Here is a 123942-nt window from a genome sequence, read left to right as displayed (position 1 = left end):
CTCCAGAGGGGAGACCGACAAAGGAGAAATAAGATGGTAATGCACGTGGAGGGAGCACAGCTGCCAGGCGTCAGGGCTTCCAGTGGACAAGACTGGGTAGGTGCCCAGGATCAGAGGTCTTTTCTCTTGGGCTGGTCATTTTCTCAACGCAGAATTCCTCAGTCTTTTGCCAGAGTTATGGCACCTGCAGAGAGAACCAGAGCTCTCAGTAGATCCCTTTACTCACAGGAAGTTTTCCCACTCCTGCCAGATGCCCGCCCCCAGAGCCAGAGGTAGTCGAGTAGATGGGGAAGGACCGGCCCTTAGCTTGGGGAGGTAGGGAGGAGGCATCTGCCTGGGGCTGTGGGTTTTTGTGTGCGGTTTTCCCCACACCTCCTGTTTTTAGCCCCAACCTGCACCTCCACCTTCTAAGATGCCTGGTGCTCAGTGCCAGTGGATTCTGAACCCTGAATCAGCTTGCTTCTTCACCTCCCCCCACCCCGCCTCAGGCATCAGCAGAATGAAGCCAACAGAAACACAAGCCAGTTACTACTCTTCCATCCTCAACCCTACCTAGCATCCCTCTCAAGGGGACTGGATAAATAAAACTTGTTGGGTGCATAACACAGAACACTGCAGCTATCAGAAGCCAAGAACTAGCTGCCCACACCAAAACATGGATAGAGCTCAAAATCACAGCACTAAGGGAGAAACATAAGAAAAAGAATGAAAGTTAGAACAATGCCCATTTTATATAAATGGAAAGCACATACACACAAATGGCCAATAAACCATGAAAAACGCTCTGTTTCATTAGTCATCAGGGGAATGCCAATTAAAACCACAATATGAAACCTCTTCCCACCCACTCAAGTGGCTAAAATGAAAAAGACAAAAATACCAAGTGCTAGAGGATGCAGATGAACCAGAATTCTCTATACATTCACCACTGGTGGAGTATGTTGGTAGAACCACTTTGGAAAACTATTTGGCCGTGCCTCCTAAAAGTGAGCACACTCCCTCCCGTGGCCCAGCAACGCCACTCCCGGGTATGCCCCTGGCAGAAATGCACACAGATGGCCACTGAAATTCACAACCCGGCACGGTCATAGCAGTGCTCGTCGTCGTAACCCCCAGCTAGAATCACCAATGCCCGTCAGCCAAAGAGTAGATAAATAAAGTGTGGGGTATTCACACAGTGGAACTCTATGCAATGAGGACAAATGAACTATATATATGACTACAAGCAGCCACAGGAATGAGGCTCACAAACCTAATCAGAAGAACCAGACACAAGCATTTGTACTATCTGATGCTAGTTAAATAAATATCAGAACTGGACAAAACTAACCTAGGGAGTTGGCTGTGAATGTAGTAGTTAATCCCAGGGGAGAAGTGCTGGTGATAGGAAGAGGGCAGGAAGGGGAGGTCTGGGTGCCGTTGCCGTTTAGTTCTTGACCTGTGTGCTGGCTATAGGGATGGGTTCAACTAACAGGGTTAAACAACTCTTGCACTGAACACTTCGGGTTTGTGCACTTTTCCATATGTAGTTTCAACAGAAGTCAAACAACAACAACAAAATTGCTGGGGCGGTAAACACACATATGAAAATCCATAGGCACAAACACAATACTGCATATTTTACAAAGATGTGTACATATTTAAAGACCTGCCTATAAGGAAGGGCCCCTGTGTGGGGAGGGAGCTGACAGCAAGGTGGTGGTAGCAGGGAGGAGAAACAAAAGGAAGTAATACAGGAGGGGAAGGACAAAGCGCTTAACCCAACTGTGAACCTCAGCTAGGGGGAAGAGCAGAAAAAAGGCAACAGTTTTTAAAACCTTGGATGTTCCAGCTTTCATTAAATGGGGTCTGGCAAAGAGAAGGGAGTCTCCCAGATCTTGACAAGGGCTCCTTGTGGGAGGTGCCCTGTCTCTGGTCCATTAACCTTTCCTGCCCTCTGCCGCCACTCTCAGACCACCAGATATGTTTGCTGAATCTCTGAATCCGAACCGAATCCGAGCTTTTCTTCCTCCTTCTAATGAGCTTCTTTGCCCTTGTTTAAATCTGGGGTGCATACCTCTCCTGTGAGCAAAATCCAGGTGCCCACCATAAGGAGTGTGAGAAGCCCACCTCTGCTAGATGTAGATGGAGCACAGAGTCTCTCTGAGCCCGCCCCCCCCCCACATCAGCCTCCGTTCTGAGTCTCCTTCTTGGCCCGAGTTCGTTTGCAAGTTTGAATCTTCATTCTGGGGCTCCAGAAGCCTGGTGGAAAACCTCAGGGAGAACCTAGGTTCTGCTGCCCTCTCCTCCCACCTAAGAGGCATGGGGTCAGGTGGTGCTAAAAATTGACATTGCCTGCACTTCCCTCTCTGGCCGCTAGTGGGAGATGCTGGCCTACCTGAGACCCATCAGGGGACCAGAAGCAGGAGGCGGGAATGTGGTTTATCTGGCGCCAGCCACCCTATCAGACCCCTGGCCAGAAAGGGTCCTGTGTCCTGAACTTTCCTACAGACTGACCTTCTGTAGGGACAGATAGCTCCTCAGTATATAGGTAAGGCACCCAGTGATCCCTGGAGCGCCACACCCAGGTCCCAAATGGAGGATGGCCCCCTGGTGATGTCTCCAAGATCCCGAAAATGGAGAGGCAAGTCACAGCTTCCAAACTGCCAAACACAGCACCTGGGTGCCCTCTGAAAGCGCTATTTACATTTAGGAACGTTGAAAAAAATGTCAGGAGAGATTAGAAGGCTGCTGGGGAAGAAGACAAAGGCTGTGTATCCCTGTGTGTGTTTTTATGTGTGTGCTCCTGTGTTGACTCTGGGCAATAGCCCGTCCCTTCCAAAGATGTTTCTGGCCTGTGGGCAAAAACTGGTGGCCTGTTTCTTTTAAAGAAGGATGTGTGTTCCCGGGTATGTCTCTCTGTGGGTCAGCCTGTGTGTGTGAATGACTGTACGAGTCACTGTGGGGGTCTCTGCATCCGTGTGTGAGAGACAGTCTGTCCCCGTGCCAGCAGGTGAGTGCCTATGGGTGTGTCAAGGTGTAAGTTTCCTGTAGATCAACAGGGTGAAGTGAGTGTGTATGTTTCAGTGTGGGTGTCCCCGTGTTGGTTGTGTCTGTTGTGTTGGCTGTTTCTGGTCTGGGTGTTTCTGTCACTACCAATGTGTCAGTATGAAAGTGTCCACCATTGTGCAGACTTCTGTGCTGTGTGTGTGCATGTGTCTCTAGGAGACTGTGGTTTTCTATGCGTGTGTCTCTGTGTCAGTGTGTCAGTGGATATGTGTCTCTGAGTCACGCAGGTGTCCCTGAGTTTGTCACAGTATGTCTGCCTCGGTGTCTGTGTGTGTCAGTGATGTGTCTGCCTGTGTCCCTGTGGGTGTCTGTGTGTCTATGAGAGCAGGTGTCTGCGAATGTCAGTGTTTGTCCGTGTCCACAGAGGTGAGGGCTGTGGTAGGGTGGCCGAGTCAGTGAGCATGTGTGAGTGTGTACCCCGCGTGTGCCAGGGTGTTTGCCTGTCCGCGTAGGCGTAGGTGGCTGTAGCAAAGCGTCTCCGGGTGGCTATGTGTGTACCCCCGCGTGTGCCGGGTCTGCGCGCGTCTGTCGTGTCCGCGTGGGCCGCTTTCTGTGGCGGGGCGCCCCCAGGTCAACGCGGGGGTGTGCGCCCCGGCGGGTGCCCAGGACTTCACCCTGAGAGCGGGCGGAGCGCCACGTGCGGAGTCCGGGGCGCGTCGCTCTGGGGCGGAGCCAGCCTGGGGCCCCAAGCCCCAGGCCGAGCCCAGGCGGGGCCCGCCCCCGACCCCGCCCCCAGCCCGAGCCCGCGCCGCCCGCCGAGCCCCGGAGCCCGAGCCGAGCGGCGGAGCCGAGACGGCGGCGGCGCCCGTGGGATGCGGGGATCGCGCCCCCGGGGCCGCTGAGCCTGCGCCCGGTGCCCGGAGCCCCGCGCCGAGCCAGTCCGTGCCGAGCCGCTGTCGCCCATCCCGGGACCCGGGCCGGGGGACCAGCAGGTGAGCGAGCGCCTCCTCCAGCAGCCCCGGCCCGGCGGAATCCCCTCTGCCTGCCGCCGCCCAACTTTCCTCCCCGAGGGTTGGAGCCTCCAACCCCTGCGCGCCCCCTCCCCAGCCCCGGGTCCACCGGCAGGCTCCCTCCCCCATCTCTGCCCCCGAGGGCAGGGGAGGGAGAGGAAGGGGCGCAGAGCAGCCCGGCTGGAGGGTATCCCCGGGAAGGGGGGCGTCTCTAGCCGGCGCGCGCCCCCTCCCCTTCCCTTTCCTTCCGGGTTTCCCAGTTCGCTGTCGAGGGCCGGGGGAGGGGGAGCTGCGGCCCCGGCTTCCCGGCCGATCCTGGCGCAGACTCGGGGAGGGTCTGGGATTGGGACCCGGATTCCGGAGGCCGGAGACCCCAAGGTCAGAACAGCGACTAGGAGCGCAGTGAGTGTGACTCCAGAGAGCGGGGGAACTGACCGAGCAGGGCTGGGAATGAAGGGGCCATGCACCCTCCTTTCTCTGGGCCCTGTAGAGCAGTCCGCCGGGGCTGTCCTCTCTGGGGTGAGATCTCTGCGTATCCTGACCGGGGATAGATCTCTGTGGACCCCGAAAGGAAAAGATGTATGTCGTGTGTCCTGTCTCTGCGCGCTCCGAACATAAAGAGAGCTCTGTGCCCTCTTGACGCCCTAACGGGGACACATCTGGTCTCTGTGAGCCCTGGCTGCGGAGGGATCTCCGTGGGCTCTCTCCAGGGGAGACTGTGCGCTGGGATCGGGCGAGTTCTTTGCCCTCTTCGCTCTGACGGGGCAGATCCAAGCGCCCTGACCGAAGGCCGTTTTCTACTTGTTATTTGATCGCCTTTGGTGGCGCCCTGGGAGGAAGCAGAGGTTCCTAACCTTGTGGGGGCTGGATATGTGGAGAGTGCTCGTGGTGAGGGGAATGCTGGGGACCAGGCGCTGGCCTTAGGCCCGCCTTGCAAACACCTGTTGGAGGTCAGCGCACAGCCGAATCCGGAAGCCATGGCCGAGGTTGTGGCAGGAGTCATCTTCTCTCCTTAGTGCTTAAGACCAGTGGGAGTGATGGGATCAGTCTCCTCTTGGGGTTCTGGGCTGGTATTCCATTCCCCCAGCTGTCTCCTCCCATCCTGCTGAGACCCCAGGCACCTCCACAGACAGCTTAGACAGCATCATGTGGATGCTGCATATGAGCCCATCATGCAGCAGCACGTCTCCCCTCTCCCTGATTCCCACAGCCCTTCAGGATCCAGAGGGTCCCTGAGTGGCAGAGGCCCCGCCATCAGAAGCCCAGGCCCCTACTGCTGCCATCAGCCTTTCCCCCTTAGAACTGGGCAGGTGCAGGAGAGTGGGCGGTAATGGAGCTGGGAGGTGGGTTGAGAGTGGCATGGGCTGATAGCTCAAGCATTGCTGCAGTCACAGGAGTGAGGGTCGGGTCGGGTCAGAGAACTGCCAGAGTCGGGAACATAGCTTTTATACCAGAATGTCCAGTCCTGTGCTGAAATGAGCCTCAGTGAATTTTTAATCCAACCCTATCATCATCACCACATCATGCCAGGGTAGGGAGAAACTGAGGCTGAGAGTGGGTCAAGGACTAATCCAAGGTCACCTGAGAAGTCAGTGGATTGGGGGCCCCACTCAGGGTGAAGATGCCTTGAGATCTACTTTCTGAGAGCTGAATTGACCTAGGACTGATCCCAGAGAATCTGAGCAGAAAGGGAACTGGCCCTGGGGTGCCAAGAGCCAGCATTCAGCCCAGTGTGGTACAGCCAGCTGCTATGCCTTTGGGGGACTTGGTAGTGACTCTGTGGTGCTTGAAGGTCCTCTGGAAGATTTCCAGGATTGACTCACTCAACATGAAGATGGAACTCGGTGTAGTGGTGGGGAGCACCAGAGAGGGCTGGGAATTGGGGAGCACAGGAGCTGGTGTTCAGGGAATCCAAGGAGAAGGGAGTTCTGGGGCCAACATGGGACAGTGGTAAACTGCAGTCTCAGTTCTCTTCATAGGAAGCTGATTCCTGCTGACCCTTGGGAAGCTTATTGGAAAAGTGTGCAGCCGTAGAAGCGTATCCCCACTCCACTCAAAAGAGGAGTGATTATCTTTGGCCAGGAAAGTCAAGGGTATCTATCTAACAAAAATAACTTTCCTGCTGGATTTTGAAGGATGAATAGGAGTTTTCTAGGTGGGGAAGGTGCAGCCTAGCCATCACGTCTAGCAGGTACAAAAGCATAGAGATGTGAAACAGTACAATTGTTTAGTGACCCGACGGGTCCCATGGTATGAGGAAGAGAAGAGTGGAAGCTAAAGCCAAGGTCACAGTCACGGGGGCCCTTGTGAGCTCCGCTCAGGAATTGGGAATTTATCCTCAGTAATGGTACTAAAAATAGCGAACATTCACTGAGTGCTTTCTGCCAGCCAGGCACAGCACTAAGCACTTTATAAGACTCATCTTGCTGAATCGTTGAATCAACCCTGGAGGCAGAGACCATAATAAGGACCAATTTGTAGATGGTGAAACTAAAGGCCCAGAAAGGTTAAGTAACGTGCGCACCATCACACATCTACCAAGTAGCGGGACTTGAGTGTGAGCCCAGGTGTCAGTCTAACAGCTTTGCATTGTACTACCTGTCCAGTGCAGACCATGGGCTCCGCCAAAAGTTTTTCAGCTGAAGGAGAGGGACAGGGAGATGACCACAGGCAACAGAACTTGTGGTGTCCCACTTCCTTCCCTGTTAAGGGATATGCCACTCTCCCACCCCTAGCTTCAGTTGCTCACTAGTGAGGTTCACTGCTGCCGTATCACACTGTGAGGGGAGGATGGACGAGTGGAATCTGGGTTGATCAGCTTGATGTAGAACCAAGGAGAAGGTGATGAATGTTTCAGGGTCCTGATCTGAACCTGTAGTACTTCCAGGGAGATGCCAACACCCTACAGTCAGTTGGAGGGAAAGGTCGAGGGTCTAGGAAGGAGATTTGGGCTAGAGGCAGAAACTTTGAATCATCCACAGAGGCTGGTCATTGGGGCCATGGCAGTATTAATTATATTTTGTTCAGTGAGAATGCAGACCAGTGGTTCTCAACCCTGATGATATTAGCATCACTTTGAAAGCTTTTTAAACAAAATCAATCTATGCCCAGGCTCCACCCCCAGAAATTTTAGTTCATTCGACTTAGAGGTGAGGCCCAGGCATCAGTAGTTTTGGAAGCACCAGGGCAATCCTAATGTGGAGAAGAGGGTGGGAGAAAAGAGTTGAGTCCAGAGAGCCCTGAGACACTGCAACAGTTGAGGCTGGAGAAGTCTGCAGAGGAGGCTGGGATGGAGCAGTCAGAGAGGTGGGAGGAGAGCCAGCAGTGGGAGGTGTCACAGAAAGCACGGAGGGCACATGTCCCGGGAGTCTCCTGATTCTGCCAGGGAGAGTTAAGATACATTCTGAGAAGCTCGTGGATAGATGAAAAAGAATGCATAATTTTAAAATGAGTGTCCATTGGATTGAGCGACTGTGAGTGTGCTGGTGACCTTGACCACAGAAATTTCCCTCTTGACACCCACCGAATGTGGTGCTGGGTGTGTTGTTGAATGAATGAATGAATGAATTGGTGAGAATGGAATTTCAGTCTGGAGTAGGTTAAGGAGCAAGCAGAAGGTGAGGACGTGCAGAGAGCATGTGTAGACAGCTCTTTCAAAGAGTTTGATGGTTTAAGAGGGAGGAGATAGAGGGGAGCTGGCCAGGGGGAGGTGGGCTCAAGGGGGTGCTGTAGGAGGGCATGGGGTGGACGGGCAGGCGTGTGTCCGTGCGGTATGTCCACATGCGCGAGCTTATGGGGAAGATGCCTCTCCCTCCCAGGGAGGGCGGGAGATCTGTGAGGTGAAAGCGTGCCCATGGTGTTCTCGGATGCTCTGGTTTGTCCAGTGGGCTGGTCAGGAAGGCCCAGGGTGAAGTGACTCTTCCCATGCAGCTCTGAGAGGGTGATTTTGATGGCAGGAACTGTGATTCCTGCTGGGGGCGAGGGGCAGGAAGAAGAGGAAGATTTGCTCTGAGGAGAGAAAAGGGTTCCAGAAAGCTGATGTCTGGGGGATAAGATGAGGTTGTCAAGAGCAGGTTTCCAGAAGTAGAGGGGCTGGGCCAAAAGTCCTATGGCGAAATGCACAAAGGAGACAGGGTCAAGAAGATGAAGCCAGGGCAGCCCGTGGAGAGAGGCTGGACGGTGCAGGCACAGTCACGGGAGGGTGGGGCTTCAAAGTGAGCCCGGGCTTCGATGCCCACTGCCCTCTGCCAGCCCAGACTTGCCTGTGGTGGTGGTCTGAGGCTGAATTCAGCCTTAGGTGGTTGGAGAGCACCTGGTTTGGGTGTCCAACACATAATCTCTGCCAGGGAACCTTCTAGAAGCTGTACAACTCAGATATAATACCTGCTTTCATAAAATTTACATACTGTTGGAAAAGACAGGCTGGGTGCCATGAAACAAATAGACACCAAGGAGAATTTTAGATTTTGACCAGTGCTGTGTGTGTGTGTTAGTCACTCAGTCGTGTCCAATTCTTTGCAACCCTATGGGTTAGTCGTTCAGTTGTGTCTGATTTTTTGTGACCCTATGGAGCCCGCCAGGCTCCTCTGTCCGTGGAATTCTCTAGGCGAGCATACTGGAGTGGGGAGTCATTCCCTTTTCCAGGGGATCTTCCCAACCCAAGGATCGAACCCAGGTCTCCTGCATTGCAGGCAGATTCTTTACCGTCTGAGCCACCAGGGAAGCCCAACCAGTGCTATAAAGGAAATAAAACAGGATGAGGTGGTGGAGAGATGGGAGTGACTCTAGACAGGCTGGTCAGGGAAGGCATCTTGAAGGAGGAGACTAAACTGAGACCTGAATAACACGAAAGAAGCAATCCCGAGGAGATCTGGGGCAAGAGTGTCTTGTAAAGAGAAGACTCCCAGTGCAAAGGCCTGGGGCAGGACCAAACTTCTGAGCAGGGTTGGCTGCTGTGCTGGAGCAGAGGGACTGGTGTGGGGATGGAGAGGTCCCTTGTGTCTGTACCCCCTGCCCTCCCAGTTCTCAGCCCCCTCAGACCACCCCTTTGCTTATGTGCTGCTTATACCACTCACCTCGGACAGGCAGCAGTTCCTGGGGATGACACTATATTTAGACTTTTCTCCTCTCTGTGGGCCTGGAACATACTGTGTGTTTTTAAGATGATCAATATGGGATGGGTGCTATTTATAGAGACCCCAAGTCAATTCCTGGGACCTGGGGCCCTTAAATGGTGGAGGAAATCCAGGACTAGGCTTTTTGGGGGCAGCCACCACAGCTGGCAGAGTGTTGGAGCCATCTGATTCATGGACTCTGAAAGTGATATCACCTCTCCTTGGCAGGCCCGCTTCACCCATCTCTGCAGTCACCACAGCCTTGGTGTGGGGAGCTTGGACGTCCATAGTCTATCCATCTCCAACTCTGTTTTCTTAAAAAAAAAAAAAGGAACGCTTCATGAATTTGGGTGTCATCCTTGGGCAGGGGCCATGCTAATTTTCTCTGTAGCATTCCAATTTTAGTATATGTGCTGCCTAAGCAAGCACTCCAACTCTGTTTTCTGGAGGAGTACCTGGTGTGCCCCAGGCCCAGCAGAAAATTTCATTGTGATTGTCGAAACCAGAGTCTGGTGGGACAGCCTGTCCATCTCTTGTTCATTCCTCACTCTGTTTACTACTCTGAGAGAGCAGAAAAGGACCTCAGGGCCTCCCCGGTTCTCCCACAAGCCAGAGAGAGGTCTGCCCAGGAGTAAATGCGAGGCTGGAGTTGGGAGCTTAGTCTCTCCAGCCGGAGGTCAGTGTGGCCAGGAACAGCCAGGGGAGGCTGCCTGGAGAAAGTGGAATGGGAGCCCAGCCATGGAAAGCGCACAGCATTTGGAGAGGCAAAAGAGAGCAGGTCAAGTTTTCAGCCTGTTTTCGGAAGAATGTTTATGATCTGAGGCTGGAGTTCTTTCTCTTTCTCTCCTCTTCAGTTCTTCTGATTAAATCTCCCAGGGAGACAGTGGAAAGTCACGTCCCCACAGAGATATTAGCTGAGTGGAAGGACAAAGGTACTCTCCCGGAGTCTGTGTGGGCTCGAGAAGATGCCTCACCCACTTGGAGATCCCACTGCCCGTCATCTCCAAGGGCATTCACTTCCCTCCTGAGAGCCCCAGGAGGCCAGGGCCGCTGCTGGTTGCCCCCTAGACTCAAGGTCACACGGGCACGCAGCTGGCACTAGGCCTAGAGCGGTGTCTCCCTGGCCCCACCCAGGCCTTGCCCAGGCAGTCCCCAGGCTTTCTGGGAATGGATTTTGAACAGTAGAAAGGCTCTTGCTGGCATCAGGAGGGTAGTAAACACCTTTCTGGCTGGTATTGATTCCTCGAAGGCCTGTGTGAAGGAAGAACCTGGCTCAGGAGGCAATTTTCAGAGGGACAGCAGGGTGGGGGGCAGGGTAATCTGGCTTGAAGTACCAACTCAGTTCTCAGGCTACATTAGCATCCCTCCATCTGGACTGGGAGGTACCCAGGAGGATCTAAGATGGGGGCAGGGGGAGATCAGGCCATGGGAGGGACTAGCCCATCCCAGTCAATACCTCTCGCGTGGCCATCAAAGCCCCAGCCTCATCGACCTGGGCTGAGAGCAGGGAAGTGGTCCAGAGAGCCTCTAAGAGCCAAGGTGCCTGCTCTCTGCTGCCCAGCACTGCTGCCTGCTTCTGGGCCTCTTCCTGGGAAAAATCCCAGCCCTGGGCCCATTCCCTTTAGGGCCCAGGGCCCCACCCATGGGACACCCAACTGGTGTAGCGGTACAGAGAGGGTAAGCAACAGAGGCCTGCCCACCATGGCCAGACTTGAGCAGGGGAAGGCCCAGGAGCTCAGAAGCCCATTCCGGTGCCAACCCTGCCACCGTGCTGGGTCACGGGCAGTGCAGACTGCCAGTTACATAAAGCGACAGCTAGTTGATAATGAAACTGGAAATGCAGGGGAAAGCCCCCACTCGCTTGCTGGGCCTGGGTGCCTATTATATGTATAATTGCTGAGCTTCCATTTCAGGAAATGTCTGAGGGAAGAAAAAAAAAAAAAACTCCATAAGAATCCCCCGGGGCCGATCGTCCCCAGAGACGGCTGGACTTCGGGTCCCTTCCAGCCCTGTGCTTTATGATTGAATTAAGGACTTGTCCCCAGATGGGTCACTTGTGTTCCTGTGAATTGCACAAGTAATTTAAATGGCTGCTGCTGCTACTGCTGCTAAGTCACTTCAGTCGTGTCCGACTCTGTGCGAACCCATAGACGGCCACACCAGGCTTCCCCGTCCCTGGGATTCTCCAGGCAAGAACACTGGAGTGGGTTGCCATTTCCTTCTCCAATGCATGAAAGTGAAAAGTGAAAGTGAAGTCGCTCAGTCGTGTCTGACTCTATCGACCCCACGGACTGCAGCCTACCAGGCTCCTCCGTCCATGGGATTGTCTAGGCAAAAGTACTGGAGTGGGGTGCCATTGCCTTCTCCGAATTTAAATGGCACTCACCAGCAAATAAAATGTAAAAGTCTCAAAAGCATTATGTTAAGCAAGAACACAACACACAAGAGCCCATACGTTGTGATTCCATGTATAAGAGGTTCTAGAACAGGCAAAGCTAATCTGCAGTGATAGAAGTCAGAGAAGTTGACTGGAAAGGGACAGTGGGGAGCCATCTTAATTGGGGTAGTAGTTACATGAGCATGCCTGCTAACTCTCTTCAGTCGTGTCTGACTTTATGACTCTATAGACTGTAGCCCGCCAGGCTCCTCTGTTCGTGGGATTCTCCAGGCAAAAGTCCTGGAGTGGGTTGCCATTTCCTTCTCCAAGAGATCTTCCTGACCAAGGGATCAAACCCAGGTCTCCTGCGGTGGAGAAAGATTCTTTACCACTAGCGCCACCTGGGAAGCCCCAGTAGTTACACAGGCATATATACACATTTGCTAATACACCTAAAATCTGTGCATTTTTAGGTGTATATTATGCCTCAGTTTAAAAGAGTGTTAAGGCTCAAGGGTCGCACATTTGGCTCTGCTGTGTTCTGGACAGTTTTGTGGCGTGAACTTTGTGGATTAGTGGATTGGCTTCTCCCTCTGGGGACTCCTAGGTTTCTCTGGGGGATTTGTGTCTTCTTCAGTGCACACAGTAGGTGCCCCCATAAATGCCTCGGTTGCCATGGCATCTGTACACAGTTCCCCTGTGGAGGCTTTTTTTGACCCAGGGATTGAGGAAAGTGAGTTGGAAGGAACCGGGTCAGAGAAAGACTTGGGATGCTGATTGCTATCTCGGGGGCACCTCTATGCCTGGAGGGCGTTTCCTGAGCCACAGTGGGGCACCTCTCTGGCCCGGCTGTATGTATTGTGTGGATAGAGCTGCCACAGGGTCTGGGGCCGAAGTGCCCAGGGTGACTGAGCCAGCTCTCCAACTTCTGGTCTCTGAATAGTGGATGATCCAGGTCTCCACCCGGGAGACCCAGAGCCAGAGGCAGTGCTGGGCCTTGACTGACAGCTCAGAGCTGCTCAGCACATTATAGATCCTTAGTCATGGGCATTGGAGGGGAGCGGGAGGAGGAGACTTGAGCTTGGGGCGAGGGGGTGCCGTGTGCCCAGTGGAGGGTTTGCACTTCCTCTGACCTGCCACCGAAACACCACGGAACACTCAGATGAGATGACCTGCCACTTCCTAGCCCCCAGGCCCCACCCTTACTGCGGGTAAGCCGGACGAAAAGGCAGGAGGCTTGGGCTGAATCCAGGGCTCGGCTCCAAAGTGCCCCTTTGAACCTGAGCTCTGCCCACAGCTCCCAGTCCAGAAGGGGGCCTGGTCTCAAGGATCCCCTTTTCTTCCCTGCCTGGGGAATCACTTGAGCAGAGCAAGCCAGTGAGGTTTTGCTGTCAGCTGAATTAGCCTCAGCTTCTGCCTGAGTGTTGGAATAAATGAGATGCAAATGCATGTAAATGAGGGCATCCCCGGCTTCTGGGGTGGGCGTGTTCACCTCAGAGAGAGATGAGGATGATTCTGCAGGACTTCCCCAGATTGCTGGGGGCTGGGAGGGCGGCTGGGAAAGGAAAGCCCCTTCGTGACACGGCTCCCCACTTCCCAAGGACCCGGCTCCAGAGTGGACAGGGTTAATGCCTGTGCAGCCTCAAAGGAATGGAGCCTGCAGGGAGCCGGTTAGCTGAAGCCCCTGTGCGCACAAGGACGTACCAATGTGCCTTTGATCTGGGAGCAGGGACCTGAATGCACAGGCCATGAGCACCAGCTGACACCCCCGCTGAGCCTTTGTCCAAGCTGTTACCCTGGGAGAGCCAGGACTGTGCAGATAATTGCCTGGGCAGGAGGGCTGGCCCGAAACACGCTGTTGACCCCTCCCCTTCCCGCCGCCCCCTCCCATCCCAACCTGTGGCTGGAGCCAGCACAGCCACCCACAGCCAAGACCAGAAACCCGGGTGGCCACTTTCTAGTTCGCTGAGGATGGCTCGCTTCCCACCCATCCCCCGCCCCTCCATCCCTCCTCCCCTTCATTTTCTGCTCCCTCCCCTCCCCCACCCCCAGGCCAGCCAGAGGCCCAGCCCCGAAGCAGGTGGAGTTCTGTAAGGGTTTAGGGTCCAGTGGCTGGAACTCTAAGACAGTGCCACCCAATAGAGATATAATTTGAGCTACAAATGCGAAGTCCCAGAGGCAATTAAAAATGTTCTAGTAGCCACATTTTCAAGAGTAAACAAGTGAAATTAATTTTAATATGTTTTACTTCCCCCAGTACATATATGCAAAATATGATGAGTTTAAGTTGCAATCGATGTTTTAAAGTTAATAATGAAATAGTTGGCTTTCTTTATCGTGACAAGCAGCTTTCCGCGCTGGTGTGGATGTAACAACAGCACATCTGGACGGGCACCAGCCACATGCCAGGTGCTCACGAGCCTCGGGTCGGGGTGGCTTCGCCCTGGTACCAAGCAGCTCCACAAGCCTGAGGTGGAGAGAAAATTGCTGTCAGAGAAAATGCCGACTCTGGGCAGGGGCAGAAATCAGCCAGGTCTCCCTGGCCATGCATGGGCGCCTGGGCATGGTCCTGGCCAGCTGGGCTGCGCTGGAGGAGGATCAGCCTCCATGGAGGCTGATGGGCTGGCTCTTAGCTTTGGAGCCAGGATCACAGACATGCTCAGTCCAGAGGGGCAGGCCGCAGGTAACCCTGACCCTTCCTCCTTGCTCTCCGTGCCGGCAGAGGCGGGAGGCAGTGTCGTGCAGTGGTTAGTCTCACGGGCCTGGCTTCACCACGGATGGTGGCAGCAGGTCTCCCATCTGTAAAATGGGCATAATAACCTCCCTTCGTCCTAGGATTGTTGTGTGAAGTTACTCCCAGGCAGGTAATTAGCAGGTGACGCTGCTGGGCTGACCCACCTCAGCTCATGGCTGGGGAAACTGAGGTCCAGAAAGGATGAGGTGGGTGGTAATAACATTGTCCAAGGTCACGGTGTGGTTAGTGGCTGGGGAATAGGAAGGTTAAGCTGGCACTTGTTCATTCACGCATACACTCCTTCATTCACCAGGCCCTTATAGGCTCCTCTTGGGGGCCAGACTGTGCTTTGGGAGAGGGAGAGGCAGATGTGGAAGCAAATTGTGATAAAGCCAAATATGGGAATGCAGTATGCCAGGAACACAGGGAAGGGAAGGACCAGCCAGGCAGGGAGGACAGGTGTGGGCCACCAGAAGGTTTTTCAGAGAAGGGTCTTCTGAGCTGGACTTCTTGAGAGAAAAAAGAATGGCAACGATAACCACAATGATTATAGCAAATGACACATGTGCTGAGCATGTGCAAATGTTAATATACTTATGCCTCAGAACAGCCCCATGAAATAGGTACTGTTATTAACCCTGTTTTACCTGTGGGAAAAGTGAGGTAGAGAACCATCAATTGATGGTTGCCCAAGAACACACAAGTGGCCAGGACCCAGGATCGCACAGGCCGTCTTGCTTCCGAGCCATAGCCCTGACTTTGCCGCTGTCCCGCATTGGACTTGCAAGTCTTTCAGAGACAGAGAGGCAAGCAGACCTGGGCACAAGTCTGGGTTCTCTGGCCCAGGGCATCTCCTCATGCCAGTCTCAACAATACCCAGTGGAAGTATCCTTACAAGCTACCACAGTCTGTTTGCTGGTGACTCTTCTCCCTTTCCTGTCATTGCATCTGTTGATTTGGAATCCATCATCTGAGGAAGAAGAGTATTCTAAGAAATAATTTGTAGGGCTGTGTACAGTGGGTGCTGATTAAATGTTCACTGAGTCATTCAGTTAATAAAATGAGTCTATGTGTTGAGGTATTGATTAGTTCCAACGGATTCTCCTCAAGGAAGAAATGAAGTGGCTCCTGGTACCCTTACCTCTGCCTCTGGGGAGTGAGCTCCTACTTCCTGAGCTCCCTGAGCCCCCGGGACTGAGGGGGCAGGGGTAGATCAGGGGTGAAGCCAGTGCCCAGGGCAATGGGTGCTCCAGCCTGAGGTCACCTGGGCTGCAGGGCAGGAAGGAGGCGCCCAGAGCCAAGGAAGCCAGCGGAGATTTTCTAGGAAGCCAGGGAACCACTTCCACAGAGTGCTTTGCATAAATTTACATGGCAAAGAATATTCTTTGCCTGTTGTGTTCCAGAGGCTCCAATTCCAAGGTGACCAAAATGCCAGAAGTGACTCAGGAACTGCCTTCAGGATCCGGGAGGAGCGTGGGCAGGAAGGGGCTGCAAGGAGGGGTTAGGCTGGAGTCGGGTCCCTCCTCACCACAGGGAACGGCCAGCTGGCCTAATTTTCCCAGGACTGAAGGGCATTTGGGGATTCAGGAATTTCAGTGCTGACGCCCGGGATGTCTGCGTGTCCCTCCTCCACCTCAACGTTACGCGGCTGCACCGCGGGCTGCCAGGCTGTCGTGTCCCACGTCCCGGCATCATAACCACCACCACTGACTGAGCACCAGCTGTGTGCCCTGTGCATTCAGGAAATCTTCTTTCAGGAAGATGTAAAAAGATGAGACAGTCTAGGGAGGTCGAGTTTCTGGTGTGAACAGTCAATACTCTCCCCCTACAGCATCTCCACCCAGATGTGAATTCCTGTACCTACAGGCTAGTGACTCAGAGGAGGGAGCCTTGTCCTCAGAAGAGGTTTCCAACATGTCTGGGGAGACCAGACCCACTCCACCAACTGTCAGAGGGCAGCTGAGGCCAGAAAGGGATCCAGGACGGGATGCGGCCTCAGCCTCCTGGCCCAGAGGAGGGACGTCAGTGTGGGCGGGGGCAGTCAGAGAGGGTCTCCTGGAGGAGGTGGGGCAGTGAGAGGAGCCTGCAGCGACTCAGCCCAGCACAGGCCAGCACAGGCCAGCGGCAGTGCTGGGAATGTCTGAGCCAGGGAGTGGTGGGAGCCGCACATGGCAGGTGGAAGGAACGAGGGAGGAGGCGGTGGCAGTGGGCTCAGGACTAGTCCCAGTTGGAGCCAGGAAGCCCATCCCAGGGCAGTGGCTGTGGAGATGGAGGCCTGATGTTTGGTGGAGTTGGGGGATTGTGGCCAGTGTCCGAGGAGACGATGTCAGGAGGAGCCGGTTTGAAAAGGAGGGCTCACCGTTTGCTCCCAAGAACTCGCAGGAGCCGGCAGAACTTAGGGAGAGATGCACGTGGTAATCCACTGATGGACTTGGGACAGGATGGAGTAAGGGCTCCTTAGAGCTTAAGTGACAGAACAGGGGAAACTGGCCCAGGAAGAGGGATCAGCTGGAAGAAGCTGACCCAGCCTAGAGGGCAGGTGAAGATGCTGGTGCAGATGGAGAATTTGGTACAAATGGAGAAGCTGGTATAAACGGAGTTGTTATTGTTTAGTCGCTCAGTCGTGTCCGACTCTTTGAGACCCCATGAACTACAGCAAGGCAGGCCTCCCTGTCCTTTACCATCTCCCAGAGTTTGCTCAAACTCATGTCCATTGACTTGGTGGTGCCGTCCAACCATCTCATCCTTTGTCGTCATCCCCTTCTCCTCTTGCCTTCAGTCTTTCCCAGCATCAGGGTCTTTTCCAGTTGAGTCGGCTCTTTGCATAAGGTGGCCAAAGTATTGGAGCTTCGGCTTCAGTCCTTCCAATGAATATCAGGATTGATTTCCTTTAGGATTGACTGATTTGATCTCCTGGCAGTCCAAAATGGAGAGACTGGTTCAAGTAGAGAGACTGGTGCAGGTGGAGAGACTGTTGCCAGTGGAGAAGTTGTGCAGATGGAGAGGCTGTCCTGGGTGAGAGTGAGAGTCATGAAATGCTGGCATCTAGAAGAGTATGATCTTTGTGTGGTCTTTGAATCAAATCTGGGACCGGCTCCCCCACATGATGGAGTTGTGAGAGACAGAGGCCCCCTGTACTTCCCCAGCCAGAGGTGGGTTCTTCCCACAAAGCTGAGGGCCTGTGCACCTATGCCAGAAGGGTATGGAGTCTGGAGTGTCCTCAGATCTACACCGACGTCTCCTTACCCCGCTGTCACTGGAAAGCTTGCAGCCAGGGCTCAGCTAGTCTCAGCCTCAGCCTCAGCAGGGCGTGGGCCCCGAGCTTCTGAGGGAAGGGCAGGGCCAGAGCCAGGTGCAGGCAGCGGAGAACAAGGGAGAAAACGGATCCCACCCGCCCACAGTGGGCCACCTGTGGGGACCCAGAGACAAAGCACGATCATGGCAGGTTTACCTTGGAACCTGAAGCTGCCCTGCTGCTGGGGAGCCGGGAACTTCCTCTGGAATCTGGTTTCACAAACCACCAAGCCCCAGGGGTTTGGTTCCCTGCTGGAAGCCAGCTGCAGAAAGACCCTTCCCAGGACCCAGGGCCCCGTTGTTGGGGCTTCATGATTACTTTATTAGATAATATCTAACAATGGTTCTAATACATGTGCATGCTCAGTTGCTCAGTCGTGTCTGACTCTTTGCAACCCCATGGACTGTAGCCCATCAGGCTTACTGTCCATGGGATTGCCCAAGCAAGAATACTGGAGTGGATTTGCCATATCCTCCTCCAGGGGATCTTCCCGACCCAGGAATCGAACCCGCGTCTCTTGCATTGCAGGTGAATTCTTTACCACTGAACCACCTGGGAAGCCCCAGTTTTAAAGTAGCCATGGCATTAATGACATTTGAGATATTGCAGCCCCTGTCATGGGACAGGGAAATAGCTGCATTTCTGTTGGTCACCGGTAATGCTGGCCCTTCCGTTTTGCTGCCTACATTCATAATGGAAGGAGATGTTAAGTTTCAGGTAGAGAATTTGTTAGATTTCAGGTAGGTAATTTGAGAATGAGAGGCAATCCCCTCCCCTGAATTTTTTTCCCATCACTCCAAGAGGTCTGTTAGGTGCCTCTGAACTGCAGAGACAGAGCTGGTCTCCTGACTGTTAGCAGTCAGAAGAATGGTTATTCAGTTGGGGAGTGAAGGGGAACTAGAAATTACCTATTTCAGAGGAACTGGAAATTACCTATTTCCCAACCTGGATGCTAGATACTGGGTGAGTTCAGTTTGTGGAAATTCATCCACGTGTGTACACTTAGGATATGGGCACCAATCTGTATGAAAAGTTGATTTCAGTACACATTTTACAAACACTTTTACTGGAACAGATGCATATGCAGGTGCAGGCTTGCACGCACACACACACACATGCGTGGATATGTACCAGTAAAGACTCCGTAGGTCCATGGGCGTCCACGTGTCTCCAGAAACCTTGCAGGCATATGGACACAGATGGATACAGTGAGACAGAGAACACTATTTTTAGGAAATAATTCCAAGCAAAAGAGGAGGTTTCCTGATTTACGGGGCTAGTGATTGCTCAGAGTGAAGAGGATTGCCCTGCAAGGAAGGGGCTGCTGGCATCCAGGCTGGCTTCTTCTTTAAAAAAAAAAATAAAAAAGAATAATGAGTTTATTGTATTTGTAAAAGTAACACAAAATCATCATAAATAATTCAAGAACTGAAGAAGAGCACAAAGAAGAAAGTTTAAAATTACCTGAATTCCCAGGCTGGGGGAAAAAAAATCACCATTCACATTTGGTGATAAGTATTACAGTTGCCTGTCTTTGTGCATGCAAAGACGGAGGTAGAGAGGGACAGCCTTTGATTAAAGGGGGACCTACTCCTTCACCTGCTGTTTTCAACAAGGATGTTCCTTTAACTTTACTGGAGGGAAAGAGAAGCGCAAGAGGCTGAAGCACGGGTGGCTCTGACAGTGTCCTGGGACCTCTCTCCTCTGGCTTCCCTTCACACATTCTGCGCCATGGCGCCCCTGGCACCAGGGGCGCCGTTTTGAGACCTGGCTGTGCTTGCTCACTGTTTACCTGTCACCTGGCCAGGTGCCTACTTCTCGGTGCTCGGGGCCCCAGCCCTCGGCGGGGTATACGCAGGGGTCAGGGTGGCGGCTGCTCGTTGGGGTCAGCAGTGACGTGTGTCAGGAGTCAGATCAAGGCCAAGCCGATCTTTGACGGAAAGGGATTTTGTCCTGGCAGAGACCTCCAACAGGTGCCTGGCCCTGCCTGGGTTTGATGTGGTAATTAGCAACACGGCCTTCCCCTCCCATTGGCTGAGGTGTCCCACTGGGGAGCTGGGCTGACCACATCCTGTTTTGGTGGGGCAGTCGGGCACACATTCTCCAGGCTCCGTGTCAGAGTCAGAGCCTGTTCACACCAGGTCCTGGATCATCTGAGGCCACTGGGGGCCACATTCTCCCTGTATGGCATCACTCGTGGGCGCCTGGCTGGAAGTCCTAGCGGAGGCGGGGTCACCATTTTCTGGTTCTGCTATCTCTCAGGGTTTGTTCAGACTCAGGGGGAGGGGAGCGAGTGGAGGCGTGGGGGAGTCTGGGATGCTCCGTCAGTATTTCCCATCTCTGGAAGGCTGTCTCCCTCGGGGATTTCCTTGAGATGCTCTGGGGGGTGGCCCCTGAGGCAGCTGTGTACGCCAGGTTGCCAACATCTGGATGGCAGCTGCCAAATTGTTACCCAGCTGTTTCCCCAAACCTGCAGGACTTTCCTGGGCCTCGGTCAGCAGATCCAGATGCCCCAGCCATTGCCAGATGTTGGCACCTCCGTGCCCCAGGTGAAGTCTGGGTACCCTCCCCCGCACAGGTACACGGTGGGAAGACCAGACAGACTGTCCCCTGCCCTCTGGTCCCACCACTCAGGCCAGAGAGCTGCCTGGAAAAGAAGCCCAGAGTTCGTACATTGGCCCGGGAGGCCTCTGATCACCCTCCTAGGGTCCCAGGGTGTCCTGTAGAGGAGGCAAATGAGAGGAAGGGCAGCATCAGGTACCTTCTAATGCACCTGCCCCTCACCTACGTAGTCACCATTCATTCCCTCACTCATGCGTTCAGGACCAGCCCTGCCAGAGATCTAGGATGAACAGATGACCAGCCCCTTTCCTGCCCCTTCCCGTGGAGTGTCCCCCTCAGCCCAGGGTGTTGGGGGGGCACCAGTTGTGAGAAGTGTGTCAAAGTGGGCTTGGTCAGGAAACCCACAGGTGTGAGGGTTTCCTTTTGTATTGAATAGGGTAGAATGAAGGGTCACTGGTGACCCAGTTTCTCGTGTGTACTTGCTTTCAAAGTTGCTCCTTGGGATGGGGAAGGGACAAGTGCCCCTCCTGCAGATCCCCTTGCATTCCCCGCAGCCCAGAGGATTCCGGGTTTCCCCGGGTCGGCATCTGCCGGGCATGCCTCTGGAGAGGTGGGGGGCATCTCTGCAAGGATGTGGGTTCTTCCTCCACCAGGCCCAGCCGCTCCCCCCAGGTCTGACCACCCCGCCCCCTGGCCCTGGATGCAGCCTCAGCCCCATGTCTGTGTGTCTTTCAGCTTCCCTTCAGGCAGCGTGAGGACAGCCTGTGCCCCAGAAGCAGGATGAGAAGATGGCAGCCTTCCTGTTACCTCGGGGCACCAGCAGCTTCCGCAGGTTCACCCGGGAGTCTCTGGCGGCCATCGAGAAGCGCATGGCAGAGAAGCAGGCCCGGAGCTCGGCCGCCTCGCAGGAGAGCCGCGACGGGCTGCCCGAGGAGGAGGCGCCCCGGCCCCAGCTGGACCTGCAGGCCTCCAAAAAGCTGCCGGATCTCTACGGCAACCCACCCCGAGAGCTCATCGGGGAGCCCCTGGAGGACCTGGACCCCTTCTATAGCACTCAAAAGGTGACTGCCACCCACTCCCACCCCGCCTCCCCGCAGCATCTCAGTCGACCAGGCAGACAGGGAGAGGGTCTCACCTCCATACGGGGCTCTCTTTGGGGCTGGCTCCCTTGGGCCTCGGGGAAGTGAGTCATTAGTAATCTATATTCCAATCACCTTAACTTTGGAGTTCCAGAAAAAAAGCCCAGAATTATGCAGCCTGAGATGGTTCAGTGCTGTTAAGGAAAGAGCAGGCAGCCACTCTGGAAATCTTGCCTCCTGGTGGAGCATCTACTCAGGGGATAATCTGTGGTCAGATTTCCACCCCTGGAGGACTCCTGATCCTGTGGTGTGTATGTCAGTCAGAGTCGGGCCCTGAGTCCTGTCCTGAGTTGAGTTTTGGACCCAGAGCACAGCATGGGATCCCTCCCCCAAGCAGGGACAGCGTGTAGCCTCCGCCCCCCACCCCAGAGAATTTGCTGGGCATTGGCTGTGCCATCACGGCTTGGGGGCCACAGCGGCAGCATCTGGGCCTTGTGGGCTGGTGATGGGACTGTGAGGGCTCGTGGGAAATCTGAAAGGAGTGGGAAGCCGGTGGCTCTGCCATTGTCCCTTCAGAGTGTGGGGAGAGGAATGGACTTTGGCCCACTCTTTGTGTGTCTTAGTCACGGCTGTGTCCGACTCCACAGCTGTAGCCCACCAGGTTCCTCTGTCCATGGGATTCTCTAGGCAAGAATACCAGAGTGGGTTGCCATTCTGTTCTCCAGGGGATCTTCCCGACCCAGGGACTAAACCTGGGTCTCCCACACTGCAGGCAGATTCTTCTACTGTCAGAGCCACCAGGGAAGCCCTTTGGCCACTTGGATGGGGTAACTCAAGCTTCCTCCAGCATGAATTTCTACCCAGGAGATAAATTCCCCCATCTGGGGCCCCTGCGCTGTCCTCACCTCTCAGGACCGTGTGCCGCCTGCATCTGGCCAGACCTCGGGCACACAGGGCTCCTGCAGAGGCCTGAGTCCCCACCCCAGCTGCCCACACTTTGGGCTACATGGCCAGGGGAAGGTGGGTTTCAATTTGGTGGAGGCCTCTTCCCAGAAGGCTGGGTGCCAAGCAAGACGGGTCCTGCCCACATCCCTGCTGTCAGTGCCCGGGCTGAGGAGGCACTGAGGGCTGACAGGCTGGCATTTCCAGGGCAGGGCCAGCACCTGGTGTTCCTGAGTGTGTGTCAGTGTTACCAGGTGCCTGAGCGGTGTGTCACTATGCGCTGAGACTGCATCCAGGAGACCAGGGGTCTGCGAGTGGGAGTGATGTGCAGCTGTCTCCCCCTGTGCACGCACGTGTGCATGGGTGGAGGTCAAGCCCACCCAGGCTATGCGCACATGTGGGCGAAGAGACCGTGAATTTGGCCTCACTCCCCACCCCCCAATTCAGGTGACTCAGGCTGGGTGAAGGTGAGGGCTCTGGCTATATTGGGATTAGTCAGGGTGGGTGGGCCTAGGTCCTGGTTGGTCAGAGCTGGAATTAGGGCTGGGGTTAAGGCCACATCTGGGACAAGTCATGGTTTGAGTGGTGCATCAAAGTGGTGATGGGGTCGGAGTTCGCAGACTGGAGTCATGGCAAAGGGACCCAACTGAGAGTGGGCCAGAGCTGGGCTGGGCTTTGGGGGCTGGTGGCAGCTCAGCCGGGGAGCAGTCAGGGACACTCTCCTGTCCCTGTGACCGGGGACACTTGAGCAGTGGCCCCAGGTAGGATTCTGGTCTCTAACCTCCTGTCTTGCCTTGCTGACCCCTGGTCACACTGCCTGCAACCCCATGGGGTGACGCAGGTACCACAGCAGAACTTTCAGTCCCGATCTTTCTGGACAGCTTGTCTCCCTAGCCCAGATTAAATAGAACCTTATCTCACCAGCTCAGCCCTGGGAGAAGCCCAGCCCCAGGCCTTGCCACCTCAGCAGTGCCTGCCGTAGCCAACGGGGATGGACCGCTGTCCTCAAAGACGGCACTGGACGCAGATGCCCACTCCATGTGCTATGGCGCAGCCTCCAACACCCACTGTCCACTCCCATGCCTCACTGTGCTGTGTAGATAGAATCTTCCAGAAGCGTGAAGAGCAGGTTTACCCTGGGCAACACATGACCCTAGTGAGGAAGACACCAGGTCGTGGCCTCTGGTGTCAGCTGGGGCTGCCATCTGTCTGGACTCCAGGAGACAGGGTCCCAGGGAAAGTTTCTGTCTCCTGGGCTGAGTTCTGCATTTTCCTCATCCCTCTTTGGTTGTCCCTGCTGACCCAGCTCCCTCCTCGCACCCTCAGTCTTCGGTGGGCCCGGTGGGGAAGCACAGAGGGGTCAGAGGGAGAGGGGAACCAGGGGGGCATCAGCTGGGTCCTGGCCTCTGCTATGATAACAGCTCAGCTAGGATCATGAAAGGCCCCTTCTCACTGAAACGAAACTAAATCGACCCAACCTGACAATCCCCTGAACTTGCTCTTGTCCCAGCCCAGCCATGGGTGACCATGTGAGGATCCACTCACCTGCCAGCTCCCGGTACCCCCACCACTCTGTCAGGCCCTCTCCTCTTCCTCTCACCCTACCCCTCTGCCAGAGTTCTAGACCTCTGAGCCCACACCTGCCCCCCAGGAGCTCCTCCATAAGGACCTAGGGCTGCCACCCTACCTAAAGTGGCTCTCTGTCCGCAGACCTTCATCGTCCTGAACAAAGGCAAGACCATCTTCCGGTTCAGCGCCACCAACGCCTTGCATGTCCTCAGCCCCTTCCACCCCATCCGGAGAGCGGCTGTGAAGATCTTGGTGCATTCATATCCTTTGCGATCGATCTCTGCTGGGTGGGCCCCACCCGGGGGAAGAGGGTGGACAGGGCATTTAGGACTAAGGGCGATGTTGATTCCTGGTCAGTCCTCAAACAAGCAAGCACACAGTCGTCACCTGGGAGCCGATTGGACATCAGTCTCTCAGACCCCACCCCAAGACCTGCAGATTCGGCATCTGCATTTTAACAAGATCCTGGGGGATAGTGGACACATGAAGGCTTGGGAGATTCAGCTGATTCTTCAGGAGAGAAGCGTCCTAGAAGCTGAGCTACCAAGGAAAGCAGAAGAAATGAGGCCGGTCAGTGTCCCCTGATTCTGGTCTTGGCTCCCCATGTCCCCTTCGCATTGCAGCCCCCCCCAACCCTGCCATGCCCTGCACCTCCCCACCCACTGGCAGGGACCTCCGGCAGGTCACCAGGGCTCAGCCAAGGAGAAACTGCTTCCCAATCAGGAGGCCTCTGGTTTAGTCATACGTGGGCCTCTTTCGAGGGAGGCAACACTTGCTTTTTGATTAGGTGTTGACAAAACGTTTGCAGTTTCAGAGTATCTCAAAGAACTCTGGTTAGCATTAAATTATGTAAACCACAGCCTGAAAAAGCTTCAGGCTGTGGAGGAGACCGATGGGTGGGCTGTGGTGCGATGAGGGATGGGTACTGGTCTTTGGGTCCTAGAAGGATCCCATTCAGACCGAGCATGGAACAGGGAAATGGCTGTTCTTTGGATTTCAGAAAAGGGATCCCACATGCAGAGCCTCTTGGGGAGGGCGGGTGTCTGGCCATGGAGTCAGAGGTGCCTGTGTTTCAGCGTGAGGGCCTGGGCAGCTTTGCTTTAGCTGCAGCTGGCTTGGCTGTTAATTGATCAACACTGCTGGGCTCAGCAGTGTGATTAGTTGTGGGGTTGGCAGGTTGGGCCCAAGGGAGCTCCCTAAAGTTTCCTCTCTGTTCCCCTTCTGGTTGGAAGGCCAAGGCCTCTGGGCAGGGCAGGAGGCTTGGTGAAAATGGCTGTCCAGTGAGGAACTGAGTAACCGAATGCTGACTACTCAGGGGGCCTTTCCTATCCAGGCAGGGATGAGAGGTGCCCATTCCTGGCTCCATGGTCTGCCCACCTGTGACCCAGCGCTGATCCCAAACCCGGGGCCACTCAGAGGGCCTTAGGGCCCATTCGTTTTCTGCATGCAGATGCTCTCTGGCCCCCTCCAGCTTGCTCTGACCTGTCTCCTGGGGATCCTGAGACGTGTACATCCAGGGAACACCGCTCTCCCCTTTTTAGGCCGTAACTGTGGCATCAGAAGGGTGGTCTCCAAGGTGGGCAGACACTGTGGGGAGGGACTGTGTTCATGGAGCAGCTTACTATTCACAGCTGCATCCTACTTTGTGAGGCATGGGTGGTTCTGGATTTAATTTTGAGCCATTCCCAAGCTCCCTGTAGGTGCTACACACTTTGCCTGGCACTCTGGGGTGCTTATCAAACTGGATAAGTCCCTGTCCTTGCCCCCTTGGGAATTTTACAGCACCCCACCCCCCCGCCCAAGAGTGATTAGACAACCACATGAGGAGTTGTCATTTTGCTGGCGTGTGGGCATAGCCTGGTGAGAGCAGTGCAGTAGGAGGAAAGGCCAGCCTTCTTCTTGCTCTGAGCCTCTCTCTGGACTCACTGCAAGGGCGTGGCCTCACTGAAAGCACGCTCTGGCTCCCACCTGGGGCTTCTCCTCCAGGTATCTAACCAACCAGCTCTGTTTAGCCGTCAGCTCAGCCCCTGGGGATGCACCTGCAGCCCCGGGGTTCCTGCAAGGCTGGGCCACGGGGCAGCTGAGGCCAGGGAGGCAGGTGAGCCAGGGGGAGCAGGGCCAACAGAGTCCCCAGCCTGGCCAGAGGGGCCACCAGAAGTGGTGGCTCTCAGGCTGCGAGGAGCTGGTTCTGCCTGGCAGGACCGGCCCTGAAGACCCTGATGTGGACCTTGTCTCCCAGGGCAGCTGCCCCAGGGAGAGGCTCAGCATCTGGGAGGCCCTGCGCTGGGCTCTTGATGGCTCTGGGAGGCTCCTTGATGCTCTGCTACCCGGGGATGGAAGCGCACGGCGGGCCTCCCACAGCGCCCCCTAGCGGGCTCGGGAGGCACTGAGGGAGAGGAGGGGCCTGGATTGTGCGGTTGGGGAGCAGCCCTTCTGTGTCCTTGGGTCTTGCCCTCAAAGTGGGGTATGCTGATCAGCAGCAGCAGCATCACAAGCATCTTACAGGAACTACTGAATCTCGGGTCCAGAACCTGTGTTTTAGGAAAGTCTCCGTGATTTGTAGCTTCCCTGGTGGCTCACTGGTAAAGAATCCGCCTGCCAGTGCAGAAGATGTGGGTTCAATCCCTGGATCAGGAAGATCTCCTGGAGAGGGAAGTGGCAACTCACTTCCAGTAATCTTGCTTGGGAAAGCCCATGGACGGAGGAGCCTGGCGGGCTACAGTCCATGGGGTTGCAAAGGGTCAGGCACGACAGCGATAAACAACAACTATGATTTGTGCACTCACTGCTCAAAGGCAGTCACTTCTAAATGTCAGTCTGAGTGGCACCAGGGAAGTTTGCTAAAAATGAAGACTCCTAGCCCCTTCCAGACCAGAACCACCAGTGTGAGGCCTCAAATCTACAAGTTCTTCATGCATTTTTCAATCAAGATAAAATTCACATACCATAAAATTTACCATTTTAAGTGTACAGTTCAGTACACTTATATTCAGTACAGTATATTCATAAGGCTGTGCAACCATTACCACTCTCTAATTCCAAAACATTTTTATCACGAAGAAGGAGTCCCATGCCAATCAGCAGTCACCATGCATTTCTAAAGCATACAGATTTCAAGTCTTGAATTACAAAAGTTTCCTCTCTCTCTCTCTCTCTCTGTATAGATAGATAGATAGATAGATAGAGATATATGACTATATATAGATAGGCTTCCCTGGTAGCTCAGCTGGTAAAGAATCCACCTGCAATGCCAAAGACCCTGATTCTATTCCTGGGTGGGGAAGATACCCTAGAGAAGGGATAAGCTACCCACTCCAGTATTCTTGAGCTTCCCTGGTGACTCAGATGATTAAGAATCCACCTACAATGCAGGACCTGGGTTCAGTCCCTGAGTTGGGAAGATCCCCTGGAGGAGGGCATGGCAACCCACTCCAGTATTCTTGGCTGGAGAATCCCCAAGGACAGAGGAGTCTGGTGGGCTACAGTCCATGGGGTCACAAAGAGTCGGACATGACTGAGTGACCAAGAATAACACAGAATATACATATGTATACACACATGTGCGCTGGCTTCCCTGGTGGCTCAGCAGTAAAGAATCCGCCTGCAGTGCAAGAGACACAGGAGATGTGGGATCGATCCCTGGGTTGGGAAGATCCCCTGGAGAAGGAAATGGCAACCCACTCCAGTATTCTTGGCTGGAGAATCTTCATGGACAGAGGAACCTGGTGGGCTACAGTCCATAGGGTAACAGAGAGTCAGACAGGACTGAAGTGATTGAGCACACACACACATTTTGTGTAGTATAAAACATATAAAATTGACCATCTTAACCATTCTTAAGTGTCCAGAACAGTCATGCTAACATTGCTGTGCCACAGATCTTTAGTAACTTTTTCATGTTGCAAAACTGAAGCTAATTGTCTGCTTACATTTCTGCTGCTGCTGCTGCTAAGTCGCTTCAGTTGTGTCCGACTCTGTGCGACCCCATAGATGGCAGCCCACCAGGTTCCGCCATCCCTGGGATTCTCCAGGCAAGAACACTGGAGTGGGTTGCCATTTCCTTCTCCAATGCATGAAAGTAAAAACTGAAAGTGAAGTCGCTCAGTCGTTTCTGACTGTTTGCGACCCCATGGACTGCAGCCTACCAGGCTCCTCCGTCCATGGGATTTTCCAGGCAAGAGTACGGGAGTGGGGTGCCATCGCTTTCTCTGGCTTACATTTCTACAGATATTCAAACATCTCAGCCCCCAATGTGCAAAGTTTTGTGCCAGGCCCTTTGGAAAGGGCAGTAAGGACAAAGACTGCTTGAAAGCGGGCAGGAACACAGGCCCTGCTCTCCAGAAAGAAATTCCTCTCACTTGTGACAATCCAGGCATTCCCAGGGACCGGCTCGCAAGCGCACGATAACTCTGTTCAGCTTTGCTCTGGGCTCCATGCTCGCAGTGCGTCCCTGGGAAGTTGCCTAAAAAGTAAATATGGGCATGGAGAACTTTTTTTCCCAATGTATTTTTGTTATAATCCTGCAGAAGGTGTTCCTGCCAGGATTAAATAAAAGAAACCAACAGAACTCCAAATTCCACTGCAGTCACATTCAGAGACGCTGCACGTTCATGGCGAGCAGCATTTTGCCTTTCTGGGTGCACAGGATCTGTTCACAAAATCCTCCCACGTTCTTCTAGATTCAAATGGGCAATCAAACCGTGTGTGTGTGTGTGTGTGTGTGTGTGTGGTGTGTGTGTTCATTTAATAGAACAAATATATGAAAATATGCCTACTGTTAATTCCCTTCTCATTGGGAGTTTTTTGACTCCTTAGCATCTGAAGACAGGCGGCCCCAGTTTCAGGCATTCCCCACAACCCAGGCTGGCAGTCCTTGCTGGCATTTTAATTACGAGGCTGGGAGTGGGTGTTTAGGGACAATGACATGACAGGATTGAAGATGTTCGGCTCGGCTCAGCCCTGGAGAGCTGGCCTCTGCCGCTGCCCATGCACGAAACCCGCCCAGTCATCGGCCTGCAGCCACCAGGCAGCGCAAACAGGTGCGCTCCGGCCGGGAGCGTGCCTGGCTTCTCTCTCTGGTATTGGCTGTGTGGTGGCTCCATGGGAACTCAGGGATGCTTGGGCAGAGTCACGTGGACGAGAGGCTCAGTCTATGTAGGAAAAGGTCACACGCTCACACACCTCCCCAACAACGACTGAGAGTAACGGCAGGGCCGTCCTCAAGAACTGGAGAGCCAGGCAGGGTTTTGAGCAGTCAAGTGGCAGAGACTGGAGTCTCAGCAACTCACGCTAGGGCATTGCTGAGTCTGGAGAAGCCAAAATTCATTCAGATGGCGCCTTTCCTTTCCCCCTGTGCAGCGCAGGCCGTGGCTGGCAGGGCTCAGAAGGGCTGTCCGCTCTGGCTCTTCCCTAAGTCTTGATGTCAGACTGCAGTTCACCTCTGTCTGTGTCCAGCTGAGTCCTCTGGTCCAAGGCAGCCTGTCCACACTGCTGCTGTCTGCCAAGCAGCCTTTTCTCCACGCTGATGAGAGCCGTGAGTGCTATGACCACAGCAGGGAGAGGCTCGGTTCCTCAGACAGGCATCTCTCTAGTCCTGAGCTTCCCCAGGACCAGCTGGGCTGTTTGCTGGAGGAACCCTAACCAGTCTCCAGAGCCTATGTGAATGCCTCCTCCAGGAAGCCTTCCTGCCCAGCCTCACTGGAGACCAGTCTGATTTTTCATAATCTCCTATCTTGAAGCAGTTCAATGGCTTGGAGGTCTCCCTGTCCCCCACACAGAGCCACGCCCTTATGCTCACGTGAGGTGGGTTCTTAAAAATGACAAATAATTCAGTTCGTCTTCCTGGGTGGCTGTCTGCACACACTTTACAGAGCTCTTCACCCCATGGTTTTCAGCGTGCCTGTGGGTGTCAGAGTCCAAGTGTGGGATGGCACTCCCACTTGGTGACTGAGGGCCTGAAACAATGTGATTCCCACAGGCCCTTCAGTTTGGAGGTGAGGGAAGGGACCAGGGGACTTTGCTGTCATTGTGCAGAGATGGTGAGGCTGCAGCGGAGTTCAGAGTGGAGCCTGCATCAGGACGGCCAGGTCTCAGATCTGGGCTCTGCTATTGACCAGGGTTGGACCCACAGTCATTTTTTGCAGCTGCTACAACAAATTACCAGAGACTTAGCAGCTTGAAACAATGCAGACTTGTCGTCTTATGGTTCTGGAGGTCAGAAGTCCAAAAAAGATCTCACTGGGCTAAAAACAAGGTATCCACAGGGCCGAAGTTCTTTCTGGAGGTTCACAGACAGAATCCGTTTTCTAGGTTTTTCTGTTTTCCAGGGGCTGCGGAAAATCCTCGGCTCTGGCCTCCTTCCATTTCCAAAGTCAGCAACAGCTGGTGGAGTCTTTCTCACGAACATCATGCTGACGCCTGCTGGTCCTCTTTTATAAGGACCCTGTGATGACATTGGGCCCACCCAGATAATCCAGGATAATCACCCGATCCTTAATTCAATCACATCTGCAAAGTCCCCTTTGCCATCTACATGAACGGTTATAGTTTCCAGGGATTAGGACGTGATTGTCTTTGCTGGGGGGCATTTCTCTACCTACTAGAGTATCCTTCAAGGTAACCTCTTTGTGCCTCAGTCTCCTCATCTCTAGAATGGGGAAGAAGTCTCCACCTCCTGCATTCTTGGGAGGAGAGAAATAGTCAATGGGTGCAGGCAGCAGAACCTGGCACCTAGGAAGGGCTCAATAAATACTTGCAGTTAGCATCATTACCTTCATATTTCAGGAGTCATCTGATCCTCAGTAGACAGTTAAGCAATGGACCTTTGGGGATGAAGAAAGGCTGGTTAAGGGAGCTTGTTAACTCCCTGCCCAGTGAGGAAAGCCTTGGCAGGGAGCCAGGGTGTGAGGAATGTGTGTGTGTGTGTGTGTGTGTGTGTGTGTGTGTAGGGGAGAAGGGCTATTGAGATGGTTATCTAATCTGCCCTTGAATGCTGGAGAAGGAGCTAGGCCCAGTGGTGGAGACCCTCCCCCAGGCAGAGGGAGGGACAGATACCAAGCTGAGGGAAGGACCCCAGTGTCTGGGAGGTGCCCCCTAGCTGGGGAGAAATCAAGGCTCCTTGCAGTCCTGGCCTCTGAGCTGAGCTACCAGCTTTCCAGTAGTCATATGACTTTCCAGTGGTCATGTATGGATGTGAGAGTTGGACTATAAAGAAAGCTGAGTGCCAAAGAATTGATGCTTTTGAACTGTGATATTGAAGAAGACTCTTCAGAGTCCCTTGGACTGCAAAGAGATCCAACCAGTCAATCCTAAAGGAAGTCAGTCCAGAATATTCATTGGAAGGACTGATGCTGAAGCTGAAACTCCAATACTTTGGCCACCTGATGTGAAGAACTGACTCATTGGAAAAGACCCTGATGCTGGGAAAGATTGAGGGCAGGAGGAGAAGGGGATGACAGAGGATGAGATGGTTGGATGGCATCACCAACTCAATGGACATGAGTTTGAGCAAGCTCCGGGAGTTGGTGATGGACAAGGAAGCCTGATGTTCTACAGTCCATGGGGTCGCAAAGAATCTGACACAACTGAGTAACTGAACTGAACTGAACCCTGTTTTAACTAGGGGTGAGGGTCTCCAAATCTGACCCCTGTCATCTCAGATGAGAAATTGGAGAATTCGCTATAAAGCTGCAGGCTGGATCTAACATGCTATTGCCTGATTCCCTGGATTCTCTCCAAGAAGCACTGGAGGTGTGGAAGACATCCCACCTCTCTCCCCCACTGGGCCAGCCCTCTTCCAGAAATCAAAACGCTAGCTCAGCCCCCTCTCCAGTCTGACTGCACTGGACTCCGCATTGGGCCTGAGGTTGGGCAGGCCATGGGAAAGGGTGGAACTGTGATGGGGAGGGAAAAGGCAGGCCCCCGGAGTTCAGTTACTGCAGCACCTGGGGCGTCCATGTGAATCACCCTGCAGGACCATGCCATGGCAAGATGGTGACCGTGGGAGCAGCTGCAGGGGCGGGAAGCCGTTTCCTCAGTCAGACTCGGGAGAGGATTCCTGAGGGCAGCAGAGTGTCCTTGTTCTGGGCCGGGACCCTAGGGTGTCCCCGCCCACAGGAGGCCCAGGGTCTGGCCTTTGTTCCTCTGCAGTCCTGGTAGAGGTGAGAGAGGCCATGGCGGTCAGGCAGAGCTTCATCCAGTCTGAAGCAGCGTCTGGGACTTGGAGCCAAGGAGTCAGGGATCAGACAAGGCCTGGAGCAGTTCGGTTCGAGGCCAAGTGCCCAAGGCTGCCCAAGACACAGTCGTGGCATTTAAAGAGCTCCCCTTCTGGTGGGAACAGAGGGAAGCTGTCATTCAGGGAGGCAGACATGCTAACAGTGGGGTGCCCGGTGCCCTGGGGATGCAATAAGCAAGGAGTCAGGGCAGACCACCCTGAGGAGCTCCTTGAAGGAGAGAAGCAGGGTACCAGGTGGAGCAGAGGCCAAGAGAGAAAAGCCTGTGCAAAAGAAGCAACAGCCAGAGAAGCCGTCTCCTGCTTCCCCCCAGGACAGTGTGTCCTGACAAGACATATAGGTTTTGGCAGAAGTCCTGATTCAAAGGTCAGCCTGGGCCACTCCCATAGAAGTGGAGGAGGGCACTCAGAGCCCTGCCATCGTGGCTTCCCTCCCCCCAAAACAGTGGCCTCTGAGCAGCCGTTTATAAAGGTAAAAACCTCTGAGGTCTGGGAGGTTCCTTCCTTCCATCCATCCCTCTGGGATGGGCCCTACAAGGGACTCTGCTAATAGCTCAAATTCAAGGGTCTGGTCCCTGTCAGAGGCTGTGGAGCAGGGCAGGTGTCCAGCCTCAGAGGGGAGGGATTGGCAAGGACTGGGCAGAGCCCCGGTGTGTCTCCTGGGAGCCCTCGTCTCGTCGACCTGGCAGCCTTGGCCTGGTGGGGTGGGGCCCAGGGGTGGGGCCCGCTGGTGGTGGCGGCCCGGTTGGCCCCCTGCAGGCGACCTTCCTTGACACTGCGCCACGCTCTTCAGCATGCTCATCATGTGTACCATTCTGACCAACTGCGTGTTCATGGCCCAGCACGACCCTCCGCCCTGGACCAAATATGTCGAGTGAGTATCCCCAGGGCCTCTCCAGCAGGCCCTGCCCCCTCTGCCTTTCCCTTTCGAGACTCCTGGCCTCAAGGTCACATGAGCAGAGACCCACGACTCACCCACCTGGGGCGCCCTTGGCCCAGCCCTTCCCTCTCTTGCTGCTTCCAGTCCTGCCAAATTTGTGCTTTGATTTGTGTCGTCAGGAGAGGAAGCTCTCTGGGTTGGCAAAAAGAGGGCTTTCTCCCTGACCCACCTGATGGTTTTGGAGAATGCACAGAGGCAATACTAACTAATAATTGAATGAACGCTTGGTGCGCACCAGGCACTGTCCTAGAACTGTAAGCATCATGTCCCGTGACCCTCACGACAACCCAGTAGGGCAGGTATGGCCGCTGGGCCCGTTTGACAGATGAGAGAGAACTGGAGAAGTAACCCCTTCAAACTGTGCAGCTAGGGGGAGTGGGCACCGCGAAAGGGCCCCCGGCTCTCCCTAGCTCAGCACCACATGCTGCTGTCTCTTTTCCCTAGATCCTACTTCCTATAACCAGTTTTAGAAAGCTGCCTGGTTCTTCCTTCCCAGATGAAAGTACCTGCCCTATGGGCTCTAAGAGGACCCAACACCCCTGGTGCATTTGGCTCTTGTTTTCAGGGGACCACCACAAGGCTGGGGAAGCCTCTCTTCCCTAGGCGGCTTGCCTCGTTCACACAGGGCCCGGCAGCATCACTGACGCTGCGCTCCGCATCCAGCTGCTAAGACCCGGAGACCAGCAGGGCCGTGGCCCTTTCCTCGTCTGGCCCTGTGGGCCGCAGCCCCGGCATCCGAGCCTTTGGGGTTGCTCCGCTGGCCCCAAGCTCGGAGAACAGCAGTCTTCTAGTCCCAGGTGTTAGAACATCAACCCGCTTTCAAAGCCAAGGCAGACCCCTGTACCCACCTACCCACAGGTGGTTGACGATAGACCAGGCTGTTCACTGAGAGTCCACAAACAGAAGCGCGGGGCCATGGCTCTGAGTGTCCTGACAGCCCGACAGTGGCCACAGAGGGTACCTCAACCCCCAGGGCTGCGGTGAGGAGACAGGTGAAGGGTCTTCTTACATCAAGACAACTGAGAGAAGATAGAGAGTTCACACGGGAATGTGGGAGGCCTGTGCACGATGCTGAGTAAACGGGATGATGCATTAGCCGACCAGGTTTTTGGAACAAAGCTCCAACTCCCAACTCCAGCTCTGCCCGGGGGGCTTTGCAGAGAGCCTGGTCTGAGGGCCCTCGCCGAGGGGGAAAGATGCACAGGGCTCATGCCAACTGGCCTGCAGGCTTCACCCCCCCGCTGATCTCTCCTCCCCAGGTACACCTTCACTGCCATCTACACCTTTGAGTCTCTGGTCAAGATTCTGGCTCGAGGCTTCTGCCTGCACGCGTTCACCTTCCTTCGGGACCCGTGGAACTGGCTGGACTTCAGCGTGATCATCATGGCGTAAGTACCTTGTGGCTGCGCTTTCTGGGAGAGGCCACACTGAGGGGCGAGGCCGCCACTCCTGGCCCCAGGCTGAGGCCACGCCAGCTCCACAGGTGGCTGCAGAGCAACGCGCGTTCCTGCTGTGGAGGTGGAAGACGGCACAGAGGCCCTTGGCTCATCCTGGTGGGGAGAGACGGGTTCAGGGTAGCTCAGGCTTCCTTAGGGCTCAGGGCCACTGGCTCATCTGTGGCTCCGTGGCAGCCTTGTGCTCAAGGGGCTTCATTAAGATTCAGGTTTCGCATCCTCTGTGCTTTCCGTCAAGGGAAACCAGTGTTACAACCTGAAATCTCTGGACCACTATGAAAAGTGACCTGGATTCCAAGGTGACTTAAACTGCAGAAGAGAGATCAAAGGAGCCCAGAGAAGTGGCCAGACATCCCCAGGAGCTCCTGCCAGGCACCCTGGCGTGGCTTCAATCTCCATTCACAGACCCCACGTCTGGCACATTGCGAGACCCCTAGTCACCGATATGATGCACTAGGTCCTCACACCAGCCAGAGAGGTAGACGGGATTGAGGTTCCTTATCTCCAGTTTACAGATGAGCAGACTGACGCCGGGGACGCAGTGAGCAAGTGCGACCCTAGGCCTGCTGCTCCACCGGCTGAAGCCGCACTTCCTTGCCTGGGAGGAGACCTCTTGCCGAGGGGCTGGATTGAGGCATGCCGCTCTTGATAGCTCAGACAACAGAGGCTGGGTTCTGGCAGGCTGGAGGGATCAGGGCAGGCCTCTCATGCAGGAGTCGTGGTCAGGGGCTTAGCCATCAAACCCATTCCGAAAGACTGATGTGTGTGGAGAGCCCAGTGGGTGCAGGGCTGGGTGCTGCACCTTGGCAACAGCAGAGCCGGTGAGGGTTATACTCCCTGCCCTTTCGAGCCTCGCTTTCCCCGCTGGTGAAGGGGTGGTGTGGAGCTGGGTGTTATCTGACGTGCAGTTCCGCTGCCGCTTTCTAGGTTTCTCAGATTGACTAAATCGGCCTGTTCATGACGAAGTCTTTATTGGCCCTTGGATGTGAGTGGCTCTGAGCTCAGCTATGCAGTGGAGGAGAGAAGGAAAGAGAGAGGCTGGACCTTGATGATGGGGTGCTCTCTGTCTTCCGGTCAGAACAGGCAGCAGAGCCCCCATTTCTAGGCACAATACTGGTCAGCTGACTCCAGCCCACCCTTTTATAGGTGGGGAAACCGAGGCTCGGAGGGGGCTACCAGTCACCTGGAATCCAGTGTCGATTTAGGCCTAGACAGAGCAAACAAGGGCAAGAGCCCTGGGCTGTGGGAGACAGACTTCAAACCTACAGGCCAAGAAAAGAGCCAAGTGTGATGAGAGCTGATGGGGGTTAAAAGCAGGGAGGGACGCACTCTGCTTTACCTTCGAGGAGGTGGCCCTGGCTGCTGTGTGGGTGCGACTCTGGGGAAGGCTGTATTGGGGGCCAGGAGAGAGAGGGTGGCGGCTGGGACCAGGGTTCCAGTGGAGAAAGTGTGAGATATGCTCAGATCCTGGGGGTGTTTGAAAGTAGGGCTGACAGGAGGCCTCGAGGCAGCTCTTGGCTTGAGCAGCTGGGTGGCCGGTGTGACCATGTGTCGGCCTGGAGAACGCAGGGAGGAGAAGACTCGAATATCCGTTCTGGAATATATTAGGTCTGAAAGCATCCAGGGTGAGATACCGAGTCAGCAACTGGATCTTCCAGCCTGGAGTTCAGGAAAGAGGTCCACTCGGAGGTATAAATTTAGAAGCCATCGGGATACGGATGGTATTTAAAGCCAGGAGACCGGATGAGATCATCTGGGAGAGTCGCCAGGGATGGGAAGCCGCCTGGGGACTGTACCCTGGGACGCTCCGACATCCTGAAGTCAGGAAGAAGGAGGATGGAGCAAAGAGACTGGAAGGAACCCCCGGGGAAGGCTGAGGAAAACCAGGAGAGAGCAGTGTCCTGAAAGCCAGCGAGGGGACGTGACTCGAAAGGAACCACAAGGAGGCTCGTGAGAACTGAGCTGCACTGTTGGAGTCAACAACGTAAAAAGGGCAGATGACTTTGACCTTGACATGATGGGGGACACAGCTGATTAGAGAGGGCTCAAGGCAGGGTGGGAAGAGAGTGGAGCAGGGCAAGTGTACCCATCTGGTCTGTGGGGTTTACTCTAAAAGAGGACCCAAGGTAGGATGGTGATCAGAGGGGAGGATGGGTGAAGGGAAAACCCTTAAAGAAGGGAGCATCTGTGCAGGTTGATGGGAACGATCCAGGAGAGAGGGCAAGTTGGTGATGGTGGAAAGGGGCCAACTGCAGGACCAAAGCCCTTGAGCTGGCCCCGAGGGGTCAGGAATCCAGAGTCTGGGGGGAGTGTTGGCCATAAGAGCAGGGAAGACAGAATTCCCAGGGGCAGTGGGGGTGGATTGATAGATCCGATGATGAGAGAAGGAATTTCTCTCCTGATTGCTTCTGTTTTCTCTGTGGTAAGAAGCAGGGTCATCAACTGAGAACACAGAGCTGGGAGGCGAGTCCCAGGTGTGAGAAGGGAGGTAGCGTTCTCTGTGTCTGAGCCACGACTGATGAGAGTGGAGTAGGATCCCCAGGCCCAGGCTCTCAGGTGCCCTGCGGGAGGTGGGCGGTGATCCACAGACCCCTGAGGGCCTGAAGTCACAGGAGGAGGATACCGCGTCTGCCTGAGCCTTCCCTACCTTCCTATCCTGGAGCCTGAGCAGAGAACTGGGTTATTGCAACAACACACCCAGAACCCTGGGCCCCTTGTCTGATGTCAGGAGCCAGGCTTTGCCTTGTCTTCAGCCCGTGGCTCTGGGCGGTGCTCCGAGTCCTCTCCATCTAGCTCTTAGGAAGTCCTCCTGTCCTGTCTCGTGAGAGGATCCAGGTCAGCGCCCACCCCCTCCACGGAACCCCAAGGGAAACTACTCCCTTCATTCAGAATCGCAGAGCAGGAGTGCCTTGCTCACCAAGGCCTCCTGCCCTCATTCTACACTGACCCTGGGCTGAAAAAGCAGAGCGAACCTCCACGGCGACCAGACTGTTTCCACGTTTCTGAATGTCTCACAAGAAATGGCCCGCTCACTTCCCCTGGAGCTGCCGGGCCCGTTGGAATGCCAGATTTGCTCTCTGGGCTAGACTGGCCCAGCACTTCGATTGACGGTGCTCCTGCTTTGCGAAAACAATGAATTACTGCTGTGGTTGATGCAGTGAAAAGCATTCTGCTATAACCAAAGTGATTCAGTAATGTGGGGCTCCTAGAATAATCAGAGTGGCAGGAAAGCTCTGTTCACTGACATTCCCCCACCTCCCCTCCGTTTTAATGATGGAGAAACTGAGGCTCAAAGAGAGCCTACCCCTTGCCTCAAATTGTAGGATGAATCAGCAGCAACACAGGGACTCAAACCAGGTCTCCTAACTCGTAACCTTGAGATGCACCCCTAATCTGATGTTTCTGACTTAGGCTTGCACCTGATCCCCAGTCCCACCCACTTTAGAGTGGAGGGTCAGAGGAGGGTGCCAGGAAGCCTGTCAGGCTCCACTTGCAACCCTCCAGCCGGAGCTCTTCCTGTGGCCCCCCTTTCAGCTGGGCATTACCAGCTGCCTCCCACCTTCTGGGGTTGTTATGGAAACCAAACCTGGAAGGGAAGGCAGGGAGGGCAGAGAGGAGAGGGTGGCAATCACCGCAGCAGCTAACGTGCCGGCTGTACCTCTGCCTTGCAGCCCAGGAGGGGCCGTCTGCCTGGAATGGGAGGGCCGCCTGACCGGATGGGGGCTGAGCAGGAGCAAAGCCGGGCTCTGCCCTCCTCGTGGCTCCTCAGCTTCCAAAAGCCTCTCGCACTGGGGCTGGTGTGATGGGGTAGAACTCTCACCCACCACCGTCTGCTCTTTCTGTGTCAGGGCCCGTGATCCCACCCCAGCTGTCTGCCCCTGCCCTGAGGCTCGGCCCCCACAGAAAGAGTAGAATGGCTCGATGGAGCATCTGGGCAGCACAGATCTCTGCTCCACCCCGCTCTGGGGCACTGTTGAAGCTGCCCCTTTGCTAGATATAGGGTCTCTCCTGCCTTGCCGTACTCCAGGGCCCCAGAAGAGGCTTCGGTGAGGGTCTAGGGCCCCGAGATGGGAAGTAGTCAGGCACCAGGTTCTGGGTCGAGTAAAAGAGGCAATAGCCCCCCGTGTCACAGACGTGCTCACAGACACACCTTGCCCTCACCCTGCCCTGCACCCCGCCTTCCAGGCTTCTTCCTCCTCAGTATTTTGGCCGCTGGCCCCGCCCCATTCTCAGCCACGCCACTGGCCTTGAAGGCTATGGGGAGCACACCCCTTGGGGTCTTGGCTTCCCTGTGCCCAGCAGGTGCTGACTAGAGGGCAAGCACTGCTGATGCTAGGGATCCTTAGGGGGTGGGGGAGGCAGGGTCTACACTGGGACGGGCACAGACTGGCTAAATCCAAGCAGGACATGGGCAGGGCTTCCCTGGAGACCCGAGGGAACAGGCAGGGTCTGGAAGGGACAAGAGACTGAAGTAGTTGGCCCCCTCTCTGGCACAGCTCTCTGCCCATTCCCTATACCCAGGAGACACAGCCTTGAAGCCAGTGTCCTCAGCAAGAAAGCCCAGTTCTGGGGCACACCCACTGGAGTAGCCGCAGAAAATGGACCCAGAGCCACCTGCAGGCCGGAACGGTGGCTTCCATGTAACAGTGACGTTGGCAGTGGTGCAGGTTCATCCTGACAGTCCCATGGCCACACCTCATCAGGACAGAGTCCAAGCCTGAGAGGAGAATGTGCGACCCTCGGAGGCCTGAGGGTCAGAGCCCTCACAGAAAGTGGACTAGCCATCCAAAGTGGAGAGGGAGCTTCAACCGAATCAACAGATGAGGTGATGTTCACCTCCCATCGGGAGCCAGGGCTGTATCTGACTATTGCAACCAAGAAAGATTTGCAGGCTGCCGTGAGTCCAGTGGAAGAAATGGAAACCACACCATAGAAAGGACCTGGTACAGACAGAAGGAAAGCTCTACTGAGAATGAGTCTGCTGACTTCCCATCCCTGAAGGGATATGGAGAGTGAGGAGGGAGCAGGCTTGGTCCACAGAGCCCCATGAGGATGGAGGAGCCTGTGCGTGGACGGACAGGAAGCTGGTGTCAGCGCTGGTCAGGCGGACCCGACCAACCTCAGGACACTGAGTCCCTGGCGCAGCCTGCCACATCCCTCCCTGCAGACCCCCAGAGCTTGAAGGCACATGCAGAAGCTCTAAGCAGAGTGGAAGGGCCTGGAGGGCCACCCTGACTGGCAGAGTGAGTCCATCAGCCCTGTCAACCCACCCTCGACACTCACCCAGCGTCGCTGGGCTGATGTCACTCAGACACCGGGTCGGACACACTTGGTTACACATGAGCCATCCAGAGTCCGCTGTTCTTTGTCAAACATCAGACACCTTCGGTTAAATGTCAGACACCTTGGATGTGAAACCTTTGATTAAATATCACCAGTCACTTGCCACTCTCCCAACGGTCCCGGGCACACACTATCCATCCATGCTCAGACAGCCTGGTCATGGGACCCATCCACGTATGTCCTTGTGCTCTGCTTGGGTGGGCCCAGCCCCCCGGAGACTGACACCTTCCTTCTGGGGCTATGGAATCTGTTGTCCAAGTTGGGCCCATGGCCACTCAGCCCGGCTAAACACTACTCGGGCCTGAGCAGGACATATCCCCAGGCGGGCTGCTTACTTCCCAAGATGATTCCTCCCATGGAGACCCATCGGAAGGGGACACCAAGACAGAGGTGGCCTCATGGGAGAGGGGTTGGCACATCCCTAGGACTCCACAACCTGCTTTTTTCCTCTTCTTTTGTTGGCCATTGCCTGTAGTCAAAGAGCTCACTATCTGGGCAACCTCCCATCTCGCCTTCCAAAGCATCCTCTTGGGAAGTCTTCTTCCTCTGAGTTCTCAGGTCACCGCCACCTTCTGACTTCAGGGAGTCCTGAACCAGCCCATGCACAGAGATCTGTGGTTGGAAGGAGCAAGCAGACTAACTTCAGACACCCAGCCATGCCTCTACAGTGGTCTCTAGGGCTTCTGAGTCCCACAGGTCAGAGCTTCAAGGCATGAGCCATGACACTGCAGAAGACACAGGGCACAACTGGGGCCAGACAGCCGCTTGCTTCCTTTATCACTTTCCCCCTGGAAAATGGAGTCTCCCTCTTGGCCATGTCCCCAGCCCCAGACCCCACCATGTGGCCGGGCGTCAGTCTCCAGTGGCATGGAGCATGTGGCAGAGTAGCCGCCTCCTAGCGCCGTCACCAAGAGAGTTGCCTGGGAGCTTGCCCTGTGGACACTCTTAAGGCATCCTCGCTGAGGTCCCCATGGCAGGAGGGATGAGAGCAGGAAAAAGACCTGGGGGAGGCCGTGGGTCATGCCCAGCCCTTCCCGTGGGAGCGGGAGAAGAGAGAGGGCTGGTCGGGGAGGGTGGGCTGAGCTGCTGCTTTGTAATTCCCAATAACTGTGGTTTGATTCTGCAGGTATGTATCAGAAAATATAAAACTAGGCAATTTGTCGGCTCTTCGAACTTTCAGAGTCCTGAGAGCTCTAAAAACTATTTCAGTTATCCCAGGTAAGATGCTCAGCTTTGCTCCCGGATCTCAGCTACAAGTGACTCTCTCTCTGTCTCCCCCACCCCCGCCCCGACGTGTGTCCTCCTGGTGTGTTGTCACTCTTGTGTGTGAATTTCCCCTGTTACAGATACACCACTGAATTTGTGGACCTGGGCAATGTCTCAGCTTTACGTACCTTCCGAGTCCTCCGGGCCCTGAAAACTATATCAGTCATTTCAGGTGAAAATCAGGTTAAACGCCAAGGCTGGAGGGGTTCGCTCGGGCCTTTCCAGCCACCTGGGGGCCAAGGCGACCCTCGGGAAGGTCCCCCCGAATGTGCCTGTCCCCAGAGTACCTTTCCCAGAGCTCGGATATGGGGGCTATCGGCAGTGGACACGGTTGTCCCCTCGGTGCTTCAAAGGGGCTCCAGACCCACCCCAGCAAAGCCCAGCACCACAGACCCCCGGGGGCCCAGAGTACACCATGGAAGGTCCTGGGTTGAACCCAAATTCTCCTCAGGACAGTGATTGCTTTCCCAAACTGAACTCAACCATCGGAAGAGGTCAAAGTTTATGTGTGTGTTGCTTCCCCTTGAAGCATTGTCCTGCAATCAGGACACTAAAAGAGCTATTTGCAGGGAAACCACACCCAGAGCCCAGAAAGACAGCATGGGCGTGGCCTTTGGTGGCTGAGCGCCCCGTCCCTGCCCTGAGCCCCCTGGGTGATACACGCACAGCTGGCACTCGCGCCCCATTCTGTGATCAGAGCGTACTCTGTGGACAGGCGCCGCCGGGCCTTGGCGTCTAACAGCCCTCGCTGCACGTGCGGTAGACGTTTAGCAAACCGTGCATGGTAGCCTCGGGAAGAAATTCTCCTTGACAACATGTTGGCAATTGTCCCCGGGAAAGCGGCTAAGGCCCCGGTGGCCTCTCCAGAAAGCCAGTCAACCCCATCCATCTAGGAACGTTCTCTAAGACTTCTGACGCTGTCAGAGCCCAGAGGCGCCTCCCAGCATGTCCACACTCAGAACTGGAGCAGGTGCTTCTTTTGAGCAGGCAGCTGAAAACAGTTTGTATGCCACCGATCTGGAGAGACGGCAGAACCAGATGGTGGTATCCACTCCTGATTTGGAAAGCGGATGGGTCCTGGGCCCTTGGCCTGCTTTTGGCTGTTGCTGCCTCCAGGGAGCCAGGGGCCCTGGTCTGAGCTCCCTGAAGTTCGGCCTCCCCTGGTGGGGCTCATTTATCATATAAGGGGAGCCCCTACTCATGCTGACTTCACACTGAGCCTCAGAATGCTCTTTCTGGCTCTGATCCCACCATGGGCTGAGCACAGGAGCAACTTGCCCCCACACTCCCCACAAGTGGCCCAGGCATGCTAAGAGCTCATAGTGAGTGGGACAGGCTGCTCCAACTCCCATGAAGCCTCCCCCACCCCACTGTCGTAACAGGTGTCATTGGCCTTGGTACACACACATCCTCAGATACTTCAGGGTCTGTCCTCTAGGGCCCCGGGGACTTTATAGCACATACCCAGCGAAGGTAGGAAAGCACACTGACCAGAGCCATTAAGAAAAGGCATGCCCCAGTTTGTTTTATTACAAAAGGGTGACAAGAAACTGTTTCTCCGTCTCGGGTTAAAGGAGAGGGAGCCCGCCATTCCCAGCCCAGCCCCACTGGATCTCTTCAAAGCTGCCAGACAGCAGCTCCTGAAAGTGAGCATCAGGAAAATGCTGTGGTCAGCATTACGGAAGTCTCCCTGGAGGAGCTGTCCCCTGCGCTGAGGCTTAATAGCCGTGGCTCTCTCCAGACCTCAGTCTCCTTTGCTTTAAAATGGGAAGGAATCGGAATGGTTGGTTTCTAACAGCCAGCCTGTTAGAGCTTCAGTGGAGGGAGACTTTCCCATTTGATCCGCCAGGACCCATCCCTTCCTGGGTCTTTTCAGAGAGAACCCCTGTCCCTGATTGGAATCCTCCTGGCCAGAAGTGGACTCTCATCAATCTGAGAAGTGGTTAAAGGGATGGGTCGCCAACTGACTGTCCCCAAGAACACTGTCTCCATAGACTAGGAGGTGTTCAGAGCCTTGAACTGAGTGCTTTAGGCCAAAGATGCTGTGGAGGCAGAGTCCAGTTTGGAAATGTGAGCTGCTGCCCACTGCCGCTCACTTTGCCCCCTTCCCCGTGCCTCTTTCAATGGGCATGGCGAGGAGAACCAGAAGCCCACCACAGGGTTCCAGAAGCTCTGCTAGAAATGAAGCATAGTCCCGGACTACAGAGGGCTCGTGAATCCCATCACCACCACCACCACTACTCCGGGCCCAGACCCCTGCGAGGTCCACTCACTGCCCAGGCAGTTGCCAACATCTGCCAGGACGATTTCCCAGAGGACGCTGAGTGCCTCCGAGCCCCGGGCAGGCAGCAGCGTTGCTGGCACTGTGGGGAGGACTTCCTCTCCCCTCTCCCGTGTTTGCCCATCGCTGCCTCCTTGTCTCTGAGTCATGGGCACTGCCACACGGGTGCTCCTAACACATTAACCGGCTGGACGATGGATGGATGGGGCTTAATCTGAGATCTGGCCGCTTTGATGGAGGGCTGGGGAGGAGGGGTGGAGGGGGTGAGTCCCCGCTGCTGGCAGAAAAGCTCCCTCGCTGCCTATGCTCTGCTCGAACTTGTGAACTTGCCACAGGCCCGCAGCCAAGTGTCACACCAAAGGCGTCCACACGTGCTGGCTTCTGCAGGGAACGGGCCGTGCAACTAACACATCAGGCCTTTCAGCTTTGGGGAGCAGGATGGATGGGGATGAGTCCCCAGGGCACAGGGCAGAGGAGGAAAACACAAAACAGGTGCCCCTGAGCCTTTCCCAAAAAGTGTGACCTGAGGCAGAACAGGCTCCTTGGGACATCCCCCACCACAGCCTTGCCGGATCCCACACCCCCACACACACCTGCCTGGCTTACATGTTCCCCTGCTGAGAATGGCTGTGTCTCTTCCCATCTCAGGGTCAAGGCCAAGGCTCTCCGTTGCCCTGCAATGGGCCTGGCCCTCTGTCTCCTTCCCAGGGACCACATTTAAAGGGACCAGTGAGAAAGGGACAGGCTTCAAGTGTTTTCTCCTTCAAGGAAACAGCACTGTCCGTGCTTATATCAGGTATCTGGCTATGGGAGAGCAAAGAGAACGAGGCCCCTCTGAAGACACACAGAGGCACTCCAGGCTGGGCTCCCGCTGCAGGGGATCAGGACAGAATCTCGGCAGCAGAGGAAGGGGGGAGCTTTGGTCTGAAAAACCCAAGAGAGGCCTCCCTCCCGTGCCCACACCTCATGATCGCCCGCCCAGCCCAGCGCCCCTCAGGCCCGGCCCCTGCTCACTGGGGCAGGGGGTGTGGCACCACAGGTGACCCCGCGCTCTGCCTGCCTCCCCCAGGCCTGAAGACCATCGTGGGGGCCCTGATCCAGTCTGTGAAGAAGCTGGCCGATGTGATGGTCCTCACGGTCTTCTGCCTCAGCGTCTTCGCCCTCATCGGCCTTCAGCTCTTCATGGGCAACCTGAGGCACAAGTGCGTCCGCAACTTCACGGTGCTCAATGGCACCAACAGCACCAATGCCTCCGTGGAGGCCGACGGCCTGATCTGGGCATCGCTGGACGACTACCTCAACGACCCAGGTGCCGACTTGGCTCTGTGGCCCCCTGGCAGGGTTCTGACACCCCCACCAGAGCTGGGCATCTCCCACCCAGGGCCGGGCATCTCCCATACAGGCCTCCTTCCGGGGACATCCAAGCCCTACCCGCCCCCCTAGAGACCTGGCTGGGTGTCAGGGATCCCCGCCCATGCCCTCTGGGGCTCCGGGAGAGAGGACGGCAGAACAGCAGTCTTAGCACTGAGTTCTCAGGCTGCATGGGGAGATGACCCTTGAAGAGCAGGAGGATGGAGAGATAGATAGGAGAACAGCAGTTACCACGTTTGCAGGGTCGGGAATGGTGAAGAAACCAGCCTGCCTGCAGGGGGAGGGTTTTCTCTTGGGAAGGGGTCGGGGAACAGAGCTGGGACAGTTTTTGAGGCTTCAGAGTGGAGACCCCAACTGCCTGGCATGGGCTTTGTCACTTGAGGTCAGTGATCCTTGTCAGGATGTTAATTCCATCCGTGTGCAGCCCAGGACAAGCTCTGTGATGCTGCAAAGCCACGTGGGCCCCTCAGGTTGTCTCACTGCCGTGTGGGTTACACTTCCATCCTCCAGGCTGATGGCCAGAACCCCCCTTGTCTAGAGCCATCAGTCTGGACCAAAGGTTGATGGTAGATGGTGGTACAAGGCCATGTGCTCGTCTACAAGGGCCCCAAGGGCCATTCTGAAGTCAAGGCCTCTAACCTACACCAGCAGTCCACTTTGGAAAAATGAAATAGATGGAAACTCTGTGAGTGAATCTGCTTGTGATGCAGCTGTGGCCATGTAGCAGCAGTTCCAAAACTTTCATGCATGCAAGAGTCACTGGGAAGGTTCCGGGAAACACAGACTGCTGGGCCCCACCTCCTGAGTTTCTGAGTTGGTATCTCTGGAAAGTTGCCTTTCTCCCAGTTGATGCTTGATGCTGCTGGTCTTGGAAAACTGCTGCCTAACACCGAGGCAGGTAGTGGGGCGGGAGGGGGACTGATAGATGGCCTCAGAGTGGAGGCGACGGGATTGGTGTCCCATGTCTTACCTGGTCCAAGCTTAGCCCTGTCTGAACAGACCCCTACCTCCTAGTTCGTGGCCTCTCATGACCGAGGTTGGCCCCTGAGTGATTGGAGCAGGTGTAGAAGTTCCCTGTGGGGACTTCCTGAGTCCACTGGGGACACTGACAGGTGACTGTCTGAGGAGGAGCAAGCAGAAGGCCAGAGAAGCAGCCAGCATTGCCTCAAACCTAGCCAGAGGGCAGAGGTCAGGGCCGGAGCAGAGAAGCAGACGGAAGACACCCAGTGGTGCCTCTGTACCCCTCCCCACATCCAGGATGTAAGTTGGAAACCCCAGGAGTCTGGACCCCACACGCCCCTCCTTATCAGATGCTTCTCTTCCAGAAAATTACCTACTCAAGAATGGCACCTCTGACGTGTTACTGTGTGGGAACAGCTCCGACGCTGGGTATGTACCACCCACCCCCCAGGGCCACCTCACCCACCCAGGGGACTCTCCTTCCAGTGCTTTCTGTTTATGCCCTTGATACCAGGGACAGCAAGACCTTTCCCTGGTTCTCTTCCCAGCCAGGTCTCTGGAAGATTCCCCCCACCCCCACAGGGAGACAGCCGGGAGAGGTAAAGAAAGAGAAGGGGGCTCACCTCTGCAGGGAGGGCAGACAGAATGCTGAAGAGAGGACCCAGGAAGCACCGCAGGGCCCCCCACCAGTCCAACCCTGGCTCCATTCCCTTCCCAAAGCCCCCCAGGGTGGCACCCTCCCCTTCCAGGGTTCGCTTTCTCTGTCTTGAACTGTCCATCAGGTTAAGAGTAAGCATGGCCTCCCCTGGTGGCCTAGACTCTCCTCCAGGGCAAGCAGGGTGTGGCTCCCAGAGACGCCCAGTGCCACATGCATCTTCCAGGGCCCTGTGTGCGCCTGCACCTCAGGCAGGGTAACTGCTCCGCAGGGCCACACAGGCTTACCGAGGGGAGTGCTCTGCGGGGCAGTAGGCCTGCTCGTCTGACTGGAGTTCCAGAGCCCTTCTTGTTGCCAAAGAGAAAGTCTTCTTTTCTTAATTTAGCACATCAGCAAGGCGCAGAGGCCCCTTGGTTGCATCCTCCTACTTGCCAAGTTTCCCTTGTCCCCATCCTGTCTCACAGTCCACTCATGGCTCCAGCCCAGTGCTCCCTTTTGGGAGAGAGACTGTCCCCTCCAGACATGGCTGGGCCCCAGCCTGTCCAGCCCGGAGTCATCCCGCAACCCCGTGGTCTGGCCTTTGCCCGGGTCTGGCCTATTCAGCTCAGCCTCAGTGCTCCCCCTGAGTGTCTGTCCTGTGCCCAGCTCCCCTGGGGTAGGCAGGCAGGGAAGAAACCTGAGCCAGGCCCTGGACACTTCCTCTGGGAGGGGAGAAGCAATGCAGACACCAGCTGGGATGGCATGTCGTGTGGACAGAGGGAGCTGGATTTAGGCCTGGCAGCAGACAGATGAAGAGAAAAGGAGAAGCCTGTCCCGGGTGGGAGGCACAGTATGAAAAATCAGGAAGGCAGGACCCCGCTGTGTGGAACTAGAGTCTCAGGGACAGAGGCCCCCTCACAGCGTGGAACAGAGTTGGTGCGTCTGGCCACAGGACATGTCCCGAGGGCTACAGGTGCCTGAAGGCAGGTGAGAACCCTGACCATGGCTACACCAGCTTCGACTCCTTCGCCTGGGCCTTCCTCGCACTCTTCCGACTGATGACGCAGGACTGCTGGGAGCGCCTCTACCAGCAGGTACGTGGGTGCGCAAGGCCGCCAGGATGGGCTGAGCGCCCAGCAGCAGGGCCCAGGCTGCAGAAGTGACTAGCTACAGGCGGCCCCAGCAGCTTCCCCACTGGCCAGAACAGAGTGGGGACAGAGGGCTCTTGAGGGGCGGGGCTCAGCAGGCAGAGAAACTTGCCTTCTGTTGTGACCAAGGACCCAGCCCTCTGTATAAGACACTCTGTGCTCTGTGGGTGGGACGCTAGTTCACCCTATGTGATGCAATACTTGCTCTGTCAACTGGAGCATTCTGCCTCCTCCCACGAGTGGGGCACCACCCCATGTATGTAGGTCCCTCTCTGTAGGTTAAGATGCTTCTGTCTTTAGGCGGGACATGTTCTACTACCTCTCCATGCTGTGGCCGTTTGAACCCCTGGCACAGCCAGGCTGGGCAACTTGGAATTTACGCCCATGACCCAGATGGAGCCCCAGTGAAGATGACCTCTGCCCCCTTGCTCCTCCAGACCCTGAGGTCTGCAGGGAAGATCTACATGATCTTCTTCATGCTGGTCATCTTCCTGGGCTCCTTCTACTTGGTGAACTTGATCCTGGCTGTGGTCGCCATGGCCTACGAGGAGCAAAACCAAGCCACCATCGCAGAGACAGAGGAGAAGGAAAAGCGATTCCAGGAAGCCATGGAGTTGCTCAAGAAAGAGCAGGAGGTGAGTGAGCAGTGCAGCCAAGGAACCTCCAGACCAAGCCTTCACCTGACCGTGGGTGCCTACAAGCGTGATACCTGCTGGGTCATACTGGTATCTGGGGGTGTGATGCATGTTGGGTAAAGCTGGTACCTGCTGTGCAAAACCAGTGTCTGGAGGTATGATGCATGTTGGGTACAGCTGGTGGCTGTAAGTGATGCATGCTGGGTAAAGCTGGTACCTGCTGGATAAAGCAAGTGTCTGGTGGGTATAGATATTTCCTGTGAATGTGGTGTCTGCTGAATAAAAATTTGTTAGCTGCTGAGTGAAGACAGAGCCTGTTCATGAGGTGGGTGTAAGTGGTGCCTGCTGAGTAAAGGTGGGCCTTGTGAGGATGGTGCCTGCTGGGGGAAAGCTCTTCCCTATGACCATGGTCTCTTCCGGATGAAGTGGTGCCAGGTGGATAAAGGTGGTGGCTCCAGGCTAAAAGCGGTCACTGTGAGCCCAGTGCATGCTGGGTAAAAGAGAATCTTGTGTCCATTGACATAGTTTATCCTGGTCAAGGGATACCTTCTGTTGGGATAGGAAGATCCAAGGTCAAAGGCTCAGGCTCAGCAAATGAGGACTGGTAATGCTGCCGTGGCTGTCCCCACAGTCCCACACATGGGTGCTGGCAGCTAACTGCGGAACAAACCTTTTAGAAGCCAGGCCAAGGACATCCACAAACTGCCCTATTCCACCTCCTCCAGCACTCATTTTGGCCAGCCAAACCTTCTAGAAGATCCCCTGCCCTCTAGTTCTGTCACTTCTGCTCATCAACACCCCCAGTCGCACCTGCCCAACACTCTACTCTTTCATGAGCTGTCCACTTTCGCCACTACTCTCCTCCTCCCTGGATCTGGATGTTTCTCGAAACATCCTGGGTCTGTCTGTGCACACCTCTCCATAATGCCCCCCTTTTGGGGTGAGTGGGCAAGTGCACTTACTGTTGGGGAAAACCAAGGTGCTGATAGTTGCCTGGCCTACCTTGGCTTGAGTCTGCACCCTGTCTCCATGACCATGACATCCCTTCTTCCACCATTTTTCAGGCCCTCGCCATCAGGGGTGTGGACACCGTGTCCCGCAGCTCCTTGGAGATGTCCCCATTGGCCCCAGTAACCACCCACGAGAGAAGGAGCAAGAGAAGAAAACGAATGTCTTCAGGGACGGAAGGGTGTGGGGACGACAAGTTCCCCAAGTCCGACTCAGAGGATGGTCCCCGAGCAGTGGTAACCCCCAGCTGCGGCTCTGCCCCTTTCAGGATGGATCTGGCATCCAAAAGCCATCATGCTAAGCCTAGTGCTATCAGAGCCCCCATGGTTGCTCCCCAAGGAAAATATTCCTTGAGCCCCCTCCCAGCCCCTCCTGTTTCCCATGGCCACTCTTAGAGTGGAGAAGCCCTGGGCAGAGGGATAGGGTAGGTTTGGGTGTTAGCGTATCCCCAACCTCAGCTAAGTCCCAGCACTGGATTTGGGGGCACCCCTGTCATGTGGATTGGTAGGAGCTCACAGACATGCCCAGATGAGCAAGGGATGTGGCTGATTGCCGAGGTCCTGCTCGGGCCAGGCCTGTCTATACCATCAGGAGCCTTCTGCTGCTTCTTTCCCATATGAGCTTCAGTCTCAGAGCCCCAGGAGCCCAGGCCTCAGGTGAGCAGAGACCCTAGAAAATGCAGGATTGCCTGTAATCTGCACCCCTCCTCGGAGCACCCCTAGTTCAGCCCCCTCGGTTCCTATGTGGCAGACAGAAGCCCTCAGTGCTCCAAGTTGAGCCGGGGCCGATACCGTGAGTGACAGGCCAGGAGCACGTGAAACGCTGTCCCAGCCATGTCCTCTCTCCGTGCCTTCAGAATCGTTTCAGCATCACCCATGGCCTCAGCAGGACCTCCATGAAGCCGCGCTCCAGCCACGGGAGCATTTTCACCTTCCGCCGACGGGACCTGGGCTCCGAGACAGATTTTGCGGACGATGAAAACAGCACTGCCGGGGACAGTGAGAGCCACCGCACATCACTGCTGGTGCCTTGGCCCCTGCGGCGGCCTAGTACCCTGGGACAGCCCAGTCCCGGAACCTCAACTCCCGGCCACGTGCTCAACGGCAAAAGGAACAGCACTGTGGACTGTAACGGGGTGGTCTCCTTGCTGGGGGCAGGAGACCCCGAGGCCACCTCCCCAGGGAGTCACCTCCTCCACCCTATGAAGCTGGAGCGCCCCCCGGACACGGTGAGCCCGCCCCACGGCGCAGCACCAGGCACATGCCATCTCCCAGACTGCTCACCACAGCCAGGTCTAAAAGTACTTGCCAAGTATTTACTGAGCACCTACTGTGTGCTGGGCTCGGGGATAAATAAGCCTACCAAAAAAAAATCTCTCCTTCCTAGACTTTCCAGACAGACACAAATCAAGAAAGAAAAAGAAGAAGAAAAAAAAAAAAATATATATATATGCATATCAGGGCTTCCCTGATGGCTCAGTGGTAAAGAATCTGCCTGCCAAAGCAGGAGACCTGGGTTCGATCCCTGGGTTGGGAAGATCCCTTGGAGGAGGAAATGGCAACCCACTCCAGTGTTCTTGCCTGGACAATTCCATGGACAGAGGAGCCTGGTGGGCTACAGTCCATGGGGTCACGAAAGAGTCGGACATGACTTAGCGACTAAACAACAAACGAACGAATATGTGCATATAATGGTGATAAACAGGGATGAGAGTTAAACATTTAGCAACTAGCCAGGCACTGAGACACTGCAGTGGCAAGACCGGTGCTCTGGAGGCCCTGTGTGTGCCCGGGGTGGGCCCGGGAAGGCTGTGGACCCTAGGCAGTCTGGAGAAGGGCCAGAGTGGCAAGGGGACATTTCCTAGGTTCTGGGCAACAAGAACCTCATCAAGTTTGAAGTATTTCAGAGCTTTACAAACCGGTAAATGTTGGGGAATACTGACCCAAACTCTAAGTATTATGGAAGAACAAAAGTAGGAAAGAGAGAAAGGGAAACCTCCTTACTGCAGGGTATTAAAACAACAACTTAATGGAGGCAAGTGGAGGGGGTTATGGCAGACAGGTTAGCACTCAGATTCTAGAGACAAACTGGATTTGAATCTCGCCTTATCACTTACCAGCTGGATGGCTGTGAGCAAGTTCTTTTATTTCTCTGCGCCTCAGATCTCTTGTCTGTAAAATGGATTTAAAACAGCCACCTCAGGGACTTCCCCGGTGGTCCAGTGGTTAAGACTGCAGGCTTCCATTGCAGGGGGAATGAGTTTGGTTCCTGCTGGGGGGACTAAGGTCCTCATGCTGCATGGTTTGGCCAAAAATAAATAAAATACCCACCTCAGGATTGACGTCAGGATGAAGGGCTAATGTGCATAAAGTACTCAGGACATGCACACATGTGTTGATGTGGTGATAACGACGTAGTAACGGACTGTCTTTGCATCATCTGGGGGAAGCATGTTCTAGGCCCAAAGAACAGCAAGTGCCAAGGCCCTGAGGCAGAAGCATGCCTCCCATATGGGAGGACACACCATGAGGGCAGGGTGCAGGAAACCAGGGAGTGAAGGGGAGAGGTGTTGGAGCGACTGTCAGAGAGGTGACGGGGATGGAGGTGCCAGATAGTTAGAGCTAGTCAGAGCTTTGATCACTCAGTCAGCCGATCCCATGACAGGCTGGTGACCGCCCAGCCGGTCATCAAGTGCCCTTGCTGACCGCTGTCCCCCAACAAAGGCCTCGGAGCAGCCCACCTGGGAGAAGGGCAAATGTGCGGCTCAGACCCTGAGGCCGGCAGGAGGTGGAGAAGGGCAGACTTTCTGAGGAAGAGGGACAAGACAGGGAAACCTGAGCAGGAAGGTGGAGGCAGGCTGGAGAGAGAGACTGTTGCTCCAGCTCAGATAGGTGCTGCAGCTGTGGGACTCTGCACGGGTTAACGAATTTCTCTGTGCCTCCGTGTCCTCACCTGCTGGTGGTGATGGTTTAGTCGCAAGTCGTATCCGACTCTTGCGACCCCATGGACTATAACCTGCCAGGCTCCTCTGTCCATGGTATTCTCCAGGCAATAATACTGGAGTGGGTTGCCATTTCCTCCTCCAGGGAATCTTCCCAATCCAGAAATCAAACCGGGCTGTCCTGCATTACAGGCAGATTCTTTACCGACTGAGCTACAAGGGAAACCCCATCACTTGTTAAGTAGAAATAAAATTAATATCCACATCAGCAGGTTGTGGTGAGCCAAGCATGTACCATCCGATGCAGAAATAAAAACTTGGCCAGCACCTCAGGTGCTCCCCCAGCATCCCTCTTCCCAGTTTCCTCCCTCCTTCCCACCCAAAGTTAACCATTATCCCAGCGTCTAACACCAGAATTTCATTTGGCCTGTTTTTTTGTATGTTATATAAATGGAATCATAGAGCATTAAAAAAAAAAAGTTGTGGCAAGGACTGAAAGAGTTAAAACCTGTCTGGTGCTTAGACCAGTACTTGCCTCATGTTCGAGGAATCATTACTATTAGCTATTACTGTTATTAGAGAGCAAGAAGGTGTGACAACTCCAGGAGCACCCCCCGAGCGCCTGGGGCCCTCACACTGCTCTGGAGTGGGGAGTCAAGGAGAGGGTCCTGGGAACACACTGGGGGAGACCATAGCTTCTGGGTGGGTCTGGGGAGGCCCCTGGCCATCACTTGGAGGGTGGGGTGTCCAACTTCCCAGGAACACAGATTTCCAGGGCCGCAGGTCCAGCCCTGGAGCCTCAGCCTTGTGGAATCAGGTCAGCAGCTGGAGCACTAATAGAATTTCCTAATCTCATTAGGGAGAAAATCATCTCATTGTACCGCACATGTCGGGAGGAATCCAAGTTCAAACACTTCATTACCAGGAACTCTGACTTCACCCATTCTCACTTCGGTGGGGCCCATTTGTAACCTTAAAGGGATTAGCAGGCCAAGGGGGTTATTTGAAAAGTTAAAGAGATTAGCGGGCTGTCGTCCCCTGAGGAGGCCTTCCCTGTGTCTGCCGGGCCCCTGGCGATACTCCTGCCCAGTTCTAGTCTGAAAAAAAGGCACAGTGTCGGGCACATAGTGGGTGCTTCATCAACAGGGAGAGAGCTGACCCGACCGACAGCTGGCTTTAATTGGGAGCAGAGGGTGAAGGTTTGCTTTGCTTGATATCTGAATATGTGCCTGGCCCCAAAGGCAGAGGGGGTGTTAGAGGCACCTTGAACAGATTCATCTCCTTCCTTCCTCCCCCACCCCCACATCATCTCAAGGACAGAGCTAGAGTTTAACCCAGGCCCCTGGCTGCCATGTGTTTATCCATCCATCCAACATCTACCCAGGACCAACCCTCTGTGTTGAATGCCAGCCAGTGTTTAAGGCACCAAGGATATGGACAGAACAGACAAGAGCTCTGACCTCGTGGAGTTGGCATCATAGTCAGGAAGACAGTAAACTGATCAATATTTCTAGGGACCAATAATGGTCATGTGATAGAAAGTCGCTAGGGGGAGGGCTGGGAATGGGGAGCTATTGGTTAGAATACACGGGGAAGTCCTCCCCGTGAAGGTAACATTAAAATTGGCCAGTAGAAGACTTTAGGGAGCCAGCCACACGTATGTCGAAGAATAGAGCTTTAGGCAGAGGGAACGGAAAGTGTAAAGGCATTGAAGGAAATAAGCTTGACATGTTTAAGGGATGAGAGGGCTGGGCAGGGCTCGGTGTGGCGGAACCAGGAATAGAAAATGAGTTGGAGTAGTTAGGGTCTAGACTGTGCAGGGCCTTGTAAGCTATAGAGAAGTTTGGATGTGCTATGAATAAGACGGGGGAGAGTTGTTATTCAAAGGATTATCAGGAACTGACTTACTTTTTAAGGGTATCTTTTTCAGCTGTGTAGAGAATAGAGGAGAGAGAAGAGGCCAGTTAGGAGGCTGTTGTAGTATTTTTGGAAAAGAGATGATGAGAGCATGCCCTAGAACAGCGTACTAGTCATTTCCACAATACTGCTGCGAAACAAACTACCCCCAAAGCCAATGGCTAACAGCAAGTGAGAACTCACGCTCACCTCTCTGCAGGCTGACCATGGTTAGCCTGGTCTAGGTTGACCTTGGCCAGGCAGCTGTGCCTCAGACTGCACGTGGCTGGCTCCATACTATAGATTAGGCTCGGGGATGCTCCCCTTGTGCTTGTCCTGAGCCGAAAGGGTGGCAGCTGCTTGGGGAAGCTCTTTTCCTGGAGGATTGCTGGAACACAAGGTGAATGGCACAAGGACAATCAAAGCTTCTGTTCACAGCATGCCCACTGACGTTCCCTTGGCCAAAAGCAAGCGTGTCACCAACAGGACAGGGACTTTTGCTTCAGTCACAGTGGGAGAGGAAAGAGTAAAATTTGCTGAATGAAAACCCAAACTATCACAGATGGTAGAGGAGAGAAGTTGGGAAAATTTAAGACATGTTTGTGAGTTAAGCTGGCCTGATTTGTGGATGTATTGGACCCCGGGTACTACTGCTCCACCAGCTATGTATCCCTCTCAGGCACCTCTGCTTGAAGACTTCCATGACTGGGAGCTCACTACCTCCCTAGGCAACACTTTAGGGCAATTCCACGGATCACAAAAGCTGACCTTAACTTGAGCCCAGATCAATGTATTACCCCACCCCAGGCCCTGACCCCCATCTTCCCTCTGACCCACAGAGATTATAGTGCCTCACTCTTGCACACTGAAGAGCCCAGTGCCTTCATCAGCCCCACCTTGGCCTCACAGACTATGGCCATGCCGACATGAAGCCTCTGTGGGCCCCGCTTGGTTCTGTGGGAGGCTCTGAGTAAGCCCAGGGAATGTATGTTTTGCCCCTCTTTTCATCAGGACTCACGCTGTCTCCATTCACAGGCCTGGTTCTTTTACTTACAAAATTGGTGCAAGCTTGTTGAAAACAAATCTAACTGTGCAGAAGTCAAAGGCCCTGCCCTCCCCACACAGTCCCACTCCCCGGATACAGCCACTTTAACAATTTAGTGTGTTATCTTCCAGATCTTTTTCCTGTTTTCTCATCAAACGGTCCTGGAAGTGCTCCCATGGGAACACTCATGCAATAACCTTGCTCTCCTTACTGTCTGTGTCAGAGTCCAGAGTTGGATTGTATCCATAACTGATTTTAACATTCTTCCTATTGATCAGTTATTTTGTTTTTATGGTATTAGGGACAGTGCTGCAGTGAGCAGCGTTGCATATTTTTGATTGCACGTGTATAATTATTTATGAAGTTCAATTATTAGGCAAGGAACTCAGAGCCAACTGAAAATTTTCTTAGTAGATACAGCTAAGTTACCTCCACAAAAGCTCCGACCAGCTATGTCAAAGCATTGTGCTTTATGCTTCTATTAATGTCACCTTAGAGCATGGTACATATTTTTTTTTTCAGCTTCTGTATGCTCATGCCTCAAGGGAGGTTGGGATCAATTAAGACTCCCAGATCGTTTTCATATGTACTAATGTATATGAGAGCATCTGGTTAAAGAACTCAGTACATGTCGTTTCCCACCCAAGAATCACCACTAATGAGAGATGTGCAGGAAAAGAAAACAAAGGGGATAACGATTGGTGAGAGGGGAAGTGTTAACTGGGAGGGAGCTGGGAGCAGAGCCCGGTGTCACGTCAAGACCCCTATGGTGGCCCCCTGGGACCTCCCCAGCCTGAGTCTGGGGCACGTGCCCCAGGTCCAGGTGGACCCCCGTCCATCCCCAGGCTGATGCAGATCTCTCGGTTACACCCAGACCACACCATCGGAGGAGCCGGGCAGGCCCCAGACGCTGACGCCCCAGGCTCCGTGTGTAGACGGCTTCGAGGAGCCAGGAGAGCGGCAGCGAGCCCTCAGTGCAGTGAGCGTCCTCACCAGTGCCCTGGAAGGTCAGCACCCCGGCGTCATCCAAACACCGCCCTCCCCAACCCCCCGCTTCTGGTCTGAGCCATTACCCAGACCGGAGCCAGGCTCGCCCTAGCTGCTGAGCCTGCCTTGGACATCCCCACAGCTGTCCCAGACTTTTCAGTCTCTGTCGCCTGTCCTGAGTGTCTTTTCATCTGTGCCAGCTTGTTTTGTCCTGGACATCCTCAGGAGTCATGCCTGTGTTTCTTCCAAATGTCCTTGCAGCCGCCCTGCCCCATCCCAGGTGATCACTGGCCTCATCCTGTCCTCTGCCAAGTATCCCCAGGTCTGCTGGGGCCGTCCCACCCCAAGCAAGCCTGTTCTAGCCTATTCCCCATCATTCCCCATCTAGCCGAGGCTAGTCCAAGCATCCCACATCTGTCTCAGCTAGTCCCACTTTAGGCAACGCCACATCTCATTCATCCTGAGCTTGGTACCAGCCCCCTGATTTGTTCCCTCCTTCCCCATATGACTCCTGTCCCAGGCACCACCCCCACCCCCACGTCTCTCCTGACATGTCCCAGATATCCACATCTGTTCCTACCTCTTGGGTCCTGAGTGTCCTTATATCTGCACTTGCCCATCTCAGATGTTGTCTCTGCCTGTCCTCCCCCGAGGGGCCCCACATCTATGTGGGAGTGTTGTTTCCAGAGAGCCCACACCTGTCCTCATCTGTCTTGTCCCCATTTTCCCTGTACCCATGCTGGCTTTCTGTCCCTGTGGCCCTCTTTTCCCACACTCCAAGAGTAAGAAGTCAGGACACAGGCCCCTCTTCCCCTTAGCCTTCCCTGGCCTGCTTTCTGTCCCCCTGTTATGCAGCAGCCCTGTCATCTGCTGAGAACGTCATACAGCTTTTCTGGAAAGTTATGTGACACAGTCAACAGAAACAAGCCAGCTCACTGGCTCTCCCCACTCCCTGCCCCCAGAGCTGGAGGAGTCTCAGCGCAGGTGTCCACCGTGCTGGATCCGTTTTGCCCAGCACTACCTGATCTGGGAGTGCTGCCCGCTGTGGATGTCCATTAAGCAGAAAGTGAAGTTCATGGTCATGGACCCATTTGCTGACCTCACCATCACCATGTGCATCGTGCTTAACACGCTCTTCATGGCACTGGAGCACTACAACATGACGACCGAATTTGAGGAGATGCTGCAGGTTGGAAATCTGGTAAGTGCCGCTGGCAGCTAATTCTCAAATGGGCATTGTGGTGTGAAGGGCTCTTGGCCAGCTGGCACAGCCCTCGTGGGTGAGGGAGGAGGGACTCAGAGCACAAAAGGGTCTTCTGAAGATAGGCATCTTTATGGAAGACGTTCTGGTAGGAGCCTCAGGATCAGCTTTCAAGGAGCTGGGCGATGTATTTGGGAAAGAGAGATAGGGATAAAGATGCCCAAAGGCTAGAAAACAAAAGTGAGTTGAGGGGATCCTGATGTGTGGGGACATGGGGCGTGGCAGTAATGGAGGAGGAGAATATGCCAAAAAGAGGCAGTTCTCTTAGGGAAAGGATGGATGGATGGTGGGATGGAGAGAAAGGAGGAAGGGAAGGACACAGAGATGGATGGATGGATGACTGGGTGAATGAGTGAGTGACTAAATCAGACAGAGACAGATTTGAATTCTGACTCAGTCTTACTATATGACCTCAAGCAAATTACTTAGTCTCAGTAATTGGTACAGTAAGTATTTGCTGAATGTAATAAATGTAAAATTAGTATGACAATATCAAACTCAGGAAGCTAATGAGGATTGAATAAGATAATGTGTGTAATGTGCTTGGCTCAGAGTTTGATAAACAATAAGCACTCAAATGATAGCTGTGGTTATTATCTTTGTTGTTGTTGTTGAAGAGACTATCCCTGGAAGTCAGAATGTGTCAGTTCTAATTCTGATTTTTTTCTCTTGACACCAAATCAAGTCCTAGCTCTTCACCCTAAACATGGAAAACTGAGGCCAGAGAGGTGACATACTGGGCTGGCGTGTGGCTCTTGTCTCCTGACCCCAGGGGACAGAGTCCTGCTGGTCCTTCTGCAGCAGATCCCAGGGCAGAGCTGCAGAGAGCCCACTGGCTTCTGGAAGGAGCTCCTGGGGTCATTGCTGAGGTTGAGTGGGCAGAGGGCTCATTCAGTCCAAGCTGTCTCCTCTTGCAGACCCAGCCCAGTCTGTCTCAGTCCCAGCTCCACAGTGGCCCCCACGGGCGGGCAGGTCTCCTACACTGTGGAGTGTGAGGATCGTTTTCCCTTATTACTTTCCATATCCAGAGCTCTAGGTAATTCTCTACAGGGTCTGTTGACATTTTTTCACAAATGTGAGTCTGTTTTGCTGTGGTTCTACTTTTCTTTCCTTCTGTATACAAACAGAAGGAAAAGCTAGCTCTCAGTCTGTAGGAGTCTCGTTGCACTATTGTGCCGGTCTTGTGTTGGGTGGTCTCCAAGTGGTGGTTATGTAGGGTTTCAGCTGAATGCAATTTTAATGGAATGTGACCATTGGGTTGGACGGAGCCATTCGTCAAGGTGATGAAGAGCACAGGTGGCTTCCCTGGACCACTAAGTTGTGATTGAATTGTGATTGTGTTAAACTTGTGGTTAGATTATTAGTAATAGGTCATGTCGTTGGATTACAGCTCTTCTTTCCTGTTTGGATAGCTTTATTGTTAGTATGTAAGATTTTAATTGTCTTGCAGTTAATATTAATATTCTAGATGGTTTAAATATTCAGTGTAAAGAAACAAAACCACAAAAATACGCATGGGTAAATAACCTTGGTGTGAAAAGAGCCTTTCTAAGCATGTCGCTGAAGACAAATTCCATAAAGGAGAAGATTGATAGATTTAACTAGCCCATTATGTAAACAAAGGTAAAAGGCAAATGAAATACCTGCTTTTAGCAATACTGTGGAGAAGAAAACCTGAGATGTCTCCAACTCCAAAACAATTAAAAATATAGCAAAATTATAGCAAATTATGGCAAAATATAGCAAATATTCTTTGACACACATAGCAAAGTTCATGAGACGGAAACAAAACAAAAATCCCCAAGTGCCAAAAACAAAGAGGGACTTAAAAACCGTAGCAGTAAACGTGGGACATCGTTCTGTAGTTGCTTTAGAGGGTGGGATGGGTGCTGATCGAGTAATTTGGGGGGCTTGGATTTCATTGATCATGCAGAGACAAGACTTGTGTTTGGGACAGTGCAAGTAGGGTTTGGAACCGAGTAGCCCCATAGGAATATGACCCTACATTCAATACAGTGGTGAACTAAAAAAAAATCACACGTTGGCCCTGGGAAATGATAAAGAAGGAAGGTTGTAAGTCTCTGTCAGGGCTGGAGAGAGGGGCTGAAAAACAGTGAGCCTTGGGAGCTTGTGTCTGTGAATTTGGCTTTATACAGATTTGGAGTTCGAATTTATACCTGACTGTTCGTGGAACCTGCTTAAAAAATTACACACAAAGAGACTCTAATAAGCATAGTTAACACTTGTTGAACACCTAATTTTTTATAACAACCAGTAAGGGAAATGCTATTATTATTACCCCTATTTTACTGATGGGGCTTCCCAAGTGGCTCAGTGGTAAAGAAGCCGCCTGCCAATGCAGGACACACGGATTCAATCCCTGGGTCAGGAAGATCCCCTGGAGAAGAAAATGGTGCCCCACTCCAGTATTCTTGCCTGGGAAATCCCATGGACAGAGGGCCTGGCAGGATACAGTCCATGGGGTCGCAAAAGAATCAGACACGACGCAGCGATTAAACAAAAACAACATTTTACTGATAAGGTAACAGGCAGAGTGGTCACACAGCCAGGAAGTGAAAGACCCAAGATTAAATCCAAGCCTTTTGTTTCTAGAGCCCGTGCTCTTCGCTAGTGGCTTACACAGCTGCGCCACAGCTCGAGCTTTGTTTCCGTCTGCCTGCTTCCAGTCCAAGTTATACTGGAGCCCTTATCAGTGTAGTAAGAGAAGAAAAAGAAGGAAGAAGGAAGGAAAACAGATCCAATGTTATTTTCTAGATTATGTTGTTGTCTAGAGAAATAATCCAAGAAAATCTACAGAAGGAATATTAGAACTAGTAAGAGAGTTCAGCAATGCTGGTAGGTACAGGCTCAATATATTAAAATTAATTCTGCTCCAAGACACAATGAGTGATCATTTGGAGAGAGGAATTTATAAGTTAACACAATAGCAATAAAAACTGAGGAATATAGGAATAAACGTAGCAGAAGATTATAAATTTGATATGAAAAATTATAAAAGCATTGAAAAACAGTTAATTTAGTGCAGCAATATGCCATTTTCATGGATGAAAGTCTGAATATTGTAGAAATATCAGTTCTGATCAAATTACACCCAGATGCTTGGTGTAATTCTGATAAAAATCCTAACATACTTTTTACCCATGGGATTTGACAAGGCAGTCCTGTAATTCATATGGAAAAGTAAAGTCTGTCAAGACAAATTAAGGAATTAGGTGAGGAGCTTACCCTGTGTGTGTGCATGCTAAGCTGCTTCAGTCGTGTCCGACTCTTCTGCGACCCTATGGACTGTAGCCTGCCAGGCTCCTCTGTCCATGGGGATTCTCCAGGCAAGAATACTGGAGTGGGTTGCCGTGCCCTCCTCCAGGGGGTCTTCCCGATCGAGGTTTCAAACTCGCGTCTCCCACATTGCAGGCGGATTCTTTATCGCTGAGCTCCTGGGGAAGCCAGAGCTTACCCTCCCGTGTATAAAATATGTTGTGGTATTTCCATGCGGTGAAACACTATGCACAATTAGAAGGAATGCATATATATCTTTCAATATGGATAAATCTCATAAACATGATGTGAAGAATAAAAGGAACTTACAAAAAAAAAGAATACATAGGGCATGGCCCCTTTATATAAACCTTAAAACCAGGCAAAAATACTTAGAAACATGCATGATAGCAATTACCTTGGAGTCAATGTAGTTCTGTGGAGTGGGTTGCCATTTCCTTCTTCAGGGGAACTTCTCAACCCAGGGACTGAACCCGGGTCTCCCGCATTGCAGGCAGACACTTTACCATCTGAGCCACCAGGGAAGCCCAAATAGGTACCTGCAAGACTCGGTTAGGTATTTGGCTATGTTCCTCTAGAAGTGAGGTGCAGTCACTCGGTCGTGTCCGACTCTTTGCGACCCCATGGACTGTAGCCTACAAGGCTTCTTAGCTTTACCATCTGAGCCACCAGGGAAGCCCTTCCTATGACTAACGATGCAGCGAAGAGAGCTTCCTTGGACGTGCCTCCTTGCGCAGACAAGGAGACTTTCTTAAGACTATACATATCTGACATTGTTACAGCTTGGGGTATGTGCAGCTGTGACTTCCCAGATACTGTACAACTGTTCCCTGAAAGGGCTGCACCAAATCCACGCTCTTACAGAGTGTGAGTTCCCACTGTTTTGTGTCGTTGCCAACACAGAGAAGTTTATTTTTGATTCTCTTATGGGTGAGAAATAGTAACTCAGTGTTGATTTAATTTGCATTCTCTGTGTGTCGTTTGTTTATAACCATCTGAAGGTCCTCTTCTGTCATTTCCGCCATCCATTCTTGTGGTTGTGTTTTTGCCACTGAGTTGTCCCTCTTCTCCTTACGGATGTGTAAGCATTCAGTATATATTCTGGATTCCATGTCTTTCCAGTTAAATACTTTTCCTAACTTCAATTTCCAGTTTGTGGTAGCGATTTCACTTTGTTTACCGCATCACTTATTATACAGATATAAATTTTAATGTATGTAAATTTAGCAATCTTTTCTTTCATGGTACAAACTTTCTGTGGTGTTAGAGAAAGCCTTCCCAACCTCCAAATTTTAAATATTTCCCCCCATTTTTATTCTAGAAGGTTTAAATGTTTATTGTATTTGGGTATTGAATCCATTTCCCTGCAACTAATTAATGAATATACTGTGGGGTAGGAGTCTAAACTCATTTTCCTCCATAGAGGTAACCATTCTTCTCAGCATTGTTTACTGAATAGTCTGTCCTTTTCTTCCTGATTTAAAATGCCATCTCTGTTATTTATCAAGTCTCCAAATATGCGTTTCCTATTTCTGAGTTCTTAATTCTGTAGCTCTAGTCTGTTTTTCTGTATTTGCACCAATATTATAAGAAAATCGCAATGTATACAGTGCGTTTATTGCAAGGCATAAAGTACATTTATTTATGAACAACACCCCAAAAAAGGCAAACACCCTAACAGGAAAATAAGTAAAGGATATGAAGAGGCAACTTTACAAAAGGAGAAATTTAAAACATCGAAGAAATGTCCAACAAAACAACAATAAAAAACGGCCTTTGTCCTGTTGGACTGGAGAGGTGAGTGAGACAGGAATTAGCATCTTTATGGGGAAAACAGTTTTCCCATGTGGTTCATGGAATTGCTTAAAACCTATCTCTGAGGATCATTTAGCACCCAGGTGTCAGAATCTCTGAAAGTGCTTGTTGACTGTGCAATTCCATTTCCAGAAATTTATAATAAGAAATGAATTGGACCAGGGATCATCACTGGCATTGTAAGGGCATGAGAGCAAAGCTGGATAGTTTAAGATGTGCAGAGAACAGCAGCCAGACCTGGGTTCCAGAGCTGGGTCTGCCTTGGGGGAATCTTGGGCCAGTTTCTCCATCTCTCTGAGCCTTGAGTGTCCTCATATGTAAAATGGGGAGAATAATAACTCCATAGGCTGTTTATAAGAGTTAGAGTTCAAGGATGTCAAGTGGGTGAGAGGGTGGTTATTGTTCTCTTTGGCCTCATTTATTATGACTGCTGAGATATCCAGCCCCAGCAGGGGCTTCAGATACAAACAGCTCTTCGTGTTTTACAAGCTCACTGGGATCTGACAGACAGGCTGTGAGTGTGGGCACCCACCTCCCCTGACTCCCAGCAGATGGTTCACAGAGCCCTGAGTGCTAATAGTGGCTTCCGAGGAAGTGGGAAGATTTTGCCTGCAAAGGTCTGTCTAGTCAAAGCTATGGTTTTTCCAATAGTCATGTAAGGATGTGAGAGCTGGACAATAAAAAAGACTGAGAGCTGAAGAATTGAGGCCTTCAAACTGTGGTGCTGGAGAAGACTCTTGAGAGACCCTTGGACAGCAAGGAGATCCAACCAGTCAACTCTAAAGGAAATCAACCCTGAATATTCATTAGAAGAACTGATGCTGAAGCAGAAGCTCCAATACTTTGGCCACCTGATATGAAGAGCCGACTCACTGGAAAAGACCCTGATGCTGGGAAAGATTGAAAGCAGGAAGAGAAGCAGATGACAGAGAATGAGATGGTGGGATGGCATCACTGATTCAATGGACATGAGTTTGAGCAAAGTCTGGGAGATGGTGAAGGACAGGGAAGCCTGGCGTGCTGCATTCATGGGGTTGCAAAGAATCAGACACTACTGAGTGACTGAACAACAACAAAACTCTCTAACCTTGGCTTATGTCTATAATGGGATCATACTGTACACATTATAAACTTACTTTTGAAACATAACACCTTGTGACTGTCCTTTCATACTAATTAAACATCTGCTGCTGCTGCTGCTAAGTCGCTTCAGTCGTGTCTGACTCTGTGCAGCCCCATAGACATCAGCCCACCACGCTCACCATCCCTGGGATTCTCCAGGCAAGAACACTGGAGTGGGTTGCCATTTCCTTCTCCGACAGCATCGTTTTTTTTTTTTTTTTCCCTGTAAGAAAAATAGTTGTGGGATATTCTACTGTACAGATGAGCCATAAATAGTTTAACCATTTCCTTGTGATGGGCATTCTTTTGTCCCTATTAAAAACATTGCCATAATGTTCTTCTCCTGGTTCTCAAATTTATGAGCTACTTGACTCCAAGCATATTACGTAACTTCTCAGTGCCTCAATTTCCTTACCTGTAAAATGGGCTTAATGCTACTTTTCTTGCCGGGTTGTTAGGCAGGTTAAAATAAATGACTTATTCTAAGCATTCTAGCCCAGCTCTAGGCACATAGTCAAGCCTAAAGAAATGGTGGCTGATTGTTGTTACATTGAGAAAAGTCATCACATGGACAGGGAGGAAGTGGGAACAGCATGGGCGAAGGTGCTGAGCCGTGGAAGCATGAGTGTTTGTGGAAATGTGTGAATTTGGTGTGTGTGAAGCAGGGAAAATTTCCTGTGGCAACATGGGCTTGAACAAGTCTGGAGCTGGGTGGTGTCGAGGTCCACCCCAGCCTCCCCTGATCCCAGGTGCCTCCCAGAGCCATCAGTCTTTAGCCGTCAGTGGGCTCGGTTGTTTTTGAAGCCCAGGCTGGTGGGTCATGTCTGGGAAACAGCAGAGTTGGCTGGAGTTATCGGGTTGGAGGTGTCCCCAAGGAAGTGGGCCAGGGCCGAGCAAGCACCCACTGGGATTCTGGGCACAGTCAGAGCTGGCAGCCCTGGAGGGGGACCCTCCCGGAGCAAGAGTCAGGAGGTAGGGAGACCCTGCTGCCAGAGGCTCTTTCCAGCCTAAATGTTGGGAACTCCTCATTCCCACTCCTTCCCAGGTCTTCACAGGAATCTTCACAGCAGAGATGACCTTCAAGATCATTGCCTTGGACCCCTACTACTACTTCCAGCAGGGCTGGAACATCTTCGACAGCATCATCGTCATCCTCAGCCTCATGGAGCTGGGCCTGTCCCGCATGGGCAATCTGTCGGTGCTTCGCTCCTTCCGCCTGGTACCCGGCTGGGCCTGGCAGGGGTGGGCGGGTGGGGGCCTGGGACCACTGAGGCATGCCCTCTCTGAGGCCATCACTCAGTCACCCCTGCTCTGATCTTTCATACCTTCACCCAGAAGCCGTTCGCTAGGTACAGCCTAGGCTAGTATGGGTAATGTGGGGGACACAGAGGTGGGCAGGGGAGCTATCCCTCCCTCCAGAGAGGCATTTGGGGTAGTATCCATCCTGATAATTTGCAAAGCCCTTTATGGTTCAGCATGCCCCGTTTAGTCCTCACAGTATCTCAGGAGAGGAGCTAGTGTTACTGCATTCCCATCCTACACATGAGGAGACTAGGTCTGAAAGAGGTGAAACAGTTTTCCAAAGCCACATGGCAGGTAACAGGTGGAGCCAAGTCTCCTGACAGCTCACCTGGGGCTCTACCTGCTGGTTTTAGAATCTGCATTTTTGAAACTTTACTGTGCAGACAAATTGCCTGGCAATCTTGCTAAAGTTCCAATGTGGATTTAGCAGGTCTCAGATAATGTCATAGCCATGAGTCTGTGGACCATTCTCTGAGTTCATTCACACTGTCTCAGAGGTCCAGGCATGGGGCCTGAAGTAGGTCAGGGAAGGCTTTCTGGAGGAGGTGGCTTCAACTTGGGCTAGGAAAGCAGAATGGTTGGGGCAAAAGAGAAAGCCCAGGCTGTGGATTCTAATCCCAACTGCACTGCCAAGATCCAAGGGATTTAGACAAGTTACTCCAGGCCTCTTCATCTGTCAAATAAGGTAATAACAGTGCCACCCTCATGTAGTTATTTGGAGTTCCTAATTAGCTGATCCAAGCATAAGGCCTGACACAGTAGGTGTTCAATAAATGCTAGGCACTGGCTACCTTTCTCTATGATGACTGAGAGGAGGGAAGTATAGAGTTGACTGGGCAAGTCTGGGATGGTTTGAGCCTGCCTGGAAGGACCCCTGATGAGGAAAGGTCTGGAAAAGGGACATTCCATGATGGGGGAATCTACTGGGTGGTTCCTAGAAGTGAGACCAAGGTGAGTAACAGGCTGATGCAGGGACAATTAGAAGGGGTGGTTGGGGAGAGGAGTCTGGAGCTGTCGGCCTGACTCCCAGATCAGAGTGCAGTGAAAACTACCCTCAGGCTCTGGAGAGAAACAGTAATGTATGCTCTTGGAAAAAGGGGAGAAACAGGTGTTGGTGACCTCCAAGGGGCCCTGGGTTTTCAGGCAGGAGCTAGGGGCATGAGGGTGTCCATGGGCAGTGGGAGCCAGAGGCCCTCACAAGGACCCCTCCCTCCCTAGCTTCGGGTCTTCAAGCTGGCCAAGTCCTGGCCCACCCTGAACACACTCATCAAGATCATTGGGAACTCAGTGGGCGCGCTAGGCAACCTGACGCTGGTGCTGGCCATCATTGTGTTCATCTTCGCTGTGGTGGGCATGCAGCTCTTTGGCAAGAACTACTCAGAGCAGAGGCACCGTATCAGTGACTCGGGCCTCCTGCCCCGCTGGCACATGATGGACTTCTTCCATGCCTTCCTCATCATCTTCCGCATCCTCTGTGGAGAGTGGATCGAGACCATGTGGGACTGCATGGAGGTGTCTGGGCAGTCACTATGCCTGCTGGTCTTCCTGCTTGTTATGGTCATTGGTAACCTCGTGGTAAGTTGGCCAGAGGCCTCTCTCATACTCTCTCACCTACCCGTCCATTCATCTGCCTAGCTACCCATCCACCCAGTCATCCATCTGTCCATTCACTTACCCTTCCTTCCATCCATCCACTCCCTCCGTCAGTCATCTATCAACTCACCCATCCACCCATCAATCTCATCCATCCATCCACTCGTTTACCCATCCTTCCACCTATTCATTCATGGGCTTCCTTGGTGGCTCAGTGGTAAAGAATCTGCCTGCTAATGCAGGAGACACACAATCGATCCCTGGGTAGGAAGGATCCCCTGGAGAAGGAAATGGCAACCCACTCCAGTATACTTGCCTGGGAAATTCTATGGACAGAGAGCCTGGTGGGCTATAGCCCATGTGGTCACAAAAGACAGACATGACTTAGCAACTGAACAACAACAGCAATATTCATTCATTCACCCATTTACCCATCCATTCATGTATCTATCTATTACCCATTCATTCTTTTCATCTCTCTACTCATCTATCTACTCTACCTATCCAGCTATCTATCCACTCATCAATAACCCACCCGTCCATCTGTCTACGTCTGTCTCTATCAATCTATTAAGTTACCAATCTGCCTATCCATTTATCTATCCCCTCACCCAGCCATCCACCCATCAACCCCATCTACTCATTCTCTTACCCATCCATTCATCTATCCATCAACTATCCATCTATCAATCCCCATTTATTCACACACACGTGCACCTGTTCATCCATCCATTTGTCCATCTATCTACACATCCATTCACTCACCCACGAATCCATCCATTCACTCATCCATCACTCATCTGTCCAGTCACTCATCTATCCCTCTGCTCATTCATCCAGCTCTACGTCCATCTATCAGTCCGCTCATCTATTCATTCATTCGTCAATCCCATCCATCTACTCATTTATCCAGCCAGTTATCACTCATTAAGCTATCCATTCATCCACATCACTCTTTATTTGCTCATTCATTCATTTACCCATCTATTTACCTATTTATTCTTTATGTGTTCAGTTTATATCCATTAATTAATTATTTGCTCAGCTACTCATTACTTTATTAGCTGTTCACTGTCTGATTTATCACCTGATTCAATTCAGCTTAACAAACATTTGCTGAGCCCCTGGTACATGCAAAATATTGTGCCAGATGCTGTTGGGTATACAGAGGTGAATGTGGCCCTGACTTTCCTCGCTACCTTGAGAGAGTGAGCAGGTGGAGAGTTCAAACAGGCCTGAATGAAGCTGGTCAGAATGATCAGAGCCATTAAGGGGGAGACCATGGGTACTGATCCCTTTCAGCTAGGGAAATCAAGGAGGCCTTTCTGGTAGAGGGGACTTGCTGCTGACCTGATGGACAAGCGCTGCTAGAGAGGGAAGAAGCAGGTTAAGCAAAGCACAGGTGCAGGCAGGTGCTGGTCCAGGAGGTGGGGCCTGAGGGAGCCCTGCATGTCACCCTGGGTCGCTGTGGTGAGAGGCCCTGCTGCCCCGTCAGAAGGAGCCAGGTCTTTGCCCTCTTGGTCACCTGTCTGTCCCAGAGCGAGTGCATCTTGCCTTGTGTCTTTACAACGTGGGAAATTTTTGGAGTTGAGAGAGATCAAAATCTAAATGCCAGAGATGGAGCCTTTGGAAGAAGCAAGGTTGAGAGGGTCAGTGGTTCAGGGAGAAGTCAGTGTCCGCTGTGGACATGCAGCCTTCTTCCTGGGTGTACAGGGGCCCACACACGTCCCACCGTCACAGCTGCAGGGTCTGGCTCCCACTGCCTCTGGTGTGGGCACTGCAGGCTCCACAGCACACAGGGAGGTTTTGGGTGATGTGAGTACCATGGGCTGCAGATTCCTAAGCGCTTCTCAGACCTGCTGCTTTCTCCTCCCACATGCCTTAAGCAGGCCAGGGTGGGCTCAGTCTGAGTTGAGGTCCATCTCCCTTGGTCTCCAAGGATGGAGCTCAGAGAGGAAGCAGGGTGCTCAGTGCCCATGGACTCCAGCTCTTTCTTTGGCTGGCCCCGCAACCCCCTCCCATCCCTTCAAACACGCCGCGGCCACTCGGGGTGCCCCTCACTCAGCCCCCGGCCCAGCAGACTCTTGTGTGTTCCAAGGAGGATGTGAGTGCACAGAGCTCTTAGCCCAGGGCCAGGCTGAGCTGCTCTCACGCACACGCAGCCTGCGATTTCCAAGCGGATCTGCCTGGGGATGAGAAGATTAGAGGCTGCTGGAGGAGGGAAGCAAACGCAGCCCACGCAGACCCCTCCCTGGCCGCCTCAGGAATTGGGCCGCTGCCGGGCGTGGGTGGAAGCAAGATTGCCATTGAAATGGGAAGTGATGATCAGGCAGGGGCCAGGGAGCAGCAGCGTGTGATTGACGGGGAAAGCACCGGAAGCCGCCGAACTTCCGAAGCCGGCGGCAAGGAAGGCCCTGGCACACTCTGTGGGCAGAAGGGGCTGCCCAGGCACCCCCTGCCCCACCCCCAGCCTGGCCCTGGATGCCTGGTGATCAGATGTTAAGCCAGGCGTGAGCAAGGGCTGTGGTGGGCGTATCCAGGGTGGGCTACCAGGAACAGAGGCAGGTCAGGCCCAGGCCAGTGTGGACAGAGGCCAGGGGCCTGGCCAGGGATCAGTGTAGACAGCAGCTCTGAATCCCATCACATGCCTCACCCCTCCAGTGACGGCATTAAAAAAAAAAAAGGCTGCCAGGTGTCACAAGCGATCATCTCTCTGTGGATATAGGACAGGAGAGCCCACTTCTTAACCTTTCCATACTGTCCACATGAATGAGTGTTACTTCCGAAACCAAAGGCAGGTTTCTGAGGCCCGGCACGCCAATCCTGCCCACTGCCTTCGTCAGAATTCTCCTTCCCAGCTTGCTGACAGACGTGTCTCAGGGGCTTGTAAGAAGCCAGGGCAGGAAAGATTCAGATTGGGTGTCCACCTTCACACACCACCCTGATGTAGAGGCCCCCATCTGACTGGACTCCCTTCTGGGAGTGGCTGTGGGGTAAGAACAAGCCCAAGGTGGGGGAGGTTGCTTCTCTAGCCCATCGGCCTGGTGGTGCCCGGGAGCCAGTCTGCCCCCTGTGTGGAGCAAGCCCGCTGCCATCTTCAGTTACCCTCCCCAAGACCCAAGCCCAGTCCCTTGTCACTCAACAGAAGTTCGCTTTTTTAACCAAAACTAAAGCTTCAGACTTGCAGGATGGTTTAGCAACAAGCTAATGGACTTCCCTGGTGGCTCAGATGGTAAAGCGTCTGTCTACAATGTGGGAGACCCGGGTTCTATCCCTGGGTTGGGAAGATCCCCTGGAGAAGAAATGGCAGTCCACTCCAGGACTATTGCCTGGAAAATCCCATGGACAGAGGAGCCTGGTAGGCTACAGTCCATGGACAGAGGAGCCTGGTAGGCTACAGTCCATGGGGTCGCAAAGAGTCAGACACGACTGAGTGACTTCGCTTCACTTCACTTAGCAACAAGCAGTAGTCAAGAACCATCCAAAGACAGGAGGATTTTGCAACCCCTCCTTAGGGGTCTCAAATCCATAATAGTAAGTCTGTGTCTTCTGGCCCCTCTGAGACCTCAGCCCCTCCCCTGACTCCCTGCAGCATATGGGCACTGGAGCCAAGGCTGGCCCCTGGCACCAGCCCCAGGTCTCTCTACTCCATCCCAGCTGTCTAGTGTTACAAGCACCCACCCAAGCACCCTCCAGCACCTGGACACAGCAACCCCCTCTCAGTGGCTTGACCCTGCAGTCAGTCCCCAGAGCTGCCACCTGGCCTCTTCTCCTGTCATCACCCTCTTCCGTGCTCAGTTCCCATGTCCTTCACCTGGGGAGCATAGTAACATCTGGGGACATCGGTGGAGTGTGCTGCACAGCAGGAGCCCCCAGATGTTTGAGTGAGGAACTAGCTTCAGTGGGGAACTTAGAGGCACATCACTGTCCCTCCTTCACCAACAGACGCACAGGCCCCTTCCCAGGAGGTCCCCAACAGCAGATGAGCGATGGATGGGTGGGCCGATGAATGGATGCTCTGGGTTGCTTCTGGGTGGGAGGCTGTCTTTTCCCTGGTACTCCCAGCTTGGATCCCACTTCCCAGGGAGCAGTCCTGTGCTCACCATGACTGCATGTGTACATGCTAAGTTGCTTCAGTCGTGTCTGACTCTTTGCGACCCCATGGACTGTAGCCCGCCAGGCTCCTCTGTCCATGGGATTTTCCACGCAAGAATACTGGAGTGGGTTGCAATGCCCTCCTCTACGGGATATTCCCAACCCATAGATCAAACCCCTGTCTCCTGTACCGCAGGCGGGTTCTTTACTGCTGAGCCACTAGGGAAGCCTTCGCCGTGCCTACAGGGCCCCCCATTACTCCCAAGACAGCATGGCAATATCTGCAGGCTTTGACATCAGAGGAACCCACGGTTCTCCCATAGAATGTGCACCAACACCCATTGGTGTTGCACGCCCTCAATTCAGACCATCTGAACCCTTGGGAGGAGGGGTTGATTCTGGTGGTGAAAAGCTGGAAGAAGGACCTCGGTTCTTCTTTGAAGAAAGGATTCAGCAAAGAGACCAAGACTGTGAAAAAGATAAAAGCGTTTATTAGAAGCAAAGTACATGTGGAAGAGCAGACAGGCAAGTTAGGAGGGAGCAGTTTAGGTTGCTTAAATTGGGCAGTTTTCCATTGTTGTGTTTTTTTCTAGCCAGTCATCTCCATATCTGTTCCTAGTGTGGACATGCATCTCTCAGCCAAGATGGATTCTAGCTGGCCTATTCTCACTCCTTTTGTCCTCCCCTTAGATTGAGGGCCTTCTCTGCACACGTGTTGGCCCGGGAAACCCATGAGAACACACCCAATCAGGACCCAGCGCTCCCGCTGGTCTCCCATCTCGAAGCATCAGCAGGAGACCAGCTGCAGCTGCTCAGTCCGGGGCCTGTGTATCTCCTACCTCAGGATGAGAGCTCGCCTTTCCTTTTAGAGCTAAACTCTTTATATTGAAGGGAGTGAGAGCTTAGAATGAGGCCCCACGGTCCAAGCCTTGCACTCTTTGCATCTGGCCCTCCTCAAGTGTTCTCCATCCTGAGCGCCCAGGGCTTGGCGTTGTCTCCACAGGTCCTGAACCTCTTCCTGGCTTTACTGCTCAGCTCCTTCAGCGCAGACAACCTCACAGCTCCCGACGAGGATGGGGAGATGAACAACCTCCAGCTGGCTCTGGCCCGCATCCAGCGAGGCCTGCGCTTCATCAAGCGGACCACCTGGGACTTCTGCTGCGTGCTCCTGCAGCGGCCGCCTCAGAAGCCCGCGGCCCTCGCCTCCCAGGGCCAGCTGCCGGGCTGTATCGCCACCTCCAGCCCCCCACCCCAACCAGAGAGCGAGAAGGCGCCCCCAGCCCGCAAGGAGACGCGGTTTGAGGAAGGCCAGCGGCCAGGTCAGGGCGCACCTGGGGATGCCGAGCCTGTGTGTGTGCCCATCGCCGTGGCCGAGTCAGACACGGATGACCCCGAGGAGGATGAGGAGAACAGCCTAAGCACAGAGGAAGAATCCAGCAAGCAGGTGAGCCCCCAAACCCTGGCCCTCGTGTGCATGAGCACCACCTCCTGTCCAGGGGACCCAGCTTCACTTGGAGCAGTTGCCCCAGTAGGGATTGGCCTGGAGGGGGAACACAGGCCACCCCCCCAGAACCAGCCTCTTGGAGGCATGCTGAGGCCAGCCATCAACCCTCTCTCCCCAGCCCAGCCCAGGAGGGCATCTTCAAGGGACCGCTGTCTATCATTCATCCCCTGGCTGGACACAGGCAGCCAGTTGTTCAGAGAGGGAAACCGAGGCACAACAAGAGAGACAGACTTGCTAGGAGTTCCTCACAGGTCTAGGACAGAGCCAGGAAGCCTGGCTCCCAGACCCAACCCTGACCTTATCCCCTCCAAGACTAACAAGGCGGAATGTCTTGGTGAGTGGGGGAGAGCGGCCTCCTGACCTCGCCACTGCCCCTTCCCCTCCCCCGAGGCCCAGAGCTCATTCTAAGGTTTAAAAATAAGCATCCCTAAGATGGCAGGTGTCAGAGACAGCACTATCTTATCTCCCAACCTGTTATTTTTAACACTTAGGACTGGAGTCTGAACAAAAAGGACTGTACACCCCACCCCCACCCCGGCTCCCTCAGTGTTCTCACAGCCTGAGCCCAGCTCAGGTGGCTTGTCCCAAGGTCCTTGGTCAGACAGTGAGGACTGGGTCTCAGTTTCGTTGGGCCCACGCTGGCCACCTCCCTGGGGCCTGCACTGGGTGGGTCTGGCTGAGAAGAGCAGCTGCTCCCCTGCACGGAATTTGATCTGTGGCTCCAGGCTTGATTCCACAAACTCCTGCCTTCCTGTGGTCCCTGAGGCCAGCTCCTGCCCTTTCAGGCAGGCGGCAGGACAGCCACAGAGTCAGTTGGGGGAGGGGAAGGGTTGGTGTTGCCAGAACTGCGGCTTAGAATTAGTTCCAGGATGCTTCCAGCACAGGAGTGGGATTCCGGCTGTCCCTGCTTTTCCTCTTCTCCTTCTCTTGAGCCTGTTGGCCCTGAGACGTGTGTGTGTGTGTGTGTGTAAGCAAGCTGAGCTGCCATGGGAACTCCTGGGAAAGCCTGTCCTTCCTAAGTGGAGCTGCCAGCACCTGGGAGCTGGGCATCATGGCGCACTGACACCCTTCAAGAAGCGAGAGGAGGGGAGATTTGTGCCAGCCAGGCCAGGGGCTTTGTTTAGCTTTAGGCCCTTTGCCTGGTCCTCTCAGGAGCTTTCGTCAGCCTTAGAATGAATGCCTGAGGGAGGGGTCTTCAGGGAGATGATGCCTCATGAAGAGAGTAGTGAAGCAGAGCCAGGATCCTAGAAACACTGGCTGGGTAGCTCATAAGCTGGGGGGGTCTTTTCAGCAGGAATCCCAGCCGGCGTCCGGCAGCCCAGAGGCCCTCCCAGAGCCGAGGGTCTGGAGCCAGGTGTCGGAGACCACCTCCTCTGGGGCCGAGGCCAGTGAGGTTCAGGCAGATTTGTGGCAGCAGCGGCGAGCAGAGGCCCCCGCCCCAGGGTGCAGTGAGGTAACGCACACCTTTGTCCCCGAAGCCAATGGGGCACTGCCGCTGGGGCTGGAGGCCGTGAGAGGCCCCCAGACACCAACCTTCTGGTGGGAGCCACAGCCGCTGTCACAGCCAGTGTGGGAGACCTGTTTGCGGAGTGGCCCCACACAGGGGAGGGATGGCTTGGGGCCCAGAGCCATTCGGAAATTAGGAAGCAGCCCCCCAGGAGCACGCCACAGGACTAACCCCAAACCCCTGCGTGTTCACCCCTTCCTCACTGGGTTCCTGTGCTTTGGTCCTGTTGGCAAAAGTCTGTCCTGTGAGTCAGCCCATCCTGGGGGACTGGGGGAGCTCTGAGCACAGGCTCTCAACACTCGAGCCACTAGCCGCTTCTCACCTGGACGGAAGCTGAGGCGGCGAATACAAGGCCTGTCAGGGGAATTTGTTCTGGACACAAAAGAGTTTTAATTTGAGCTCATTACCAATACTTTGGCCACCTGATACGAAGAGCCGACTCATTGGAAAAGACCCTGATGCTGGGAAAGATTGAAGGCAGGAGAAGGGGATGACAGAGGATGAGATGGTTGGATGGCATCACTGACTCAATGGATATGAGTTTGAGCAAGCTCCAGGAGATGGTGAAGGACAGGGAAGCCTGGCGTGCTGCAGTCCATGGGGTCACAAAGAGTCAGACACAACTGACCTACTGAACAACAAAATAACAATGACCAACATTTAAAATCCAGAGGCTTTTCTGTAAAAAGTCTGCATTCTGGCTTCTCTTGAAAAAAAACATTGGAAGAAGAGCCTCCCTGCTGAAGAATGTAACCACCTCCTTGACTGGCCAGAATGCTGCGATTGGCCAGATCTCACCTGCCTGCCTTCATTCCATCACCTGCCTGGCCCCGTAAGCATTTGGGTTTGCAGCCCCTGAGCTAACTGGACTGTGGCGCTACTGTCTACACCCCACCCCTGCTCTGCCAAGCACCCAGGAAGGTGGAGGTCATGTGCTGAGACCATGCCCAGGGCCCTTGTCCTGCAGCCTGACCTCAGCCTCAGTCCGGCAGCTGTGACTTGCTCCAAGACAACATTTCTCCTTTGTCTCGTTCCTTTCATGGGATGGGCCCATGGGAAGCTTTGTTTTCATGGCCAGTTTGGGAGTACAAGGGCCTAATGGAATCATTGCCCTGACTGTACACGTCACACTTGTCCTCCTGGACAGTCTGACACACCAAGGCGGGGGGAACAGGAAGACACGGGAGGGACAGAAGGTCATGGACAGAAGGGGCTCCCGTACTGGAATGCTGACCTTTGAGCAAGTCTGGTACCTTCATCACCTCTTCAGATCAAGTCCCAGTGGAAATGAGGAGACAGCCAGGTGGGCTGGGACTTTCCTAGGAGAAGGACCCCTCATCTCACTTGCCCGGGAAATCCTGAGAACTTGTCGTCACACGTGAAAGCTCTAGTGTCTGAAAAGAAAAGGCACACAAAGTCCCTCAACTGTGACTTTCCCAGCTCAGCATTGCACAACGAAGCTGGAGTGAGGACGCGACCCTCAGAGCCACAGAAGCCACCCTGCACGCAGGGGCACTCTCTACATTTTCACCAGGATCCAGTTACTCCTTACGGCCAGTCTCAAGGTTAAAGAGGACTTTGAAACAGCAGTGGACTGAGTTGTGGAAGGAAGAGAAAAGAAGGCAGCTTTGAGAGCCAAGGCTGCCCAAGAACTCAAACCAGCTCTCCCCAGAGGAGCGGAGCCTGAGCAGCATGAGGTGGACGACTGAGCTGGGTGTTGTAGATGTGATCTGAAGCAAATGAAGGCTGCCCTCCTCCCCAGAACCCTCTTCCCTGCCATACTTGTCATTAAGGTGGATTCCCAGAGGCAGAGCCAGAGCCCGGCTTCCTGTGCAAATGATTCATTGAGAAGGTGCCCTCAGGAGAGACCCATAAGGAAGTGAGAAAAGCAGGCTAAGGCAAAAGAAGCAGCTCCAGATGTTATGCTGGCTGGACTCCAGCCTCAGCCGGGTCTCTTCCATATCAGCCACCCTGGACTTGGGTTGTAACCCCCAAGCTATTTCCAAGGATGGCAGGTCCCTGGCTAAAGACACTTTTCTGGAGACGGGGTCGGCTAAACAGTATTCGCAGCAGCTGGAGACAGGTGCACTGGCCCAAAGAGGGGAACTGGGCAGAACTATAGCACACCTGTACAGGTGCCCACATGTGACACACACAGGTGCTCCTAGGGCAGTGGTACATACCTGTCATCATCAGGTTATGCGGGATCAGGGCCACAGAAGCCCGCGTGACCAGGCAGGGAAGGTTCCGGCACCTTCTTGCTTTAGGCTGTATGCCTCACACCAGCACCCGTATGAACTGAGTGAGAAATGTGGGCTGGGGTCCCTGGCCTGCTCTTTGCATGTCTGACCCGGTGCCTGTGTGTGCCTCTGACCCTGGCGCTGACTGTTCTGGGCGTGGCCTGCCTGTTTCCTGCGTGTGTGCTGGGCTGCCACTGTGTCCACATCCCAGTGTGTGTCCCTGTTGCTCCTCATGCCTGTTTCACTTCCACCTGGATGCCTTCCCCATTCCTGGGGTTTTCCCAGAACCCTTGTCCCACCCCTGCACCCCTGCTCTAGACACCAGCAGCCCAGAATCACAGATCCAGGGGCCCTAAGGCCCAGCCTCAATGACCTTTGTGGCAGGTTCCCACCCCACTGGGCTCAGATTCCCCAGGTGTGCTGTGGAGGGGATGGCCTAGGCACCTCCACTGTGGGAGCCCCAGGCTGGAGGCTGCTACAGAGCCCACACTCATGCGCTCACCCTCCCCACCTTACAATCCTGCCTGCAGCTTCCCGAAGACAGTTACTCTGAGGGGAGCACGGCAGATATGACCAACACTGCTGACCTCCTGGAGCAGATCCCTGACCTCGGAGAGGATGTCAAAGATCCAGAGGACTGCTTCACTGAAGGTACGGCCCCGGCTGGCACTACGGCCCAGCCTCAGCCCTGCGCAGAGGGGCAGGAGGACCCACAGCTGCTGTATCACATCCCGCTCTGACCCGGATGCCTGTTATCCTTTCCCTATTCCTCAAGACCCTGGGGGCCTCCCCACCTGCCCGTGACGTGAGTTACGGCAGGTGTGCCTTCAGATGTGTTTGGCTGGACCGATGTGGGTCGGCTGCGTTTGTGGCGTGGTGGTATGACTGGGGGCCCCCATAGCAGCAGGGACTGGTCTAATTCCCCCATCCCCTCAGGCTGTGGCACAGTGCTTGGCACGTAGCAGGCCCTCTGTAAACATTCAAGGTGGGTGTGACATGTGGCCATGTTGGTGACAGCATCTGGAGCTTTTATGAATCCATGGTATATTTGGAGGGCAGCCAGGGATAAAATGAGGGTTTGTCTTCCATGTGGCACACCCTTTAGGACTGTCAGTGAGAAGTCTGCCCTTCCCAAGGTTCAGAAACTGCAAACATGGAGAAAGTCCAGGGACCGAGCACCCCAGGGGATTCTGGAACATTCCCCCAGAGGATGAGTTGCCCGGGTGAGCACGGGACAAGCTGGAGCCCGGCCCAGACCTGCCAGGCCCTTCATCTACTTACTGGTAGCCTAGTCCATCCACCCTCTGCATGGAGTACCTGCCGCCTGCAGCCTCCTGAGGGCAGTTCACATGGTCGTCACCCCCCACCGTGGCCCCGCCCCCAACGTGGCCCAGTTCATTATCCATCATTGTAACCACTTTCAGTCATCCTTTCAAGTGTCCAACTTCCTGCTATCAGATGTGGGCGTTCGCAGGTGCCGGGCTGGGTCTGAGCCCTCTCCCTCCCCCACAGGCTGTGTCCGCCGCTGTCCCTGCTGCACCGTGGACACCACACAGGCCCACGGGAAGGTCTGGTGGAGGCTGCGCAAGACCTGCTACCGCATCGTGGAGCACAGCTGGTTCGAGACGTTCATCATCTTCATGATCCTGCTCAGCAGTGGCGCACTGGTACCCTCCAGGGGGTAGAGGGTGGGCAGGGGGGCATGAAGTAGAAGGGGTAGGCAGAGAAAGGACATCTCCAGCTGGAAAGCCAGGTTAGAAACTGGGGCAGAGACCTCTGCTGAAAATGAAACCCCCCAGGGCCCCAAATGAGGACCAGCTCACAAACTGTCAACACCCACAGCACATACAGAGGTCAGAGCAGAAAGGGATCATGGCAGAGGTCATCTGTCCAGGCTTCCTTGTTCCACAAAGGGAAGTGATTTTCCCAGATCCCAGTGTACAGCTGGCATAATCTCAGGTCACCAACCACCTACACCTAAGCCCTGGTGACATACCCACCTGCACACAGCATCAGACATGCCATCAGACTGGTTCAGTGCAGTTAATGCAGGCTATCGTACACTGGTAGCTCCACTCCTTCCATGTCTTCTAGGGCTAGAGGCCAAGCTATGTAGTTCACACATTATCACATTTAATCCCCATAGCAACCCTTTGTTGAAACATTAAGTAACTTGTCCAAGGCCCCACCATTCACAAGCAGCAGATGTGGCATTTGAGCCCAGAGAGTCAGATTCTAAGTCCTTTGTCTTGACTTTCCATTTGTTCAATAGATCTTTACTAAGCTCTCCTTGTATCTACTGGTCCTGTGATGCGTGGAGGGGCAACAGGAGGAAGAGACCCCGGCTCTGGCCTCAGGGACTCCTAGTCTAGTTGGGGAAACTAGATTCAGCAGGTTTGAGATAGTCAGAGATCAGCTCCAGAGAGAGGAGAACAAGAATGCAGTAGGTGATTCAGAGTGATGGAAGGTCAGGGGGAACTAGAACAATCAGGAAGACTCCTTAGAGGAAGCAGATGGAGCTGGACTACGGAAAACAGGGAGGTTTGGTGAGACCAGGAGGAACAGCGAGGGCCTCTGGAGATGCCCCAACTGGTTCCCAAGCACCCTACTCATCTCTTGGAGCCCTTCTAGAAGGAGATGAAACATCCCTAGAGAGAGTTGTGAAAGGTACTTGTGAACAGGGAGAGGGGTGATCAAGAAGGCAGAGGAAACAGAAACTTCACTAGCCCAGAAGGAGCAAGAACCCAGTATTGTTGGGGAGATGAGAGCCCCATGAATGAGCAACTAACAAGGAGTGCTTTGGACTTTAGATAGGGAGAGTGAGAGGGCTACTCTGATCCCAGGCTGTTTGCCTCCAGCTCATGCTGCTGCTGCCTCTGAGACTTCCCTGTAGCTCAAATGGTAAAGAATCTGCCTGCGAGGCAGGAGACCAGGGTTCGATCCCTGGGTTGGGAAGTTCCTCTGGAGAAGGGAATGGCTACCCACTGCAGTATTCTTGCCTGGAGAATTCCATGGATAGAGAAGCCTGGCGGGCTACAGCCCATGGGGTCGCAAAGAGTCGGACACGACCAAGCGACTAACACAGTCCACATGCTGCCCCCTATGGGGCCAGCCACGGGGAGACACTGCGGCTGTCACTTCTAAACCTCTGGGCCTCCCGCCCACCCTGTACTATCCTGTCGCTGTTCCAGAGTGGGCCTGGAGCCGCTGCTTGCTGGCTACATGCTGTTTTACCATCGGCTAGAGCCAAATCTCTGTAGGCTTCAGAGAAGGAGGATTTGACAATATGTTAACGAGTTTTGTTTTTAAACAGCCACAAACAAGGGCAGCCAGAGCCATTTAGTCTGGGCTGTGGAGGAAAAGCTCAGCCTGGCATAAGTGAGGAGGTGTTTTGGCAAGCAAATGGTGAATCTCATCAGGGTAGACAGCCAAGCACTGTTTAAAAAAAAAACCACATCAATGATATATTGAGAAAAATAAGTCAGAGTGTGTTATTTAAAGTTATAAACTTGTTTAACAGAAAGCAGACTATGTATCACTTTGAAATTGCTGAAGGGAAAAAAAATTTCTTTTGAGAACACAGATTTTACAGCAAAAAAGATATGGAGAAAAGAAGGAACCAGGAAGCATTAAATCAGGAAACAAAATAATATGGCAAAGACAAGATCAGACATGTGTTTTATTAATAAATGTAATTGGATAAAATTCATCATTTTAAAAGGAAAGGATTCTAAGTGGATCAGAAAAAAACAAAAAACTACAGCCGTGTGTTCTCAAAGTACAACCCTGAAACTCTGTGACTCGGAAATATTAAAAGTGAAATAGTAAGATATAGCAGGAAAGTGTAAACAAGGACAACAAAAATCAAAGTGCTTTTGTTTGTTAATGTTAAACAAACAAATGTTGAACTCAAGGTGAAAATCTTCAGATAAAAAAAGAAGGTCCAACGGGGTCGCGAAGAGTCAGACACAACTGGGCGACTGAACTGAAAGAAGTAAAGAAACTATTCATGAACCAAATATGGGGGTGTGTCATCAAAGATTATGATTCAACCAGTTTTGTCCTCCTGATATCTAAAAAAATAAGAAAGGAAAAATAGAGGTAGAGAAAAAACTTTGACTTGGGGCAGGTGAAGAAACTAGAAAGTAACAATATTGCTAATACTTTATGTGGGATATAGCCAAAGCTGTAATGACTAAAATTCATAGACTTAAACATTTTCCTTGTTAAATAGAAAGAATAAATTTATTAACTCAAGAAATTAGAAATATAACAAAATAATTGTAAAGAAAGCAAAGGAAATAATAAAGTAAAAACACAAATTAATGAATTAGAAAATAAACAGTAAAATTGATAAAATTCCAAAGCTGATTCCTTGAGAAATTAAAGTGATCAATAAACCACTAGCTTATCTAATCTCTTACATCTCCAAGAGTGGATTCTTTCATATTTTCAAGGAAGAAAATAATTTAAATTCTATTTAAAAATCTTCTGGAGTATGAAAAACAGATGGAAAATCTATAAATTATTTTTATGAAAGCTAACAGTGCTGATTTTTAAAAACCTTAAGTATTACCAAAAGTAAAACAACACACTAGTTTTCATACTCTATACTTGTGAGTAGTGATGCAAAAATATTAAAATACATGCAAATATGATTCAGTAAAATATTTAAAAGATTAAATGAGTCACAGCGAGGTATATCCTAAAAAGTCAGAAGGATGCCCTGTTAGGAAATCTATTTACATGAATCAGACAAAGATGAAAAGCCATATAATTATCTCAGTGAATGCTTGATTTTTAAAACTTTGGTAAAAATAGAAATAAAATAGATTTCCTTTACTTAATGAAAAACTTAATTTCAAGTTAACTTCTACATCATCATTAGTAGTAAGTAAAGCACTAGAAACATTTTATTAAAGTCAAGGATAAAAAAAGATAATTTAACTACCTTTTAGCTGTTTTTCATTATTTAATAATGACTTTGAAGTACTAGCCAGTGCAGTTAATCAAGAAAACCAAACATGCAGCATAAAAATAGGAAAATAGAAGAACTGAAGTTAATAGAATCAAGTATAAAATGAGTTTAAAATAATACAAGCATATCATTACTTGTAGATAATGGTTGCTTAGAGAAAATTTAACACTCATTCAGTTCAGTTCAGTCCCTCAGTCGTCTCCGACTCTTTGCGACCCCATGAATCGCAGCACGCCAGGCCCCCCTGTCCATCACCAACTCCCGGAGTTCACCCAGACTCACGTCCATTGAGTCAGTGATGCCATCCAGCCATCTCATCCTCTGTCGTCCCCTTCTCCTCCTGCCCCCAATCCCTCCCAGCATCAGGGTCTTTTCCAATGAGTCAACTCTTCACATCAGGTGGCCAAAGTACTGGAGTTTCAGCTTTAGCATCATTCCTTTTAAAGAAATCCCAGGGCTGATCTCCTTCAGAATGGACTGGTTGGATCTCTTTGCAGTCCAAGGGACTCTCGAGAGTCTTCTCCAACACCACAGTTCAAAAGCATCAATTCTTCGGCGCTCAGCCTTCTTCACAGTCCAACTGTCACATCCATACATGACCACTGGAAAAACCATAGCCTTGACTAGACGGACCTTTGTTGGCCTCTGCTTTTGAATATGCTATCTAGGTTGATCATAACTTTTCTTCCAAGGAGTAAGCATCTTTTAATTTCATGGCTGCAGTCACCATCTGCAGTGATTTTGGAGCCCCAAAAATAAAGTCTGACACTGTTTCCACTGTTTCCCCATCTATTTCCCATGAAGTGATGGGACCTGATGCCATGATCTTCGTTTTCTGAATGTTGAGCTTTAAGCCAACTTTTTCACTCTCCACTTACACTTTCATCAAGAGGCTTTTGGTTCCTCTTCACTTTCTGCCATAAGGATGGTGTCATCTGCATATCTGAGATTATTGATATTTCTCCTCGCAATCTTGATTCCAGCTTGTGCTTCTTCCAGCCCAGCGTTTCTCATGATGTACTCTGCATATAAGTTAAATAAGCAGGATGACAATATACAGCCTTGGCGTACTCCTTTTCCTATTTGGAACCAGTCTGTTGTTCCATGTCCAGTTCTAACTGTTGCTTCCTGACCTGCATACAGGTTTCTCAAGAGGCAGGTCAGGTGGTCTGGTATTCCTATCTCTTTCAGAATTTTCCACAGTTTATTGTGATCCACACAGTCAAAGGCTTTGGCATAGTCAATAAAGCAGAAGTAGATGTTTTTCTGGAACTCTCTTGCTTTTTCGAAGGCTCGAGTATATTTGTAGTGTGTTTATCTGTTTGTCTTCCTTTACACTCCAAAGGAAAGTTTAATAGTTTTCTTCATGTATCTATTATACATTTCATGTTATATTTATTCTCAGTTATTTTATGGTTACAATGCCTGGCATCTAAGGACTATTGGAGAAATGTTACTTGTGACTAAATGTTTCTATTACAACAGCAACAATTATTTGTACATTTGTTTTATAACTAGCCATATAATATAATATAATATAATATGGCTATATTATATATATAATATATATAGCTATATATAATATATAATATTATATATATGTATAGCCATTATATATAATATAATATAATATGCTGCTGCTGCTGCTAAGTTGCTTCAGTCGTGTCCGACTCTGTGCGACCCCATAGACGGCAGCCCACCAGGCTCCCCTGTCCCTGGGATTCTCCAGGCAAAAGTACTAGAGTGAATTGCCATTGCCTTCTCCATATAATATAATATATATAGCCATATAATCCGAGAAGGCAATGGCACCCCACTCCAGTACTCTTGCCTGGAAAATCCCATGGACGGAGGAGCCTGGTAGGCTGCAGTCCATGGGGTCGCTAAGAGTCGGACACGACTAGGCGACTTCACTTTCACTTTTCACTTTTCACTTTCATGCATTGGAGAAGGAAATGGCAACCCACTCCAGTGTTCTTGCCTGGAGAATCCCAGGGACAGGGGAGCCTGGTGGGCTGCCGTCTGTGGGGTTGCACAGAGTCAGACACGACTGAAGCGACTTAGCATAGCATAGCATAGCATAGCATAGCATAGCATAGCATAGCCATATAATATGGCTAGTTATAAAACAAATGTACAAATAATTGTTGCTGTTGTAATAGAAACATTTAGTCACAAGTAACATTTCTCCAATAGTCCTTAGATGCCAGGCATTGTAACCATAAAATAACTGAGAATAAATATAACATGAAATGTATAACAGATACATGAAGAAAACTATTAAACTTTCCTTTGGAGTGTAAAGGAAGACAAACAGATAAACACACTACAAATATACTCCAGCCTTGAGCAGAAAGACTGAATTAGTTCCTAAAACAGTTGATAAACTCAATGCAGTAATAAATTTCTAATGTTTTAAAGGGAATTTGACAAAACATTGTTTAAATGTATCTTAAAAATTATGAAAAGTGACTAGGAAAATTTGTGTGACACTAATTCAGGAATCGACCAGGAGAGCAATGGAACCACACAGAAGTCGTAAGCAAATATAGAAGTGTAGTAGATTATCAGAGAAGGCAATGGCACCCCACTCCAGTACTCTTGCCTGGAAAATCCCATGGATGGAGGAGCCTAGTAGGCTGCAGTCCATGGGGTCACTGAGGGTTGGACACGACTGAGCGACTTCACTTTCACTTTTTACTTTCACGCATTGGAGAAGGAAATGGCAACCCACTCCAGTGTTCTTGCCTGGAGAATCTCAGGGACGGGGAGCCTGGTGGGCTGCCGTCTATGGGATCGCACAGAGTCAAACACGACTGAAGTGACTTAGCAGCAGCAGCAGCAGATTATAGTGTTGACTTCTACTCTGTGGATTTAGAGTGGGTTCTTTAATAAAGTGTTAGGAAACTTGACGAGTCACTCTAGAAAAAATATTAAAATAGATATTTACTCCTTACCAAAATATATTAGATTTTTTAAATTATGATACAAAACAATGAAACAAGAAGGAAAGAAATAGAAAAGAAAGGTCATTTTTTTCTGGCCTTTGGAATAGGCAAGGGCTTCTTTTACTTTCTTTTACATGTGTACCTCATTCTTTTTGTTTTTAACTTTTTGTAGTCTTTTTTAAATTAAATTTTTATTTTATATTGGAATATAGTTCATTTACAATGTTGTGTTAGTTTCAGATGTACAGCAAAGTGATTCAGCTCTAAATATACATATATCCATATTCTTTTTCAGATTCTCTTCTCATATAGCTTATTACAGAATATTGAGTAGAGTTCCCTGTGCTATACAGCTGGTTCTTGTTGATTATCTGTTTTATATAGAATAGTATGTACATGTTAATCCCAAACTCCTAAATTATGCACCTTTCCCTTTGGCAACCATAAGTTTGTTTTTTGTGTCTGAATCTGTTTCTGTTTTATAAATAATTCATTTGTATCATTTTGTTGGTTTTTTTTTAGATTCCACATTTAAGTGATAACATATGATATTTGTCTTTCTCTGCCTTAACCTACTGTGATAATCTCCATGGCCCATCCATGAGGCAAATGGAATTTTTATTCTTTTTTATGGCTGAGTAATATTCCATTGTGTATATGTATTCCTCTGTCAGTTAACATTTAGGTCGTTTCCATGTCTTGGCTGTTGTAAATAGTGCTGTGGTGAACATCAGGGTGCTTGCATCTTTTCAAATTATAGTTTTCTTCAGCTATATGCCCAAGAGTGGAATTGCTGGATTAGCTTTTACTTTTTAAGTAACCTCAATACTGAATACATAGTTGTTGTACCAATTTATATTCCCACCAACAGTGTGGGAGGGTTCCCTTTTCTCCACACCCTCTCTAGCATTTATCGTTTGTAGGCTTTTTGGTAATGGCCATTCTAACAGAGTGAGGTGATTGATGCTGGTTTCACTGTGGTTTCTATTCGCGTTACTCTAATAATTAGTGATGTGGAGCACTCTTTCACGTGCGTTCTGGCCATATGTGTGCTTTGTTTGGAAGTGTCTATTTCAGGGGGCGTATTGAGTTGAATGAGCTGTTTGTATATTTTGGAGATGAATCCCTTGTTGGTCACTTTGTTCACAAATATTTTCTCCTATCCTGTGGGTTGCCTTTTGGCTTTGTTTATGGTTTCCTTTGCTGTGCAAATCCTTTTGTGTATAATTAGGTCCTATTTGTTTGTTTTTGTTTTATTCTCATTACTCTAAAAGGTGGATCCAAAAATATATTGCCACGATTTATGTCAAAGAGTGTTCTGCCTATGTTCTCCTCTAAAAGTTTTAAAGTATCTGATCTTACATTTAGGTATTTAATACATTTTTAGTTTATTTTTGTGTATGGTGTTAGAGAATGTTCTAAATTTCATTCTTTGACATGTAGCTGTCCGGTTTCCCAGCATCACTTATGGAAGAGACTGTCTTTTCTCCATTGTATAGTATTGCCTCTTTTGCTGTAGATTAATTGACCAGAGGTGTGTGAGCTTATTCCTGGGCTGTCTTGTTCTATTGATCTATATTCCTATTTTTGTGCTAGTACCATACTGTTTTGATTTCTGTAGCTTTGTAATGTAGGCTGAAGTCAGGGAGCTTGATTGCACCAGCTGTTTTTCTTTCTTAAGACTGCTTTGGCTAGCTGTTTCACACATATAGTAGTGTATATATGTCCATGCCATGTATGTGTATATGTCAATGCCATGTATGTGTATATGTCAATGCCATGTATGTATATATGTCAATGCCATGTATGTGTATATGTCTCCCAGTTCGTTCCACCCTTCCCTTGTCCCCACCACCACCTTTTCCACATGTCCATTCTCTACGCCTGCATCTCTGTTACTGCCCTATAAACAGTATTGCCCTGCACCATTTTTCTAGATTCCATATATATCGTTAATACATGGTATTTGTTTTTCTGATTTACTTCATTGTGTATGACAGACTTAAGGTCCATCCACATCACTACAAATGACCCAATTTCATTCCTTTTTCGGTCTAATATTCCATTGTAAATATGCACCGCATCTTCTTTATCCGTTCGTCTGTTGATGGACATTTTTGTTTCCATGTCTTGGCTGTTGTGAATAGCACTGCTATGAACATAGAGGGTACATTTACCTTTTTGAGTTAGAGTTTTGTCTGGGTCTTTGCCCAGGAGTGGGATTGCTGGATCGTATGACAGTTCTATTTTTGGTTTTCTGAGGAACCTCTGCATTCTTTTCCACAGTGGCTGCGCCAACTTACAGTTCCACCAAGCATGTAGGACGGTTTCCTTTTCTCCATACTCTCTCCAGCATTTGTTATTGGTACACTTTTTAATGATGGCCATTCTGATTGGCGTGAGGTGGTACCTCACTGTAGTTTTAATTTGCATTTCTCTAATAATGAGTGATGTTGAGCATATTTTCATGTATTTGCTAGCCATCTGTATGTCTTCTTTGGAGAAATGTCTATTTATGTCTTCTGCCCATTTTTCGATTGGGTTATTTGTGGGGATGGAGGTTGTTGTTATTGTTGTTTATTCTCTTTTTTATAATTTCTGTATTATTTCATTTTTTTTATCAAAGACACATATTTTTATAATCAGAAAAAAAAATGCCTGCTTTTTATCTTGAAGAATCCGCAAACCCCACCTGGGGACCTGAATTATCCTTTTGTCCCACCTACACAGACCAGGTTAACCATGTGTCGCCTGGGCAGTGCGTCCTTGGGCACTGCTGATGGCTTGGGCCCCTGGATCACTGCAGCTCACAGAAGCCCTGCAGTCGCACAGGGAGGCCCAGAGCGAAAGACGGAGGCACTCCCCAGGGCCCTCAGTGACGCGTTCAGTTGCCTAGACTGGGAGCCTCAGAGCACATCCTGGGGGAGGGGCAGATACATATCGGAAGCCTCGAGTTGGAAGAGGGCAGCAGAGGCCATCCGAGTCTCTCTCAGCCCAGGGATTTGGGTTGAGGCAGGAGTGAGGAGGTGGGGAAAGACCAACAGCTAGCTTGTTAGACAGACTGACTCCCAGATTCTGACGATTGCAGAAGGTCTGACTTTGTCTAGTCCTGTGTTTCCTAATCTTCATATCTACAGACTGCCTTCACTATCACTTCTGTGCAATTTTGCATTAAATATAAACACTCACTGGTTTTTTGTTTGTTTGAATAAATTTATTGTAAAGGGCAACTTTGAATGATTGTTGTCATTGGAAACCAATATTGTTTCCTATGAAAAGTAGGTAAGTGCCCAAAGTGAAGACAGTAAAAACACAGTGGGGTGGGCAGGGGGAGATAGATGTGTGCTGTTTCCGACAATAGGCTGTGAGCTGTTTTAGAGAGATCTTCATGATAGATGCACTAGCCCTGAACTGAGACTTGCTCTTCAAAGTGAAGGTGGAAGCATTCTCACTGCACATTCTTCCTTGTTGTCCATACACCATCTAACACCATTTCCTGACCCAGCAGTGGTGCCCACGGGGCTCAGAGAGCATGCCGCGGAAGCCCCTCCACTGTGCGGCCTCCTCCGCCCTGGCCTCCTGGGGGAGGGATGCCATCAGGGATGAAGGCTCATGTGGGCTGGGACCAGCTGGGTCAGGACGCCATGTCTGCCTTGCCCACCCTGGTCTGCAGGCCTTTGAGGACATCTACCTGGAGGAACGGAAGACCATCAAGGTCCTGCTGGAGTACGCCGACAAGATGTTCACCTACGTCTTCGTGCTGGAGATGCTCCTCAAGTGGGTGGCCTACGGCTTCAAGAAGTACTTCACCAACGCCTGGTGCTGGCTTGATTTCCTCATCGTGGACGTGAGTGTGGCCCCTGAGGGAAGAGAGGGGAGGGGGCGCCCTTTGCCAGTGGGAGAAGGAGCTGAGGCTGAGGGATCGGAGGACAGGACAGGTGGCGGGAGTTCCACAGGCTGACATGGAGGCTCTTGGCTGTGCTGCAAGGCAGGCAGAGGGGCAGGAGATCTGAGTCTGAGGTCACAGAAGGGAGGCAATCAGAACCCCCAGCCAGGGACACAGGGAAGTCTAGGCCCTGCTCCTGGGAGAAACTGGACTCACTGTGGGCGTCAGTGCATACAGTCCTGGCAGGGCTGTGAGCCAGGGCGGGAGTGAGTTCTCACCCTCTCAGGACTGCCAGAAGCAGGGTGCTGATGAGCCTGTGTTACAGCCCTCACCACGGCACCTTGTGAAGTGTCCGTCAGGACCACTACACACATGGCCAGTTAAGAGCCTACATGTCTACACATGAGAGGGGATGAAGTGAACCAAAGGCCAGAGGGCATGGGGTTGGGGAAGGGGTGCTGGGCAGGTGGGAGGTCGTCCTGGCTCAGGTAGAAGGTACCACAACGGGGAGGATGAGTCGGGATGGAGTCACCTGTGAGGAGGAAAGCCATGAACATGGGCTGGGTGAGGGGTTCCGGCCAGCTTCCCTGGGTCATCTGGTAGCTGGCAGGCTGTGCCAGTCTCTGATGTGTCCACAGGGGCCTGGGGTAGGAGGCTGGCATGTCCTCTGGGCACCCGGTGGGCAGATGGAATGCAGCCCCTTCCCCACAGCTCCCCAGGCCCCGGAACCTTGTTGGGTGCAAGCAGGGTGAGTTGGGGGTCTTGCGGGGCTCCTGAGTACAGTCAAGTGGGAGAGTAACCAGAGGGTGACGGGGGGAGAATTGAGGCTCAGGGTGTGGGGCAGCCTTGGATCTGTGCTCCCTGAGGGCAGAGGGAACACGGCGAAGGGCCCAAGTGAGGGCTTACCATCTGGCTGTGGTGCTTCTCCCACAACAGAATGTGGGTCAGGATGTGCAAGCTGGGAAAAGCTTTCCAGAAGACGCCCATGGCTTCTGGGCTTGGTGTCAGGCTCTGCCCACCTGCAGGGGCTGTGCTTCCTAGAGTTCTAGCTTAGGCCTGTGCTCAGTCCTTACAGCAGCCCCAGAGGCCCAAGGTGGGGCTCGACGGCCAGTGGACCTGGCCAGGGTCAGGCCTTGGTGGGAGGTCAAGCTTGAGTGGCCCCCTGAGCTAGAGTACGCGTGCGGACACAGAGCCTCATGGGTGGGCCTCCTCACAGGTGACTCCAAGCCACCACAAGCGGCTGAAAAGATGTCAATGCTGGGGTAAGGGGTGCTGGGGTGGCAGTCAGGGAGGGGCTCTGGGTGTGCTTATAGCCTGGGGCCCTCAGAGCCTCCCTGAGGTGACGGAAAGGACCGTGGGGCCTCCCTGCTAAGGGGCTGTGGGAAGCCCTGGGAGCCTGGCAGCTCCGCCCTGGCCCCCTCACCCACCTGTTCCTGCAGCTTCGTGGGACTGACTTCCCCAGGGCAGGCCAGATAGAGTCTGCAAAGATGTCTGGGGAAGTCCACACCCCTCCCACCCGCCTCCCACCCCCTGCCACCTTGGAAAACTTAGCTGAGGCCCTGAAATTCCCAAGATTGGAGAATCAGCCTGTGGAGAGGAAAACTGAGGGTCCCAGCGGAGAAGGGCCTGGCCCAAGAAAAAGAAGGAAGTAGTGCTGGAATCCAGCTTTCCTGACACTGGCCGTGCCCCCTGACCCCCATTCCCACACCCCATGGCAATGGTGTACTTCAGGCCTCAAGATCTGGAGAAAGGTGTTTCCATGTTCAATTCATGCAGTTTTTAAAACCTGCCGAGCATCTACTATATGCAGGTGCTAGAGCAGACGCTGCAGACCTCAGGGAACAAAATAGACAAAGTCGCTGCCTGCGTGGAGAAAGGTGACTGGGAACCAGAAGCATAATACATGAGCCGGCTTTATATATTACACTGGTGATGTACACATGGAGAAAAAGAAGTGGAAAGGGAAGGGGATTAGGAGGGCCCGGACTCAGAGAGAAGAGAAGACCCAGATGACAACTTAAACAAGCTGGCTGAAAGTAGGCCAACTGTGGCGATGTTTGAAGGAAGTTGGGGCTAGCCAGGCAGACGTCTGCAGAACATTCCAAGCAGAGGTTGGAGCAGCAGTGCACAGGTCCTGTGGTGGGAGAGTGCCTGGGACACGAGGAACCACAAGGAGCGCAGAGTGGCTGGAGCAGAGGAGGGGACGGGAAGTGCAGGAGTTGAGGCCAGACTGCATGGGGTAGAACGCATGCAGCCTTTGAAAAACCATGGGCCTTTATTTAGAATGAAATGGGAGGTGCTGGAGGGCTTTGGACAGAAGAATGACATCATCTGACCCATTATGAAAGGATCACCCTGTCCAGGGGAGGGGAAGTGCAAGCAGGGGGAAGGTTGGGAGGCCGTGGCAGTAATCCAGGGGAGAGATGACGGTGGCCTGGCCAGGATGGCGGCAGTGGAAGTGGTGAGAAATATTTGGTCTTCTGAGGTATTTTGAAGGCAGAGCCAACAGGAAATCCTGATGGGTTGGATGTCGGGTGTGTGAGACAGAGAAGGCAGGGATGATGCCAAGGCTTGTGGCTTGGGCAGCTGGAAGGATGGAGCTGCCATCAGCTGAGATCGGGTGGAAAGTTGGGGCAAGCTTGGGAAGGAACAGACAAGGGCGGCCTGCTGGGGACTAGCTAGGGAGCCTGGCCAGACCTGGTCCCTGGGACCCTGGCCTCAGCAGCAGGTCCCTGAGAGAGGCCCCTCGTCCTCTCCAGAGTGGGGACCAGCATCCTCGAGGGGTGAGTCGGGGCAGCACAGAAGTCCATCCTGGGAGTCCTTGGAGGAGGCAGCTCCTCCAAGCTCTTCTGCCCAGCCTTCTCCCAACCTGCACTTCCAAGCCTGGAGCAGGCTATGGGGGTCACACCTACCCCCCACTCCCCATGGCCCCTCACCACCCCCAGGCTGCCCTCAGAGCCCGGATGGCGGTAATGGTGATAGCCAGCGAGGTCAGGCAGGAGGCCACTTCCAACCTGTGATCACTGGCCAGCAGTGACATAAGAAGGGATTGGATGCCCATGGAGCTTTAGAAGGATAAAGTCCGAGGGGTAGAAATGTCCCAGTGGGGGCAGGGCAGAGGAAGCAGAGAGCAGTCCACAGGGGCTCCATCCGAGCCTCTCTTCCGTGAAGATGATAGAATGTTGCAAGGTTCAGCCTTGAGGAAATGCCCCAGGATGGTCTGTCTGCTCTCATTCAACTCAGGATGGTCCTTCTTCCCCCAGAGAGTTTACTCTGGGGGAGGGGATGGGCCAGCCCAAGAATCTGATTTGAAGGAAAGCACACGGGGACCTAAAGCCACCCAGGCTTTGTGGCCCTGCTCTTCCACACTAGCAGGTGGCTTTGGAACTCCATTTTCTCATCTGTAGAATGGGGAGATGCATTCCAAGGCCTGGGGTGAGTGGAGCTATCACAGACATGTGTATGAAGTGCACACCGCAGGCCCGTCCGTGGTGAAGGCCTGAAAGCTGGGACACGCCTGGCCTTGTCCCCAGCCTCTTGGGCCCGGGCAAGGCTGACCCAGCACAGGACAGCCTGTGAAGACGATCCAGCCGGACACGGGGAGGCCTGCTGGCTCTCTCACTGAACCCAGCCTGAGTTCGGTAGGCCAAGAGCCCCGCCACCAGTCTCGAGCTGGCCTCATGGCCTCACCGCCCTGTCTCCCACAGGTCTCGCTGATCAGCCTGGTGGCCAACGCCCTGGGCTTTGCTGAGATGGGCCCCATCAAGTCACTGCGGACCTTGCGTGCGCTCAGACCCCTGCGAGCCCTGTCACGATTTGAGGGCATGAGGGTAAGAGGGGTGGCTCCGTAAAGGGGACCCCCAGACTCACTTGCTGACCTGCTGCAAACATGTGTGAGATCTCCAGGAGGTACGGCTGGGCTTAGAGGTGCCCGGAGGTGGAGAGCTGTAAGAATCTCCCCCCAGGCCCGATGCCCCAGCCCTGTGGGCTCCACGAGGGCCAGAGAGCACTGGACGAAGGAAAGGAAGCAAGGACTGGACCACAGGTGTCTCAGCTGCAGCCCAGCCCCGCCAGCCCAGGCCCCTTCAGTTTCTGCTCTCCCATGGGGCCTCGTGTCTGTGTGCCCTGGCTCCTTGTGCCCGTCTGTGTCCCCCGCCTCCTGACAGACACAGGTTGCCTCCCCTCTAGGATGGGCAGTAGGGCAGGGCTAGTGAGGATAAAGCAAGCAAGCAAGCAGCCAGTTGTAGTCCTACCGATCAGAGAGCAGTTTGATTTGCTTAGTAAACTCTTTGGCACTATTTTCTAAGTGCAGAGAGCTCTGCCTTTTTTCCAGTCACTAAGTTTTACCAAAGAATGTGCACATTTAAGGCAAATTTAAAAGCCCAGCAAGAAAAAACATTACCCGTGATATATAGCAAGAAAACAAGCCTATGTGTTTGAGTATTTTATTGTTTTTTATAACAATGGCAACCCACTCCAGGACTCTTGCCTAGAAAATCCCATGGATGGAGGAGCCTGGTAGGCTGCAGTCCATGGTGTCGCGAAGAGTCGGGCACGACTGAGCGACTTCACTTTCACTTTTCACTTTCATGTATTGGAGAAGGAAATGGCAACCCACTCCAGTGTTCTTGCCTGGAGAATCCCAGGGACGGGGGAGCCTGGTGGGCTGCTGTCTATGGGGTCGCACAGAGTCGGGCATGACTGAAGTGACTTAGCAGCAGCAGCAGCATAACAGTATGAGTTTTATTGAGTTTTTTATTGTTTGTACGAAATGTGCATGGTTCTGTTGTGACTTTAGCAGACAGCTCTGTGTGTCTCTCACTGACCCAGAAGACACCACTCTGCAGCCCCATTCGGTTGATGGTTTTGAACTTCGCCCACATCCCTGATCCATGGAGAAACAAACTGCTTATTTCTGGTGGGAAGCCACTCACAAGTGAATAATCCGACCTAAGTTAGATGCTCCCAAATGTCCAATGGGAGAAAAAAACACTTGGTTCTGGGGCGCGGGGACATGGGGGAGACACTAGTTACCAGGAAGCCTCTGCTGTGGCTACTGGCTACAAAGCCAGCCAAAGGCAAGTGCGAGAGTTGGTTTCCACCCTGTTCCCATGTTCATTGCATGCTGGGCCAGGGGCACCCCCCTCCCACTTCCTCTGCACGTGTCAGCATGACCCGTCCTGGCACCATACCCACCACACAGCCCCACGCCAGCTCCGCCTCCAGTTTGTGTGGCAAACATGTTCCTGGCTCACAGACAGCTGGGGACTAGGTCCCTCCCTGGAGTGAAGTCCCCAGTGCTTTTTGCCAAGGATGCCTCTCCTGGGTGCTGTGAATTTAAATGAAGAGAGCACGGGGCCGTGGCTCCACAGGGTCAGAGGGCTGCTCCCTGGAGCGGGCAGAGGCCCAGTGCATGCACACTGCCCCGCCAGCCCTGAGCACCCTCCACCCGCACCACCCAGAGAGCCCCTGGGCACGCTTTGCGGGAGAACACCCATCCATCTCAGGAGCAGCAGCCCCAAATGAACCAGAAACTCAGCCCAGAGAATGTGTCTCCAGAGACCCTTTCTTCCCCATCAGATTTCTGGCATACTATCTAGCAGAGACTGTGTTGAAAGTTAAGTTTGAAGGTCATGGATTCCGGGCAGTGCTATGAAGGATAAGACAGAGGGCTCTGAGCTGTGTGTGTGTGGGATGCAGAGCAGAAGGCATGTGTGCTCTCTCTCACTGCCTACCAGAGCTTCCAGCCATGGACTGTTCTTTCTTGTTGACAGGAAATGTTCCCCACCCGTACCCCCGCAAGGACCTACACCCAGGGAGTTCAGTAGGTTTGGGGGGGCATCTTACAAAGGGGGTGCATTCTGAGCACCCCCAGAAACTGAGTCTGTTCTCTGCCCACTTGAGGTTGTGGTTAACGCCCTGGTGGGCGCCATCCCATCCATCATGAACGTCCTCCTCGTCTGCCTCATCTTCTGGCTCATCTTCAGCATCATGGGTGTGAACCTTTTCGCGGGGAAGTTTGGGAGATGCATCAACCAGACCGAGGGAGACCTGCCCTTGAACTATACCATCGTGAACAACAAGAGCGACTGTGAGTCTTTCAACGTGACTGGCGAATTGTACTGGACCAAGGTGAAGGTCAACTTTGACAACGTGGGGGCCGGGTACCTGGCCCTTCTGCAGGTGGTGAGTCCTGCGGCGGGCGGTGGGGGGGCTGCCTTCCTCTCCCTGGTTGTCCAGCAACAGGTACCTTCCCCGAGGCTGTGGGCAGGAGGGGGACAGTGGGGCCACTCTGGATCCTCACAAGAGGGTCAGGATTCTCCAGAGACTTCTTGTCTGTTTGGGAAGGTGCCAGATGTTCCTTTCTAAGGAAGATGCTACACTCTCCAAATATGGCGTGGGACTCCACACTGGGGCATTTTACCCAGCTCTGCAGCCAGCAGTCAGGTTGACTCCTCACACTGTCAGTTTGGCAGTGCGATAGCACAGGTTGCAAATGAATGACCACAGACACCCAGGGACTGAACCGTTAGCAAAATTGTGACTCTGGCCGCCCCTCGTTATACAAGGGGGTGATTCCTCCTGCCTTGTTTAAAAGAATATGTTTACTTTCATCTTTAATGTGCAGGATGTTCAAACACTCATGGCCCTACCAAAGTTTCTATTGATTTGTGAGGACGATGGCTTCAGTGACTCTAACGCACAGCATACAAATAGCCTTGACAGCAGAACCGCAAACAGAACTGTAACACGTAAAGCTGCAGCTTTTTCTTCTTGTCCCAGTGCAAAGCCCAGACACCTGTCTCTAGTGCTGAGCAGAGGGGAACTCACACTTCCCCTCACACCTCCATTGTTGTTTGTTGTTTAGTTGCTCAGTCGTGTCCGACTCTTTGTGACCCCGTGGACTGTAGCCCACCAGGCTCCTCTGTCCATGGGATTTCCTAGGCAAGATTACTGGAGTGGGTTGCCATTTCCTTCGTCAGGGGATCTTCCTGACCCAGGGATCAAATCTTAGCCTCCTGCACATTTTCTGCATTGGCAGGTGGGTTCTTTACTGCTGAGCCACCAGGGAAGCAACTCCACCCATCTCTTAAATCCCAGGAGTAGCTTTCTCCAGAGTGTCTGAAATACTTCATGGGGAACAGGATTAGAGCCCAACCCAGAAAGCCTTCCCTTCTGAGTGTCAACACTCGGAAGGAAAGCCCCCGTTGTAGTCTGAGAGCTGCCTGCCGTTGCAGACACACCCGCACAGTGGCTAGAAAGAATCCGGTCATGGGCACTTCATAACCTTGGGTGGTCCCCAGCAGGTCCCACCGCATCTCCAGGCCTCTGTGCGGGTGAGGCCCCATGGCACAGGAAGCTGAAGCAGTTGCCTTCTCTATGGCTGCTTTGGTTTCCCCATCCACCCTCCCTGACTCATAAAAACTCTCAGATGTAGGAAATCTGTGTAGACCAGTTTACACCCTGAAGAGGCTCAGGACACAATAGGATTGTGCCAAGGATACCAGTGAGATCTGCTAGGTAGTCAGTCTCACCACCAAGCATGTCCCTCAGCTCTGAATCTTCCTAGCAGCCCAGACTGGGGCCATCCATGCAACCGGCGCCAGGACCCTGTCCTGTTCGGCCTCCTCTTTCCTGCCATGCCAGAACCAGCGAGTGTGGACTCGCAAGAGCCGGTTGTTATATTTTCCGCTATTCTGTGAGCCATTATTAAAAATTAGATTTATAAACTTGTAATTAACTCAACGATATTGAAACAAAATAAAAACTTACCATTACCGCTTGTTATCATCTATGCTCTTGAGGTTACACACGCCTATTATAGTTATACCATGGAAACACTGCAATGCTGTGGTCCTGTGCATCTCTTCCCAGCACTGAGTTCAGTAACGACACTTTGGCAACTTGAGTTTGGCCATGATGGGAATGTTTACACAGAGAAGTTGGCACACACAGTCAGGGCTTTTTTTTATGTATAATTTTATGGTATTTACTTTTGGCTGTGCTGGGTCTCCATTGCTGCCGGGTTTTTCTCTAGTTGCCGTGTATGGGCTTCCCATCGGCTTCTCTTGTTGCAGAGCACAGCCTCTAGGGTTCAAGGGCTTCCGTAGCTGTGGCTCCTGGGCTCTAGAGCACAGGTTCAATAGCTGTGGCAAACGGGCTTAGTTGCTCCTCGGCATATGGGATCTTCCTGGGTCAGGAATCGGACCCGTGTCTCCTGCATTGGCAGGCGAATTCTTCACCACTGAGCCACCAGGGAAGCCCAATCAGGGCTTTTATTTTTCCTTCTGGAAAGCCATTTGTTGTTAGTCATTTGCCAACACACCACTAGCAAAAGGACCCCCTTAAGTGTGAGGGAACATTAGGATTCTTGAGGGATGTCCTTGGAAAGCTGTGGAGCAGAAGCCCCAAGGCTTATGACAGAGAGGACCAGGTCAGCACTGAGGCCGGCCTTAAACCAGAGCAGAGAACCCCAGTGCCTGCTCTGTGTTCCTGACACCCCTGTAGGCCTCTGTGTCATTTTAGAATCTGAAATGAATGCAGATCTGAAGGGTAGTCTCTTGGCCAACATCAGAATGCTTATTCCCCCACTAAGTGACCTTCCTGGAGTGTCTGCTTGGCTGGCTTCCCCTCCGCCTCAGCCCTGAACAAGAAGGCCTTTCCCCAACTGCCCAGCCACTTGGACACCACTGAAAGGGTGGAGCAGGCTGCCTACTTCTAGTGGGAGGTTACTTCCTGGTCCCATCTGTCCAGATAGGAGCCCGGAGTAGCTCCATAGACGCAGAATTAAATTTCCTTACTCTTGTCTCTTTCTTCCAGGCAACATTTAAAGGCTGGATGGACATCATGTATGCAGCTGTAGACTCCAGGGGGGTAGGTTGTCACACTGGTCTCTCTCCTTGAATCAGTCAAGGTTCCAGGCACCCAAGGTTCCCAGCTGCTTAGTTGCCATGGAAACAGGGTCTGCATCCCATAAGGGCCAGGTCTCTTGTGTCAGCCCAGAGTTGAGCCTCTCTGGAATGCCCTTGGCTTCCCCTGGGACATGGCTGTATGGTCTCCCGGGGACTCCCCAGATTCTCAGATATATTGTGAATTGCATTCACTGTAATTTAGTTGAACAAAAATTCTACCTCTGGAGGGTGGGGTGGGAGCAACAGAGACCCAATCAAGTTTCTCTGTGGTCCTGTCCCCGCCCCACATACATAACACCAGCCACCATATCACATGGACAGCTGAATGCTGCGAGACACCCCCATATACTCAAACCTCCCAGTGGCCCAGGGGCAGGAGCCACACAGGAACACAGCGCCAGCTCTGAGCCCGGCGTGCCTGCCCTCCTCACCTGCCACCACCCACCCTCCTCAATGCCATCCCCGCCTGCCCCTCACACACGCAGACGCACACCCCGGGTGGTGACCTTCCTCTGACACACCCGGCCAGCCCATCCCCCATTCCTGCCTGCCTGACCTCCTGTCTGCTTTCTCCCCTCTAGTACGAGGAGCAGCCCCAGTGGGAATACAACCTCTACATGTATATCTATTTTGTCATCTTCATCATCTTTGGGTCTTTCTTCACCCTGAACCTGTTCATCGGTGTCATCATTGACAACTTCAACCAGCAGAAGAAAAAGATACGTAGAGCACGGGCCCACCAGGCTGCAGGGCAGGGCTGGGTGCCAGGCACCTGGCAGCCTCTCTGGCTCCTGGCCCCATTCCTCCTTCCTGTTGGGGACTAAGCTCCCATCGGGCTGGGGTGGGAGAGGGGTGTATCCATAATGTGACCTGCTTAGGCCCATAAGTGTGTAACAAGGGGCCCCTAGTCTGAGAGATGAGGCTCCTGAGAGGAGCTGGGGTGAGAGTTGGGACTATTCACCTGGCCCATGATCGGGGATCATGGGGGTGGGGCTGGGGAGCCACTGCACAGAGGCCTAGGTCTTCCCAGAGTTCCATCATAGAAGCTACGATTGGGTGGCAGGCAAGCCAGGTGGGCAGAGGGAACTTCCAGGGTGGCTGAGCCGGGCAGGGGAGAGGATGGAGGCCGGGGCTGCATTTGCAAGTCCCAAAGTCAGAGAGAGCTCAAGGTGAATGGGGAAAGGCAACCTGGAGAAGCAGGTCCAGGGTGGTGGTTGAGGGGGACTCTCTGATGTAGGATAAGGCATACTTTTCTCCCCCAGGAGAGGCAGTGAGGAGAAAGGCCACCCTGGCAACCTCACCAAGGAGGCTAGGTCCCTGAGAACCCCCAGATGAGGCTGGTGCCTGTGTCTCTGCACTTAGGGGGCCAGGACATCTTCATGACAGAGGAGCAGAAGAAGTACTACAATGCCATGAAGAAGCTGGGCTCCAAGAAGCCCCAGAAGCCCATCCCACGGCCCCTGGTGAGCCAGGCTCTCAATTCGGTGGGCGTGGGGAAGATCTGCCCAAAGAGGGCCCTGGGAAGCCCCCACACCACAAGACCAGCTATCGGAACCTCTTCACAGTCTTTTGGTGCAACCTGGGGCCTTTGGCCTGTCCAGGGAAGGAGGGACCTCCAATCATGCACAGGGGCCTCAGTCTCATGGAGGTACAGGGGAAGGCATGAGACAGCTGTGGGAGCCCAGGGATGATCCCCTCCCACAGGAACCTTTGAGTGAGGCCCCTCCTCCCCTATAGCACTGCAGGCTTTCCCCAGGGAGGGCTAGGCAGACCCTGTGTGACCTCATCCTTGTAACTCCCTGAGCCATAGAGTCCCCAGGTGGGTGGGGCCTGCTGAGTGCTCTGCTAGGCTGACTCCCTTGGCCAAATCAGGCCAACACACACCCGTGTGTGTGTGTGTACTGGAGCAGGATGGGGGCAATACTTAGGTAACTCAGGTGAAAGTGTTAGTCACTCAGTCATGTCTGACTCTTTGTGACCCCACAGACTATAGCCTACCAGGCTCCTCTGTCCATGGGATTCTCCAGGCAAGAACACTGGAGTGGGTTGTCATTTCCTCCTCCAAGGGATCTCCCTGACCCAGGGATCAAACCCAGGTCTCCTGCATAGCAGGCAGATTCTTTACCAGCTGAGCCACCAGGGCAGCCTAGGTTATGCAGATGATGGTACCTAAATCATTAGCTTGTAGGTGGCAGCCCCAGTTTTTGCATCCAATTCATCCATGTCATCTGACTCTTTCCTGTTCTCCATGCTCTGGTCTAGGTTAGCAGTGTGTGTGTGTTTTCAATTGTTTATAATCATCTCTCTTCCCCAAAATGGGGCTCCCCTGGTGGATCAGATGGTAAAGAATCTGCCTGCAATGCGGGAGACCGGGGTTCAACCCCTGGGTTGGGAATATCCCCTAGAGAAGAACATGGCAACCCATTCCAGTAGTCTTGCCTGGAGAATCCCATGGACAGAGGAGCCTGGCGGGCTACAGTTCATGAGGTCGCAGAGAGTCAGACGTGATTGAGCGACTTACACTTTCCCCAAAATAATCTTGCAATTCAAGACACATATACAGATTCAATGGAATAAATAAATCGCACAGAAAGAATGGAGAAATTTTATTAACCTGAGGGCTGAGACAGTTTCTAGAGCTGAACTTTAGATCTGACCTTGAGCCTTCAGACAGTGGGAACAAAAAGAGAAGCTTGATGAACAAGGGGCACCATGTGAGATGGTGTCTGGGACAAGGAGCCCGGGGCTGGGCCTGGAAGCCCAGGGAGCTTTCAGCAGGGAGCCAGACTGTCCAGCATCCTGCCTTTTTCCTCTCCCCGTGGCAGTCTGTGAGCACTGGATGCCCCTGCCCCAGAGGGTGGAGTCGGAGGGTGGGTGGTCTGAGCTGAGGGGCAGCAAAGGAGGCCTGCTAGCCTGTCTGAGGCCCCTCCTGAGCCCTTCCTTTGCCCTTCCTTTCAGAACAAGTACCAGGGCTTCATATTCGACATTGTGACCAAGCAGGCCTTCGACGTCACCATCATGTTTCTCATCTGCTTAAACATGGTGACCATGATGGTGGAGACAGACGACCAGAGCCCCGAGAAGGTCAACATCTTGGCCAAGATCAACCTGCTGTTCGTGGGCATCTTCACAGCCGAGTGTATCTTCAAGATGGTTGCCCTGCGCCACTATTACTTCACCAACAGCTGGAACATCTTCGACTTCGTGGTTGTCATCCTCTCCATCGTAGGTGGGTATGCACGTCAGCTGGGCAGAGAAGGCCTCCCCTGGCCCCTGATCTGTGCTCCATGCCAAGTACACCAGCGTCCTGAATTCTTCGCTCCCTACAGTCCTTCCTACCCCCACCCCCCACAATCACACACACACACATCTGGGAAGGCCACTCAGGCCAAGGGGCCAGCTTGGTAGAGGACCCAACACCCCCTCCTGGTCCCACCCTCCCTGAGACCCTGGAACACAGCTCTCTGTTTGGAGAACTTCGAGGGTGAGTCTTGGAAAGGGAATGGGGCCTATGGGGGTTCCCTGCCTTCCCAAGGGAAAGCCTTCAAGCCCAAGGAAGAGTCTCCAGAGTTGGGAGGCAGGTGGCCCTCTGAAGTAGACGTTTAACCCTGGAGATGGACCTTCTGGAGTTGAGAATTGCCACCTGCACACACCACGGAGCACACCCTGGTGTGTGCCAGGCTTCTCAGACATCACTTGCCTCATGCAATTCACCATATAAAGTCAGCACCAAGGCAGGGAAATCGTTCAGCTAGGGAGAAGCTGAGATAGGAATCACACATAGCCTACTCAGGCTGATACGACAAAAGTAGCAGACTGGGTAACTCATAAACAACAGAAATCTACTTCTCACAGATCTGGGTGCTGGAAGTCCAAAAGGAAAGCGCTGCATGGTGGGTTTCCTGCTGAGGGTCCTTTTCCCGGTTCATAACCCACACCTTCTTGCTGTGTCCTCGCAAACTGGAAGGGGCTATGGAGCTCCCTGAACCTCTTCTATAAGGGCACTAAGCCCATTCATTCGGGCTCCACCCTCATGAAATTAAGCCCCTCCCAAGGCCCCACCTCCGAATACCATCATCTTTGAGAGGGGGAATTTCAACATACGAATTTAGGGAGAGGCAGAAACATTGAGAACAGAGCACACGCCCGTATCTGTTTGACCTCAGAGCCCAAATTCCTTCTTTAAAGAACAGTTTTATTAAGATATACTTTACATAACACAAAACCCACCCTTTCAAGTGTACAATTCAGTACTTTTAAATATATTCACATGCCTGTGCAACCATTATTACGCTCTAATTTTAGAATATTTTCCTTACCCCCAAAAGAGACTCTGCACCCACCGAGCTCACCATTTTCCCTCTCCCTGCCCTCTGGCAGCTCAGCTGGTAAAGAATCCGCCTGCAATTCAGGAGACCCTGGTTCAATCCCTGGGTCGGGTAGATCCACTGGAGAAGGGACAGGCTACCCACTCCAGTATTCTTGGACTTCCCTTGTGGCTCAACTGGTAAAGAATCTGCCCACAGTGCAGGAGACCTGGGTTCAATCCCTGGGTTGTGAAGATCCCCTGGAGAAGGGAAAGGCTACCCACTCCAGTATTCTGGCCTGGAGAATTCCACGGACTGTATAGTCCATGGAGTTGGAAAGAGCTGGACATGACTGAGCAACTTTCACAGTCACAGCCAGCCACCCCCTGGCAGCCACTAATCTAAAATTTTGCGGGACTGCCAAACTATTTTCCAAAGTGACCGCACCACGTTACAACCCCAAATTCAGTGTAGGAAGGTTGCAGTTACTCTGTATCCTCACCAACACTTGTTCCTGTCTGTATATTTTAATTACAGCCTTGCTAACTAGTATGGAGTGACATCTCATTGAGGTTTTGCTTTGCATTTCCCTGATGACTAATGACGATGAACATCTGTTCATATGTTTATTGGTCATTTTCCTTGGCATATCTTGGTATATAACAGGAGAAGTATCTTGGAGGAATGTCTGTTCCAGTCCTTTGCTTGATTTTTTAATTGACGTATTTGTGTTTTTATTGAGTTGTAAGAATTCTTTATATAATCCAGAGGCTAGTCCCTTATCAGATACAAGATTTGCGATGTTTTCTCCCATTCTGTAGGTTGTCTTTTCACTTTCTTGGTTGTCACCTCTTGGAGCACAGAGGTTTTAAGTCCAATTTATCAGTACTTTCTTTTGTCACTTGTGTTCAGAGCCCAATCTGGACCCTGCCCCCACAGACTTCTGCCATGGGATAACTGGCTTTCATCTTTCTTCCGTGTATAGCCTCTTCAGTGACTCAGAGGGAAAGGCAGGGGCTAAGAGAGGGGCTGCTGTGGCTATAGTGATGCACAGATGCTTAGAAGCTAGAAGTGGGCTCAGGAAATGCTCCAGGAGGTCTCAGGCAGGGATGAGGGTGAGGCCATGCCTGGTGGGGCTAGAGAGGAGCTTCTCTCTAAAGCAGGTGTCAGGAGCTGGAACGGAGCCCTGAGGGACAGTCTCCAAGATTCCAGGAAGTGTAGACTATATTCAGGAACTACTGGTTCCAGAGCTTGTGTACCAGAGAGGCATGGTTAACAGCTCAACTTGGAGCCAGAGCGTCTGAGTCAAATCTCCACTTCTCACTGACTAGGTGGCAACTTGGATAAGTTACCTCACCTCTCAGTTTCCTCTTCTGGAAAAGGAGGATGATAGTATCAGCTTCCCTCCTAGGGTAACTGGAAGGGGTAAATGGATGTGTGAATTGCTCAGCCCAGTGCTTTATTGACAGTGAACACTTGACACATGTTCGTGAGTGACATTATCATTAGGTTGGTACAAAAGTAATTCGGTTTTGGACCGTGAATTCTAAACCATTATTACTAGGCTCAGACACATCTTTATTCATCAACATAGGAGCCATTACAATCAACCCATTTTTGCCAGTAAGTGTTTATTCCTATAGCACAAAAATCCATGCTTTTGGATTCGATGAACTCTTGGAAAGCATTTTCTGCTTCCTGCAGGTTGTGGAAGCGTTTTCCCTGCAAAAAGTTGTCAAGATGCTTGAAGAAGTGATAGGGGGTTGGCGAGAGGTCAGGTGAATACGGCAGATGAGGCAAAACTTCATAGCCCAAATCGTTTGAATTCTGAAGTGTTGGTTGTTCAATGTGTGTCGAGCGTGTCACGGAGAAGCACTGGGCCTTTCTGGTGAGCAGTGCTGGCTGTCAGTGCTGCAGTTTTCAGTGCATCTCGCTGATCAGCTGTGCATACTTCTCATAGGTAATGGTTTCACAGGGATTCCAAAAGCTGTAGTGGATCAGATGGGCAGCAGACCTCCAAACAGTGACCATGACCTTTTTTGGTATAAGTTTGGCTTGGAGGAGTGCTTTGGAGTTTCTTCTTTTTCCAGCCACTGAGCTGGTCATCACTGGTCATGGTATATAATCCACTTTTCATCGCATGTCACAATCTGATTGAGAAATGGCTCGTTGTTGTTGCATACAATAAGAGAAAATGACTTTTCAAAAGGATGCTTTTTTTGATTTGCGGTCAGCTTAAGAGGTACCCACTTATCAAGCCTTTTCATCTTTCCAATTTGCTTCAAATGCTGAAAGACTGTAGAACGGTCAACGTTGAGTTTTGGCAACTTCTCATGTAAGAGGATCAGCTTCAATGATCCTCTCAGTTGGTTGCTGTCAACTTCCAATAGCCAGCCACTGTGCTCCTCATCTTCAAGGCTCTCGTGTCCTTTGTAAAACTCCTTGAACCACCCCTGCCCTGTGCATTTGTTAGCAGCTCCTGGGCCAAATGTGTTGTTGATGTTGCAAGTTATCTGTGCTGTTTTACAACCCATTTTGAACTCAAAAAAGAAAATTGCTCAAACTCGTTTTTTGTCTAACATCATCTCCATAGTCTAAAATAAATATAAAATAAACAGCAAGTAATAAGTCATTAGCAAAACAAAAAAACAAAAACATAAAGCGAGAAATGCACACTAAAGTGATGTAGAACCTAGCTACATTTATTTAAAATGTATTCCAATATCAAACAGCAGATTTCAACAATGCAAAAACCACCATTTCTTTTGCACCAACCTAATATATGAGAAGTCTGGAAAGTTCACTTGGGCCAATACAAGGCAAGTATATTCCATTCTTTCTTCTATAACTTACATCCATGCTCCTTGAAACTCCAAACTCAGAGTAATCAGTAGAGACAGAGTGGGCAGGCCTGGCAGCTAGCAGGGGTGGGAAGGTCACAGGAAGCACCTCGGAGAGGCTGACTTGTGACAGGTGAGGTGTGAGGAGTGTGCCAATTGCCTGGTCGGTGCCGCTTGTATTTCAGTGTGCACACGGACCACCTGGACTTGTTAAAACACAAGGGGTGTGGGTGCAGAGCTGAGATCTGCATTTCTGATAAGTGCCCCGGAAATCCCAAGGCTGTTGGTCCGCAGACCACACTCTGAGCAGCAAGGAGCTAAAAGTTCTAGAGTTCTGGTCCAAGCTAGGCTATCAGGGATGCTGAGCAGGTCTGCTGAGGCCCCTGAACCACAGTCTGGATAATGGGCCTCGTATGTGCAGGTAGGCTCAGGAGACTAAGGAGCAGAGGGCTGAGAAGGCACTTTGCAAAGGATGCAGGAACTGTGGGTCCTTTTCTGGACCATAAATGCAGAATTGGAGACTCAGGTGGGTGGAGGCAGGGTCCTTACAGGCCCCAGGTGACCCAGGCCTCCACTCCCAGGCTCCTTGCTTGTGCAGAGACCCCTCCCAGCAAGGCTGGGCTGGAGGGAGGACAGTGATGCCACCAGTGGCCACAGTCTCCGTTGTTTCCCACAGGCACTGTGCTCTCAGACATCATCCAGAAGTACTTCTTCTCCCCGACGCTCTTCCGCGTCATCCGCCTGGCCCGCATCGGCCGCATCCTCAGGCTGATCCGCGGGGCCAAGGGCATCCGCACGCTGCTCTTCGCCCTCATGATGTCCCTGCCCGCGCTCTTCAACATCGGGCTGCTGCTCTTCCTCGTCATGTTCATCTACTCCATCTTCGGCATGGCCAACTTCGCCTACGTCAAGTGGGAGGCTGGCATCGACGACATGTTCAACTTCCAGACCTTTGCCAACAGCATGCTGTGCCTCTTCCAGATCACCACGTCGGCGGGCTGGGATGGGCTCCTCAGCCCCATCCTCAACACGGGGCCCCCCTACTGCGACCCCAACCTGCCCAACAGCAACGGCTCCCGGGGCAACTGCGGGAGCCCCGCGGTGGGCATCCTCTTCTTCACCACCTACATCATCATCTCCTTCCTCATTGTGGTCAACATGTACATCGCCATCATCCTGGAGAACTTCAGCGTGGCCACGGAGGAGAGCACGGAGCCCCTGAGTGAGGACGACTTCGACATGTTCTACGAGATCTGGGAGAAGTTCGACCCGGAGGCCACCCAGTTCATCGAGTATTTGGCCCTGTCTGACTTCGCCGACGCCCTGTCAGAGCCACTCCGGATCCCCAAGCCCAACCAGATAAGCCTCATCAATATGGACCTGCCCATGGTGAGCGGAGACCGCATCCACTGCATGGACATCCTCTTTGCCTTCACCAAGAGGGTCCTGGGCGAATCTGGGGAGATGGACGCCCTGAAGATCCAGATGGAGGAGAAGTTCATGGCGGCCAACCCGTCCAAGATCTCCTACGAGCCCATCACCACCACGCTGCGGCGGAAGCACGAGGAGGTGTCGGCCACGATCATCCAGCGGGCCTTCCGCCGGCACCTGCTGCAGCGCTCCGTCAAGCACGCCTCCTTCCTCTACCGCCAGCAGGCGGGCAGCAGCGGCCTCTCGGAGGAGGACGCCCCCGAGCAGGAGGGCCTCATCGCCTACATGATGAACGAGAACTTCTCCCGCCGCCCCGGCCCGCCCTCCAGCTCCTCCGTCTCCTCCACGTCCTTCCCGCCCTCCTATGACAGCGTCACCAGGGCCACCAGCGACAACCCCCAGGTGCGGGCGTCTGACTACAGCCCAAGCGAGGATCTCGCCGACTTCCCCCCAACCCCCGACAGGGACCGTGAGTCAATCGTGTGAGCGCAGCCCAGGGAGGGGGGCGCCAGCGCAGAGCATCGCGGCAAACCCAAAGGCAGCCCCAGCCCAGCAGTCGCTGGGCCGTCCGACCTTTGCTTTGGGCTTCGGGAGTGAGAGAGGAGCCTCGGCCCCGTGGACCGACAAGGCAGAGTCCTGTGCACCGCGCTGATGGCTGGAAGCACTTGGCCGAGCTGTCTGTCTGGGGTTACCAGTCCTGGGGGCTGGGTCTGGTCCGGCAACGCTCTGGGGCTCTGACCACCACCTCCATCCCAGCTGCTGAGGCAAAATGCGAAACCGAGACTGTGTATGTTGTGAATGGGCTTTCATAAATTTATTATATTTGATATTTTTTTACTTGAGCAAAGAACTTTTTTTTTTTTTTATGGATGGATTGGCAGCGATTCACACTGCCTCTTCCTAACTCTGAACAAGAGTGTCTGTGGAGCTGCTGCGGCTCTGCTGTCAATGCAAAAGTGAGATCCGGTGTGGGTCCCACGGGCCTTCACTGCCTAGGGGCAGAAAGGGGGTCCCCCGCCGCTTGGGCTGAGGTGCCAGGAGGGCTGAACCCCTTCCCATACATACATGCGCACACTCTCACACTCACAGAGGCCAGACACAAGCCACATGTGGCCTGGACTCCCCGAGGCGAGCAAGGTGACCGGCCTTTCCCCCCAGTCCCCCACAGGTGGGATTATTGTCAGCCAGGGCTCACTCATTGCCCCATTTCCCCCCTGTATGTTTATGCAGGCCACCCTGGAGTCAGGCCTATAAATACAAGCTTCCAGAAGAGAGTGGCCTGGCTCCCAGGGCTCGTCCTTGGCACTGACGTTGCCTTTCTTCCCTGTAGAGCGTGGCCTCTGTTCGAGTATTAACATTAAGGGAAGGGCCTGAGGGAGGCACATATGTCCTGCCACCCAGCTTGTCCGCACTGTCCAGCCTGGCTGGCCCTGCCCCACAGGCCAGGAAGAGAAGGCTGAGCCCATGGGGTTGGGGTGAAGAACCCACTCCACAGCCCCCAGCATGGTACCCCCCAGCCCGCCTGGAGAATGGAATCTGCTGTCATCACCCAGGCTCTCTCTCCAGACCTTTCTGCCTCTGCCCGGGGCTGAGGGGGTGCCTATGTGGACCCCAGCTCCTCTCCAGCTGCGAAAGCACGGGGAGTGGGGAGGGCTGCCCAGGCCCTGTGCAGGGAAGGGGCTGCAGGATGCTCAGCCCAGTCCCAGGGCCCTAGGAGGGGAATGGACCCCAGGTCTCCTGGGAAAGGGAGTCGAGTGACCCTGGACCAGCGCCCCCCTGCTCAGCCCAGGGTCCCGGGAACACCACACACGGGACCTCCTGGGGCAGGGTCCAGGCTGCCCATGGGTCTTGTGAGCAGGCCTTTTCAGGGAAAAATACTTTTTTCTAGTCCAATTACCACCACCCTCCCCACCCCACCCCCCACCCCGCCACAGGGCCTCTTCAGCTGCTGACAATCCTACTGAGCATATGCAAATCTTTCAACGTAGAGAACTGTCACCCTGAGAGGGACAGTGGTGGCTGGTGGAGGCTGTGCAGGCAGGGGCTCGGCTGCCAAGTCCACTCTCCAGCAAAGCCGCCCTCCACCCGGCGGCCACCTCACAGGCCGCCTCTCGGGGCAGCCCCGGAAGCCAGAAGCTGGCTGTCCTAACCTACCTCGCCGAGCCGTCGGGGGGAGCCGTGGGGAGCTGAGGGGGAACCGCCAGCGGCGAGTCAAGTATTAACGTTTCTTCTTGTCACTCGAGTTCCCTTGGTGGCAGCCCCAGCCGCCCGCCGCCCCCAGTGCTTTCCCTTCTCTCATGTTCCCTGGAAGTCGGCGTGGGACGTGGTTTTAACTATCCCAGCACCACTTCTCTGAGTGGAAATCTTATTTTTGTAGCTCTCTGTGCTGTGCTCTCAAGGCTTGGAGAGGTGTATGCCCTCCGCAACACCTGGCACCCTGCGTGGGCGGGGAGGCAGTGGGCAGGCCGGCTGGGCTGCAGGCCCAGCTGACCGGAAGGAGACCGGGGTTCTGTGTGTGGGGACAGCCCAGGAGCCCGAGGCAGGTGCCAGGGCCGGCCACTGACTGCAGACCGTGTGGCCAAGGGCAGGGCCGAGCGAAGCCAACTCCTTAGCTTTTAGCGTGTCTCTCATTGCTTTTTTTCCAGAACTGCACAGTGACCAGCAGGAGGGGAGGACACAGGAGGGAGGGACAAGCACCAAGTGCCAGCCGTTGTCGGAACTACCCAAGCACTTCGCACCAAACTTCGTGCATAAATAAGATACATATTTTTAAAACAAACCAATAAATGGCTTACATGACCTGGTCTGGACTCTGTCCATTTTTTTTTAAGTAGAGTTGATTTACAAATTGATAATATTGTGTTCATTTCTGGTGTACAGAAAAATAATTCAGTTGCGCGCGCACACACACACACACATATATTTGGGGGGGAACAGATGCCTGTAAAGATGGTGTCTGAAGAGACACGGCCCCAATGTCATCAAATCCAGCCTTTGTTTTTGCCTCTCCCTGTCCCCTTCAACTTTATTCAGTGGAGATAACTTCCTTGGCCCCAGATGAAAACCAGGCCAGCCCTGGGGCTTTTCCACTCAGTCCTGGTGAAACAGCAGCCTTCAGCCACCCTGTGTTGTAAATACCACCTTAGCTTCCTGGGGCTTTTCCACTCAGTCCTGGTGAAACAGCAGCCTTCAGCCGCCCTGTGTTGTAAACACCACCTTGGCTTCCTTCTGAGCATGTCCAGTCCCGTGACAGTCAGAGATGGGGTGGCTGGACAGGCACCACGCGGCATCTTCAGGCTTGTGGGGCCTTCTCCCAGTGGTCTCCCAGCCCTGGGGATGTACTCTTCCAGGTGCCCCATGACCCCTTCTTTGCCCGTGGGTACCCGTGGGTCCGTTCAGCCTCTTCCTGCCAAGCCCCTGGGCTCCCCCAGTAGCCCTGCTGTGGTGGCTCACAGCCCCTCTCCGCCTGCTGCCTCTGCCCCCCCACGCTGGCCTGCGGCCCGGCCCTGGCAGCACTGTGCTCCACAGCCACCGCCAGAGCAGCGGGCCTACAGACCTCCACCCGGATCCCAGAGCCGCACTCAGATCCCTGTCACTGGCCCACCTGAGTTTTCTCAGCCCCGGGGGGGCCCAGTCCTCACTTGGAAAACAAACTTATGGTCACCAAAGGGGAAAGGTGGGGGTGGGGAGGGATAAATTGAGGATTAATACAGACTACTGGGCTTCACTGGTGGCTCAGACGGTAAAGAATCCACCTGCAATGTGGGGAACCCGGGTTCGATCCTTGGGTTGGGAAGATCCCCTGGAGGAGGGCCATGGCAACCCACTCCAGTATCCTTGCCTGGAGAATCCCCATGGACAGAGGAGCCTGGTGGGCTACAGTCCATAGGGTCGCAAAGAGGCAGGCATGACTGAGTGACTTGGCACAGCACACTACGATATATAAAATAGATTATCCACAGGGAACTGCTGTAGCGTAGGAACTCTACTCAATACTCTATATTAACCTATACGAGCAAAGAATCTGAACAACAATGGATGTATGTACACGTATAACTGAATCACTTTGCTGTACACCTGAAACTAACAATAAACTAACGCAACACTGTAAATCACCTGTCCCTCCAACAGAAGAGGTGCAGACTGGTCCAGAGGGAGGCAAGAGGGGGCCTTGCAGTCACTGCACCACCGCAGCTGTCACCCGGCCGCTCTGGGGCGAGGCAGGGGTCCAGGCTCCAAGAGGGACGGACGCCGGCTTCTGTGTCAGAGGGAAGGCATGCAGCCCGGGATCTCAGCCCTTGGCAGGGACAGAGATGCTCCTGGACAGACGTCAGCTCTCACCCTGGGGCCGTGGCCCTGGCAGCTCCCTGCCCCGTGCCGGCCGCTCTTCCGCCTCAGCCCTGACGGCCATGGGATTTGGTGCCCGGAGGCTGGGAGGGTCAGGGAGACAGCCAGGCACTCACTCCTACAGGTGGAGATGGAGTGGGCAGTGGCCGAGAGCCAGGAGATGCCAAAGGCCACCTCTCGTGGGCTGCGGGTGCCCCGGGACTGTACACCCCTCCAGCACACTGTCCTCTGTGTATGTGCTCCCTAAGGGCTGGGGAAGGCCAAGCCAGCACCCCCATACCACCCTCTCCAGCCCTGCCCGTGCCCGACACAGATAGAACCCCAGGAGCGTTAAAACAAGAGACACCCCATCAACCCAGCTGTTCAGTGTCCACGGGGTTCACCTGGACCCTCTCCTCCATTTGAACCCTTCCTACCTTTCTGTCCTATGAGACCCTTGGCCCTGTTTCTCAGCCACATTTCTACCTTCCATTCCTTGTTCTTCTGGAAAGAGGTCACCTACATGGAGGGGCATGGGCAGATTCACACACAGGGTACACTCAAGGCACAGTAGCCAGTGTCCATGTTGATGAGGGGGCAGATGTGCTCACAGGGAGATGCCTGAAATCCTAATACTGAACCTCAGGCTTCCTGTCCCAACCACCCTGGACCACGATCCTCGGGATAGGGGGAGACAGACAGACCAGAGGTTGGGGCAAGGGACTTGGTTTAGAAATGACACTCAAAGCCTGGCAGCTGCCAAGCTCTGTCCAGGGAGAATCCCAAGAGGCCCCACCTGAGGCACCTCTCTCCTGTGGGTGTCCCAAGTCAGTGTAAATGGCAGGGTAGGGGGCTGGGCCGGCCCAAGCCCAACACGTACAATCACCACTCTGACAAGCACTTCCTCCCATGCCAGCTCACGGGGCTGGCATCCACGGTCAGCTGCCAGGCACCTGCTGCCGGAGAGAAAAGGCCCATCACCCCAGCCTCCGTGGAGGCATGAGCCGGCTCGGGTTCCAGAGAGGCATGCAAGTTGCAGCAGAGCCCCCTTCCCCGGATGCGGGCGAGCGGCAGCGGTCCATCCTGGCCTCCCGCCCCGCCGTCCTGTGTCTGGCCGCCGTGGGCTGAGTCTGCCTCCAGGATTTGCTCTTGGAGCCATGTCTCCTGGGGACCATCTGTCTGCCACTCACCCTCTCGGGCTGCACTTCCTGGACAGCCAGGGGCCAGGCTGCTTCTGTGTGCGGGGCTGAGGAAGGTTCTACAAGGACAAGAGGGCAGGGAGGGCTTGACCAAGAGGAGAGGCCGGCTCGATGGAGATAATTGGGCCTCCTGTATCCTGTATCAATCCATCACGTTTATAGTCTTCCCTCCAGACAGGAGACAATGAGGAAATGACAAAAGCCAATAAGGCCCATAAATGAGGGGTAATGGAATAATCAGTATGTGCAGCCCTGAGCCCCAGAGCCAGGAGCAGGCCGAGCCCCTCCACTCCCCTCCGCACCCCCCACCGCCGGTCTCTGTCCTGACTTCAGCCACAGGCCCCCAAGGGACAGGCAAAACCAGTCAGCAGCCTCCACGGGGGTGTCCGGCTGGAGATCCAGCTACTCGGTTCCAGCTGGCGTCCTCCCCGCCTCCTCTCTCTCTCTCTCTCACTCCACATCCAATCCCAGGAAATCCTGTTGGCTCTGCCTTCAGAATGCATCCCAAGCCTGACCACTTCTCAACACCTGCACGGCCGCCATTGCTGGTCTGAGCCACCATGGCCTCGCATGGAATTTCCCAAAGGCCTCCTGCTTGGTCCTGGGTCCAGACCATTCTCAACACAGCAGCCAGAGGGGTCTATCAAAAGTCATGCTGTTGGCTCAGGCTGCTGCTTCACACAGAACCCCAGTGGCCCCCAGCTCACTCAGAGAACGGACTTAATGTTTTCTATCAACTAGTCAAGAATTTAGTGACATATCCAGTTCCTCTCTTTTTTACTTTTTTTTTTTTGAGGGATCTTCACTCTCTGCTTGAATTGTTTATAAAACGAAATAGGGGCTGAGGTCTGACAGCACTGCCATTTCACTGTTGAGGAGACCTGGATACCTTGCAGGGTCCAGGCTACCAAAAGGCGTTGATGTTGTTCAGTCACTAAGTCAGGTCCAACTCTTTGCAACCCCATGGACTGTAGCCCGCCAGTTCCTCTGTCCCTGGGATTTCCCAGGCAAGAATACTGGAGTGGGTTGCCATTTCCTTCTCCAGGGAATCTTCCCGATCCAGGGATTGAACCCACGTAACCCACGTCTCCTGCATTGTCGGCAGACTCTCTACTGCTGAGCCACTTGGGAAGCCCACCCGAAGGCAGTACCATTCCTCAAAGATATGGAGAGCTGAAGGGGTGAACCCACTTTGACTCTTCTCTAGGGGACAGTTCTGTGGATAAATAATCACAGTCTCCAGTCAAGAGCACAAGCCCAGTTCAGCACCTCCCAAAAGTGGCCTCACTCCACCCTGAAGCCAGCCTTCCCCACATGAAACACAGGGGAGCCCTGCCACCACCACCGACTTCTGCTTCCCCAGTCATTTCGTTTCAGAAGCCCCTGGCCCAGGGCCTTTACTGTGGCCACTCCACGCCACCGCAGCCTCCTTCCCTTCCCGTCTCAGGAAGCAGCAGGTGGATACTGGGTCCTGCTGTGACCTGATGCAGTTCCGCCAGAGGCCAGCTTTGCATACCTCGGATTTCAGAGAGAGGAAGCCTTGGATCTTGTCTCAAAACAGTTAACTAACTTCAAGTGGGGGACTGGGGAGACCTACTCACCCAACGTTTGCGTAACTAACAAAGCCAGCCAAGTGGCCTTCACTGGACTCCAGGTACTTTCTTTCTACCTGCTCCCTGTGGACGTGGCGAGTGGGCTGTGCTAGGCGTATAACCATTCCTGCTGGTCCCCCGAGCCTGGCGGAGGCTTATCTGGAGAGCAGACCTCCAATAGCACCCCAGCCCTAACCTCAGCACAGGCTGTGTGCTTTTCGTGCAGGAAGAAGGAACGTTTCCAGGTGGAAATCTTCCAAATGTGTCTTCCCCAATCACCCTGTCACCAGATTGTTCTCAGCAAAAACTTTCTCGTAAATTATCTTTGCCTTTGACTGTTCACACACAAAGGTCGCGCAGTTGCCTGCCTCTGGTATCACACACGTAGCTGGGGAGCTGGTTTCAGAGGTTCCCACAGCTGGAATCTCCAGAGGAATTCTGACTAAGAAAGAGGACATGAGGTCATGATGAAGAGGGAGAGAAGGACAGAGAAGGCGGGGAGGACTCAGACAGCCAGAGAGGGGAGGGACCCTATCCAGCCCACCTTGCCCCTCCCATCTCCAAGCTGCTGTTTGGTTGGCGTTGCTCCCACCATTGCATCCAAATGAACAGACGATAAAATGCTCAACTAGAAACAATAATACACTGGTATCAATGAGCTCATGTAGCGCCCGAGTCTTGCTTTCTAAATACTATTCTGGGGACTTCCCTGATGGTCCAGAGGCTCAGACTCTGAACTCCCGATGCAGGGGGCCTGGGTTTGATCCCTGGTCAGGGAACTAGGTCCCACATGACCCAACTAAGAGTGCACATGCTGCAACTAAGGCCCAGCACAGCCACATAAACAAATACTGTTTACAAAGATTACAAATACCATTCCATTCAAAGGAAAGAGGATTCCTTGGTGAAACGGCTGATTCACTGTTAGAGTAGAGAAAAAATACAAGATGAGCCCTGGACCATCCTGGAAAGTAAGAGAGTTCTTAGGCGGATAGATACACATCAAAACACACAGCGGGCAGTTTGGATGGGCCAGTTAGTAAGGGAGTAACAAATCATCAGTGGATGAAAATTAACGTAAAAGTTTGATGAGCAACATAGTCTCAAAGTATCCTCCAACCATTGCTTTTTATAGCTTTCTTAATTTAACAGTGGGGAGGGCGAATTTGGTGCTCACCTCCTAAACCACTGATCGAAGACAACATTTCTAACAAATGAGAAAATGTACATTGCATGGCTCCCCATGTGATTCTCAGAGGGACACATCATAACCTATGTGGTAATCTTACCGAAAACGCATAACCTGAAAGTAGTCACGAGGAAACAGCAAACAGCATTTGAGCAACAGCATTCTACAGAATAACTGGCCTCAACTCTTCAGAAACGTCAGGTTCAAGTAATACAAGGAAAGGCTGAAGAATTCCTCCAGATTAAAGGAGATCAAAGGGACATGGCAGCTAAATGCAACAGGTGACTCGAAAAGGAAAAAATAAACAAATAGAAGATAAGATTGAGACAATGAACGAAATTTGAATATAGCCTAAGGATTAAATAACACATTTTCTAGTTTTGTTAACTGTGTTGTGGTTTTGCAAAAGAATATCCTTATCCTCATCAATATACTCTCAAGTATTTAGGAGTAAAAAGGCATCATGTCTTCAACTTACTCTCTAGTGATTCAGATAAAGAAATGTGTGTACTGTGCATAGTATATTACAATATAGAATATATACTGTATATATAGAATATATACAGTATAAATATACACTATTTATAGTATATTATATACCTAATATATTGTATATGTAGTATATACATATTGTATAAAATATATTAAATATACTATATATAATACATTATATATATACATATATACTATATATACAGTATACTAGACACGTATATGTAGAGAGAATTACAAAATAAATGAGCAAAACATAAATAACTGGTGACTCAGCATAAAGGATATAAGTGAAATTAAAGTAAAATTTACGCAAATGATAATAATGGCCAAAACCCCATGGTGCGTGCTGTGTGCCAGGCCTTGTCCAAATACTTTGTAACTCACTTGATATTTGCAAGAGTCCTACAATGTATGCAGTACTAACATCCCTGTTGTCATGGAGATGGGGAAACTGAGGCCCAGACCAGTTAGGATGGCAGAGCTGGGATGTGACGCCAAGCACCCTTAGACTGTGGGCCCTGAAGATGCACAAGCCGTGCAGAGGCTGAAAACGGAACCCAGGGACGGGAGCACAGAGGACCCCACACTCTTACGCCTGAATGCACATGGACAGGCTGCCGGATGCAGCAGGCCACAGCCTGAGAATCAAAACAACCTCCAGCTCTGAACATATCAGCAAGACTCTGAGAAAGCAGGAGGAAGCTCCGAGTTGAGTGCCTTAGGCGTAGGGGACAAAGACCCCCTTTCCCAGAGGGTCCGTGCAGCCTCTAGCCCAGACGGTTGGCCTTTCCATTCCCCATCCAGAGAGCTCCAAGCTCTGGTTCTCTTCCTCCCTGACCCCTGGCCCACCACCCGGAAGTGAAGGGTTTCTGGCCTTGGCCTGCTGGCGATGATCACTGCCTGGGGCCATGGAGGAAAGAAGGAGGCCCCTTTGGAATGCTGGCCCCAAAGTCAGAGCTGGTAGGGGGGTGGGGGATGACTGAAAGCTGGTGGCCATGCGTACTGCAGGAGATGGGGTGTGGGGATGAGGTCACTGCAGGAGCAGTTGGGCAGGGGCGGCCGTCCTCCTGGGCTTTCTGCCAGAAAGGACGGAGGGAGGTCTGCTCCCCGCACCCAGCAGGCGGGGCCTCGCTGCCCAGGACAGTCTCCAGGCAGGGGTGGGAGGGGCTGCCCAGGCCTGTCCAGCCCGCCAGGGACGAGGGGAGGGGGAGGAGGCCGCTGCCGTCCAGGCTCAGCGGTGGATGGACACCCCCATCCCCTCCCCGCTGAAGGGCCTGTCACATGGCAGCCGTGGCTCACACCCGCTTATCGGCGCCCGGGTGTGGAGAGGGTGTCGGGGACGGGAGATAGCGCTGGGACAGAGCTGTCCGCACCGGCCTGCTCTGCCTCCTTCATTCGCACCTCCTCTGAGGCCCCCCAGCCCGTGCATCCCTGGGGCCTCCAGGCTGCCCCCACCCGCCTCCCCGCAAGCCCCCTCTGCAGGCTGCCTTTGAGAAGCAGAGCCCTGCCCTGGACAGTCAGAATACTGGCCGCCGAGCGACCCTGGAGGGTTTCTGGTCCTCGTTCCACCTAGGGGACCAGGCAGATCTCACTCACCTGAAATCATACTGCAAGCAGGCAAAGGAGCAGAGCTAGGCTCTGACTCCGGACCAGGGCAGGTGAGGGTTCGAGCCTCCGCCTGGGACCCTGGAGGCAGGGTCCTGGGGCCACAGTGAAGGAGCAGTGAGGGGCACGTTTGTCCCTGAAGAACCCAGGCCGTTCAAGTTTCAGCCTCATATGGGGAGTGAGGACACAGACACGCCATATTGTCCTGGACTCCACTGACCTTGGAGAAGATCCAAGGTCTCAGCCTGTGTCTGAATGGCAATGATGGCGAGAGGTTGAAGGCCTCCTCTGCAGTGTGGGGGTTGGGGGCTGGGGGATGCAGAGAGGTGAGAGGGGACCCACTGCCCAGAAATCAGGAGGCCAGGGTAGAAGTCAGGGGCCCATCATGAAAGGTGGTGGGAATGAAAACCTGTGTCCTACCTGATGGCCTTCCCTGGTGGCTCAGATGTTAAAGAACCTGCCTGCAATGTGGGAGATCTGGGTTTAGTCCCTGGATGGGAAGATTCCCCTGGAGAAGGGAAAGGCTACCTACACAAGTTTTCTTGCCTGGAGAATCCTCATGGACAGAGAAGTCTGGTGGGCTACAGTCCACGGGCTCACAAAGAGTCGGACATGACTGGGTGACTTTCACTTCACTTCACTTTCACTTTTCACTTCACTTTCACTCATGGGCTAAGGTGGGCCCCTGACTGGGCCAAGGTCTTGCAGGTATGGGGAAGGCCTGGCAAATTCAAGGCCCCTGTCCGCCACTGTCCCTACCCCCACAGCCTTAGGAGACATTTGTGCAGAAAGGAGCCCTGGCATCAGCAGAGGGAGGGTGGTCCATCTTTGCTTTTCAAGGAACTGAGGCTGGGGGAGGGACAGGTTGGGAATAATCCCAAGATCCTGGCTGGGGGCAGGGGAGAGGGCAGGGCTCCACACTTGCACACAGCTGGAAGACCTAAATTAACTCAGCTTCTCCCTGGGCCAAACACACAAAAACCCTGCTCAGCACACTCCCACTGGCACCCCCTTGCTCCCATGCTCCCACTGGGAAAGGCAGCTTCAGGACCAGACCTGGCGGAGCCTGATGAAGAGTGAGCAGGGAGAGCGCCCTGAGAGCTGCAGCGGCTGGAAGCAGTGCTGGGCACCCAGACATCCCAGACACAGGGCCCTGCTCTGCTCCGCACACAGCAACCCGCCCACCGGCACACAGCCTGGGCCCTGGCTGGAGCCTAAAGGCCAACGCATGTGCTTTGCTGTCCCCTCTGAGAAGCCTTTGTCATGGCCGGTCTCACGGTCAGCTGGTCCAACTGGTTCCTGCAGGGGGATCGGCCCACCAGCCAGGTCCTAGTCTCCAGCCTTCCTGGGTTCCCTCCCAGGGACAGGGAACACGCCGGGAATCAAGCAGGATAACTTGCTGGTAACTCCACAACAAGTCCTGGGCACATGCTATTTACAGAACCCTCTAGAGGCCCCAGAAAAGAGCCACCTCCACAATCTGCCTGCCTCCAGGAAGTTAAGAGGCCTTGGAGAGCTAAAGCGAGTCAATGATGAATGACTGGATTATGAAGCAAAGTAAAATAACTGCAACGGCCTCAGGGAAAGGGAAAGTGAAGTCGCTCAGTCATGTCCAACTCTGCGACCCCGTGGACTGTAGCCTACCAGGCTTCTCTGTCCATGGGATTCTCCAGGCAAGAATACTGGAGTGGGTTACCATTTCCTTCTCCAGGGGATCTTCCCAACCCAGGGATGGAACCCAGGTCTCCTGCACTGGAGGCAGATGCTGGCCTTATGGGGTGGAGGTCAAATGTTAGATGGGGGGAAGACGGTTGGGCAGCCAAGTGTGCCTCCCTGGGTCCAAAGCACTGACCCAGCTATGCTGTGTGCACCCAGAGCTGAGTGGGCCACCTCTCTGTTTCAGAGTGCGAGCGTGTGTGCCAAGTCGCTTCAGTCGTGTCTGACTCTTTGCAACCCTATGGACTGTAGCCCACAGGCTCCTCTGTCCATGGGATTCTCCAGTCAAGAATCAAGAATACTGGAGTGGGTTGCCATTTCCTTCTCTAGGGAATCTTCTCGACCCAGGAATCGAACCCACATCTCTTATGTCTCCTGCATTGGCAGGCAGGCTCTTCACTACTAGCAGCAAATTATCATTAATACCTATTTTTGCATTATGCAGTCAATTTAGTTTAATTTTGTTTTTTTTAAGATATAGAAGAGAAATGAACAGAAGTTCTGAAAATACCAGAGCCCATTATTATCACATGAAACTTGCTGGGTGAGTGTGTGAAGGAGATTGCTGTGTAAAATGAAATTTTTACCAAAAGGACCCTCCTCGGCTCTGTCTGCTTCACTGTTTTCAAGGGACACGTTGAAGGCTTGTTTATCCAATCTGCGATCTTAGAGCTGAGAGACATAGCTAACATGTCAGATGGTCAAGTCAGGATCATAAAGAATGAGAACTCACCTGAAGATGGGCAGGAACTATAAGAAAATAGAATCTTAACAGTTGGGCATATATATGTATAATGCCACATTTGTGTTCCAAAAATTGACTATGTAAGCACATGACGGGAAGAGATGTGACGGTAGATCATGTGGAAAAGACATGAAGCTGCCAGTTACAGTGAGTTCCACATGAACCAGTGGTATTGTGAGAAAAGGAGGGTGTCAATCCCCTCACTTGATTCAGCATTGCTATCACCTCACCCTGAAATCTTTCCCCAGATGTGGCTGTCCACCGGGAGGGCATTGGAAATAATGCTGAAGGGTCTGAAATCCATGAATCCCCATGAGATGCACAGATGTCTCTAGGAGCTCCTCATCTCTAAAGGGCTATCAGGTGAGAGTGGGTACCCACCAGGTCTGTGCAGCCCAGAACAGCTGTTAGGGTCTGTCATTGATAGGCAGAGTTACAAGGAAGGTTTTGTCTTAATGTTATGAAGCTCTTCTACAAAGAAAATTGGACACCTGGGGGCCCAAAGGCATAGGAGAAAGTTCTTCCTTGATCAAAGTCGCTCAGTCGTGTCCAGCTCTTTGCGACCCCATGAACTATCAGATCAGATCTGTCGCTCAGTCATGTCCAACTCTTTGTGACCCCATGAATCACAGCACGCCAGGCCTCCCTGTCCATCACCAACTCCCAGAGTTCACTCAGACTCACGTCCATCGAGTCAGTGATGCCATCCAGCCATCTCATCCTCTGTCGTCCCCTTCTCCTCCTGCCCCCAATCCCTCCCAGCATCAGAGTCTTTTCCAATGAGTCAACTCTTCGCATGAGGTGGCCAAAGTACTGGAGTTTCAGCTTTAGCATCATTCCTTCCAAAGAAATCCCAGGGCTGATCTCCTTTAGAATGGACTGGTTGGATCTCCTTGCAGTCCAAGGGACTCTCAAGAGTCTGCTCCAACACCACAGTTCAAAAGCATCAATTCTTCGGCACTCAGCCTTCTTCACAGTCCAACTCTCACATCCATTCATGACCACAGGAAAAACCATAGCCTTGACTAGATGAACCTTTGTTGGCAAAGTAATGTCTCTGCTTTTGAATATGCTATCTAGGTTGGTCTTAACTTTCCTTCCAAGGAGTAAGTGTCTTTTAATTTCATGGCTGCAGTCACCATCTGTAGTGATTTTGGAGCCCCAAAAAATAAAGTCTGACACTGTTTCCACTGTTTCCCCATCTATTTCCCATGAAGTGGTGGGACTGGATGCCATGATCTTCGTTTTCTGAATGTTGAGCTTTAAACCAACTTTTTCACTCTCCACTTTCACTTTCATCAAGAGGCTTTTTAGTTTCTCTTCACTTTCTGCCATAAGGGTGGTGTCATTTGCATATCTGAGGTTATTGATATTTCTCCCGGCAATCTTGATTCCAGCTTGTGCTTCTTCCAGTCCAGGGTTTTTCATGATGTACTCTGCATATAAGTTAAATAAACAGGGTGACAATATACAGCCTTGATTAACTCCTTCCATGGAATTCTCCAGGCCTGAATACTGGAGTGGGTAGCCTTTCCCTTCTCCACAGGATCTTCCCAACCCAGGGATGGAACCCAGGTTTCCCACATCTCAGGCAGATTCTTTATCAGCTGGGCTACTAGGGAAGCCCAAGAATACTAGAATGGGTAGCCTATCCCTTCTCCGGGGGTCTTCCTGACCCAGAGATCGAACCATGGTCTCCTGCACTGCAGGTGGAGTTTTCACCAGCTGAGCTACCAGGATGCTCACAAGGTCAAGCTCAAAGACCTTCTTCTTGCCAGAACACTCCTGTCTAGGGGCCATGTGCATAATGGGAGGGTGGGAGTAAAGGAGGACCCAGTCTGGTTCCAAACCCTGGATGCTCATCAGGATCACCAGTGTTGCTTGTTCACAAAATAGATTTTAGCTTCACATGCATGTGTGCACCGAGGTGAGTGGACCACCTCCCTGTTTCAGAGTGCGAGTGTGTGTGCTAGGTCGCTTCAGTTGTGTCCGACTCTTTGCGACCCTATGGACTACAGCCCACCAGGCGCCTCTGTCCATGGACTTCTCCAGGCAAGAATATTGGAGTGGGTCACTGTGCCCTCCTCCAGGGGATCTTCCTGACCTAGGTATCAAATCCAGGTCTCCTGCATTGCAGGCAGATTCTTTACCACTGAGCCACCAGGGAAGACCTTTAGATACTGAATCAAAATCTTCTTCAAGTATGGATTTGGAGAATTTACTGTATTTTTTGAAGCTCACTAGGTGGACTATTCAAGATAGGGAGATTAGACATAACAACAAAATATATGAACCTGGATTGAAATTGATGCTTCAAAAGTATAACAAATATTTTGGGAACATGCAGGAAAATCTCTCATTGAGATTGTTATTAGATGATATTGAGTTCTTGATAATGTTCTTAGAGGGGATAATACTTATTTTGGGTATAGGGGCTTTTTTTCCCTGGGTAATTCAGGCTGAAGTATTAAAAAGTGAAGTGCTGTGCGTTATTCACAATAACGAAGGCATGGAAGCAACTTACATGTCCACGGACAGAGGAATGGATAAAGAAGATGCGGTGCATATATCCAATGGAGTATTATCCAGCCATAGCAAAGTGTGAAACCACGCCACTCGCAGCAACATGGATGTCATTAGCGATTATCATACTAAGTGAGGCCAAGAGAAAGACGAGTACCACATGATATTATTTACATGTGGCAGCTAAAATATGACACAAACGAACTGTGAAAAAGAAACAGACTCACGGACGGAGTACAGACTTGCGGTTTCCCAGGAAGAGGGTTTTGAGGGAGGGATGGAGTGGGACGTTAGACTTAGCAGATGTCAGCTTTTATATAGAGAGTGGATAAACAAGGCCCTACTGTATAGCAGAGAGAGCTATACGCAATGTCCTATGAAAAGCCATACCAGGAAAGAATATTTAAAAAGCATGTGTGTATATATATATATAGACTTCCCTGGTGGCTCAGACGGTAAAGCGTCTGTCTACAGTGCGGGAGACCCAGGTTCAATCCCTGGGTCGGGAAGATCCCCTGGAGAAGGAAATGGCAACCCACTCCAGTATTCTTGCCTGGAAAATCCCATGGACGGAGGAGCCTGGTAGGCTACAGTCCACGGGGTTGCGAAGAGTCGGACACAACTGAGCGACTTTACTTTCACTTTTCATATATATATATATATATAAAACTGAATCACTTTGCCGTACAGCAGAAATTAACACAACATTATAAATCAACTATACTTCAATTAAAAAATAAAAAACAACACAAGTGAAGTGCTATGTCTACAACTTACTTTTTTTTAGACAGTGAGTTAATTTTAGGTAGTTCAAGAAAAGAAGAACACAAAGGAGATGCAATATAGAGGGAGAGGGCTTTCAATGCACTTTCAACTTTTCCGAAGGCTTGAAATTATTCAAAATAAAACTGGGAGGAAAAGTTAAGCCTCCTGGGCTACTCTGATGTGAGCCAAACACGAGGCGCACTGGACAAAGGGTCCCTCCATCCCACCCAGCCTGCTGACTGAAGCTCCGTGTTGGGGCCGGGTCCCAGCAGTGTGGCATTACCTCAGTGACCCCTAGAGGTGCTGTGCGCTCAGGGTAGACTGGCCCTTGGCCAAACTGTCAAGTTCATGAGCACAGAAGAAAAGCCCATCCAACTACCCCATCTCCTCTGCCCCAAATTATAGAGTGCAGGGCATCTGTCAGCCCTCTGACCTAAGGGTCGGTCCCTGGATGCCTATGGCATCCCGTGATAGGTTGTCTCCATGACAACATCCAGCACAGCGGCCGGATGGAGGCTGGAGGCAGGCAAGAGCAGGAGCTCCACAGCCGATACGAGGCCACCCCTCACCAGCTCCACCAGAATGAATCAGAGGTTCGAGGAGGAGACCAGGGGCCCATGAAGGGGAAGGGCAGACAAGGTGGACGGGGGAGTGAGCGGGCAACACAACAGCAGGCCCTGGGTGGGGACAGGCACTGACGGGAAATTTGAGGTGCGTCATGCTGACACCAGTGACAGACAGGGGCTCAGGAGGATGAGGCCAGGGAGCCCGTGGGCACTCACGGTCACTCCTAGAGCAGGGCTGCAGGCTGCACCCGGCCCCGCAGGAAGCCGCTCCCTCCAGATCACACTCTGCCTCTCCTGCTGGGCTCCAGTCTAAGTCCTGAAGGATGGACGGAGGTTTCCAGTTGGAAGACCGAGGCCCGAGGCCAGAAGCGCTGGCAGGGGTTTAAGGGGCTCGCACGCCCATCCTACCTTGGCCACTTGTGTGAGGTCCCCCTGCCACACGATACTGGTGACACAGTCTCAGTGCACAGACCAGAGAGCCCGAAGCCTCGAAATAAAGATGTCACTGTGAGTGGAGAGAGTAGGGAGCCCCTCACCCCCAGGCAGGCTCTCAGCAGCAGAGCCCCCAGACTGGTCCTTCTCCCCGGCAGCACCAGGGGCTCCCTGGGTACATCGGGGCGGAAGGCGGAGTCCCAGGTACAGGAGCCCAAAAACTCACAGGACCGAGGAGCACTGGACAGGGATCGGCTCAGGGCAGTAGTGAGGTGGAGACGCCTGGCCTACAGCTCTGCTGCGTCTGAGCCCCAGTTCTCAGACGTCCCACGGGAGGAGGTGGAAGTGATCCGATTCAGAGGAACGTCCTGAACTCTATGCAGTGCTTACACTGGAAAGTCTGTCTTGGTGTTAGCTCAGTTGTGTCCAACTCTTTGTGACTCTATGGACCGTAGTTCATCAGGCTCCGTGTCCATGGGATTCTCCAGGCAAGAATACTGGAGTGGGTTGCCATTTCCTACTCCAGGGGATCTTCCTGACCCAGGGATTGAACCTGGGTCTCCTACATTGCAGGCAGATTCTTTACCCTCTGACCCTTAACGGAAGTGCTGAGATAAAAATTCAAGCATTACCTGTCATACACCAACAAAGCTTTTACATATAAAAATGAGGATTGGGAGACTGCATTTTTTAAAATTATACGTAGTTATCTGTATTTTTCACAATGACCAGGTAGCATTTTTACAGGAACTAAAAATATGTTAAGACCCTTTACTGACTTCCCTGGTGGCCCAGTGGTTAAGAAGTGGCCTTCCAAGGCAGTGAGTGTGTGTTCAGTCCCTGGTTGGGAGCTAAGATTCCACGTGCCTCGTGGCCAAAACACTAAAACAGGAACAATGTTCTAACAAATTCAATAAAGACTTTAAAAATGGTCCACATTAGAAAAAAAAAATCTTTTAAAAAGGACTGTAATTTACTGATCTAAAAATCAAGATTCTCAACCATCCAGGTGGAGATGCGGGAGTGGAAACAGTACGGGGATAACCACACACTTGCTGGAAATTCAGGTCAGGGGACAGCGCAGTGACAGGCTCAGGGGACAGCAGACGGGGGCTCGCCTCCGAAGATGGGTGGTAAGACCTCCCCCCAGAGCCACCCTCGGGCTCCTGGAGAAACACCCAGACCCCTCTGTCCCCTCTCCAACAAGGAGAGAAAGTAACAGGTGTTTTTCTGGGGGTGGGGGGTTTGGTCACAGTGACATTTTGGCTGTTTCTCCCTGAGAAGAAAAAAGACTGGCACAAGCTAATGGGGAACGGTGTGATGAAGAGGCCATTATAATCAGGCTGCGGTGTTCTGACCCCACCAGCTTCCTTCTTTTTTAACGATTGGCAGAATCAGGCCAGTCATTACCATCTTAACTTTATCTCAAGCCCTGGCATTTCTGTTAGAGACAAACGAGACAAACACAAAACACCATGAAAATTGTTCTGGTAATACCACTTGGAACGACAGCAGTGATGGGACACAGACAAGTCCCTACACCCTACATCCTATTTGAAGATATTTTTACTTCCTACCCTGATGACAGCCCATGAAAGGATTCCACGTAAACCCAAACTAGAGACTTGGCTCAGAAACACAGCCACTGCTTCCCTCGGAGCTAACAGTTTTGGGGTCTTTGGCCCAACCAGCCATCCTATGCCATCCAGGTAGACAGACAGGCCCAAGGTGAGGGCTGGTGACTGTGCAGGCACAGACCCTTCTTAGGTTCCTCAACCTCTGGAACAAAAGGCCCACCTGGAAAGCAAGCGACACGCATGGATTGGTCACTAGAAGAGCCACATTTCTGAAGGCAAGTAGGGACTCTGATCAACCCCGGAAAGCACTGACCTCTCACCTTCAATGACCGTTTCTTGTTTTTAATTTACTTTTGCCGCACTGG

The 123942-nt window shown here is 52.6% G+C and overlaps 1 protein-coding gene and 1 non-coding gene across 9 annotated transcripts; one reads left to right on the top strand and one right to left on the bottom strand.

The window, feature by feature from the left end:
• The first annotated feature begins 3802 nt into the window (after positions 1-3802).
• SCN5A (sodium voltage-gated channel alpha subunit 5) lies at positions 3803-107651 on the top strand. Of its 8 annotated transcripts, none has more exons than XM_061395964.1 (28): positions 3803-3980; positions 20816-21141; positions 23812-23930; positions 32685-32774; positions 34100-34228; positions 40984-41075; positions 44254-44493; positions 45881-45944; positions 47102-47243; positions 47735-47932; positions 48997-49176; positions 49797-50168; positions 55697-55829; positions 56772-57010; positions 64350-64523; positions 65825-66181; positions 71298-71738; positions 73093-73251; positions 76076-76196; positions 77058-77212; positions 87145-87318; positions 91065-91187; positions 93262-93543; positions 96178-96231; positions 96851-96988; positions 97628-97732; positions 99228-99498; positions 104093-107651. In XM_061395964.1, the coding sequence occupies exons 2-28, from the start codon at positions 20869-20871 to the stop codon at positions 105331-105333; spliced, it is 6066 nt and encodes a 2021-aa protein (XP_061251948.1). In that variant the 5' UTR covers positions 3803-3980; positions 20816-20868; the 3' UTR covers positions 105334-107651. The 8 variants fall into 8 exon arrangements, with proteins under 8 accessions (XP_061251948.1, XP_061251944.1, XP_061251947.1 ...); XM_061395960.1 differs by having other exon boundaries at positions 73090-73251; XM_061395963.1 differs by having other exon boundaries at positions 73090-73251; positions 96851-96992; positions 97632-97732.
• LOC133235796 (U6 spliceosomal RNA) lies at positions 9435-9541 on the bottom strand. The gene has a single exon (XR_009732660.1). It is a non-coding gene; the product is annotated as a U6 spliceosomal RNA (small nuclear RNA).
• Positions 107652-123942: the final 16291 nt, after the last annotated feature.

The sequence above is a fragment of the Bos javanicus genome, chromosome 22 (genome assembly GCF_032452875.1).
Source record: "Bos javanicus breed banteng chromosome 22, ARS-OSU_banteng_1.0, whole genome shotgun sequence".
Lineage (NCBI taxonomy): Eukaryota > Metazoa > Chordata > Mammalia > Artiodactyla > Bovidae > Bos > Bos javanicus.
The sequence above is the reverse complement of the archived record's forward strand: the minus strand, read 5'-3'. Positions and strand labels throughout refer to the sequence as shown.

What these genes read in the sequence shown, in the direction of transcription:
- SCN5A (XM_061395960.1), top strand. Translation starts at nt 20,869, where the DNA reads ATGGCAGCCTTCCTGTTACCTCGGGGCACCAGCAGCTTCCGCAGGTTC. An exon ending in AGGATGGTCCCCGAGCAGTG is followed by an intron (nt 49,177 to 49,796) that starts GTAACCCCCAGC and finishes CCGTGCCTTCAG; the next exon opens with AATCGTTTCAGCATCACCCA. An exon ending in TGCTTCGCTCCTTCCGCCTG is followed by an intron (nt 64,524 to 65,824) that starts GTACCCGGCTGG and finishes CTCCCTCCCTAG; the next exon opens with CTTCGGGTCTTCAAGCTGGC.